Source organism: Parambassis ranga, unplaced genomic scaffold (assembly GCF_900634625.1).
Source record: "Parambassis ranga unplaced genomic scaffold, fParRan2.1 scaffold_22_arrow_ctg1, whole genome shotgun sequence".
Classification (NCBI taxonomy): domain Eukaryota; kingdom Metazoa; phylum Chordata; class Actinopteri; family Ambassidae; genus Parambassis; species Parambassis ranga.
In genome coordinates, this window is record NW_021144778.1 from 1,686,458 (window position 1) to 1,828,924 (window position 142,467).

General features: G+C 43.4%; 1 protein-coding gene and 11 non-coding genes across 12 annotated transcripts; 4 read left to right on the forward strand and 8 right to left on the reverse strand.

Annotated features, from left to right (window-relative positions):
• Nucleotides 1-3,819: 3,819 nt before the first annotated feature.
• LOC114430308 (5S ribosomal RNA) lies at nucleotides 3,820-3,938 on the reverse strand. The gene has a single exon (XR_003669990.1). It is a non-coding gene; the product is annotated as a 5S ribosomal RNA (ribosomal RNA).
• Nucleotides 3,939-7,989: 4,051 nt separating this feature from the next.
• LOC114430291 (uncharacterized) lies at nucleotides 7,990-95,519 on the forward strand. The gene is made up of 9 exons (XM_028398598.1): nucleotides 7,990-8,269; nucleotides 10,502-10,843; nucleotides 11,232-11,567; nucleotides 14,058-14,159; nucleotides 19,202-19,279; nucleotides 19,442-19,528; nucleotides 23,214-23,524; nucleotides 24,569-24,684; nucleotides 95,414-95,519. The coding sequence occupies exons 1-9, from the start codon at nucleotides 8,206-8,208 to the stop codon at nucleotides 95,517-95,519; spliced, it is 1,542 nt and encodes a 513-aa protein (XP_028254399.1). The 5' UTR covers nucleotides 7,990-8,205.
• On the forward strand, nucleotides 47,680-47,752 carry trnar-ucg (transfer RNA arginine (anticodon UCG)). Its single transcript has one exon. It is a non-coding gene; the product is annotated as a tRNA-Arg (tRNA).
• On the reverse strand, nucleotides 49,658-49,739 carry trnas-uga (transfer RNA serine (anticodon UGA)). The gene has a single exon. It is a non-coding gene; the product is annotated as a tRNA-Ser (tRNA).
• On the reverse strand, nucleotides 57,989-58,071 carry trnal-uag (transfer RNA leucine (anticodon UAG)). The gene has a single exon. It is a non-coding gene; the product is annotated as a tRNA-Leu (tRNA).
• trnar-ccu (transfer RNA arginine (anticodon CCU)) lies at nucleotides 59,035-59,107 on the reverse strand. Its single transcript has one exon. It is a non-coding gene; the product is annotated as a tRNA-Arg (tRNA).
• On the reverse strand, nucleotides 63,088-63,169 carry trnas-gcu (transfer RNA serine (anticodon GCU)). Its single transcript has one exon. It is a non-coding gene; the product is annotated as a tRNA-Ser (tRNA).
• On the reverse strand, nucleotides 68,558-68,629 carry trnap-ugg (transfer RNA proline (anticodon UGG)). The gene has a single exon. It is a non-coding gene; the product is annotated as a tRNA-Pro (tRNA).
• Nucleotides 82,071-82,152, reverse strand: trnas-uga (transfer RNA serine (anticodon UGA)). Its single transcript has one exon. It is a non-coding gene; the product is annotated as a tRNA-Ser (tRNA).
• trnap-agg (transfer RNA proline (anticodon AGG)) lies at nucleotides 94,362-94,433 on the reverse strand. Its single transcript has one exon. It is a non-coding gene; the product is annotated as a tRNA-Pro (tRNA).
• Nucleotides 95,520-99,298: 3,779 nt separating the features above from the next.
• trnaa-ugc (transfer RNA alanine (anticodon UGC)) lies at nucleotides 99,299-99,370 on the forward strand. The gene has a single exon. It is a non-coding gene; the product is annotated as a tRNA-Ala (tRNA).
• Nucleotides 99,371-139,240: 39,870 nt separating this feature from the next.
• Nucleotides 139,241-139,312, forward strand: trnap-cgg (transfer RNA proline (anticodon CGG)). The gene has a single exon. It is a non-coding gene; the product is annotated as a tRNA-Pro (tRNA).
• The last annotated feature ends 3,155 nt before the right edge of the window (nucleotides 139,313-142,467 follow it).

A 142,467-nucleotide genomic window follows, 5' to 3' on the forward strand; every position in this document is an offset into this window, starting at 1 on the left:
AGGGCCTAATGCTTGTTGTGTGTTTGTTCCACTATGGTTGCAGGTTTCCATCAGGGTGGCGCTGTGTTGATTGATCCTGCACTGCAGTCTCTTCTCTTCTCCTGCATTCACCACCTGCCAAATTGGAGGGGGGCCGTCCAATCGGTTGTGGTAAGGTGAATTTTGCTGTCTTTAGACAATTTTTGTCATGCGTCCTTTTTCCAGTTTACTGTCGGCGTTGCAGGTCCAGTGTAGGGAATTTGGTTGATTGCAGCGGTTAATGCTCTAGGAGACACGCAGGGTTTATTGTGCTGGTGTTTGTATTTTTTTAAGGCTGGTGTCGGGGCTAGAGAGGGATATGTGTGGCTGTGTGTGTAGCGGCTGGGGCCCCCAAAACTGAACTCTGTAATGCAAAAACAGACGCTGTGTGCGGCGCACAGCGGCTGTGCGCGCAACATAGCAGGACAGCGCGCGCACCGGACAGAGATGAGATGTCCTCTCCTCCTCATCAGAGCTGTGAGGAGGAGGGAAAAAACATCGGACGTTATCACCCTGGATCTGAAAGAGCCAGTGATGCTCTTAGGTGTAAAAGTCGGATTAGGATGCAACACAGCCGAACTGCCACCCCCCTGAATCCCGAGGCAGGTGGCGGCTACAGAGAGGTCAGATAAATCACTGACTCTGAAGCACACAACAAATCAGTTTTAATAGACACAAACTTCAGTGAAACTTTATCCAGAGGCTCAAAGGGCGCCCTGGTTAGTGCGCGTAAAACTAACGCCAAATCCCACTGAGGAGCATTTCTTATTGTCGCGTCTGGCAAACAGAATATTTCTACAGAATATTTATTACAAAATAAACAGGAAACAACTGCGCGAGTTCAAACCTGCCAGCTTCCCTGTCATCGCTGTCAGAGTCACAGCCACACACGTGGCCGGCTGGCTGATCGGCAATCATTATTATTGTTGTTCAGAAATTATGCCGGCTTTCACAAAAGCTCGGACAACAGTCACTGCAGAAACATGAGTCCACGCATCATCCACGATCCATTCACATATGCTGGCGTATCGCGCACGGCGCTCCCTCCCAGTAAAGCTGTGCTCGCTGTCTGCCATCCATCGCTCCCACGCCGCTCGCAACTTAACCTTGAACGCCCTGTTTACGCCGATGTCCAGCGGTTGGAGTTCTTTGTTAACACTCCCGGGACTACGGCAAGCACTGAATTCATCAGCTTCGCTTGGTTTTTTTACACCGGCGGTAAGACGGGCGCTCGCGCGCCCATGTCTTCCAGCCCAGTCACAGTGTCGGAGCTGTCCAGCATCTTGGCCTTCTGAAGGCTGCTCACACTGCCGGGGCTGTCCAGCATCCAGGGCGGAGGGTGAATTAGAGTGCGGCTGTCCGTCAAGGACGCAGCTGCATTTAGAGAGGCAGAAGTTGTCTTTGGTGAGGGACGGTAAGCTGGCTGCCGAGCTGTTGCGCCCGGAGGGTTTTTCTGGGGTACCTGTAGCGCACTGGGATTTAATAATTTTTTTTATTTTATTTTATTTTATTTTTTTCGTGCCCCTGGTACTGTGCTGGAGCTCCAATGTGACGGCCACAGGGCCTAATGCTTGTTGTGTGTTTGTTCCACTATGTTTGCAGGTTTCCATCAGGGGGGCGCTGCGTTGATTGCAGAGACAAAACACCTGGCCAGTGTCCTGAATGAAGTATTTAGCTCCACTTGATCCTGCACTGCAGTCTCTTCTCTTCTCCTGCATTCACCACCTGCCAAATTGGAGGGGGGCGTCCAATCGGTTGTGGTAAGGTGAATTTTGCTGTCTTTAGACAATTTTTGTCATGCGTCCTTTTTCCAGTTTACTGTCGGCGTTGCAGGTCCAGTGCAGCGAATTTGGTTGATTGCAGCGGTTAGGGTTAGGGTTAGGGATTTCCCATTCAAAGTCAATGGAAATTGGATGCATTCCATATTTCCACATTCCAACTACAAATTTCCAAAATTTTTCCCATTGACTAGTATTGAAACCGGAATCTGGCAGTCAAAATCTGGGTGCAAAATGTGGAATTTGAACTTGACCACTAGATGGCAGGCAGGCTCCACCATTCCAACTTTCCAACTCCCATTCAAGTGAATGGGCTCATGTAAAAGAATATGAAGATGGATGGCGATCACAAAATGGCGGACAATGGCATATATAGGAAAATGGATGGTGATTCCAAAATGGCGGACATGATCGCAAAATGGCGGAAATGACCGCAAAATGGCGGAAATGACCACAAAATGGCTCTGCGCTCGCCATTAATACACGTAAACAGCTCAAACACCTATATACTTGCTCCAAATGGCTTCAAACGTTCTGCACATGGTCAGAGCACCGCCCTGAACGTCTCTATGTCATCATCGGGCTGCCCGTGGCGGTGGCGATCGTTCGCCATGAAACATCAAATGCTTATAACTTCGCCATACATGGTCCTATCGTCCTCAAATTTTTTTTATGTCATAACACTCTGCCCCCGGACATGTCTGCATGCTCATGACTCACCTGCACAGCGCCACCTACAGGAAACCGGAAGTTAGTGCTTTTTTGACCGTTTTTATGTATGAATCACATTTTTTTTGGATGCTTGGTGCACAGACTGGTCTCCACTGTTCCCTATGATGTCCGACTCAACCTAGTGGACACATACAGAACTACAGAAGGTTATAACTCCAGCACAGATGCTCCTAAAATTCTCAAATTTTTTACAGGGGATACAGACCCAACCCTCACCATGTGTGGACATCTGCGGACAGCGCCACCTACAGGAAACCGGGAGTAAGTGCTTTTTTGACCGTTTCTATGTATGAATCACATGCTTTGGGATGCTTGATGCACAGACAGGTCTCCAGTATTCCCAATGATGTCTGAATCAGCCTAGTGGACACATACGGTACTACAGAAGGTTATAACTCCAGCACAGATGCTCCTAAAATTCTCAGATTTTTTACAACATGTATGTAAACATAAAGCAGCAGAGCCCAAAGAGCTCGAGCTGCAGAGTAAACAGAGGGAGGAGGAGGCAGATCCCCGAACATGAACCAGAGACAGTGGTCACTGACAAAGGCTTTACTGCAAAACACTCATGAATATCCAGGTAGATGACTTAAAAAAGTAAAGGTTTAGATTGAGTAATCTGCAGCATGAATTAATGGTGTCTTTCTGAGTGCTGTGATAAGACATGCAATTTTAGCAGAATGGCTGAACAGTCATCACATCACCAGCTGAAATAAATCTCGTTTTTCTCAAATTCCAAAATATATCTAATAATGTAATTATATAAGTTTATATAATGATATGTATTTCAGTATGATTAATATAATTAGGCTTTGGTGATAACTGTTGAAGGATCTTTATTCTTCATATTTAGGCTACATGCAGATAGGTGTTAAACTTTTATAAATGTATCTTAGTCATGCTGTTTCACCTACATGATTCACAAAGAGCCATGGCTGTCACAAGGAGCATTGCTGACATGATTGTGAAGTTAAAATATCAAACTTATACAGTTCTGCACTTTTGTTTGCAGCTTGATTTACTTAACAAATGTTTCTTGTGTATTATTATTCTGCTAATCACGATAATCTATTTAAAGGCAAAAAAGAAGGCAAAAAAATAATTATTTATGATCATGAAATCGGTATCGGTGATACTGGCCCTGTATTTACTTGGTATCGGATCGATACTGAAATCTTCAGTATCGCCCACCCCTACAGCGCACACCAAGTGAACAAACAGGACAGTGTCAAAACAGGAAGTGACGCAATACGTTACCAGACGCAGTCCTCCCTTGGCCAAGGGAGGCTCAAGCTTACAGCACCTGGTATTCCCAGGCGGTCTCCCATCCAAGTACTAACCAGGCCCGACTCTGCTTAGCTTCCGAGATCAGACGAGATCGGGCGTTTCTAGAGCAGTATGGCCGTGAGCTTTAAAGAAGAAAAAGAGAAAAGACCATGTTTCACCTCTTTCTGAGCCTCATTAGTGCAGTAGGCAGCGAGTCAGTCTCATCATCTGAAGATTGTGACTTCACACCTCACAAGGGGCACTTGTTTTAGAGCCAGAATACAGATTACAAAGAGCACACTGTATGTTTACATGTCATCCAGGTCATGTTCATAGAGACCACTGAAGCAAGGCGTCTGGACTTGTAGAGTTTTCTTGAAGACGTTTCTCTGCTCCTCCAAGCAGCTTCATCAGTTCTACCTGTTGGTGGGAAACATGCTTTATATGTGGAGGAGGACCTCAGTGGGTCTGGGTCAAACAAACAATAGCACTAAATGTGTCCATCCTTACCTGTGATGTTCTGGCTGCCTGGGCCAGGTGTGTCTAACGACTGGCTAACGCAGACCTGGGCAAAGTACGGCCCGCGGACCGTGCGCACAATAGAAGAAGAAAAAGAAGAAAGAAAGAAAAGAAGAAGGCAGCAAGAGTCAGCTGTCAGCACGGCATCACCGCTAACGTTTTTCCCACCCTCGTTTCTTCTAAGCTGCAGCACTGTTTTATCCCATCTACTCTTTGGAGAGACGCGCTGTGTACACTTTAAAAATGCTGCGCGACTATGCTGAAATGTACGGTAAAGCGTGAAGAAACGCCACGGCGCATTCAGATGTTTCCGCGGAGCTGCAGCCGACATCTGCTCTTAAAAAGCTCAGACCTTGTCCAACTTTCAGAGCTTTGGGATCTGATCGTTGTTAAAACTAGTTTGAACTCTAATGGTTTTCTTCTGTAAAAATATCTTCACATCATCTGCTGCTCTGTGCGGAGTGTGTTTCAACATACAAGCAGCAACACTCAGAGTGGACCTGGACACACACAGAGGACAGAGGAGAGAGCAGTAAACACACAAACCGGTTCACATCATCAACTCCCTCCGCCACACACTGATTCTGTGGTGTTTTTCCGCCAATGCCATTTTATAATATATCTATCTTTCCATTCATTCAACTCTGCGCAACTCTCTCTCTCTCTCCTCCCGTCCGCGTTCACACACATAAGCGCACATGCACGCGCACACACCGAGAGCAGCTGATCCGCCCGCTCCTCCTTTCAATGCACCATGACTGTTGAAGGAAAACCCGGACCGGCGGATATGTTCACAGAGAAGACGGCCAACGTTCTTGATAATGGAACATCACGCAGCCATTTATTAATCAGTTAGTTACCTTGGTGTAACTTTAGTAGTTCCATATATCTGATTATAGTTTTATATGCTATTATGTGGTTAAATCACATTATTTATTTGAACCTTTATTTCACCAGAACATGTCATTTTACAGAAGAAGAACAGGCGGACACATGAGGTCAGTGTTGAGTTCATATAGTGAAATAAAAACCTTCAGCTTCAGATGTTTGTGTAATTCATTCCTTAGATTAGAACTAAACTAGGCTCAAATTAAAGTAAGAACTTTCATTTCAGTTTGGTGAGTCATCCAGGAAACAGGAGAAAGGACAGGTCTGTCTGAGCAAACTCATTCTACTGGCCTGTAATGTATGGAGCTGAGGTGGGGGAAGGTCCAGGCAGGGTTCAAGTCAGCATGTATTTATTCATCTTATCACCCAGGACTAACTGAGGGAATTAAGATTTAACTGAATCCATTCAAAATGCTTCTTGTAGCTTTAAAACTGTCATAGATGAGCATGCAGGTGTATATTTAACCTTTATAAACCCCAATGACCAACTCTCCGACCGATGTGACACCGAGATGCCCCCACACACTGCTTACAGTGATGAAAATGTAACAAGAGCATATTTATAAAGGTAGACACTGTGCCAGTGAGCTCCAATTCAATTCATATTATTATTTATGAAAGAAATGTGGCCCTTTGCTTTTCTAATGGAAGTCTATGTGGCCCTCGCAAAAAAAGAATTGCCCACCCCTGGGCTAACGACTATGAGACTGGAGGGGGACTGGTGGACAGCCCTTTGTTCTTGCTGTGAGTCTGTGCAGACTTCCTGGAATGGATGGAATCACTGCATTGTATGTGGTAGAAAGATGATGTCTGAGGCCTCCACCTCTGTTAAGGGAAGGTTCTTCCAGCTTCACATAGATGCTTCCTTGACTCCTCTTTCAAACCACCTTTCCTCTCTGTCTAGGATGTGGACATTGTTGTCCTCAAAGGAGTGTCCTGTTCTTTGTAAATACTTGTTTTCTATAATGATTTTTCTTTAATGTTGTTAAGATTTCAAGCTGCAACTCGACACAAAATAGATGACGGCGGCCACTGAGTAGGTCTCATCACAGATGTAATGGCAGCTGTTCTGTCCCTCTCCTGACGGTTCTCTAGCTTGTCCACACTTTGAGCTCCGAGCATTCATGGAACGTGTGCTTGCAGCTGAGCCTCAGACCTCACCTGGCAACAAGGAATTCTATTTTCCGATTGGTCAATAGGTCGCTAAGTCCAGACAGCTATATGAGCGCACAGTAGTCGCCTTTTACTCATTTGCAGTATATTCATAGGAGTTTCTGTGCGGTGAAGCTCATCATTTCTCAGTGAGGACTTGTTGAAATGTCTCACTCTCAGTGCCCTGCAGCCGCACCATTTAAGTTAAGAGGAATTCAAGAGGTTGGTGCACTATTAGTCATAGTCCGGTGGACTTGTACTCGGTGCGCCCTATAATCCAGAAAATATGGTCAATCTTTCAGTCAGTCTGGTTCTGACATCACTCCGGCCACATTGCAGAGGTGGAGCTGCTCTGCTCATGATGTCACTGCTGCTGTAAAAACACAGACACAGACATAAGAAGTGCACAAAGTGTTTGCAGTCATGTAGCATGTGATGCAAAGCTGACAGATGAAAGTCATGTCTGAAGCAGCACAGTGCATTTCCATCTGCTCAACACAACAACACAGGTCAGAGTCACACTGTAACTGATGCTTCACAACAAGTTGTGTAACTTCTGGTGTTTTTCTTTACAATCAGCCCTCAGGTCTCATGATCAGTGAAATATGAAGGAAGTGTCAGAACCGGTCTGACAGCTGGGTGACTCTGCACTCAGACCTGTTCTATCCACTGTTAACCCATTCATGTCTTCAGTCTAATTATCTGACTTCCTTTACAGCATTTTAAATATTTTATAACCCCAATGGCTTTACAGACTGGGTTAGTCACTATTAGTCACTATATACTACTAATATTACTAGTACTATAACATATATATATAGTACATGTATATGAACCAGTACTATACTGCTACTATTGCTATACTAATACTGCTAGGTATTAGTCACCATTCTCAGAGTTAAACTCCAACACTCTCCAGCACTGACCAGTTAGTTTTTCTCAACTCTAGTGTATAGTGTTAGACATTAACTTTCTCAGTGTTGAATCTAATTTACACTGTATGTTGTAAATATACTTTTCTTTAATCTGATACATGTCATTCTGACACTCACACGTTCTGACATTTCAACACCAACTATCAGTGCTCAGAGAGTAAAACATACAATATTTGACTCTGTTAAGAGTTAAATTAACTCCTAACTCCTAAATTTGACACCAGAAATGTAACTCTTCTGAATTTGCTGTGTACAGACAAAAAAAGCCTAGTTCAATTTTGCTTGCCCCTTTGCTTATTCTTGGGGACAACAGTGGTGCAGTGGTAAAGCAGGGTTGTCTAGTAACTGGAAGGTTGGTGGTTCGACCCCAACTCCTCCCTAGTCACCCCCCTCCCTAGAGGAGCAGTGAAATAAATGCTGACCAAAAAAAGAACATAAAAGTATGTGAGTATTTTTAGTATAATATAGTATATAGTATGTTTTTATTATATTTCCTAGTGTTTTACCCTTAACACCACCCATGCATGAAACTTGACACCCACATGCACGTCAGCCATTCTGGGGCGGAGGCAGAGGCGGGGCTTAATTGCACCTCGGCAGTGATTTTCATCAACTCTGTCAAACAACTCCACAACTGGACACAATTTAACTCTGAACGTGTTGAAATTGATTAAATGAACTCTGAAATTTGAACTCTCCAACTGTTGCTGTAGGGGGTCCCGTTCTGTTGACCATAAACCTGAGCTTGACTTTGTGCAGAGCTCTGATTGGTCCTCCCACAGCGTGACACATCTGTGGAATGAAGTCCAGCCTGCCAGATCACTTCTGAGGAAAGGAGAGGCGTTCAGTTTCCTCATAGTTTCACTCCTGTTAGATTGCAGAGGTGGGCGGAAGGATCAAGTCAGGACCTGCTGCTGATGTCCCGGACTGAAGCAGATCAACACATAAAGATGTTTATGGTGTTTCTGATCCTTGTACAAGGTAAGCCATCTCCTACCTGCTCTGATTATCATGTTAGTCTGACATTTCTTTTGTTTGTATCCATTTAAACTGATGACTGCATCTCCTGGGCTTTAATAACCCCTAGCACTCCGTCTATTATGATGTAAACAGGGTGTTCCAGGTGAGAATATTGTTTTTTTAGCTGCTCATTGTACCTGGACTCCTTCATTCATGAAAACAAGAGGAACTAGAAAAGCATTTCCTGAAGAAAAAGTTTGATTCCTGCAGCTGAAGCTTTGCTCTGAATTGCTGGAGAATCTGCAATCTGAATTTAATTCACTGAAACACGGTTAAGAATTCAAAAGATGAAGGTGCTATTTAAAAGAAAAGAGGGGGAAGAACAAGAGTTTGATTGCCTCACAGTAATAAAACTAAAAATATTTGAATATTAGAAAGATATGAGAGACAAACTGCTGAAGACAAGAACAGTGTGAAGTCACTGAGCTTAAAGAACAGCCTGTGAATAAACCATATGAATAAAACCATAAGACTATAAGAAGCTCAGGCTGTGATTTGAATGTGGAAAAGTAGTATCCAGCTGAAGGATGATCAATATGACAGATACAATGCTTAAAGTCTGACAAAGACTACAAATATGGCTGCTTTGTATGCCTCTGTGTGTCAGCCTGTCACCATGGTAACAGCCCTGGCTGTCCACCTGCCTGTCTGTCTGATGACACTGGAGACACAGGTGTGTGTCACACTCCTGTTGCTCCTCTCAGGGCAGATCCCATGTGTTCATAAACCTGGGTTCACCACACTTCCCCTGTGAGAGTGATTACTTTCCCATAAGAGTGATGTTATGATGCACCTTAAAAGCTTACTCTGACTATTTGACCCATTGGTGACTTACTTACATTTCTTATAATGCTCCTAAAACATAAACATGTAATTCTGTAAACACATGCTACATGATAAGCTGCCTGTTAAAACTTCATTAACCCTTCAATGATGAATTTTTATTATGATTTTAAAAACCAAACATATTTGAACAAATCCCAATACAGTTTCTGTAGCTGAAAGCATGAGGAACTAGTTACCACATTAGATTAGATTAGATTAGATTAGATTAGATTAGATTAGATTAGATTAGATTAGATTAGATTAGATTTACTTTATTAATCCCTTGAGTGACTTAAGTAACTATAGGTTACACCATCCAAAAAATGTGTAATGAAGAAAAAAAGAACATATATAAGTCGCACCGGACTATTAGTCACACCAGCCTAAATCACTAGGTTTGTAGCGTAACTTGCCTCTTGAATTCCTCTTAACTTAAATGGTACGGCTGCAGGGCATTGAGAGTGAGACACATGCATTTCAACAAGTTCTACTGTGCGCTCATATAGCTGCTGGAATTAGCCTAACGACCAATCAGAAAATTGAATTCCTTGTTGCCAGGTGAGGTCTGAGGCTCAGCTGCAAGCACACGTTCCATGAACGTGCGCGTCACCTATGCTCGGAATGCAAAGTGTGCTGGAGGTAGAAGAGAACCGTCAGGAGAGGGACAGAACAGCTGCCATTACATCTGTGATGAGACGTCAGGACACAGGCTAACTAATTCTATATTTTAATATATAAGTCGCACCTGAGTATAAGTGGCACACCCAGCCAAAGGATGAAAACAAGTGGGACTTACAGTCCTCTCCCATAGACTCCCGTGTTAGAAATGATGCATAATTTACTTAATATTTGAAAAAACAAACTGAAGTTGACCCAGAATGTCCTCTGTGAGAGGAAGATTTGGACAGTCGAATGGCTGAAATCAGGCAATGCATGCTGAAGATATGCTGCACCAAAAAACGTACGGAAGAATGAAAAGAAAGAAGAAAATACAGAGTGAAGAACAAGAGTTTGGTTGCCGTGCAGCACTCAAACTAATTAAGACATGGCAGTGTTCTGTCACACTCAGTTTTCAGTTCAAGCTGTTGCTGTGTGTGGACAAGTCCCCAATGTGCCAACATGAAGAAGAATGATAGAACTGTCTGTAATGATCTGTGGCCATCAGAATAGAAAACAGCCCTATTCCTCTGTAATAAAACAGATATTTTAAGGTGATTTATTGTTTCTTTAAATGTGTTGTTTGGGCTGACTGTCAGTAAACTTATCTCTGTGATCCCTGCAGGTAATGTGTAGTCACCTACAGTATGTGACTCCTGGGCCAAAACCACATCAGGCATCTGATTTGTGTTTGTTTGTCTGTCCTCACAGTTTCCCAGCATGCCCTGGCTGCTGTGGTGGAGGAGTATGAGGGGGCAGAGTCTGTTCTGCTGCCCTGCCAAGAAGTTGCCCCTGATTTCAACCCAATGGTGATGTGGACTCGGAATGATCTTGATCCCAAATTTGTGCACAGGCGAGATGAAAATGGTGATATAACAGGACAAAACCCCCGTTACCATGGACGCACATCCATGAAGCCGGACGCTTTAGACTCTGAAAACCTAAGTCTCACTTTGAAAGAACCCCAACAATCAGACAGTGGTGTCTACACCTGCAGCATCAGCAATGGAAGAATAGAACGGAAAGTGACAGATGTATACCTGCAGGTCAAAGGTCAGCAGCACACCTTGCACTAGATACAGGTCAGAGGTCAGCTAGCACTGGTGTCATGTCAGGTCAAATGGAAAGGTTGGAAATTTGTTTTGACTCTGAGGACACTCTAGATCAGAGGTCAGCACACACACCAAAATAGAAATGATTGATTTCACATCGTTTGCAATCTTCTGCAGTCACATCTTTTCTATGTGCACACATGCACCAATAATCCATTTCTTGTGGTACATTTTGAAACTAAGAACCTAAAAATCTCACAGCGCTTGATGGCTGACATGGCCTGCAGCTCCAAGTGATGGAGAAGAAATGAATAATTTGAAGGTCGTAAGTTAAGCCGGACAGGTAATGCTGCTACTCCTGGTTGATATCATGTTCATTGTCCTTTCAGTCCACCAGGTTCAGGTGAAGTCGATGGAGGGGGTGGAATCTGTTGTCCTGCCCTACAAAACAAAAGCTGGTCTGCCTGAAGACACCACAGTTGAGTGGACTCGCTCTGATCTGAACTTCATGACGGTGCTTTTTTTTACAAACAATAGTGAGCACACTAAAAAACCGGATGGTCTTTACCGTGGACGCACAACCATGAACAAAGACCTGCTGAAGACCGGAGACCTCAGTCTCACCCTGAAATACCCCACAAACAGAGACAGTGGAACCTACACCTGCATTGTCCACATGGCCGGAGACATCCTGAGAGAGAAAATACAGCTGACTCACGTCAGAGGTAAGAGATTGGTCTGAAGTCAGTGGTCAGTGATGTAGATACAAATCACATCGTCTGTTTTCTCTTTCAATCAATTTAAGGAGTTTAAGGTAGGGTAGGAGATTTTGAAAACTCAGAGAGAGTCAGCCAGATTTTGAAAGTAAACACACGCCCCTTTCTCTCAAGTTCACCCCAAAGCCACGCCTCCAAACCAGTCTGTGCCTTCGGCCATCATGCACGTACCTCTCTGGTGCTGAGCAGGAAGAGAGTGACAACCAGCCAATACTCCTACAGGGTCCACCCGGAGGATTGGCTGATGTTTTTAGAGTTTTATAGCTTCAGATGATTCATATTCTTCGTTTTAAAGTGAAACTGCCAAACTAATCGGTTGCTATCGGATTGTAAAGAGAAGTTACACTGATTTAACAGAAAGTGCATCAGAATGAAATCTCCTACCCGACCTTTAATATAACACCAATAGAGTTAGTGTTAGGACAGATTCACACAGTGTTAAACTTGACCACGCCTCCGAGTGTACGGTCACCATTTTTCCTTGTCGCACAGTAAGTTTTATTCCATCAAATTGACTGAAAGCTGGAAAAAGGGTTCTTTTCCAGCTGCAGCAATTTGGTACATTTACAGGGTGTTTCGGAGATGGGTGTATGATGATGAGACCTTCACCTGGTTGTTTGAAAGTCTCAAAGACAAAGACCTATTACTGACACCTTGTGATTTAAATTCTGTTTTTTGTCAATTTTGAGTTTGAAAACTTAAACCATCAACACAAACATCCATGATGTGCTCGAAAGACATCTTTTTGAGACTTTTTAAAATGTATGAACTTTCTAGAACATTTTAACACTCAACCTCATTTGTCTTAGTAATGTTGTTTCTCTTACTCCTGAGAGGAGATGAATTCAGAAACAAATGATCGCAGAATGATACAGATATATGTATAAGGACTAGGAGTGTGCGATTTGACGATAAAAGATCGTGAAGGATTTGAACGTGTTGGCGATCTGACAGAGCAGACAGGTCGTTTTATCGTCCATAGAGCAGCTTCTATTAATTGCAGTTCTATGTTGGTGCAAACACATGAGTTTTTCCTTCAGCCAACTCTCAGTGCGCTTAATGTGAACATGACCAACCAATGACAGCCTCCCTGTTAGGAAGCTACGGCTGAAAACAAAACGAAAACAGAGGAATTGGTCCCTAAAGCGAACTCCACGTTTATGTTCCGTGCTGTTTCTGCCGTCAGCAGCGAAGTGTCTTTTAAGCCTGTGTGCATGTGTGTGTGTGTGTGGCATGTGTTGCAGTGGAAGGGCCACGTGTATACGAATGTATTATCTTGCTACGAGCACGTCTGCACCCGCCTCTGTGAACATTACCAGCTCGTTACTTCCGGTTTCCTGTAAGTGGCGCTCTGCAGGTGACTCATCAGCATGCACACATGCTCAGGGATGGGCGGTTATGACATGAAAAAAAAACTGAGGACGTTGAGACGATGCACGCCAAAGTTGAGTCGAGCTGTTCGAAGTTTCATGGCAAAATCATGAAACATCAACAGATTTGTGGCGAGCCACATAGGCCACAATCTTTAACTTAGAGAAAAGCTTTTGATAACTTTAGGGCTGAAATCTCCCAGTTCACTGGTCGATTTATTGGTCGGCACGTTCTGGTTCGACCAAAATTCTGATTGGTCGACTTTTTGTACCGTTAATTTTATCAGGAGGAATGTACCAAGTGCTAATTTCTGAATATTTATTTAGTTTTGACCGTGTCATTTAAGTCAGTCCTCCTCTACCATGTCAGAGACATCTGCAGTGGGGCAGCGTTTCATGAAAATAGACACCCGAAAAACGGTTGAATTTCCCCTTGCAGATCAATAAAGCAGGCTGCCCCATCCGTTTTAAGCATATGAACATTTGACGTATTTCAATGTCTTAGTCTAATAAATTGTTTTATAACTTTAGGCGTACCCGCTCACAACAGCGGCAGCATGCTTTAGATACACCCAGACCAGGCTGCATGTTAAGTCTCCCCATCATCCAAACGTCAAGCTGCGCTCCTGTGTTCAGCGTCACTCTGTGTGCAGGACATGTACAGAGAGAAGTGATAGTGTCTGTAAATATTATAACATAACAGTAGGTTTTGTGCTGATATCACTAGATGAGGGTATTTTTCGGAAATCCAGAGCGGTGATATTGCACAGATGCACATGATGTAAATAGCCCCCCCTATTAGTCGATTTTTGGTCGAAACTTGAGGGTTTCAGTCGACCAAGACTTTCTTTGGTTGATTACAGCCCTAGATAACGTTTGATCAGCAGGTCCTTCAGGTGACATCCCCTAAATATCAAGTCAATTGGGCCAAATCCCTAGGAGGAGTTCGTCTGCATACCAATGGTGTAAATTGTCAAAGTCATGATGGCCATCCAACCTGTTGAGTTTGCTTTGGTCTTTCTCCTACTTGTTACACATGTACAGACCTGTTCTTCATGTTCATCCACAGAAAGTTTGCCAACCTGGGCCAAAGTCCTCATCATTCTCCTGGTCGTTGTTCTTGGTGTTTCTGGTGGCCTCTTGTTTTATTTTCGACATTATTTCAAGTCAGGTGAGTCTCTTTAACACTATAGCTGGTTAACATGTGGTGGCTCCTGGAATGTGGAATGTCAGATTGAGGATTTCTTTAAGTTGAGGGAGACCCCGTTTCCAGAATCAGAATTAGAATCATGTTTTATTGCCATGTAAGTAAAGAGGATTCACATTACTAGGAATTTGCCTTAGTGATTGGTGCATACATAAAACATATAATAATTAACATGAAATAAGATAAAAATAAGGTAAATAAGATAAGATAAGGTCAAGTAAATGGGTAAACAATGTAAACTAAAAGTAAGGCTATAAATTGACATGACATAACAGACATACAATGAACAGAACAGAACATGAGTGGTGGTTGTACTGGCAAACATGGACCCTTATATGAACGAGTGGAACAGTGTAATTATTTACAGTTCAACAGTCCAACAGCAGAGGGGAAGAAGCTGTTCTTGTGGTGTGAGGTTCTGGTCCGAATGGACCGTAACCTCCTGCCTGGAGGGAGTGGCTCAAAGAGTCCATGTCCAGGGTGAGAAGGGTCAGCTGTGATCCGACCTGCACGCCTCAGAGTCCTGGAGACGTACAGGTCTTGGATAGATGGCAGGCTGCAGCCGATCACCTTCTCAGCAGAGCGCACAACACGCTGCAGTCTGTGCTTGTCCCTGGCAGTGGCCCCAGCGTACCACACTGTGATGGAGGAGGTGAGGATGGACTCAATGATGGCCGTGTAGAACTGAACCATCATCCTGGCTGGCACCTTGAGTTTCCTCAGCTGCCACAGGAAGTACATCCTCTGCTGGGCCTTTTTGATGAGGGAGCTGATGGTGAGCTCCCACTTGAGGTCCTGGGTGATGGTGGTACCCAGGAAGCGGAAGGAGTCCACTGTGGAGATGGGGGTGTCTGTCAGGGTGAGGGGGGGTGATGGAGCTGGTACTTTCTGAAAGTCTCCACTGTCTTCTGGGCATTCAGCTCCAGGTTGTTGTCATACACGGGTAGCTGTAAAAACAGACTTTCCCCTTCATTTGTGCCTTTCATTTACACATAACCAGAGTTTTTCGCCTCTGAAAACGAATCTTTTTAAAAACTCAGGCAAAAATGGAGATTTAGGAAAACGGAGACAAAAACAGAGAAAAAGTGAGTTTGCAGCAGACCTTTTTTGTAGTCTAGTAATGGAAGCATGGTAGCGTTTGCATTTCTGTTGGTGTAAGCACATTTATGTTTGCATTTACAAATACAGCTCCTCTTACTGTGTAGAGGAGCAGAGACATGTTAGGTCTCCAGGTTCAGCAACTTTAGAACAACTTCTGACACAAAGAGCCAGACTGCCGCCCACAGGCTTGGCATAGTTATGATGGCTCTTGGGAGCGTATTTATGCAGGTTAATGTAAGCGGACTGTTTTTTGAAAACAATGATATGTGCACCCTGCGAAAACTGCACTCAGTGAGGTGTTGGATCAAATAAATGTAATTTTGTGCACTTTAATTAGGATTTTGTGTTTGGTTTTAAAACCTAAACCAATTTAATAAGTGTAACTTAAAATGTATACTTGTTAAAGCAACACAAACCAACTAAGTAAATTCCAAATAAATGTCCATCCATCCATCCACAAACGTTTCGTTCAATATCGTCACCAATCTTTTACATGACTCTGGAGCAGCGAGTCATATCAGTGAGTGATTCACAGATTTGTTCTTTGTTCTCGTTCATCGTTCATTTGTCATGTGACAGGCTGCACAGATTTGTCATCATTCTTGTTCACAGCTCAGGCTGTGTGGGGAGCAGTACAGTCTCTCGTTCATTTGTCATGTGACAGCTACCTGTCACTGTTGCACTGTTAAAAATACCAATGGCAGGGAGGATGCAGGACAGAAGTCACTTTATTGTGGTGTGTATTTTCACATGCTTTGAATTGCTGGTGGTAGTTGTGCATTATACTTTTGTCAGCTGAAACAAACCATGTTGTCTTCAGTATTTAGTGTCTGAGAACCGTTGCATTTTTCTACAATGCCAACAAGAAGGAAACAGCACCACCTGCTGTAAAAAGGAACGAAATGACTCACAAAGAGATTCATTCAATTTAGTGTTCGAGAGTAAAAAGAGTTACCAACTTACCAACACTAATAGTTATGAGATTTATTGATTTGCACCATCAGTGAGGAGGGCTGTTAGAAATATATGTGTATGTGCAGTGTCCACAGATAGCTGAGTCAGCACTGAAAAAACTTGATGTCGTCCAGGCAAAAGCCCTCAGAGTGTGCTGTGGGGCCCTCCGTGCTACTCCAATCCCAGCCTTACTTGTTGAGATGGCTGAAACACCTTTATTCTTGAGAAGGGACAGACTTGCAATGCAATATATAGTTAAACTGAAAGGTTATGAAGGAAAACATCCAACAAATCAGAGATGCATGATACCTGGGAGTGGGGAGTGGGACGAATAAAAAGGTCAAGAAATGGAGAGGGGGTGGCTCCTTGGATCCTCTGGCCAGTTTTACCAGCATGGCTTCTGCCCGCTCCAGAAGTTGATTTTAACATTAAAACTGATCAAAACTCTGGATATAATAGCATGGTGAGACACAGACTTGAAACTGGTTGGAATGGGTTCCTTCAGATTTACACTGATGGAGCTAAGGACCCAAAGAGTGGTGCAGCTGTCTTTGCTTTTTACATACCACAGTATGATATTGTAAAGCTCATCCGAATGTCTGAGGGGGTTTCAGTCTATACAACAGAGCTGACTGCTGCTGGGCGTTAAAATGGGTGGAGGAGGTTATATGTTCTGATTGTGCTAGAAGTGTTGGAGAAGGGTAGTCTGGGAGCCCGGCCAGATCTTATTATTGAATTACTAATAATGCTGTATAGAACTGAGAAGGCTGAGTGTCAGTGGGGTTTCTCTGGGCGCCAAAATGGCCTTAAGAATGAAGCCTAATTTATCAGTGTGTATGGGTGTGAGTGAGTGGGGTCTGTCATAAAAGAATATTCCACATTCCACATTTCTATTCAAAACAAAGTAAATACAAAACCATGTTATCTTGGTCAAGGAAGAAGACAGGCTGTAATTATGACCAGACTCAGATTAGGTCATTGTGGTTTGGCATGGGATCTTCAAAAGATTGGGAAGCATGAAGACGGTCTTTGCAGAGTCTGCAATACATTCCAAACAGTTGAGCATGTGTTGATGGACTGTTGGTTATATAAAGATCAGAGAGAGCAATTATTTATGCTCTACTGGACACTGGAATTATCAGATCATCACTGCGAGGCATGTTAAACCCATCTGAAAACCAGCCACACATTGTGAAAGCAGTTTTGAATTTTATCACAGCAACAGGAGTTCTCTCCCTCTGAAATGAACGTACATACATCGAGCCATTACCAAACCTGACCTGTGGGAGGCAGCAATATGCCATATGGCATCTAGTCTGCCGGAAATAAAGAAGACGAAATGTCTACAGAAAAACTTTGAGCCCAGTTGCATTAAATCAATCTCATGACTATAAAAACACCCTGATGAATAAGACTTGAAGACCATGACTTTACAGTATTTCAGAATGTGCATCATATGTCTTAATGAAATTTACCAACATCTGTTTGTTAATACCTGTCAGACTGCAAGACTTAGAGGTTCAGCATGAGCATAGTCATAGAGGGAACTAGGTGGCAGGAAAGACCTACCCAGACACAAAACACTAAAATGAAATTGGACATAATTACGTTTATTTGATCCAACAACTCACTGAGTTCACTTTTTGAGTGTACGTCATCAGGGGAACTGTGCATGTCACACAGCCAACAACTGGTATAGGTATCACATTGGTGATTGTGCGATTTAATCAACAGTGTTGTGTTGAATTTACTTAGTTGGTTTGTGTTGCATTAACAAGGAGCACACACATAATTAAATTGGACATTTGATCCAACAACTCACTGAGTTCACTTTTTTCAGTGTGTTGTTGTGGAAAACAGAGGGTGTCAGGGAGAGTTGTTGAACGAGGACTCAGGTGCAGGCAGGATTCAGCATGCCAGGTGAAGTTTTATTTCAAAAACAAAACACTACTCTAAATACTAAATCAAACTAAGAAAAACCCAAGTAAAGAATAATCCAAAACATACAAGAACACAGGGAACACGGAAGGTGACTCAAAAAGAAGGCTTTTTAGTGCTAACAGTTTCCCTTAGTGTTGAAATTCTTCCCTTATAATTGAGACTAAATCCCAGTAAAGATAAAAGTTGTCTTAAGGTAAAAAACTGTCAAGAGAGGAGAGGAGGACTTAATAGAGGGTTTAATCGTTCCTTGAACAGGGAGAACATGGCAGAGTGACAGAGAGGAGAAACATTCTCCAAACTGTGAATGACACTGAACTCATAAAAAGTTACAGATTAGAACTACAGCGGGAATCTGTGGTTGAATATGAAGACTACAAATCTTAGTAAGGACTGTTATCTTAAAGGTGATTTAAGGGGCATACGGCCACTGTCACTGTCCAATTAATGTTGCTTATGTATTAGCAACATATTCTCATGTTTTTCTGTCAACCAATCACATCTGCTAAAACAACTGGGCCAACCACACCTCTTTAAAACCTTTAGTCTGCTCCTTCCTCAGAGTCGCTCTGGGAATGTTGAATCATTTTCAAGCTAGTCCTTACTCATTTTTTTTAGGCTAAGATAAGGGATTTCTAAGAATCTTTGTGAATACGGCCCCTGGATATCCCTAAGGTCTTCCTTCTCCTGTTATTGTTTCTTCCTCACCTACTCTTTTGCTCCCTTCATTCTTTGTAAGTTGTCTTCCTGAGCCCTGCCTTTGAAAACACCCACTACCCCACCTGTATAAAAGCTGTATCTTCACACCGCTCTGGGTCGGCTTATCATTTCAGATCCACACTCTGTTATTGTAAACTTGGAATACAATGTTGAGTGAAATCCTTCAACAATAGATGGGGGGAATTCTGCATGTGAAAGGATCAATGCAAAGAAAAGTGCATTAGGTACATAGAAAGCACTACAGAGCAGTTACTATGTCTTTACTGCCCATGTTGCTATTTGTTGTCCCTCAGATTACTACATGGAAGTGGATTCACATGTCGACTCTGTCCTGCTGCCCTGCAAAACCATAGTCTGCCTGCCTAAAAAAGGTAAAGTGGAGTGGATGGACAGTAAAAACCAGACGGTTCACGTGCATGAGAACGGCTCTGATCGACCTGAACAACAGGATGCATTGTACACACAAAGAGCAAAGATGAATAAAGACCCAATGAAACCTGGAGACTTCAGTCTGACCCTGAGACACCCCACAGGTGAAGACAACAACATCTACACCTGCACCGCCTACAGCAGTGGGGGACGCATCCTGATGAAGAAAAGAGTGACGCTTAATGTCAAAGGTCAGTGTTAACACTAACACAATGGAGCAAACAGATGAAAAGCATGGAGCTCTGCAGACCAACATCTAGCTCTGTCACACCCTTTATTTCCATGACTACAGAGCCAATGCTATGTTAGTGTTTAATACATTATGAGTGAAACATGTTATGTTGAATTTAAACACATCTGATGTAGGTATGGGGTCCTGTAGACTGGAAGGCCCCAGTTTTTGGTTTGTAATTAACTCTCTTTATTAAAAGGCCCTCTAGAAATTTCCAGAGTTAGAGTTAAATGTTCTTGCCACCTGGTTCCTTCTGTGGCTAAGCCATGGAAGTGGACCTTTAAGTCTTGCAGTGTTGCAGGTACTAACACAGAGATGTTGGTAAGTTTAATTAAGACATGTGAAGCATGTTGAGCAGCAGCTGAGAACTGTCAATAAAGATGCTTCTCTGACACCCAGTGACGTTCAAAGCAGTTGAGTGCATACGAGTCATGTGATTGGTTCGGGTTGTGAATCACTTGGTGATCGAGTGTGTTCAGGGATAGGACATCCCTTATTTAATGTAGATATATCAATATAGTAATATATTAATTAATTAGTGAAATATATTAGATACACTGATACATTGATTAGATATGAGTTAAATATATTAATTAGATACAAACTTTCAACATTTATTTTATTATTAATATCTAAGAATTCCATAGCGTTAAACGCAGTTAATCGCATTTGTCATTGTGTACATTTTAGTAGAAGAAATGTTATCACGTTTCTCTTGGATAGACAAACTCTCTGTGTGTGTGCCTCTCGCTCCTAAACCCACAATGACTCCCCTACACCACCATCCAGCCTCGTATGCCCCCGCAAATGCTTTAATTGTGTCAAAAACTTGAATTGGATTAATCTTGATTTTTGATTAGCCCTAATTATGATTTATTTACTTCAAATCGTACTGTAATTTTCTGCAGTCAAACTGAAAATGTAATATATGTATATTATTGTGTCAGCCTGAAACATTCAACCATGTAGTGTAGTCGAACGAGACTGAGCACGGCGATTCAAATCCCAACCAATCCATGAACCAATGACACACACCGCAATTCATCTTATTCACCACTAGATGTCCTACCCGAGCACTGTGTCATTGAAGCCTGGAGTAATGAACCTTTTTATTGAATCAGGGGTCGAAGCTTCAACAAAGCCTCAAAACTATACTCATATGTGTTGTGACCTCATGACAACATAAGAGACTTGACTGCAAGACTTAATTTCCACTTTAGCAGTATAGCAATCCAGGTGGAGAGTGTGGATTAACTCAACCACCCAGGCCTTCACCAACCTTGACTTTGGCAAATACACATATATACCAGTGGTGGAGGAAGTACTGAAGCTTGGTACTTAAGTAAAAGTACAAATACCCAGCAAAATATATACTTAAAAGTAGAAGTGCAGAACAATCCTACTTAAGTAAAAGTTTTAAGTACTTACTTTTAAATGTACTTAAAGTATTAAAAGTACTCAGGCACCAAATATATATTATTGATTTCCATTGCAAAGGATCTGAACAGGATAAAATAATCAAAGAAATCATTTTAAAGGTAGGGTAGGAGGTTTTGAAAACTCAGTGAGAGTCAGCCAGATTTAAACACACGCCCCTTTCTCTCAGACCTCACCCTGATTTGCCTCCAATCACATGGATGCAAATCACCTGAAGACGAGCTGCGGTCTGTGGCTTCGGCCATCATGCACGTAGAGAGGGACGACCAGCCAATACTCCTACAGGGTCCACCCGGAGGATTGGCTGATGTTTTTATGTTTTATAGCTTCAGATGGTTCATATTCTGCGTTTTAAAGAGAAACTGCGAACTAATCGGTTGCTATCGGACTGTAAGAAACACAACTGTGAGTTGTTGTTTGTTAGAAAGTGTGACTGTTATTACCTTATTTACTGAGTTTCTTTCAGTATTAGTTTGTTTCCTTGTAAGTTTAAGTTTTACATGTCTGACGTTCATGAACGCACCATAGCAGCTCTGACGTCATTGAACGCATCACACCCATGTCGGAGAACAGGTCCGTGTTCTGAGTGTGTCTCCAGGGGATGATTAGAAGTTCCTAATCACCGTGTGTCTCCCTGGTTTATTGCTGTGCGTAGATGCCAGAAGGTGAGATAAATGGCGTTATAAACGGCCGTCTTGTGCTATTATTGTGTAGTTTTAGTTATGCATTAGTTAATGCTATCTTGTGTTACTATGTTGGTAAGCTAATAGCTAACAAGCTAATATGCGGGATACGTGAGCTTCGTGTGAGAGGATTCGTTTACGGTTCATGATTTGTGTTACATATTTGAGTGCTGAATACAGTTACTTGCAATTTAGTTTATTGAATTCTGTTTTTCCTTTGTTGTTATTACAGACCACAGTAAAACAAATCAGCCTTTAACAGGACATGTGCATCCTAGTTCTTTAACTGGAACTCACCTTGCCGCTCTAAACCACCACACTCCTGGAGACAACCAATACTCTCCTGTTTGGTATTCATAAATGTACATTTAACTACAGACTTCACATTTGTAGTGGAGTAGAGACAGGTAAGGACGGTCCTCTGACACCCGAGGCTCCGACACATGCGGAAGCTCATGAAGCAATTGTTTGGAACCACTGTCACGTGACTAGTGACGTTTGAACCACTTCAGTGACGTTTGAAGCAGTCGAGTCATGTGATTGGATCGGGTTGTGAATCGCTTGGTGGGACCAGGTGTGTTCAGGGAGATGACTATATATCAATATATAGTAATAGATCAATCAGTTACATAGTGAAATATATTAGCTACATTGATACTTTTATCAGTTTGAGATTCTTTAAATATGAGTTCAATATATTACTTAGATGCAAACGATGCACATTTATTTTTTATTATTTATATCTAAGAATTTCATAGCATTAAACGCAGTTAATCACAATTTGTCATGTGTACATTTTATTTTTGCAAAATGTAGTGGAGTAAAAGTATAAAGTGTGCACTATTATTTTTACTTAAGCACAGTAACGAAGTACAAATACTTAGGTAGGTTCCACCACTGACACATACACACTAACAGCCCTCCTCACTGATGGTGCAGATCAATAACTCATAACTAACTGATAAGTGATACAAACTAACAGGGAATGCAACTGAGTAACAACACAACCACACCCTGAACACTGTCACGCTGACATCTTTCAAATATAGTATCACAATAAATAATTTACAGAAATACATTTGGAAACAAATATTTACATATTAATTCTCATACTAATGGCACAATTCAAGTCCTTGTTTTAAGAACTAATTAACATTTATTTCAGTGTAGAAATAAGAACTGTTTAGTTGTGTTAGTGTAATAAATGCCTGTTTAGTTGAACACAGCATGATCAATTAAAGATGAACTGGACCAGCGCTGCAGGGGGCACTAATCTGTCATGAAAGGAGGAGTGAGACTGAGGAACCTGATTCACACTGATGAGATGTTCTGTAGCTTTAACACTTTCGCATGAGAACAGTGTGGCACTTTTGTGTCGGCCATGTTGAATCATCTGCATCAGAGACGTGTTTTGGACAATGATGGATCTGTATTGCTTTGTAGGAACAGACTGGGCTGCCTCTAAAAGTTAATGCTCAATGTCTGTATGTGTACACACACTAACCTACTCCCTGTCTTTGACAGATGGGATGGTTCCAGTACCAGAGCCACGCCACATCACAGATTACCAAAGAATTCTTCAATCAAACTTCAAGGGCAAGATTCTGTATACACGAGAAGGCTGGGCAAAAGATAAAAAGCGTCTGGTTGATATCTACACAGAGCTGTACATCACAGCCGGCCGTGACATACACATCAACACACAGCATGAGGTCCAACAGATCCAGAAAGTCTGGAGGCCCAGAGACACTGAGACATCTGTCAAACCCAGAGACATGTTCCAACATCCTTCTGGAGAATACATACCTGTAAAAAGAGTGCTGACCAACGGAATCGCAGGAATTGGAAAGACCTTCCTGGTGCAAAAGTTTATGCTGGACTGGGCTGAAGGAACAGCCAATCAAGATGTGCATCTCATTTTCCCCTTCTACTTCCGCCAGCTGAATCCACTGATGGGAAAACAGTTCAGTTTGGCAAACCTCATTCATAAATGTATCCCAGAGGCTAAGGGCATCAAAGAGGAGGCTCTTAATTGCATCTTTACTGCTTTAGAATCATCAGGAAACAGCAACTACGACAAGAGTGAATTCAAGCTTCTGTTTGTGTTTGATGGACTGGATGAGAGCCGCCTTCATCTGGACCTTCATGTTGACGATAGTCACTCTGTTGATGTAACTAAGTCCACCACCACCGATATCTTGGTGAAAAACCTCATCAATGGAAAACTGCTGCGCTCTGCTCGCATATGGATAACCACAAGACCTGCAGCAGCCAATCAGATCCCTCCTGACTGTGTGGACGTGGTGACAGAGGTCAGAGGGTTCACTGACCCACAGAAGGAGGAGTACTTCAGGAAGAGGTTCAGAGAGGAGGAGCAGGCCAGCAGGATCATCTCCCACATCAAGACATCACGAAGCCTCCACATCATGTGCCACATCCCAGTCTTCAGCTGGATCACTGCTACAGTTCTGGAGGACATGTTGGAAACCAGAGAGGGAGGACAGCTGCCCAAGACCCTGACTGAGATGTACATCCGCTTCCTAGTGGTTCAGACCAAAGTTAAGAAGATCAAGTATGATGGAGGAGCTGAAACAGATCCACAGTGGAGTCCAGAGAGCAGGGAGATGATCCAGTCTCTGGGAAAACTGGCTTTTGATCAGCTGCAGAAAGGAAACCTGATCTTCTATGAATCAGACCTGACAGAGTGTGGCATCGATATCAGAGCAGCCTCAGTGTACTCAGGAGTGTTCACACAGATCTTTAAAGAGGAGAGAGGCCTGTACCAGGACAAGGTGTTCTGCTTCATCCATCTGAGTGTTCAGGAGTTTCTGGCTGCTTTCCACCTCATACGCTGTTTCATTGATGGGGACGATGAAGAGCTGGTGAACTTCCTGAGGGGTGACGAGGACGACAGCGACGAGGACGACAGCGACGAGGACGACAGCGACGAGGACGACAGCGATGATGATGACGATGGCAACAATGACGTGAACCAGTTATCTCTGGATGACATCCTGGACAGAGTCATGGAGAAATCTCTGAACAGTGAAACTGGCCACCTGGACCTGATGGTTCGCTTCCTTCATGGTCTCTCCCTGCAGTCAAACCAGAGACTCTTAGGAGACCTGCTGGGTCAGACAGAGATCAGTTCAGAGGCCATCCAGAGAGCCATCAACAAACTGAAACAGAGACGCACTCATACAGTGTCTCCTGACAGAAGCATCAACATCTTCCACTGTCTGATGGAGATGAACGACCTCTCAGTGCATCAGGAGATCCAAGAGTTCCTGCAGTCAGAGACCAGATCAGAGAAGAAACTCTCTGCGATCCACTGCTCAGCTCTGGCCTACATGCTGCAGATGTCAGAGGAGGTTCTTGATGAGCTAGACCTGATGAAGTACAACACAACACCGGAAGGACGATTGAGACTGCTTCCAGCTGTGAGGAACTGCAGAAAGTTCAGGTGAGTCCAGATGTGACCAATCAGTGTAGATTACTGGTTTAGTTCTTAGACACATTCACACTGTATGTTTCTCTCTAACAGAGCTCCTTGTGTTCATTGACACATCACATCAGCTGTGTTTTTGTCTCAGATGTTCTTCTACTGTGAAAACATTGTTTTGTATGTTTCTGTTTGAAGCTGTTAAATGAATGGACAATAAATGTGTCTTTATTTGTAGTTAAAACAGCTGCATGTGGCCAAAGAGCTGCACAAACTACATAGATACAAAGACTGCAAAAACTGCAGCACAACATCATGGTATGCAAACATGCAGACACATACCATTACACAAACAGTTCAATCAGGATGTCACACAACAGAATAACTCTTTAAAGTCTCTGCATGAAAGAGAAGAATTTATCTTTCAGCAATATCAGCTGGAAGAACCTACAACGGAGGAATAAAGTGAAATACACTGTCAAAATGAGACGATGAGAATGATCAGAACTATTGTTACATGTCAAACAGTCAGATCAAATGAGATCACTACTACTTAAAGTGTCCCTTTCATCATGTTCTGATATTTCTGTCATCACAGACTTTCTGACTGTAAACTCTCAGAGACTCACTGTGAAGTTGTGGCCTCAGCTCTGAAGTCCGACCCCTCCCATCTGACAGAGCTCGACATGAACCGGAACAGGCTGGAGGATTCAGGACTGAAGCAGCTATGTGCTGGACTGGACAGTCCTCACTGCATACTGCAGGTTCTTAGGTCAGTTAATGTTATTATTAGGCTGAGGTCCAGTTTTTAAATCATCTGTCAGGACTGACAGACAGAAAAGGACCACAGACATGTGTATCTTCAGTCACTGTTGCTCTGATGACAAATCAGATCTACTCATATGTTCAAATGTTGCTCAGTAATTCAGTGAATAATTATTATTTTCTTCCCTCCCAGTAACAGTAATCTGTATGTTTTAATGTTATCCCATATTATTAGATGATCAGTGGTATCAATGGCTCTATCAATGTCTTGTATTGTTTTATTAGGTTGTGTGGCTGTGGTTTGTCAGAGATCAGCTCTCTGGGATCAGCTCTGAAGGCTAACCCCTCCCAGCTGAGATATCTGGACCTCAGTGGGAACCACCTGCAGGATGTGGAGCAGCTACGTGGTTTTCTGGAGAGTTGTGGACTGCAGACTCTGAGGTCAGTCTCAATAGTTTTATGTGTTGTGATGTAAAGTTTGTGGTGGGGTGAGCTCTGAAGTCCCAAGACTGCAGATCCTCGGGTCAGGGTAAATCTGGGTGTTGATCCAGTCTTCACATTTCATTGGTTGATCGGTTGGATTTTGCTGCTTATGTTTTGAACTGATGATGCATTACTAACCCACCCAACCCCAGATGTTGAATGTCTGTAGGGGTTTAGTTCTTGCTTTTTGAGTTTATGATTTTGTAACTCTACTCTTGTCAAGTTGTCTGATCAATGAGGGAGGTTTGGGTTTACTGAAGCTCTTTGAGATGCAGCATGGTTTTGTTTTCAGTTGTATATCAGCATGAGTTGCAGATATAACTAGTACAAATGAGTTCCAAGATAAAATTGTTGGAACTTTCTGGTGTAAAATATTTCAGACAAACATATGTGAATATAGAAAACACTTCAACGACATGTAGCGCTCCCCTCTGTAGTCATATTGATGATGTTATGTGCGATCACAGACGGAGATCCAGAAGCAGGTACATTTACTCACTTTAATAGAGAAAACAAAAAACTACCACTGAGGCGAAAACTGAGCTGAGTCCAAAATATAACCAAAAACAACCACAAGGGCGAACTACGAGGTAACTTGAAGGAGGAACGAAAAACAACCACGAGGGCGAAGCACAACTCAGGTCCAGGGCGAGAAACAACCGGGTGGCGTGGCTGGACGCCTAGGCAAAAAACAAGGTAAGTCACTGGTCACTTAGAACGGACAGAAAGGTGGCTGGGTGCTTAGTACGAAAATAGCAGTGAAGAACTGGCGCCGAGGAGAAGGGAGGCGGCGCTTAAGTAGCCGGTGGAATGACGGGAAACGGAACCCAGGTGAGAAGAAGCCACGACTCCACCCAGCTGGACCATCGCGCCTGGAAAGAACAAAAACAAGGAAACGAGCAAGAAATGAAAAACACAGGAAGTGCCAGAGGAGCAACTCTCACCACATTACAGATGAGGGCAGGCTTTTAGGTTCTTTTAAAGTATTTATCCAATGTTTCTTAACCCTGATTAACTCAGTTTAATTATTATCTTGGATGTCCCTTTAATACACACAAGTGCAGTGTTTGACCCATCAATCAAATGGCCATCTTTAAATTATATTTTTAATGAAGATCTTAACTACGTCTGCATATGTCTCTGCAATTGAATCCCTGCCCTTTCTCAGGTGAGTAATAAGTAACACAACACAAGGTTTTAGAAAAAATAATTCTCAGTTATTTAAGAAAAGGTTAATGCTGGTGAACTAAGAACATGAAAATAAAATTAGAATATTGTTTTGGAGCCTTAAACATCAAATGTCACTTTTTTAAAGAAAAACACTCCAGCTGTTTGGAGGCAAAAACACAATATAACCTTTTTTCTTAACCCTCTAATGAATTCAGAAACTCAGTTTACCAACCTCAAGGTCACTTAAACAAAAGTTGTGCCCCCACACCTTAATACACTCTATAAAGCAGCAACTTAAATGATTACAGACTGACATATACCGCAGCAGGCCTGATGCGGTGCTTGTGTTCGTGGACGCCCAAAACTTAATGGCCGCTTCACTCTGTGAGCAAAATAAAACAAGCACCTGAGGTGTTCCAGTCCCGTCCTCCAACAGTCACAGGAGCAGGCTCAGCATCAGCATCTCACCACAGACTCTGTCTACTGTCTCTATCCTCTCTTCTTGCCGGAAGAAACTCCCAAGTCCTAGTGGCTCCAACCTCCGTCCGTGTCTCTTCTCTGTCCTCAGGTGGAAAACAGCAGATGAGCTCCTCAAACAGTCGACTGAGTGAGTCCAACTAGAGCTAGAAAAAGTCCCTTCACTTGTCATCAACTGACTTGAATCTATTCTTCCAGGTGGCTAACAGCTAGCTTTAGCATTAGCACCAAACATAAACCGTCTGAACTTCGTGCTGAAAGTCTTCCCGCCTCTCAGTATGCTGCTAGACTTCTTCTCACAGATTGTCCTGTCAACAACCTTAAGACACAAGTTACACACCGTTTTGTGCACTGCTAACTTAGAAATGAAGACAGAAAATCTCTGTGTTACACATGTTTCTCCGACACACCTCTCCTAGTCTGTGTCACACTGTGCTCACGGTCCTGTCACTTGTTATTAACCCCATCTATGCTGGTGGGACATCTTTCAGCAACATTCTTTAACATAACACAACAAACATGTAACACTTTTTTACCCTTTTAAATCACATTTTAAATGCTTACACACTTAAACTTGAACTGAAATGATCAACACTCATTAAAACATGTGGGGATTTTAAACTGGGTTACAAACAAAACACATTTAGGAATGAAACCTTCTAGATGTAGGCTTCACTCAAGAGATTAAATGATGATGGATTGTGCAAGTACATCTATAACATTAAACTGCAACTCATTAAACAAGAGGAAAATATGAATTGACACACTATGAACACAAAGTTAACTAGAAAGCATTTCCTGCAGAAAATGTGAGTTTGGTTGCTGCAGCTGAAGCATTGCTCTGAATGATGTGAAGGATTGCTCTGAATTGCTGGAGAATCTGCAGTCTGAATTTAAGTTGCTGAAACACTTTGAATAGATGAAGCTGTTTTATTGTGAAAAGTAGAAAACCTTTGAACATTAGGAAGTTATGAAACAGAAACTGCTGAAGATGAACAATATGAAGTCACTGACCTTAAAGAATAGCCTGGAAATACACCATAAAGGTCTGAGGCTGGAATCATATCTAAAGCTAATAAGGACAGGCTGTATGGTTTTAATGTGGAAAAGTATCAGAGTTACCTCCCCCAGAACATTTTGGATGAAGTAGAAGCCATTTCCTGCATTCTGGTGGATTTCAACAGCTATTATACTGACAGAAGTAAAGGGTTAACTCAACAACTATTACTGAGAGATTCAATAACTCCTTATTTATTTTAAGCCATGATGACAAATATAAAACCAACTGAAAATGAAACAGTTCTGTCAGCCTCATGGTGGCACTACACTAACAGGTTATTAGAACAAAATGTTTACATCTGTTACTGTCTACCTCTGTGCCACCATGACTTTAACCACAAAAACCACATTTCTGTTTCACTGTATTCCCAATGAGGCCATCAGCTGCACTGTCAGGTTTTAGAGACTTCACAGAACAGATCAGATTAAACAGATTAGAAACAGATTACCCAAAGCCTCCAAAAAAAGCTGCACAACAGGTAACTTAGATCACATGAATCTGTGCTGATGTGTCTGCTTGTGTTGATCAGCACACAATCAGTTCACATGAAGTGACTGAAACACAAAGGGAGGATCAATATAGAAGGAAACCCACTCCCTGTCTCTCACTCCTGGCCTGCCCTATATGCCATAACGTCTGCAGCACCGTGTGCTTGCAGCTGAATCTCAGACCTCACCTGGCAACAATACATTTTTTTCTGATTGGCTGATTCCTGTTCTCTGCCATAGAAATGACAGATGATTAATAATAAAAAATGTACAAACATAATTCACAAATTATAACCACTGACATTACTAAGCTTAGACAATAGTGTCCTTTCATGTTGTAGAATTGTTTTTTTCATTGCACTGCTCTACTTCTTACAATTATTCAGTATTGTTAAATGTACACATTTCATTTCTTTCAGGCTGAGCAGCTGTAACCTCTCAGAGAGAAGCTGTGAAGCTCTGTCCTCAGTCCTCAGCTCCCAGTCCTCTAGTCTGAGAGAGCTGGATCTGGATAATAATGACCTGCAGGATTCAGGAGTGAAGCTTCTTTGTGATGGACTGGAGAGTGCTGACTGTGGTCTGGAATCACTGAGGTCAGGATCTGGTTGTTGATCATTTAAATGCATACCTTAACATTATGTTTGAAGCTTTTCTACATGCAGTTCATGTGTTGACATGTGGAGGCTTTCAGACACTAATGTGCACTGAATTCTACACAAGTAAAAAGATCTTTATTGTCATTATTCACAACAAATTTCCATTCATTCATCAATAACAACTAATTTGCATTTCTTTCAGACTGAGCAGCTGTAACCTCTCAGAGAGAAGCTGTGAAGCTCTGTCCTCAGTCCTCAGCTCCCAGTCCTCTAGTCTGAGAGAGCTGGACCTGGATAACAATGACCTGCAGGATTCAGGAGTGAAGCAGCTGTCTCACGGATTAGGGGGTCCAGACTGCAGACTGGAGACTCTCAGGTCAGGATCCAGCTTGTTGATCATCAGTTAAATTCTGCTTCATGTTCATGTTGAAGATCTGTTGGATTTTCCTTCTTTCTTCTTGAGTTCATGACATGTTTTGTTCCTCCAGTCTGTCAGGTTGTCTGATCACACAGGAGGGCTGTGCTTCTCTGGCCTCGGCTCTGACCTCCAACCCCTCCTATCTGAGAGAGCTGGACCTGAGCTACAATCATCCAGGAGACTCAGGAGTGGAGCTGCTGTCTGCTTTACTCAACAGTCCAGATTGTAGTCTGAAGACTCTCAGGTACACAGAGACCACAGAGCATGAGTCCTCCTCAGTCTGTCAGTTTAGCTCATATATCCACAGCTGTTGATGGATGGACTGAAACTGCAGAGAAGAAATAATCACTGATCCCTGATGTTCATCTTCCTCCATCATTAAGTGTCCATCATGTTAACTTCACTTTTCTTTATACACGTTCTTCATGTCAAAATACATACAGACTGATTTTCAGTCACACTTAGTGCAGATCAAATACTAAATGATGCCCTACTTATTAATGTCCTCAGCTGTAAGAACCACTGAATTATTTCCACAAACAAATGTTCCTGAAACAATCCATATGTGAAGCTTCAGAGGAGACAACAACACAATGGTAGAAGGAGGAGTTCCTTCAGTCAGAGACAGAGAGCAGGGAGACACTACAATATTATCACTGTAAAAACTACACACAGACATGAGTGAATGTATTTATTTGAAGTGTGTCAGAAACTCTTCCATCCATGACACATGTGAACCAGGCTTGTGTTTGCATATAGAGTGTAAGGAACAGACAGTCAGAGACAGTGTGGCTTGTTTGCTGCTTTGGATAAATGCACAATGCTGAGATCAAACCTACACTGTTGCTGCATGAAGAGGATTTTACAGTAAAGCACTGACAGAGAGCAATATTTCACAGAATGGAGGACCTGAATAAACACAGAGCAGATCAGGAGAGACTCTTCTGGAGTCGACACAGATGAGTTTCAGTCTGTTTGTGTGTCTCTGACAAACTGAGGAACTCTGCTTCATGTTGATCAGCAGTTTGGACTCATGTTGGTTAGAAAATCATTCTGACTGTGTTTCTTCCTGCAGGGTGGAGCATGGTGGAGAGCAGAGGTTAAAACCTGGGCTGAGGAAGTGTAAGTTTGACTCAGTCTTTCCTCATGTTATTGTGCATGAGTCAGTGTTCTATCAGTCCATCAGAGCTGTTGTAGCGCAGCCTCGGCGGTTGGATTTCTTTGGTGTTTACTGGAGTTTATTACTCCCCAGCAGGAGTTTTAGGTTCCAGCTTTGTCATTGGTTTTCCTTTTTTCTCTTGTTAGGGAGCTTTAGTGTGTTGTAGTGTCTCTGTGTTTGTTTGGGCACTGCTCAGCTCTGAGTTCATGAACTGCAGCCTAACACTGAAACCAGCCTGTGTAGCTGCCGATCTGAGAGTGGGGACGAGTGGGGAGCTGCAGACATGCTGTGTGTGGGTTTCCCCTCAGCCTGGGACATAACAGAGACAACCAAAGCAGACAAAAGACAAAATCCAATAAGAGACCACAAAGGGTTGAAAAGGTCCAAACACAGGAAGAAACAGCTCCACAGTCCAAAAGCAGGCAGGACTCAGACACAAAGAATCTCATCCAAAGGGTCAGACTGGACTGATGGACTGAAGAGTGGAGACACTGAGACACTGAGCTGTGAGCAGCATTATTAGGGTTAGGGTTAGGGCGAGAAACGCCACTGTTTAAGAAAACGAGTTACCACCAAAATAAGTTTCACACGGGGTCTCTGTTTAAAGTTTGTAATCAATTAGTAACAAAACACGTTATCCGCCATGTTTCCCTGCACCGCTTCTTCCCTTTTTTCCCAATCTGCTACAAACGCCCTGATTTTCAGCACAATGCAGCATTTCCATTCAACCAATCACGGGGCAGCTTTCCAACTGTCATGGCGGAGGGTTTATATGAAAACTAGAAGTTTCATATAAACCCTTTTTGGAAAGAAAACACTTTTTTCTGGATTTATAGCGTTTTGGAAGCAATCTCTTCGTTTGTTAGGCGGGACAGCCGAAACCAGTTAAACAAGCTTTTACTGACAGCTCTGAACAGACCACATTAACTTATCATTCATTTTAGTGCAGCCGCCACAACTTCCATTTCACAAACCATTGTTTAATCTTCAGTTATTATATTTCCTTTTATTTTGCTTTGTGCTTTGGTTTCATTCTGTAACACTGAACACTGGACTTATTTTTATGAAGGTTTGAACTCTGACAGTGTTTGAACAGGAGAGAAAGGAGTATAAAGTGTGTAGTGAGGGGTTCACACAGTAAAAAAACACAGATCACTGGCAAACAGGGTGGTGAGAGTTTGACCATGTTTGCTGCCATCTTGTGGTGAAATGTTAAATATATATAAATAATAATCATTTTTAAAGGTGTGATTTCATCCTGTGGACAACAGTACTGGTGGCATATTATGACATTATTGATTTTATGACAGAGGCTTCGGCCCAGTGAACATATGAACTGGACTTTTGGTCTGTTCTACAGGAAGAACCCTCAATGATAATGCACCAACAATCCCAACCAAAGAAAGGAACATAAGGACAGAAGAACCAAACAGGAAAGAAAATAGAAATAACTATTGTATATATAACCTAGAAAATGTCACAAGAAATTTTGAGTGGGCCAATGCGCGCTCACCCACACTCTGCTGCCGGTCCGCCCCATTATATACCACCAAACCTCATTCCTGATCACCGGCAGATGTGAAAGATGCCACTGATGACATTTCATGCTTTTACAGTGTTTCTGATTGGTTTTATATAAGGTTTAATAGGCCCCAAGCTTCTCCATTCATTCTGAATGGAGGAATCCTAAAGATGTGGATGTGACTTTGGCTGCTATTTTATGAAGTTTGGTAAAAGACTTTGGTAAAACTTTGGTAAAAGCAGCAGTTTGCAGTTGAAATGAATATTCTGTGTAGAGGCATGCCAGACTGATAGGCTTCCAAAGTTAGCTGGGTTTTGTCAGGGATCTCACCAGTTTCCCATTATTTCCTATGAGAGGGGTTAGGTCAGCTTAAGTGGCTTGCCTGTCAAAAAAGCATGTGAAAGCATGCCGAAACGCCATGCCTTCAGAGTTTGACAGTGATTTGATGCCTGTGGGGAGGGTCGATCGCAGTTTTTCGGGATTTTTTCAAACACCGTTTATCCGATCGCTACCAAACCTCAGAGGGTAGTAGTCCTGACCGAGCCGGTCGATTTGATGTACAATTTGTAGGGGTGGCTAGCGCTAGTTAGCTGTGTAATGAATTAGAGGCTTTTATTTTGAAAATCAGTGTGTGTCTGTGTAAGTGTGTGTGTGTGTGTGTGTGTGTGGGGGGGGGGGCACTCCCTAATGCATGTTAAAACATGTTTAAGTGTTTTATTTTGAAAATCTACACGTCAGCCATATCCTGTTATTGTGCAGGGTCTTTTATTTTGAAAATCCATGTTTGTGTGTCTGTGTGTTGGCAGGTGTGTATAGTGTGTGTCTGCATATTTCTGGGTGACTTGTGTGTAGTTTACCAGGCCTAGTAAGGTGTGTAATGATTTGGAGGCTTTTATTTTGAAAATCAGTGTGTGTGTGTGTGTGTGTGAGTGTGTGTGTGTCTGAGTGTAGTTGTGTATGTTCCTGTATGGAGCTTTTGGATGATGCTCTTTATCCAATGATACAGTTGATGCTGCTGTTACGGTTACCATGGAAACGGCTCCCTCAGTTTTCGGCTTCCTGGTTTTGTGACTTGCCTTTTTCTCTCTCTCTCCCCATTCACCGTCTATGTCGTTCGCCCACTGGTTTTTTGCAATTTACGTGAAAACCGTACGTCGGAACGGAAAGAAAAGTCACAGCACAGGTGTCCCGGTACAGCCGGACGTCCTGTGAAAGTTTCAGGTCGCTCACATTAAAGCTGTGGGACTAGTTCTGCTGAAAATGTGTCCAGAAGAAGGAGAATAATACAGAAGCGGAATAAGTATTTACAATAGTAACAGTGGAACAATATCAGGATAGATCAGGAGGTCTGAGTCTGGTCTTTCAGTCCAGATCCTCCTCCAGACTCTGATGAAGGAGCTTTTGGATGATGCTCTTTATCCAATGATACAGTTGATGCTGCTGTTCTTCTCATGTTCTAAATGTGTCGTCTGTCTTTACTCACATTGCTGCAAATATCCAGTTTGTGTTTGAACACAAAGCTGATAGTTGTGTGTTTGTTCATTCAAACATTAGTGACAAAAAGTCTGATGATAAACTTTGTATGAATGAACAACACATCAGTCAGTAAAGACAGAATGAAGCCATCAGATGTGTCAGATGATAAACTGCAGCTGTGTCTTTTTCTCTCCATCAGATTTCTGTCAACTTGAAGTCGACACAAACTCAGTGCACACAAAGCTCAAACTGTCTGACAACAACAGGAAGGTGACACGTGTGAGAGAGGAGCAGCCATATCCTGATCATCCAGACAGATTTGACAGGTGTCCTCAGCTGCTGTGTAGAAATGTTCTGACTGGTCGCTGTTACTGGGAGGTCGAGAGGAGAGGAGGGGTTAATATATCAGTGAGTTACAGAAGAATCAGAAGGAAAGGAGACAGTGCTGACTGCGTGTTTGGAGGAAACAATCAGTCCTGGAGTCTGTTCTGCTCTGATCTTTCTGGTTACTATGTCTGTCACAATAACAGAAGAACATCCATCTCCTCCTCCTCTGTCTCTCACAGAGCAGCAGTGTATGTGGACTGTCCTGCTGGCACTCTGTCCTTCTACAGAGTCTCCTCTGACACACTGATCCACCTCCACACCTTCAGCACCACATTCACTCAGCCTCTACATGCTGGGTTCTGGTTGGATCCTGGTTCCTCAGTGAGTCTGTGCTGTGTGTAGAAGCAGAGTGTGTGGAAGTGACAGCAGCTTCAACTTTGTGCTTTAAATGTTGATGATGTTTCACTTTCATTTGAATCACTGACTGTGATTTCAGGTCAGAACATGTTTTTGTCTTAGAAGCAGTGAAATGAAGAATGTGAAGCTGAATTTATGATCATGAACTTTGACATGTCCTCACAAATGAAACCCTTACATTAAGAAATGCATGATTCCATGTTGTTATGGCTCTGATATTAAAATGTAGTATTATAATAGGAGTTAATGGACCTAAGTGGAAAACACCATTTAAAACTGCTGCAATACAAACACTAATAACTCCAACTCAATATTTTGGATCAACTTTGACATGACAGATATAAAATAATGCCTGAGCCTCCCAACTTGTACAATAACTTGTCTCTCTCCCCCCTTCTCCCTCCCTCTCTATCTCTCTCTCCCTCCCTTTCTCTCTCTCCCTCTCTCCCTCCCTTTCTCTCTCTCCCTCTCACTCTCTCTCCTCTCCCTCTCTCCTGTCTCTCCCTCCCTCTCTCTCTCCCCCCTCGCTCTCTCCCTCTCTCTCTCTCTTCCCCCCTCTCTCCCTCCCTCTCTCCTGTCTCTCCCTCCCTCTCTCTCTCTCCCTCTTGCTCTCTCCTCTCTCCCTCCCTCTCTCTCCTCTCCCCCCCTCTCTCTCTCCCTCTCGCTCTCTCTCTCCCTCTCGCTCTCTCCCTCCCTCTCTCTCCTCTCTCCTGTCTCTCCCTCCCTCTCTCTCTCTCCCTCTCTCTCTCTCTCTCCCTCTCTCTCTCTCCTGTCTCTCCCTCCCTCTCTCTCTCTCTCCCTCCCTCTCTCTCCTCTCTCTCTCTCTCTCCCTCTCTCTCCTCTCTCCTGTCTCTCTCTCCCTCTCTCTCTCTCCTGTCTCTCCCTCCCTCTCTCTCTCCCTCTTGCTCTCTCCTCTCTCTCCCTCCCTCCCTCTCTCTCCTCTCTCTCTCTCCCTCTCTCCCTCTCCTGTCTCTCCCTCCCTCTCACTCTCTCTCCCTCTTGCTCTCTTCTCTCTCTCTCCCTCTCTCTCTCTCCCCTCTCCCTCTCTCCCTCCCTTTCTCTCTCTCCCTCTCCCCCTCTCTCTCTCTCCCTCCCTCCCTCCCTCCCTCTCTCTCCTCTCTCTCTCTCCCTCTCTCCCTCTCCTGTCTCTCCCTCCCTCTCACTCTCTCTCCCTCTTGCTCTCTCCTCTCTCCCTCTCTCTCTCCTCTCCCTCTCCTCTCTCTCCCTCTTGCTCTCTTCTCTCTCTCTCTCTCTCCCCTCTCCCTCTCTCCCTCCCTTTCTCTCTCTCTCTCTCTCCCTCTTGCTCTCTCTCCCGTCTCTCCCTCCCTCTCTCTCTCTCTCCCTCTTGCTCTCTCCTCTCTCTCCCTCCTCTCTCCCTCTCTCTCCTGTCTCTCCCTCTCTCTCTCTCTCCCTCTCTCTCCTGTCTCTCCCTCTCTCTCTCTCTCACTCTCTCCCTCCTCTCTCTCTCTCTCTCTCCCTCCCTCTCTCTCTCTCTCTCCTGTCTCTCCCTCTCTCTCTCTCTCCCTCTTGCTCTCTCCTCTCTCTCTCCCTCCCTCCCTCCCTCTCTCTCTCTCCCTCTCCAGCCTCATCTCCTCTGTTATCAGTTGTCAGGTTTTCTTCTGTTTCTCTCTGCTCCTCCTACAACAAAATGACAACAGGCAGAATGACCGTTTGATATAATAACCATAATATTGCTCCTCACGTGAACTATACTTTTGTCAGGGCCGATACAAAATGGAGGACACAGATGCAGCGGAGCCGGGAGTATAAGGCAAATCACAGTTTTAATGCAGGCAATGGTCGGTACACAAGAGTTCAGTCCGCGAGGCAAAGGTATCAAAAAGGGCAAAGGCAAAAACAGTAGTCAGATCCAGAAACAGGTCACTCACGGGGAAATACAAAACTCACTGAAGAACTCGAAGGGAAAATCACAAGCGCGGAAAGGCAACTTGGACGGCTGTGTCGCTAGGAATACTCACAAAACGAACTGGCAACAAGAGGGAGGAAACACACAGACTTTATACACAGGAGGGCGGGAAGACAATAGGACACAGGTGAAGCACATTAGGGCGGAGCAGGTAATCACAGGAGGGGGAAGGGAGCACACATGAGGAAGGGGAAGTCACCAGACCTGAAACACAAGGGAAAAGACAAGTACCAAAATAAAACAGGAAGTAACTAGTAAAACTCAAATTAATGCAAACAGAAAACAACCTATCAAAATAAAAGCCCTGGCTCAAACCCTGACAGTACCCCCTCCTCAACGTGCGCCTCTTGGCGCACTACCTGGTTTATCCGGATGGAGGCGGTAGAAGTCTTGGATGAGAGTGGGGTGTTACAACCGGCCTAGGGGAAACCTAGTTGTAGCATAAAGTGACTCTTCCCTCCTGTTCCAGTTCCCAAGGTATATGAAAAATATCAACGACGAATGGAATTTATATAAATTTATTTATAAACGAACCGAGACAACAGAAACCTTCAGGGTGAGCAATGCCAAAATAACAAACAAAACAACTAAGGTTCTCAGCTCCTGTCTTTCCTGAACAAAATAAAAGAGATTCAAACAAAAATACAGGTGACTTCCCTGACTTCCTAACAAAAACAGGAGAAAACGAATAAACAAAAACGGCTTCTCACCCCTACTCGAATGTGTCTGGTATGTAGTAATAACTTAAATTCAATTACTCTAGGTAAAGCAAAAATCAAACGACAAACCTAAATTACACAAAATACTATTCACAATCTAATGTCCAACGTATAATCAACAAATCGAACGCAGTCTTCTCGGGATGTGGAGCGGAGGGCAAGAGCATCGGGTGGCTGATGTGGAGGGTTTTTAAATTCAGAGCCCATCTGTGTCCTCCAATCCTCGAGCTCCACGTCATCCAGCTGTAAAACCAATAGAATGCTCCCCCCTGTTGGCGGGGAGGGAGAACACTCACACACACAGAACATATGACTCTTGTCATAACACAGAGGCTTAGATCCTTAATTTAATATTATTTCTGTGTTCACTAAACCAAAAGCAATGTGTCATTTAGTTTTGATTAGACAAAGCGAAATATAATACACACCACCACCAATACACATCAAAATGGAACTCAAACATGAACACCAGCTTGTCATGGTAAAGTCTCTGTCTTCTTTCACATTCTTGCTTGCTTATGAGTTCACCTCGATATTCCAACAGAAAGTCTCCTTTTTCAAATGGAGCCGTGGTGAAGATGCCACGACCTAATTAATACACATAACAAATAGATGACAAAAAGTAAGCTGATGTATTTAATCATAATTAAATCAAGGGATTCAACTTACCTTTGAAGGCATTGATGAATTTGATGTCAAATCCTACTTTGTCCCTTTCAGCACTAGCATTAAACTGTGCATCCTGCTTTGGATCGAGCCGTCTTCGTCTTCGCATTCTGTCTGATATGTGTCAAAAACATGCAAAACAAAAAATAAATCAGGATTGTGTTCATTGCATGACAAGCATGAGCAACACACAGTAATCTATAAGTAATCTAGTAAAAAGACAAACAGAAGCAGGATGCTGTGCTCATAACTGCATCTTAAATGTTAAATGCTACTAAATGTATGAACCATCTCAGCCAGAAATAGGGTGGGGCGGCATTAAGGTATACGGCGGGGCACACAGGTAGCGACGGTATCATTTTAATACCGGCAATAAAAAAGTGTAAAAAGAGTGTTTTTATTACCATGCGTAACTTCTAACATAAATACTGCACAATGCTGCGCTCTTAACATGGTAAAATTACAAAAACAAACAGAAACACATCGGGACGGGCTCAGCAGTTTAATACCGCGGTCCGTTCGCTATATGCGTTTTTAAATGGCCTCAATAAAAACTATATTAAGTGAAAAAGATCACTTGTCATGTTTCAGGCAGTTTAAAATGCACTTTACCTGCCGTGAAGTGTCGGCTGCAGCAGCTGAATTAAAATGAGACGTGCGCGGTGTCTCTGCAACTTGCAATGCGTATATGCGGCTTAATGTTACGGTTTTGCTGATATTTTAATCTTAAATTAAACTACACTGCAAAGAAAACCTGGATTGTCAAGCAGCTGCTTTACCTGTCCGCCTCTCTGCCGAGCATGACGCAATGGCTGCGTTTAAATGTCCTCCCTGAGAACTAAGCACCGAGCCCGCGCGGACTAACGCCGTTTATCCAGCCGCTCCTAACGTAGCCGAGCTCCGGTACGCAACCAAAACACACAGCGGTGGCCTCACTCCATCCATTAGGCCACGTGGTCTAGTGTGTTTGTCACATAAACTTTTGTCAGAATGTTATTGGCATAGTGTTTATGATAAGAGTTTTTGTTGGTGCAGTAGCCAGCGCAAACACATAGACATATTCTGACTAACATGGGCACTGTAGATGTCTTTGTAAACAATAAATGGACAATATTTAACTTGTTTCTGAGCCTCTCTATCTTCAGTTAGCATAGCTTTCAATGGACTTTGATTACTGTAGTGGTGCAGTATAATATAGTATTACTATGTCATAGCACTGTGTTGGTTTTCAAAATCCTTTGATAATATAATCGTTATAATAATAATAATAATAATAATAATTTTGGGTGGTTAAAACTGTTGATCTCTTAATTTAACTAGAATGGCAGTTCCTGAAGAAACTGTGATTGCAGAGCTGTTAGCAGTGTAACAGATATCAGCTATTACAGGCGACCATTTCGCACCTGAAAGCTGTGCTGTTGAAGTCATATCAGGTATTTCACAGAAGCATTTGAAAAACAGGATGGATTTATGTTGAGTAATACATATGTTTTCACTATAGCGCCCCCCAGTGGCCAAACCGCATGCAACTTGGTACACTAAGTCTTAGTACTAGCCTACATAGGTGACCCAAATTTGGCAGCTATATGTTACAGTATGCATCAGTTATAGTACATTAAGTACACATGGCCACGCCCACAAAAGTTTATTAGCCAATAGCAATGAAACGCTATTAGATATTCCAAAATAAAAAATCTTACACTATTTAAAGTTGTCCACTAATGTTTTGTCCGATGTTTTTGACACTTTATATCTCACCACATGGTGGCGCTATGACTACAGTTTTAACTATATTTAAGTAAATACATCTTTTAAAATATGTTCAAAGTTTCAGCTGTATAGCATGGCTACTTTCTGCGTTGCACATTTTTAATTACTATGTTGTCAGATTGTCCCAAAGTCACAGCAAGGGTGTCATCACATTTAGACACTTTAGTTTTGAAAGCATGTTTGTAGCTTTACAGCTGTAGGAGGAGCGTTCTGTCATCATTACGTTTTTTTCCTGTTTCTTTAAGTAGAATAACATTGATGTGATGCAGTCAGTTGGAACAGTCTGGACAGGTTTGACTGAATGTTTTATAGCGTCCTCTGTAGTAAACAGGGACTGATCGCTGCATTCACTCGCTTAAAATTGTAACCCGGGTGAAAAACTCCAGCTACTGCTCCCATATATTGTATTGTGGGCCGTGTTGTATTTCCACGTAATGACGTCCGACTCAGACCAATCGCATCACTGTAACCTGGCAGTGCCAGTCTACCGTAGATGCGAGCGGGACACAAGTAGGAAAAGTTTGCTGCAGGTACGTTTTAAGTTGGTTAAACATGTAATTCATGTTGTCATCTCTTCAAATTAAATGTACTGAATGTTGATCTATAGGAGCCAACTACCAAAGTCTTTATGCGGAGTGGATATGAGTGGATCATCTGAATTGATCTTAAACTACAGAACTGGTGAGTCTCATTACTGTTAGCTCAGCCGCTCATTCATTCCCATTGGGTAATTTAGCCTAGCCGCTTCCATTGGTTTATATGGAGCGGTTAGCACAGGATATTAAGAATTAAGAAACCTTTATTAGTCCCACAATGGGGAAATTGCATTTTTGCAACAGCAGATACAGACAGCAAAGGATAAGTTAAGAAAAGATATATATGATAAAAATAAACTACCAATAAAATATAGAATAGAATCATCAACAGTTTACATATGAACAGTTGTTGCACAGGTGAGTGGAGGGAGAAGTGGTCTGTAAGAAAACTGTACATAGTGCATCAGAAACTAAATAAATAATGTGTTGTACACTGTGGTGTGTGAATATTGCTCCTATCAGAAGTGGTTATTATACAGTCTGACAGCAGCAGGAAGGAAAGACCTTCTGTATCTCTCCTTCACACACCGAGGGTGGAGCAGTCTGCCACTGAAGCTGCTCTGCAGAGCTGACAGGGGGTCCTGCAGGACTCGTTGTCCAGCATCAGAATCAGAATCAGAATGACTTTATTTATCCCCGAGGGGAAATTCTTTTTTGTTACAGACATTAGAAATTAAAGATACATTGAAATATATAATAAATATCTAAATACCTAGACAGCATTTAAATCCCTGAGTTGTATCTAAAGAACATATTCACTACTGTATAAAACCTTTCCATAGTAAAGAGCAGGACATGAATGCACCAGTATGAATGTACAGTGTCTGAGTGACACTTCTACTCTTATACTCTGTACTTAACTGCATTTAATGTAACTTGATACCTCTGGCACAGGAATTTCCTTCGGGATTAATAAAGTCTTGTCTTGTCTTATCTTCCAGTTCAGAGTTCAGTAGTTTGATTGAGACAGGCAGGAATGACTTCCTGTGTCTCAGTGGTGCATCATGGGAGTCAGTTTTGTCAGGACCCTCCTGTCACCCACCTCCTGCACTGAGTCCAGAAAAAAGCCAGGTCTCTCTGACTATCCTTAACTGTGCTACATTGAATCAATGTGAGAGGTCTGTAAAGTATTTCTGTCTGACCTTTAATGTTTGATCATGTTTGATATTGCTACACTAGCAGAATTGATATTATAATATAGCATTTATTTTCCCAATTTGACTAATAGAATATCTATATTTGTATGTATATATTTGATGATATGAGAACTCTAATTTAGAACTATGTATGATACGATTTGTACTGCATTATTATTAGATAGATGGACTGTGTGCACATTAATTGGTCCTGTGCTGTGTGCAGGCCAGGGTTGATGGCGAGCTAGGATTGAGCTCTGCTTAGGCTCGAAGAATACGATTCAGCTCAACGTCTGGATCTGGCCCAGATCTCTTCTGGTTGGAGGAGTGGTAGGAGGCTCCTGCAGCCCCCTTTATTTTGAACTTTTGTCCCCTCGCTGCGTGTGGCCCCCCCATTGCTGGGTTTGTTAACTGTGTGTCATTTAAATATATATGGTACTTCAGCAAATCATCTCCCTGTCTCTCTTTTACTCATTCCCAGAGCTGCTCCTACACTTCTGAGCCACTAGTCCAGGGGTCGGCACTCTGCGGCTCCGGAGCTGCATGAGGCTCTTTCATCCCTCTGTTGTGGCTCCCAGGCAGCGAGCTCATTTTTGGAAAAAAATAATAATAATATGAATAAATAATGGCCGTTTAATTTAAATGTATTTTATTTTATTCATTTAGTTTTTTCATAGTAATAGTTGTTTCTTTGGAGATTGAGATGCTGTCGTGATTAAAATAAAACTTTTAATATTTTGTCAAAATATGCGTCACGGTCGCGTCCTGTGCGCAGCACCTGTGACACCGGACAAACTGGTGTTCGACAGCCTGCATGCAATGACATTCCCGACACTTATATGAACATGGAAAAGTTTGCATTTGGAGTCCTGTCAATCTTTGGATCCTCATACTTGAGCGAGCTGGTGTTTTCCATCATGAACTACATTAAAAGTAAACGTCGCTCCAGCCTCACAGATCAGAGCTCAGTCCTTCGTGAAAATCAAAGCGACGTCTTCCAGCCCTGAAGTGGATACGATACGCTGTGCAGTGAAGTTCCAGAGCAGAACTCACATTAACCAGGTGAAAGAAATAATTTAACAAGCTGTTATTCTGAAAATACATATTTTTATATCGGACCCTGAACTAACGTGCTTCATATTCAGGTTGACTACTGTACTATGACGGCACACTGAAATCAAAATAACATATAAACTGGCATTTTTTGTTCAGATAAATATTATCTATATCTATCTATATTAGGCCTATATATAGATTCATTTTGCCTTTAACTTAGTCAAATAGGTGTAGATTAGTAGTTAGGGGTTTGTGGCTCCGAGTGTGCTTTATTCAGTGGGAAACCGGCCCAAATGGCTCTTTTAATGCTGAAGGTTGCCGACCCCTGCACTAGTCCAACTCAATACATCCAGATTTGTAGAGTATATCATATACATGCTACACAAATTAATGTGTGAGTAATCCAAGTATTCAGAATATGTTACTTAGACTGAGCAATGTTAAGTTGTAGGGCCTGTAATCTGTATTCAGTAACTGAATACTTTATTAAAAGTATTCTTCCCAACACTGTTAGTAACATACGACACCAGGAGATGGAAAAAAACAGGCATTCACCTGGCAGTCCCCAAACACAGTGGAAATGAAATAAGGAGACAGACACAATAATACACTGCAATGGAACTGAGAGGAGGAACTACAGCTGACCTCTTTCTCAATATTCTTCTCTTATGAAACCAAAAGAACGTATCAGGTGGAAGACAAGTTATCTGAGTTTGTGTGAATATCTGTAAAGTGGCCCAATTGCATTTTTATGATGAAATGAACCTTATATTAGTTTACAGCAGCATAAAAAAGAGCTAACTCCTTTAACTTCTCTCATAAATACATCTGCAGTAAACACATGTTCTGTGACAAAACATAAGACAGAAAATACCTGAAAGTCTATACTGACAACAAGCTTTGTAACAACACAATTATCTTCTTCAGAGTTGAATTTATTTCTCCACCTGTCATAGTTTCAGGGACGTCATCCAAGCCACTTGTACATGTGAACTACTATGGATACAGGTCTGTGTTAATAAGCCTCAGCAGAGGAGGCAAGCTGAGGGTCGAAGGCATAAGGCTACATAAGGCTTTGTCTCCCATATCTGACCAACCTTAACTGTCAGTTTCCTCAATAGCAGGCGGAACAAGACCATCATTTGTGAGAAACATGCTTATTCATGTCACATCAGTGCCTGAGAACACTGAAAAACAACAACGCTTATATTTTATAAAAGTACAAACAGCTGGTGTGCTGAATGCCAGATGTCCTTGTGTGATGGCAATGGCTTGCTGTATTTGATGCATATGTGTGTGTCAAGTAAGAGCGTTTACTCAGACACAGAACTAGCTAAAGCCTAAATGTGAGGGCGCCTCATATTGGAAGTACATATACGAATACAAGATTCTGCCCCGTATCAAGTCTGAGTGAGCATACGATATAGAAGCTAGGGTACCGTTTCATCACAAACCAATGTATATGTTCTGGGCAACAGCATTTATAAAATATGCCTATTGTATTATAATATACAGACGGATTCTTGGAAATGTGTGTGTGAAAGATGCATGTCACACATTTTTGCGTCATTCCTTTTATTACAGCAGTAGCCCCTACAGGTGCATTATGAGGCACTTGTCTGTTGATGTTGGGAGGACTGTGAACATGAGAAATCCATCCATCTCTCATACTATCCAGTATAATTTATGATGTTGAGTGACTGAACAAAGCAGCATCTGCAGGGATTAATGAGGTTTTTCTGATTCTGCACAATATGCACTTTAGGACAGATTTAAAATGGTGGTCAACCTCCACTCTATGAACCAGCTATTCACATTTCTTATATACATTTCTTGTTTACAATCTTCCAGTTTTTTTCATTTGACTCCCACAGGCTGCATGCACTCCCACCAGTCTCCTAAAATAAATTTAAAATCTAAAATTTACACATGTAAAATGTGTAAAATGTGTAAATCTCCTAAATATGTAGCTCATGATAGGACCAACAAGGCAAAGTTTAAATGTTGCTGTGTCAGACATTTACAATCAGTTTAAATACATACATGACTTTAACAGCTTGCAGCGTGCAGTTTGGTACTAAGTGCATATGTGGCTAGGATTAGTGTGAAGTACATGTATTGCATTAAGGATGCTGCTGGAGTGCAGTAGCATTGACTTAAACCCAGTCTGCACTCTCATGTATGTGCTCATCAGCCTTGTCATTTGGCTTCAGACAGTCCATGATGCACTGGGGCAGGAACATACTGAGACTGAAAAGCAAACAAACAAAGGTTTCTGGTCATTTTAAATGCTGCTGTGTGCTCTGTGTTCCAGATAATAATAACAAAAAGATAATATAATATATATATATATATATATATATACACTCAACAAAAATATAAACGCAACACTTTTGTTTTTGCTCCCATGTTTCATGAGATGGACTTGAAGATCTAAACTTCATTCCAGATACACAATATTACCATTCCTCTCAAACATTGTTCACAAATCTGTCTAAATGTGTGATAGTGAGCACTTCTGCTTTGCTGAGATAATCCATCCCACCTCACAGGTGTGCCACATCAAGATGCTGATCTGACATCATGATTAGTGCACAGGTGTACCTCAAACTGCCCACAATAAAAGGCCACCCTGAAATGTGCAGTTTTGTCTCACAGCAAAATGCCACAGATGCCACAAGCATTGAGGGAGCGTGCAATTGGCATGCTGACAGCAGGAATGTCAACCAGATCTGTTGCTCGTGCATTGAATGTTCATTTCTCCACCATAAGCCGTCTCCAAAGGCGTTTCAGAGAATATGGCAGTACATCCAACCGGCCTCACAACCGCAGACCACGAGTAACCACACCAGCCCAGGACCTCCGCATCCAGCAGGTTCACCTCCGAGATCGTCTGAGACCAGCCACTCAGACAGCTGCTGAAACAATTGGTTTGCATAACCAAACAATTTCTGCACAAACTGTCAGAAACCGTCTCAGGGAAGCTCAACTGCATGCTCGCCGTCCTCATCGGGGTCTTAACCTGACTCCAGATCGTCGCCGTAACAGACTTGAGTGGGCAAATGCTCACATTCGATGGCGTCTAGCACGTTGGAGAGGTGTTCTCTTCACGGATGAATCTCGGTTTACATTGTTCAGGGCAGATGGCAGACAGCGTGTGTGGCATCGTGTGGGTGAGCGTTTTGCTGATATCAATGTTGTGGATCGAGTGGCCCGTGGTGGTGGGGTCATGGTATGGGCAGGCATCTGTTATGGACGAAGAACACAGGTGCATTTTATTGATGGCATTTTGAATGCACAGAGATACCGTGATGAGATCCTGAGGCCCATTGTTGTGCCATACATCCATGAACATCACCTCATGTTTCAGCAAGATAATGCACGGCCCCATGTTGCAAGGATCTGTACACAATTCTTGGAAGCTGAAAATGTCCCAGTTCTTGCATGGCCAGCATACTCACCGGACATGTCACCCATTGAACATGTTTGGGATGTGCTTGACCGGCGTATACGACAGCGTGCACCACTTCCCACTAATATCCAACAACTTCGCACAGCCATTGAAGAGGAGTGGACCAACATTCCACAGGCCACAATAGACAATCTGATAAACTCTATGCGAAGAAGATGTGTTGCACTGCATGAGGCAAATGGTGGTCACACCAGATACTGACTGGTTCTGAGTCCCCAGACCGCCAATAAAGCAGAAACAAAATGCACATTTCAGGGTGGCCTTTTATTGTGGGCAGTTTGAGGTACACCTGTGCACTAATCATGATGTCAGATCAGCATCTTGATGTGGCACACCTGTGAGGTGGGATGGATTATCTCAGCAAAGCAGAAGTGCTCACTATCACACATTTAGACAGATTTGTGAACACTGTTTGAGAGGAATGGTAATATTGTGTATCTGGAATGAAGTTTAGATCTTCAAGTCCATCTCATGAAACATGGGAGCAAAAACAAAAGTGTTGCATTTATATTTTTGTTGAGTGTATAATATATATGCAGTGCAGGATCAGGTGGAGCTAAATACTTCATTCAGAACACTGGCCAGGGGTTCTGCCTCTGCAATCAACACAGCTCCACCCTGATGGAACCCTGCAACCAGAGTGGAACAAACACAACAAGCACTAGGCCCTGTGGCCGTCACAATCATGTATATATCTTTCCTAACGTATCCTTTGCTGTCTGTAAATGTCTCCACACATAAAGACTTTGGTAGTTGGCTCCTATAGATCGACATTCAGTACATTTAATTTGAAGAGACAACAGTTTCTACAGGACCTGCCAAGAAAATTTTATGTGACAAACACACTAGACCATGTGGCCTAATGGATAAGGCGTCTGACTTCGGATCAGAAGATTGAGGGTTCGAGTCCCTTCGTGGTTGAGGTTTTATACAGGTATGAAACTTCTTCACCAACCTGTATCTGTGGTTTATCTGCAACTCACTTCCACTGCTACACTACTATGCCAGTTTGGAGTCGCCCTCAGAACCTGAGACCATCCTCCTCTTTCTCTTTTCTTTGGCACAGTCACCTGGGAGATTGAGGCTCTGATCCAGGTAACGGTCCTGATAACTGTCTGTCTTGATGGGTTCCCTCAGTGTGCAGGGTGATGGATGGGAGTCATATTCCCATTATTGCTCCTGAGGATATCCATGCTGACTATTTTTTATTTATTCAACATCTGTCCATGATTGTGTCTGCTTTGCAGGTGTTTTGAGTTCATCATCTGATCACAGTGTGACATCATTAGTTTATAATATTGAACTTTTCCACAAAAGACATTATGTGCCAATGTGCCAATGTGAATTGGCACATTGGCACATTTATATACACTATTATTTATTTAATAGTTGTGATTGAGATATATATTTTGTTTTCTTCAACACGTTTCTAATACAGCTACAGTATCTCTTCTCTCATCTTCCTCACCTCTCTTCCTCTGCCTCAGTGTCTCCTCTCTTTCTAAAGCTGAGCTCCAGCTGACAGACTTTTCATTCTGTCTGTTACAGTTTTAGCTGTATGCAGACATCATCCTGGCAGACAATGGTCCACTGTAGCAGGATAATAGCAATACTTTTTAAATGGGCGTTCGTCATGTAACCATGTTCTATAACTCCTTAAACCAGCTGACTACTGTCAGTCAGAGTGACTCAGCCTTCATGGATGAACCACACAGGTCAGAGAACACTGTCCTCAGACCTGCTGTTCAGTCTGTTATAAAGCTACGAGCACGTCACGCCCCCTCCCTGAACATGACCGGCTCGTTATCATCACTCATTCAGGTCAACAGCAAAATTAGCAAAACCCGCATAGTAGCAACAAATCCTGCTCCTCCGCTGCATGTTCACCTGAACTGTGGGTTCTGCTGTTCAGCAGCGAAATGTCTTTAAAGTATTGAAAAGTCTTAATCTTAATTTGAAACGTGTGTGCAGAACTCATACAGCCCTCTCACTGCAGCCTCACACAAACAGACAGACAGACAGGGTTTAAGGGCCTTCATTTTCCCACTATTGATTCATCAACTTTTAATACTTTTTAAGACCCCGCGGACACCCTGACCTCAAATGTCACTTTGTATAACAACTTCGTGCAGTGAAACTGAAAGTGTAATGTATTTTATTGTGTCAGCCTGAAACCATTCAACCATGTAGTGTGGTCCAAAGAGACTACACTAGTGTGCATGTGCATGGAGATCCAAATCCCAAACAATCCATGAACCAATAACACACACCGCAATTCATTTTTTTCACCACTAGATTTCCTACTCGAGCACTGTGTCAGAGAGTGATAAGAGAAGATAAGATAAGATAAAACAGTGGAGACTGCGACCTGAACGCAGCGCCTTGGACCGCTCGGCCATCCTGACATGAAAAGTGTGCTGTCCACAACAAGTTTGGAAAAGCTCAAGGATGAACACTTAATAAACAATCTGAAATCTTCACTGACACTGAAGTGGACAGACTGAGAGTGTGTCTGTCTATGCTATCTCAACAAGTCTTGAGCCAGAGATGAGATTTTTCATCTGGTCACCACATGATGAATCATTCTGACTATTGTAGTACCTTGAGATCTGCCTTTCCCAGGTGTTTTGTCCTTAAGGTGAAGCAGTCTCTGCCTCAGGGTGAAACTGGGTTTGAAATGTGCTGGGACGTTTTATCCTTTGCCTCCTCATTGCACACCAGTTGCTCTCGGTCCAGCAATTTTAAAATGACAGTTTTTGGAAGTGTCAGATGGACTGTGTCCTCAGACATGGAGGAGCATAAAGTGATCTTGGAGATGAAAAGAACCGTTGTTGGCAGGATTCGAACCTGTGCGGGGAAACCCCAACGGATTTCAAGTCCATCGCCTTAACCACTCGGCCACAACAACTAGGAAAAGGTAACAATGAAGAGTCTGATGACCCAGGTTGGTTCTGTCCATGAGTGCATGGTCTTGTCCAGGTTGTCCTGTCCAGTTTGGTGTTGGTGCTCCTTTACTTGTTTCCATTTCATTCGAAGGTAAATCTGCGCCGCCCAGAGTCTGACAGACAGCTATCACAGAAAGTTAAGTCAAAGTCAAAATTCCGGAATGAAAAGCATAAATCTAGAATAAGTGGCAGCATTCCAGTATAGACATCAGTATTCCAGAATGATAGGCAGAATTCCCTGCTCTCACTAATTTTAATTAATTTAATTTGAATTAATTGCTGCTGTCACTGACACTTCTATCAGCAGTATTACTACACAGCTGGCTGCATGGCAGTGAATGACATGCTGATTACAAACACAAGTCCACTGTGATGGTTCACTTAGACAGGCACTGAAATGTTCTTCTTTGTGGAGCCTCTTCCAAACCATGATCTGACAACTACTAAACATCCAAGACATGAACAATAATAATCAACCTTTCATTCATGTTAGGCTGAAAACACATCAGAAGAGTCTTCATCACTTTGTGAGATCAGTGAGGAAGAGTATGTTCCTCAAACAGAAAGTGAGACTTCAGTAGATGTCAGACAGCACAAGAGAAGCAGAAAGACTGATGTGAAGCATCAAGGTATCATGCTGAAGGTTAGTTCATACTTTTAGACCTTCCTCACTTTGTGAGGCCTCAAACAGTCTTTATGCTGCTAAATATTGTATTAGACAAATGGAAAAGAATCATTGTTGTGCTAATATCACCGATGGATTGCATCACTCTTTACTTCCTGTTTGTAGCACTGCCACATTTATACCAAAAGCCAGGTGGTCAGGTGACTCATCTGTTAGCTGACACTCCCACCGAGCCTCAAAACGGCTCTTCAGAAACAAACGGGTGACGTCACGGAAGCTCTGTCCATAGTTTTTAGTGTCAATGATGACACCCCATCCAAATTCTGAGAAGTTATCTGGGCAAGAGACACATCTGAAAACGTGTGTCGTTGTTGGCAGGATTTGAACTTGAACTTGATTTGAACTGAATTTGTAGACCCCAATGGATTTCAGGTAACATTAACCAATTAATCATAACATTCTGATCACTGACAGGTGGGCACTGATGATCTTGTTACCATGGTTGTCATGGTTTCAGCCAGGTATTTTATTTTGTAGTTCATTTTCTGTTTGTATTAGTTTTAGTTTTACTAGTCACTTCCTGTTTTATTTTGGAAACTTGATCTCCCCCTTGTGTTTCAGTTCTGTTTACTTCCCCTTCCTCATGTGTGCTCCCTTCCCCCTCCTGTGATTACCTGCTCCACCCTAATGTGCTTCACCTGTGTCCAATTGTCTTCCCGCCCTCCTGTGTATAAAGCCTGTGTGTTTCCTGCCCCTTGTTGCCAGTTCGTTTTGTGAGTTATCCTGCGACACAGCCATCCAAGTAGCCTTCTGCTCTTATGATTTCCCCAGTGAGTTTTCGAGTAAGTTTTGGATTTTCCTGTGTATCACCTGTTTTGATCGGACTACTGTTTTTGCCTTGCCCTTTGTGTTACCTCTGCCTCGCGGACTGAACTTCTGTGTACCGAACCTAGCCTGCAATAAAACACTGAGTTTGCTTTCACCGGCTAAGTCTGCATTTGTGTCCTCCCTCTAACAACCCCCTGACAAAAGCTGTGTCCCAATTCAGGGTCTGCATCCTTCGGAGTGCGCATTTTAAGGCCGCTTACGTCACAAAGCTGCGCGAAGGCTGTCCCAATTCGCCAAAAGTCGAAGGGTCCTTCAAATGCGTCCTCCAAATGCGTCCTCCTTTTGCCTGAATTTGGAGGACGCATCGCTACCATCCTTCGTGGCCTTAAATATCCCACAATGCTTTGCGGGCCTACTTTTTGTCCAATAGTACAACGACGGACCAAGCGAGCGGCAGCGGCAGGAGTGCCGAATTCACATTTAAATGTAAGTAAAGAGCATTAGTTCGAGAGTTTTAAAATGCTAGTAGTGACAGCGGCATTAAAAAAATGAGTTTCATATTTACAAACATGACGTCCTGTTGATACGAGGCGCTGTAAACTAAACGCTTTGATTGAATGTTGTTTCTTGTTGTTTACTGTAGTATAGTATAAAGTATAGTTCACGTGAGGAGCAATATTATCGTTATTATATCAAACGGTCATTCTGCCTGTTGTCATTTTGTTGTAGGAGGAGCAGAGAGAAACAGAAGAAACCTGACAATTGATAACGGAGGAGATGAGGCTGGAGAGAGAGGGAGGGAGAGAGGGAGAGAGAGGGAGAGCAGAGAAAGAGCGGACAGACCTCAGCTCATACAGAGGATGGTGGACAGCAGTGATTTTATGTTCTGTTATTTAAATGTTACTTATTAAATTGTATATTAAATCGTTCTTGTCTCTGTGTTCTTAAACTCTTCTCACCTTGTTACATCATGTGTTTCATTACCTATTTATAATTGAAGTAAACTTTTGAACAACTTCTCAGTGACACAGTAAATCATTTATTGTTCTGTTATGTACAATATTTACAAAGACACAGAACATTTCTAACTATTTACCAGTGGGCATTATGAAAATGTGCAGTTTATTATTTATAAAGATCAGCAGAAAATACTATTCACAAAGAACATATATATAAATGTTTAGCTGAGCAGGAGTCCTTGGTGCTGCTGGACTGGATGATGCCACGGTGAAGACCTTGGAGTCCTCTGGCTGTGAGTGGGACATCATCTGGGGGAGGGGGGTGCCTGTCTCCTCTGTCCACCACATCGTCCATCAGGGTTTGCAGAGCTGACGATCGGCGGCTGCCATGTTACTAAAGATGTTTTTAAAAAGGGCAAAAATAAAAATAATAACTTCAACAGAGCGGCTTCCAACGCAGCTTAAAATATGAAAAGCTATAAAATATGTATCCTCACCCTCCAAAGGTGATGATGGTCAGTACACCTCCTCCAGGACAGACAGCTGGTCCTGCAGGGAGCCCCACTCTCCTCCACCCAGCAGTAATTCTCTGGTGCAGTGACAGACCTGATGCTTAATGACACATTAAAGCAGTGGTTTAATACAGACCCTGTATCAAGTCTTACGATTGAATAAAATATAAATGACATTTAATCATATTTGTCTATCTACTGGTTATATATCTAGCGTTTGCTCAGTAACCGGTATATTAATTATGATCAATAATATGGTTAAACAGCAGCTTACCGTCACCTCCCCACTGCGCTCTCCCAGCCTGAAGAAAATGAGCCGTCACAGGTTTTGCTGCCGCTGGAGCCGCCTCTCCTCTTCCTCCAACAACAAATAAATATATTAAAAAATTCCAAATGTCTAAATCCACACTGTTGTCCTGCTTGTTGTGTGTCCGTGTTGTGTCGCTGTCGCTGCTTTTGTTTTTCCCGGGGCAAAATTTATGACGTCGCGCCACAATCAGGAAGTGATTTGAAGGCCAGACCGTCCCATTTACCAACGGTTGAGGATCCTCCGGAGGATCCTCAGGAGGACGCGGCCTCCTGAGACCGCGTAGGCTGCGTCCTCCGAAGGATGCAGACCCTGAATTGGGACACAGCTAATGTTAACTGTCAGTGGGTGGATATATGAGGCAGCAAGAGAACATTTGCGTGTGTGTGTGTGAAGGGGTGAATGTTTACTGGTGTATTAGCAACAACACGGACTACACAACAAGCAGGACAACAGTGTGAATTTAGAAACTTGCGGCACTCGCGGCAGCGCCACCCATTAGTCCTCTTGTGCCATCTCTGCTATCAGTTTATTTTATGCGTTTCTGTCTACATGGTGGTGTTTTTAAAATTCACTGCAGCTGTCTGCAGCGGCCTGATGCGCATACACACACGCAAACGTGTGCGCACACAAACACACATGCTGACACATGGGCGCACATACAGGTGAGCCCACTCCCAGCAGCAGAGTCTGTGTTGTTTTGCTCTCTGTTGCTCATGACATGCTGGGTTGACTTAACTCCATAGACTATGCTCAGATAAGTAATTGAACTAATTTGAACTTGAATTTGAAAGTCAAAATTCCGCAATGAAAGGCAGAAATCTAGAAAGTGGCAGCATACCAGAATAGACATCAGTATTCCGGAAGGATAGGCAGAATTCCCGAATAACAGTCAGTATTCTGGAACAGAGGTCAGCAAGACAGCATTCTGGAATGAAAAGCATTCCAGAATAAAAGAAAGTATTCCCAAATGAAAGGCAGAAATCTAGAATGAGTGGCAGCATACCATAATAGACATCCACCCACTCCAGAATAATAGGCAGGATTCCGGAATGGAAGACAAAATTCCGGAATTAAACCCCTAACCCGACAGCGGCCTGGGATGTCATGGAAGTCAGCATTCCGACATGGAAGGCAACATTCCGGGACAAAAGTCAGCAAGACAGCATTCTGGAATGAAAAGCATTCCAGATTGAAAGAAATCATTCCAGATTGAAAGGCAGAAATCTAGAACGAGCGGCAGCATACCAGAATAGACATCCATCCATGCCAGAATGGTAGACAGGATTCCAGAATGGTAGACAAAATTCCGGACTTAAATCCCTAACCTGACAGCAGCCTGTGACGTCATCCAATCAGAGCCAGAGACTGAACCTCCTTAAGGGCAACAGTGGCAAAAAAAAACAGGAAGAACCCCTGTAGGTTTGATTTAATGTCTCATCATATCAGATGAACTCATCCAATTGGCTTCTGTGGTCTGGGTTAGAATCTCAGTCAGTCAATGTCTCAAATGATTACTTATTTCCCCTCCAGAGGAAATAAACAGAACTGTCAGGAGTGGGATTTGAACCCACGCCTCCAGTGGAGACTGCAACCTGAATGCCAGCTGGCGAAGGATCGTCCGTACAATGTTGGAAAATGTTGGACACAAGAGCCAATCACAAGCCTTCAATTGCTGGAGGTGCACCCAATCAGCTAGCGGATTTCTTCCCCACTGTCCAACATTTCCAACATTTGACCAATCACAGCGGACAAATGTTGGAGCAGAGAATCAGTATGGCGCATACCGGTCGTCATTCATTCTGCACTAGCTAGCGAGAAAAACAGTCGGTACGGTAATTAAACACTTGCTACAGCGCCGTGTGACACTAGTTTAAGTTTGTGTGTGATGTAAACTCTTGTACTGTGTTGACGTTTTTATAGATTGATAGATTTGTTGAGTTACGGTCGTTACACAAAGTGGATTTTGCTTTTGCCACTCGGTGCTTACTAATGTTATTTAAGGTGCAGTGTTTAAACACCAAACCTGAGAATCAAAGTATTTCCACCCACGTTGTAGCACTACCACATAAGTATTTTTTTTTATTTAGATTTTATGGTGTATTGCCATATAGAAATGTCTTCCTGTAAATAAACATTGTCCCTTAATGCCTATTACCTATAGAGAAAGGCCGCTCAAGGCAACGGCATTCTTTGTAATATTTTATTTTATACTGTTGTGAGGACAGCGGGGGTCGGGTGATCTATTTTGCCAGCTGACATGCTGTGAGTGAAAGGAGACGAAGGACTGTCATCAGGGGAGGAGAGACGCCAAGGACAGCGGTGGCAGACAGGTGAAGGAAAACGGGAAAACGGGGAGAGTAAGAGGGACCCGTGACGCGAAAAAAAAAGTACGGACAATAACCATTTTTTTATGGACAAGGATCGCCCAGGGAGAGAGAGGATCCCGCGTGGGGTTCACCAGGAGGAGTTTTTTGTTTGTTCGTCTGTTTGCCTGTTACTTTTTGATCGGGACTGAAGGGACATTTATTTGTAAATATGGGTCGGATTACAGCGTTATTTGGGATGTAAGAAAATATGATTTTGAGTTAATAAACCGGAAACAGTCTCATTTCATGTGTCTGTGGTCTGTGTTATGCAACAAAGGTAAATAGAGTACAACACGGGAGAGTCCTTGCTTAATAGTAACACTCCGTTTACTGTAGGCAGACTGTTAAAACGTTTATCCATATGTCCATTTGTAAAAATGATGCCAAAAATGTAGCAGATGCAGATCAACACTAGCATTCCTGTGGTCGCCGGTTCGAATCCAAGCTGTGGTCCAAAGTAAAATCCTAAAAGTGTCAATTTGAGTTTCTGCATCCTGAAATACGTACATAAATTAGATATGTTTCCACAGCTTTCCTTTCTTTTTTCATTTTTCCCTTTTTCCCCTCTTTTTCCTCTTCTTTTCTTCTCCCCCCTTCTTCCCCCTTCTTCCCCATCTTAGACGGACGAATGTTCCCCAGCTTGAATGCCAGCTGGCGAAGGATCGTCCGTACAATGTTGGAAAATGTTGGACACAAGAGCCAATCACAAGCCTTCAATTGCTGGAGGTGCACCCAATCAGCTAGCGGATTTCTTCCCCACTGTCCAACATTTCCAACATTTGACCAATCACAGCGGACAAATGTTGGAGCAGAGAATCAGTATGGCGCATACCGGTCGTCATTCATTCTGCACTAGCTAGCGAGAAAAACAGTCGGTACGGTAATTAAACACTTGCTACAGCGCCGTGTGACACTAGTTTAAGTTTGTGTGTGATGTAAACTCTTGTACTGTGTTGACGTTTTTATAGATTGATAGATTTGTTGAGTTACGGTCGTTACACAAAGTGGATTTTGCTTTTGCCACTCGGTGCTTACTAATGTTATTTAAGGTGCAGTGTTTAAACACCAAACCTGAGAATCAAAGTATTTCCACCCACGTTGTAGCACTACCACATAAGTATTTTTTTTTATTTAGATTTTATGGTGTATTGCCATATAGAAATGTCTTCCTGTAAATAAACATTGTCCCTTAATGCCTATTACCTATAGAGAAAGGCCGCTCAAGGCAACGGCATTCTTTGTAATATTTTATTTTATACTGTTGTGAGGACAGCGGGGGTCGGGTGATCTATTTTGCCAGCTGACATGCTGTGAGTGAAAGGAGACGAAGGACTGTCATCAGGGGAGGAGAGACGCCAAGGACAGCGGTGGCAGACAGGTGAAGGAAAACGGGAAAACGGGGAGAGTAAGAGGGACCCGTGACGCGAAAAAAAAAGTACGGACAATAACCATTTTTTTATGGACAAGGATCGCCCAGGGAGAGAGAGGATCCCGCGTGGGGTTCACCAGGAGGAGTTTTTTGTTTGTTCGTCTGTTTGCCTGTTACTTTTTGATCGGGACTGAAGGGACATTTATTTGTAAATATGGGTCGGATTACAGCGTTATTTGGGATGTAAGAAAATATGATTTGAGTTAATAAACCGGAAACAGTCTCATTTCATGTGTCTGTGGTCTGTGTTATGCAACAAAGGTAAATAGAGTACAACACGGGAGAGTCCTTGCTTAATAGTAACACTCCGTTTACTGTAGGCAGACTGTTAAAACGTTTATCCATATGTCCATTTGTAAAAATGATGCCAAAAATGTAGCAGATGCAGATCAACACTAGCATTCCTGTGGTCGCCGGTTCGAATCCAAGCTGTGGTCCAAAGTAAAATCCTAAAAGTGTCAATTTGAGTTTCTGCATCCTGAAATACGTACATAAATTAGATATGTTTCCACAGCTTTCCTTTCTTTTTTCATTTTTCCCTTTTTCCCCTCTTTTTCCTCTTCTTTTCTTCTCCCCCCTTCTTCCCCCTTCTTCCCCATCTTAGACGGACGAATGTTCCCCAGCTTGAACGCAGCGCCTTGGACCGCTCGGCCATCCTGACATGAAAAGCGTGCTGTCCACAACAAGTTTGGAAAAGCTCAAGGATGAACACTTAATAAACGATCTGAAATCTTCACTGACACTGATATGGACAGACTGCGAGTGTATCTGTCTATGCTATCTCAACAAGTCTTGAGCCAGAGATGAGATTTTTCATCTGGTCACCACATGATGAATCATTCTGACTATTGTAGTACCTTGAGATCTGCCTTTCCCAGGTGTTTTGTCCTTAAGGTGAAGCAGTCTCTGCCTCAGGGTGAAACTGGGTTTGAAATGTGCTGGGACGTTTTATCCTTTGCCTCCTCATTGCACACCAGTTGCTCTCGGTCCAGCGTTTTTAAAATGATAGTTTTTGGAAGTGTCAGATGGACTGTGCCAGGGTTTGGTCCTCAGACAGTCAATATAAATGGCAGCACTCTGACTGGTCAAGATGACCTTTTTCATAGAGCTCGTTGTTAACACATCAGACTTGTTAAGTGTAAACGATGGAGGGGCATAAAGTGATCTTGGAGATGAAAAGAACCGTTGTTGGCAGGATTCAAACCTGCGTGGGGAAACCCCAATGGATTTCTAAGTCCATCGCCTTAACCACTCGGCCACAACAACCGGCAAAGGTAACGATGAAGAGTCTGACGACCCAGGTTGGTTCTGTCCATGAGTGCATGGTCTTGTCCAGTTTGTCCTGTCCAGTTTGGTGTTGGTGCTCCTTTACTTGTTTTCCATTTCATTCGCAGGTTTGATTGTTCACACCTGTGATCAGTCATCAGCCAATCCTGCTGCAGCTTCCATCTAGTATACTAAGTCTGTTCCGGTTGGCCAGCAGGTGGCGCAGAGGCACGGTTGGTTTGGTTGGAGTGACAGCTCACATGCTGCACTTTTCTTCAGTGACACCGTAGTTGCTGAGAGAAGTTTGTGCAGGGCGCCATATTGCTTTCAGAAGTTTTCTTCCTCTGAAAGGTAAGCAGCACTTTATGATGTGGTTTATTTTATGTGAAGGTAGTGATTGTGCATGGCTCCTTGGGAGCTCACTGTAAAAATGGATATTTATGAGGCTGAGTTCTGTTTCTGACAATTAAATTATTTGGTAGTTAACACTTCATTGTAAGCATAACTATAAGTATGTGTAGTCATATCAGTGTTAATTTTGGCAGCAATTTTTGATTTAGTTTTTATTTTAGTCTTGTGACTAAAATGTTATTTGATTTTAGTCACATTTTAGTCATCAACATTTTTTAACTTTTAGTCTGGTTTTAGTCGACTAAAATTCTATGATATAGGCTATTTGTCATGAAATTAGTTTGATTGTGCAATAAAAACAGGCACAGCTTTAACTTGTCTTATTTGAAACAAACATCTCTTTATTTAATATTAATTTACTTAATATTTTGAAGTGTAAAAATGTTTCACCAAAGACGTTGAGTAGAGCCTGCTTATAGTTTTTAGAGTGTATATCAGTTCACTGTGCAGCGTAGTGCTCATGAACAGTGAGCTGCTGACACACACTGACATGTGGAGTTTAGGGAAAACATTGGCCCACTGACCTCTGGACACAGCACACTCTGCTGTAAACACCCCAGATGGGATTCGAACCCACAATCCCTGGCTTAGGAGGCCAATGCCTTATCCATTAGGCCACTGGGGCTGATATGTGTCTCTTCTATGTCCTCCCCTTCCTGGGTGATTCACAGTGTGAGGGGGTGTGGGGGGTCTCTGTCAATCAGAGGTACTGTAACACCGTTGTGATTCGGGAGAAGTAAGAAGAACATTGAACTGCTGTCTGTCTCACTCCGCCCTTACTTCGTTTGCCCCGTGAATTTCAACAATTATTTTTTATGCTTGTTATATTCCTTGGGGACTTTAATCACTGCAATCTGAGCAAGACACTCACAATACACACACACAATATTTCACTTTGACTTTTTAATACATCTGCAAACATGTCAACAACTGTGTGTTTCTGTCAGTATGGGGAGCTGTGTGGACATTAATGAGGAAAAACGAACTGCAATATAACATTTAAGGGGGTCTGAATACTTTCTGTACCCACTGCACATTTTTCCATCCATGAGATCGCACGTTTCTCCCTCGTCAACCCTCCTGAACTGCTCAACTTCTTCTACATAATAGCTGTCAAGGAAACAATAGCTTAGCATTATACAGTGAGATGGTGTGGATGTGTTGTGTTATGTTTTTTTGTCATTGTTAAAAATGACTCTAATTTGTATCACATATTTTGTGTGAAACCATATACCTGCCATTGCCAAGAGTCAAGGATGCAGATATGAAGGAGAGCATCAAGTTCTCTCACTATCAGATCATCAATGGGAACCTTGTCCTCCCATAAACTTTAAAAAAAAAACAATGTCATATATAAATATTTTTATATAAATATTTTTTAATTTCACTGCATCAAATTGTTTTTTAAATAACTTCAGACGTAATTAGACATTGAACATTTTTTTTTCTTCTTTTGAAATATTTTTTAACATTTTAAGGCAATCACTGCAGATGACATCATGACGCATTTTGCAGACATGGGTCCCACATTTGAAACATTGTGATGACAGCTCCTATTTCTTCACACTTTAGATGTTCCTAAAAGTACAGTGTGCATCACACACTGTACAGTATTTATCAAGTATTATTGTTCCTCCAGTGCACCATTTCTTCTGTATAATTATTATTAGCAGTTATTACTGAAGATCGATGCCCCTACAAATATTCAAACTTACTGTAAATTCAGTTGTAGGCTGATTCATCACTCTGTCATTTCTCCAGTGTTGTTGATGGATAACCAACTTTAGATATTTTTAATGAACAATAAATGCCCTGAAGCTCTGAAGTGTATTGTTTTTACACTGCACACCTAGTTTGGATCTTACAATAGTAACCTAAACATCACAGGAACTATACAAGAACAACCTCATGGAGGCTTCAGTGGTGTTTGTAATAAAACACTATCCTTCTTTTTTCACAAACAGTACAATACAGCACATGTGACGCCACAATGAGCAAAGCAGAGACCGCAGACCACGTAACACGGCGTTACTATGCTGGAAAAAACGTGTCTGCCTGTGAGCTTCTGTTATGTACTGTAGCATCCTAACTTCCATCCTTACAAACCACCTGTCCTCTGTTTAAAATGTGGACATTATTGTCCTCAAAAGACTGACTGTCCTTTCTCTTTGAGGTGAAGATGGACTGCTGAGTGTTGTCCTGTGGATGTGTCTCTTCTGTCCTGTGCTCTTTACCTGTGGGGTGGCTGTGGGTTTTTATTCACTAATAAAATATCAGTTCTAGAATGATGTGTGTGTTTGATGTGATTTGATGTGTGTGTTTATCTGGTTTTAGGGGTCAGTGTGTGTTCATCCACACGCGGCCGCCTGTGTGTGTTGATGTAAATGTGTGTGTCCTATCAGCTATGATCATGCTGAGACAGAATAATGCTGGAAAAAGCTCCCAGCTGTTAGACCTGAAGGTAAAGCTGCATGCTGTTGTGGTTTCTCTGAGTGTAGGATCACCACAAGACTTCTGCTGTTTTATGTTGTGTGTGTTGATCACGATCAGTGATCAATTCAGAAGTTAAAAGATAAACGCGTGGTGGCCAAGTGGTAAGATCATGGGTTCAATTCCCATCCATGCCTTCAAAGATCTGTAGGAGGTTCCTTTTAAAGAAAGACAAAACCCATTGACAGTAGAAACTATAGACAGAGCTTCCGTGATGTCACCCATTTGTTTCTGAAGAGCCGTTCTGAGGCTCGTGGGAGCCGCCATGTTGGAAGCATCACGTCCGCCAAAAACTCCAAATACGTACAAAGAGGGGGAGCACGAGTGGAGTTTTGGGGGCGGGCGATCGTGAAAGCAGGAAACTCACGCTGTTATACGTCAGCCTTCTGCTGCTCAAGTGGCAACACCTTTAATTATGCATAATTTTAAGTCCGAATATAATTAAAACGAGTAAGTTATATAAAAAAAATCACCCCCATACAATTGACACTAGAAGAGAACCTATCATCTGAGACCAGAATGTTTTTTTGTACCAGGCTGTAAACATGTTCATTCCTGCTGTGAAGTCGGACATTTTAACATGGGAGTCTATGGGAAATGACTCGCTTTTGGAGCCAGCCCCCAGTGGTTGCGGCATGAATTACAAGTTTTGACACTTCCGCATGGGCTTCAAGTTTGAACCCCGAAGGTTGCCGCCTGACAACACCACACAAAACAAAGATGTGTTAAACTGTGTGATCGTTGGCTGGAAGCACTGCTTCATGAACCTGTGTTTACTGTTCATTAAGCTTAGAGAAGTTTTAGGAGTATGTTTGAGGAGTAAACTGATTCAAGTCCTCACAACAAGTGCATTTCACTGCACAAACACACACTCAGCTGATGTAACAAAGTTCTATTCAGACTCATCCCAATCCAGAGCAGTTGTTCCACAGTAACACCTGCCGGAGGACGTCATCACCCAGTATGTGACCTGCACTGTGAGCTGTAAGGTCTTATACAGACAGGTGTGTGTCTGTCCTCATCAAGTCCAATCAGTATCATCAAAGACAGCTGGACTCAGATGAAGGTTAGAACCATCTGAAGGACGATCAGAAGAAATGGACGCACCTGAGTTCAATATATGAGAGTCACAGCAAAGGCTCTGATACTTAGGACCATGTCATATTTCACTTTGTCTTTTTAATACATCTGCAAACATGTCAACAACTCTGTGTGTTTCTGTCAGTATGGGGAGCTGTGTGGACATTAATGAGGAAAAATGAACTTCAATGATTTTAGCAAATGGCTGCAATATAACAAAGTGAAACATTTAAGGGGGTCTGAATACTTCCTGCACCCACTGTACACATAACAAATGAATGTGACTGAAACAACAGCTCTGTGTGTAATATAAATATACAAAATAATGTGATTTGATCAGAACATTTTAAAAGACAGTGATGATCTGTTCTTATTGTCTAAACAGGAACAGTTGAAGCACAGCTTGCAGCCCCTGTATCTCAGGCTTCTCAGCTTCTCTTCAGATGTTTGGACGTTTCTGCTGGAACCTCTCATTTAATGACTCACATTTAGAACTTCTGACTTTATGTGGAGGAGGGATTGATTTTGGAACGAGGAGGCTGCAGCCTGCGATTCCACCACTAGATGTCAGCATTGCACAGCATTGGTGGTTCAGTTCAGATTGAGAGAATGCAAAGAGTGTGCAAAGCTGTCATCAAAGCAAAAGCTGGCTGCTTGGAAGAATGTCAAACATCAAACATATTCTGCTTGGTTTAACACTTTGTGTTCACTACATCATTCCACATGTGTTCCTTCATAGCTCTGATGTCTTCAGGATGAAGCTACAATGTAGAAAGTCATAAAAACAAAGACAAACCACTGAGTGACTTTTGACTGGTACATTTAAAATGTCATCATATGTCCTAACCAGCAGGGGGAGCACTGATCATAAACTCTCTGTTATTGTCATGTGTTTTTATGGACGATGATGCTGACTGTTGTTTTCTTGCTTCTCTCTGTAAACCAGCTACACCAGTATTACTGTCTTAAGTTGGAATGTTTATGACACCATCAAGTGATGATCCTGTGTCAGGACGTTGACCTTAAAATATGAAACGACGAGGATGGGATTCGAACCCACGCGTGCAGAGCACAATGGATTAGCAGTCCATCGCCTTAACCACTCGGCCACCTCGTCTGTCTGATTAATATGTGCTCACAGCTTCGAGCGAAAATACGCTGCAAAACTTGAAAGAGGTCACAGCTTTTGCCTTAAACATAAGCATCTTGACAAACTTTGACAAACATTGAAGGCCAGTTTTTGGAGTAGTTGTTTGGTTTCTCCATTGTACAGATCAGAGCATGCCTCACTGCACTGGACTGCATATATCCAGGGGTGGACTGCATGTTTCCAGGGGTGGACTGCATGTGTCCAGGGGTGGACTGCAAATATCCAAGGGTGGCAGTAACTGATTACAAATACTCAAGTTACTGTAATTAAGTAGTTTTTCTGGGTACTTGTACTTTATTTTTAAGCCAGCACTTTTACTTGTACTTAAGTACAAATGTAACAAAATAATGTACTTTTACTATTTACTTACTGTCAGCCATTTTGTCTCTGTTAAAACAGTGGGTGTTGTGGCTAACAAAATCTAAACCGGTAGATAATTAGCTGCCCCTTTGTAATAATATTGACACTTTTTCTGCTAATTGCATTATGTAATTGTTGATCACAATGAGAGGTTAACAGGAGTACAGGATTACTAATGAATTTTGAGTTCATTCGGATTTACAGCTGTATCATTCTGCACCAGATGAAGCACATGATCTGAATCAGGTTGTGTCAGAGAAAGGCTGAAACCCTGCAGCACCTGTTTCTGACTGCTCTGACCACGCTGCCTTCTTCTCCAGTCTGCTCTCCAGTGATGTTGCTCCTTCTTCTTTCCCTCTGATTGAGCTCTGTCAGTCAGATCTCTGTCCACCTGTACGGTCACAAAGCCAGGGGTAGTGACGCTGTTTTCCGGGATGTCTGAGTGCAGTCCTTTTTTTCTAGCTCTCAGGACAGGAGCTGTATCCACCCTGAAGGACGGCGCCACAGGAAGTTAAAAGGCACTATGACTCTGGTGGGACTCGAACCCACAACCTTTGAATCACTTCTCCTGTGTTTAACTAGAAGTCCAATGCGCAGTGGGATAGCAGGGTTGTCCAATAACCGGAAGGTTGGTGGTTCGATCCCAACTCCTCCCTAGTCACTGTTGTGTGTTCTTGGGCAAGACACTTCACCCTAGCCTGTGGCGCGCCTTGCTAGTCATTGTATGACACTGCTTGTGCAGCAGCCGTAAAGAATTTCCCTCTGGGATTAATACAGTATCTAAAATAAATAAATAAAAAAAATTTACTGCTGTGAGAGCCGACAGAGACACGAACACTTGTGGGAAGAGCAGAGGTGGGGGGCTCAGTGTACTGTGTTGTTGTCAGGACTTGGAACTGTTAGCCTGCGGCCATATTACTTGCCGAGGGAGCTAAGTCATGTGATCGTGCTCTGTGTTTACGCCCCACCGAGCGCGGACGCATCAGCTGCCTGTGAGAAGATACACACAGTAACAGCAAGACTGCAGACAAAGCACCCCGAGGCGTTTATGGTTCTGGTTCACCTGCAGCCACAGTACACCCCCCTGGTCAAAAGGATGTCTAAAACCACACGTTCAATCAGGAAGTGGTCAGCTGAGGCAGAGGATGGTCTGAGGGACTGCTTTGACACCACTGACTGGGATGTAATGCTAAAAACACATGTTGAGGACATAGGGGAGCAGACTCACTGCACTCAAAAAACTGATTCAAGCCCCTCTTAGAGGTGAAACATTATTTTGTTTGTCTTATGAAAATGTTATTAATTCCAACAATACCCAAATATGTTTAGCAGATGTAACATAAATATATATTTGCTTTGACTCCCGTGGCCCTCTCAAACCGAATGAGTTCAACTAGCAGAGCAAGAGCATGAGCAGGAGATCAGCCTCTGTCCTACCCGCCATCTGCCTCTGCTTGAAACTACTGTTGGTAAGTTTTCTGTCTTCTATTCAATAAGTTTATTATCTTTATGTGAAACAATGTGCATGCCTTAAGATAAATGGACATTGAGCTTAAGAAGAAGTGTCAGTCATTGTTCACGTTGGGGTAGACAGGCTACAAGCAGCTAAGATTAGTTAGCATTTGTTGTAGCTAACGTCTATGGTCGCGTCATATAGCTGTCAGAGGTAAGTGGTGAACACGGTTAGTACTTGGAGTTTTCTACACAGGCACGTTGAATTCATCCTTAACACACTGCGAGCGCAGCTTGCCGCCAGCTAACGCAATCCAAAAGTGCTTTGCTTTACTTTTGTAGTGTAGCTGACAGGCTAACGTTAGCCCAGAGCTAACGCTCTGTGTTAGCCTAAGCAGCACTTGTATGCAGGGGTACAGCCAGTGCTTAAGTGTAGTTAATGTGAAACAATACAGTCGCGATTTATTGAAGTGAAGCAGTCGGCATATTTTCACGATATATTTTATTTTTTATATCGTTTTTGTCTGCTGGTGGGTGCCTGCTCCCCTGCGTGTGTGTCTGTGCTGCTGGGTGTGCATCGGGCTGGAACTGTGCCGTACGTGACAGACAGCAGGGGAGACCTGCGTGCTGAAATGACGTGCTGAAATGACTTTGTTTAGTAAAAGGAAAAGGTATAAACGTGTTCTATTGTAAGGGGACCACCTGCATGCAGATGTACTTTAATACGTGGATTAGGCTACTACTAAATCCATAGGCGTCGCTACCATTATATCAGAGGGGGACGTGTCCCCCCCACATTTTAAAACGGCCCGTTTGGACCCCCCCAAAGTAGTGAGTAGGAAACTCCACCTAATGCTGTCTCGATTGCTCGTGAAAAACTCTGTTCCACTAAGTTCGTAAGAGAATAACCTCACCGCTGAAATCCATCCTCCATGTTTTCCTGGTTACCACAGCGCTGCAATACCGTTACTATAGTAACGGACCTAACAAAGCCAGTGGCTTTCTTCGAGCGAGCGTAAAACACCATAAAGAGAACCGTCAGTGCTGGTCGACGCTGGAGGAGGTAACGTCAGTGTCATCCCACAAAGTCCAGCTCATGCTGAAGCCTGACTGTTTGTCACATGGCCCCAGGTGACGTTAGGTTGATGTTAAAGAAACTTAGAAAAGTTGGGAGGAAGCTGCTGTTTACTTCCAGTTACAGTAGATGGTATTATTTGTCTGATGACATGTTGTTGCCTTTTCTGCTCCCTCCCCACACACAATGGACATGAGGAGATTCTAACAAAGACACGGAGAGTTAGAGTTGTTTTCAGCATTAACCCATGTTGTAATGAGGCCATGTTAGCTCCTGTTAGCCTGCTAGCTTCAGCCTCGCCGAGCCAGTGCACACAGCCACTTGCTCCTACTCTTATCAGCAAGAATAAAACACATGTGATGGTCCGTCAGGACACAGTGGAGCATTATATGAACAGGGAAACACTGATGTAGCAGATGAGGCAGGGCATCATTATAAACACATCCACAAGGTTTGTTGTGAATTCAGCAGTTTTATAAGCAAATAAAAATAAGGACATGCATCTTTTTGTAAGTTAGTATTTTTAGTGTTTCAGTATTATCTGCATTAAGCAGTTTGGTTCATTTTTCTATGGGATTTGCCAGTTTTTTGTCTCTGTAAATGAGAGAAGGCCTCAGATATGGAGGCTGTTAGTGTAGCAGCACCAGTATGTTTGACAAAACTGTTGTTTCACTTGTAATTAGTTTGTCACCGAGTTTTTGTTGAATCTGTCTCTGAAATAGTCATTAAGTGTTTACTTCTGTAGGTAAAATAGTTTAACAACCTGTTAAAATCCACAGGAAATCTCAACTACTTCATATTATTACTATATATACTGATTAGGGTTGGGCGATATTGGCAAAAAAATTAATCACGATTAATTGTGGCATTTAGCCGATAACGATTAATTTGACGATTAATTGATGACAGTTGCACTTACATGTTTTTGACTCTAAATTGGCACAGTGTTCTAGCATGATACCGACAAATCATCAGTCAAGTTAACTACTTCATTCTAACAGGCTAAGCTGGTGATTAGGCACCAACCAGCCATGGAAATATGTATTGATAATATTGAGGCACAAACTGCTTCAAAATAATAATGAAGCAAACATTTAAAATAACTTTGTCCTTCAAATGTTTTTATCTTAAGGTCACAAAGCATGTCAACATTAAAATTAAACAGACAAATAGACAAACAAAGTTCAGAAAAGTCACATCAGTGATTATTAAAGTTAAAACATGTGTCTGCGCAAATGAACCTGTGACTGGAATATGTCCCACACTAGTGCATGTTTTCACTCAGACTGTAGAACAGCAGCAGAAAAAACAAACAAATAAACAAACCGGACAATTTCACATTTAAATGTGTGTCTGTGCAAATCAACCTACGTTACGTTCTTCCAGCGCTTCGTCGTAAGCAGCACAATGACTAAACGTACCGCGGATTCTCGGCTGAGTGGAATTCTTTCCAATATCTGCTGGAGGAGACTTCGCTGTTGTAATGTTTCCTATCTTGCTGTGGAGTCCGTAAATAAAGATCGGAGTTCATTCATTTGATACGAGCAAAAATTCAGTTACTATAGCAACAACCAACGCTCCACGCTTCACCTAATGCATGTCGCGGCACTATATATAGCTGTAGCGTAGTGTTGTGTCCTCGTTGCGCTTTCTTCGTGCTCGGGCTTATGGTGACAGACGTTGAACTTATGTTAGGAACGTGCTGCTCCGCATTATTTAACTGAACACCACTGCCTTCCACCATTATTGTTATTGTGGGCTCACATGTGCGCGGGTGATGGTGAGACTACGCCGCACACAAAAATGCGTCATCATGACGAGGCACTAATCGCCGTAATCGATAAGTGGCCAATATTAATCGATTACAGTTTTTCTGACGATTAATTGCACACGATACGATTTTGCACAAGCCTAATACTGATGTACTTTTTTTCACCACCCACCCACAGAAGGTCCCCCCCCCCCACATTTTTAATGCTTCCTACGCCACTGACTAAATCATATTTTTACTTGTCAACAGTAATTAATTAATTGGTAATTAATTAATGTAAAATGAAAACTCACATTTCTTTATAGCCATTCAATTCTGTGTGAGAGTAACTACAACTAACAATACTGTTTTGTACTACTACTGTTTTCAAGGTGAATGATGACTTCTTGCAGATCACCACAAAGCCGCTGCATTGAACTTCATGGCCCAGCTGAGTTGACATTCCTTATTATTGCCGAGGGGATCACTGGCTTAAAATGTCTACATGCAGCCTCTACTTTCACTCCTGCCTTACAGCCCCTGTACTTCTTCCTCAGCTCTCCCTGGACATTGGTCCTCAGTGCAGTGCAGTTCTAGAATGATTGCTTCTAAGAGTTTGAGCAGACAGCTGTTTACAGGGACTAAGTTGGAATATGAACTTATGTGCTGTAAATGTAAACATGAAGCAGCCATCCTATCTACTGAAGTTCAAAGATGAGGGCTCGTCCGGGATTTGAACCCAGGACCTCTCGCACCCAAAGCAAGAATCATACCCCTAGACCAACGAGCCATGTGTGACAGCTCTTTTTTCATGTTTCAGTCAGTGGAAGAACAACACAAAGCACATGTTCTTCTTAGTTTGACATTGGTAAAGTTATGAACAAAGATTTCTGGAATATAAAGCCGCTGCATTGAAGTTCATGGCCCAGCTGAACCACTTCTCAAAGAAGCTTCTGTAAGTTTCCCAGAACAAAGGAGGAACTTCAATATTAATGAAAGATTCACATGTTTATGTGATGCTCAGGATCAACATGAGTGTTGTGTGTTTGTGTTTTTTAACCCTATAGGAGGACAGCTTACACGTTCTGAAGACAGGAGCCCAGCGATGTGGGGGTTTCATCCAACTTAATTTGGTATATTGAAATGCAAAGGTTTATGTCCTGGAGGAATGTTATGCACCTTACTGTTTCTATTTCTGCTGCATTTATTGGATGGAAAATTCAATTTAATTGAGTTCAGCTGATACATGACCTCATCAGGTGACTGCTGCTATGACCTAAGATAAGATAAGAGATAAGATAAGATAAAACTTTATTAATCCCGAAGGAAATTCTTGTGCCAGAGGTATCAAGTTACATTAAATACAGTTAAGTACAGAGTATAAGAGTATAAGTGTCACTATAATCCAAAATAAGAGTACAGTACGCAGTATGAGCACAATATATGATACATGGATACAAATATGGAGATGTAAGGTGCTAAGTAAACATAAATATAGACCAGTGGAGGGAATGACAGTGATGCCTGACATGATTATCTAGCGCTTCTCCCTACAGAAAGGGGAGGAGTTATACAGTCTGATGGCCACTGGCAGGAAGGACCTCCTGTGGCGTTCTGTGCTGCTCCTCGGTAGTCTCAGTCTACCGCTGAATGTGCTCCTGTAGGACAGCAGTGTGTCGTGCAGGGGGTGAGACGTGTTGTTACGAATACTGAGGAGTTTCCTCAGTATCCTCCTCTCTGTCACCTCCACCACAGACTCCAGCTCCACTCCCAGCACCGAGCCAGCCTTCCTAATGAGCTTGTTGAGTCTGTTGGTGTCGGCCGTCTTCATCCTGCTGCCCCAGCACACTACAGCGTAGAAGATGACGCTGGAGACCACCGAGTGGTAAAACATCTGCAGCATGGTCTGGCAGACGTTAAAGGACCTGAGTCTCCTCAGTAGATACAGGCGACTCTGTCCCTTCCTGTATATTGCCTCTGCGTTTGTGGACCAGTCCAGTTTGTGGTCAATGTGGACACCCAGGTATTTGTAGCTGTCCACAATGTCCACGTTGGTACCCTTGATGCTGACCGGGTTTGGGAGTGTCTGGTGCTTCCTGAAGTCCACCACCAGCTCTCTTGTCTTTGTGACATTCAGTTGCAGGTGGTTCTGTCCGCACCACTCCACGAAGCTGTCCACCACACTCATATACTCCGCCTCCCGACCTCTGCTGGTACAGCCCACAATGGCAGAATCATCCGAGAACTTCTGCAGGTGGCAGGACTGTGAGCAGTGTCTGAAGTCCGATGTATAGAGTGTGAACAGGAATGGAGACAGTACCGTGCCCTGGGGTGCCCCCGTGCTGCTCACTATCGTGTCCGAGACGGTGTTCCTCAGCCTCACAAATTGTGGTCGACCTGTAAGATAGTTAGTGATCCAGGTGACCAGTGGGGTCTCTACCTGCATGTCCAGGAGCTTCCTATTCAAAAGGGCAGGCTGCACGGTGTTAAACGCACTGGAAAAATCAAAGAACATGATTCTAACAGTGTTACCTGCCTCCTCCAAGTAGGTGTGTGCTCTGTGCAGAAGGTAGATGATGGCGTCCTCCACTCCAATACGGGGCTGGTAAGCAAACTGCAGGGGGTCCAGCGATGGTTCCACAACAGCACGCAGGTGTTTCAGGACCAGCCTCTCCAGAGACTTCATCACATGTGAAGTCAGAGCAACTGGTCTGTAGTCGCTGTGTGTGCTTGGATGTTTGGTCTTGGGCACAGGAACAAGGCATGTTGTCTTCCACAGGGCAGGGACAGTCATCAGGCTCAGACTCAGGGAGAAGATGTGCTGGAAGACCCCACACAGCTGTGTGGCACAGTCCCTGAGTACTCTGGGGCTGAGTCCGTCCGGTCCTGCAGCTTTTCCCGGTCGTAGGCGACTGAACTCCCTCCTCACATCTTCTGTGGTGATGGTAACTGTGGACACAGAAGAGCAGAGACAGAGATCTGATGGGGGAGGGTGGGGGGTTGTTAATGGAAGGTGGGGTAAGGGGGGCAGGGTGATGTTATTGATGGGAAGGTGAAACTGGTTAGTATGGTTAGGGGGAGGGGGAGGAGGAGGAGGTACATTGTTGTTATCGACAGGTGTTAATGGTGCATCACAGGGAGGGGGAGGGGGAGGGTGGTCAGGGAGTGGACTATCAAACCTGTTGAAAAACAGGTTCAGCTGGTTGGCCTCCTGCAGATCTCCATCCATCAGCTGGTCGGAGATCCTATTGTGGCCGGTGATGGTTCGCATGCCACTCCATACCTCCCTCAAGTTGTTCCGGGCAAGTTGGCTCTCCAGCTTCCTCCTGTAGCTCTCCTTGCCCTCTCCAATCTTCTCCCTCACCTCTGCCTGGGCCCTCCTCATCTCCTCTCTGTCTCCACTCAAGAAGGCTGTCTTCTTTCTGTTGAGTGATGCCTTGATGTCCTTTGTCACCCATGGGTTATTGTTTGGAAAGCAGCGTATTGACCTGGTGGGGATTAGAGAATCTGTACAAAAATGAACATATTCTGTGATACAGTCTGTGAGTGTGTCTACATCCTCACCGTGGGTGTCACAGAACACATCCCAGTCAGTCACCTCAAAACATCCCTGCAGGGTCTCCAGGGCTTCCGGTGTCCACCTCCGTACAGTTTTGGTGGTCACCGGCTGCCGCTGTACTGCTGGTATATACTGGGGTTTGAGGTGGACTAGGCTATGGTCTGATCTGCCCAAGGGAGGGAGAGCTATGGAGCTGTATGCCTCTTTAACATTAGCATACAGTAAATCTAGAGTTTTATTTTCTCTTGTTTTACAGTCCACAAACTGCTTGAAAGTGGGCAGAGTTGATTTCAGATTAACATGGTTAAAATCGCCAGAAATCGCTATGAAGGCATTAGGGTGCTGGGTCTGAAGCCTCGCGGTCACAGAGCTGATGACGTCAGTAGCCCGCGACGCCTCAGCCGAGGGAGCAATGTAAACAACGAGTACAATGGCGTGAGAGAACTCTCTGGGCAAATAATACGGACGTAGACTCACCGCTAGCAGTTCAATGTCCGGGCTGCACACACGCTCCTTTCCCGTAACGTGTCCCGAGCTGCACCACCGGTTGTTCACGTAGAGCGCAAGTCCCCCTCCTTTCTTCCTGCCGCTCTCGGTGCAGTTCCTGTCCGCCCGTACCAACTGAAAGCCGGCTAAACTCACGGTAGAGTCCGGTATGTTTGCGTGCAGCCACGTCTCTGTAAAGCACATTACAGACGCCTCACGAAACACACACTCGCTCTTTGTGAGAGATGTTAACTCTTCCATCTTATTACCCAGTGATCTAACATTACCCATGACGATAGAAGGAAGATACGGCTTGTATCTTCTTTTCCTCAGCTGTCTTCTTTTGCCCCCTCTGCTTCCACGTTGTTTCCTTCTTAGTTCTTTGGGGATTTCGTGTCGCTGGCCATACATCCCGCTGTGCTGGAGACTCATCAGCTGATCCCTGGTGTAAACAATGGAGCCCTGGCGTGTTTCCGTCACGGCCGAGACGCGGCATGATAAAAGTGCTCCAAAAGCGATGAAGACCACGAAGAAAGTCCGAAAAAGACGCATTATTGAAGTGCCTGACCGCTTATACTTGATTTAGTACGAAGTAGAGTGTTTAGAGTAGAAATAAATTACGAAAAACAACTTAATACACCGCGGTGTGCGGAGCTTCTCTGGCTGGCTGCTACCGCGAGGCCGCGCTGGAAGCTAATAACACATCTTCATTAAAGTGAACAGCCTGAAACAGCCATGATCCAGATACTAGGACTGTCAGCAAACATTACCAACAACAGATTTAAGCTAATCGAATGAACTCAAAATTCATTAGTAATCCTGTACTCCTGTTAACCTCTCATTGTGATCAACAATTACATAATGCTATTAGCAGAAAAAGTGTCACTATTATTACAAAGGGGCAGCTAATTATCTACAGGTTTAGATTTTGTTAGCCACAACACCCACTGTTTTAACAGAGACAAAATGGCTGACATAGAACGACAGCTGAAGAGAAGCTGAGAAGCCTGAGATACAGGGGCTGCAAGCTGAGCTTCAACTGTTCCTGTTTAGACAATAAGAACAGATCATCACTGTCTTTTAAAATGTTCTGATCAAATCACATTAGTTTGTATATTTATATTACACACAGAGCTGTTGTTTCAGTCACATTCAGTTGTTATGTGTACAGTGGGTGCAGGAAGTATTCAGACCCCCTTAAATGTTTCACTTTGTTATATTGCAGCCATTTGCTAAAATCATTGAAGTTCATTTTTCCTCATTATGTCCACACAGCTCCCCATACTGACAGAAACACACAGAGTTGTTGACATGTTTGCAGATGTATTAAAAAGACAAAGTGAAATATGACATGGTCCTAAGTATCAGAGCCTTTGCTGTGACTCTCATATATTGAACTCAGGTGCGTCCATTTCTTCTGATCGTCCTTCAGATGGTTCTACACCTTCATCTGAGTCCAGCTGTCTTTGATGATACTGATTGGACTTGATGAGGACAGACACACACCTGTCTGTATAAGACCTTACAGCTCACAGTGCAGGTCACATACTGGGTGATGACGTCCTCCTGCAGGTGTTACTGTGGAACAACTGCTCTGGATTGGGATGAGTCTGAATAGAACTTTGTTAGCTTTGTAAAGCTGTGTGGTAGTTAGAGAGGAACTGAAAAGAGTCAACAACACAAAGCACATGTTCTTCTTAGTTTGACATTGGTAAAGATATGAACAAAGATTTCTTCTAACTGTGTCAACAAAGATTGAACACTTTGCATATTACTGTCCTCCATGAGGAGACTGTCCTTCTGTACTTCCGCTGACTGTACTTCCGCCTGGACCCCGGAAGGTCCCTGTCCCCTCCATTTCTGACTCTGTCCCTCAAGCACCCCAGACTCTCATTTTACAGGACCTCTGTCTCCATTGCCCCTGTTGGCCCATGGCCTGGGCCTTCATGAACTCTGGAACTTCAGAGACTTGGAACTTTGGCTCCCTGTATTTTTGTTAGGAACGTCTGGGAGCCGTTCCTTGAAGGGGGGGTTCTGTCATGACCTGGTGTTTATTTTTGGTTTTGTTTTCCTTGTTTTGGGTTTTTAGTTTAATCTGTGTTTAGTTATTGTTATTTTCCTGTAGTCCTGGTGTTTTGTTTCCCTGGGTTTGTGTTTAGTTGTCTAGTCTTGTCTTGTGTTTCCTGTTTTACTTTGGTAGTCCTGTCCTCCCTGTGTATTGTGTTGTGTTTTACTTCCTGTGTTTTCCCTCCTTGTTGATTACCTGCCCTGCCCTCATGTGTGTCACCTGTGCCTCGTTGTCTTCCCTGGTCCCTTTGTATATAGTCTGTGTCTTCCCCTCTGTCTTTGCTAGTTCGTCTCGTCTGGTGTAGGGTTGTTTCTGTCCATGTCTCGTCCATGTCATGCCATGCCATGCCATGCTTAGATCCTCGCCTTCGATGTCATGTACTTCTGCCTGACCTCACCGTGCTCCAGGTAGAAGCCTTGTTGATGCTTTGTTTTTTGTTCTTGCCTTTTTCGCCATGTGCCTGTTTTTTCTTAATCTAGTTTTGCCACGCTAAGTGTGATTTTTAGTTAGTTACTTTGTACTTTTCCTCTGACCGCACTGAGTGAGATTTTTGGTTTTTGCATTGTTTTGCCCTCCTGGCCTTAAATAAAGACTCTTGGACTTTAAACCGCTCTGCATTCTGCAACTGTGTCCTCCCACACCACAAACCCTGACAGGAGTTTTCCATTATCATCAGTGAAGATGTGCAGGGCTCCAACAAACTCATGCTCGGGCTTTCGCCGTATGTGCTTTTTGGTTGTTTCTTTGACTTGGATCATTCCTTTGGATTTCATTGAAGCAGTCAGTCTAGAAGTTAGTTCAGCCATAGGCATCACTTTAGGATTGGCAAAAAGCTCCACCCTGATGAACTGGAATAACTCATCAAATTATTCTTTTACAGCAGCTTCATACTGGGCTGAAGCACCATCAACATCATCACATTGATCACAGACTAACACATATTTAGGGACGTCCTGTTTTGTGTATAATCTGTAGCAAGACCTGTGCTAGTGTCCCTGAGCTGCTACAAGGTCTCTACTCATTATAGCCAGTATACTACTGTCCATTGTCTTTGTGGCTGCCCTTCGGATCTTTTCATCAGCTCGCAGTTCTCTACACTGTACCAATGGCTCTTCTATTTTGTCTACTTTTACACATTTGCCAGTTTTCTGACACAATATGCACTTGTCAAAAGTCATAGATTCTAAGTCGTGGTTCTAAATGCTCTCTTACATTCTTTCTCCTCACTACAACCACTAGCACATTGTTTTTCTTTTTTAAGAATGCCATCAAGAAGTTTCTTCATAGTGAAGATATTACAACACTTCCTGTGGTAGTAGAGTGATGGATTCTGACCCTCAGGAAGGTCTTCCAATATTTCTAAAACCGGTGTGTGATTCTGTATCTGAGCTGCCCTGAGCAGAGTTTTCCAAGAGTCAACTCCTTGAAGTGAAATAAACTTGTCTTTGTCATCAGAGTAGTGGATGATGCATTCCATTTTTCGTTGCTTTGGATCTGGACCGTTATTTACTTGCTTAGTGGCCATGATAATTCAGTTAACTAGAAACAGAAACCATAATACTATGTACATTAACAGCTTACTTGATTTTGATATATTTACAAAACTGTAATTAAAAATCACTACGACTGCTTACCTCATTATGTCATGAGACATTACCTTACGCAGGAGCCTAGGATGATGTGTTCACCCTGTTTTAGTGCAAAGGTGGTGTTGCAAGAATCTTGCCAGTGCAAATACTGTACTTCATACAGATTAAACAGACTACCAAATGTAGTAATATATCAGATATATTAATACAATTATTTATTTAAGTTGTATAGTTGTAACCTCACTGTGAGCTAAATGATTATTCTATATTGCCACTGAGTTGAAGACATGCATAAAATGAGTGTAATCTCACTGAATCTGGTCTGCTTACTGTTTGGTCTGCTTTCTTAGAATAACTGTCCACCTGACATAAGCCCCTCAGAATGAGATAATATGGGTAAATTATACATTTCCTGAATCCTTAAGGCTGTTCCATACTCCGCGAGACAAAGAGCGGAGAACGCGCTCCACGGGTGGTAAGAGATAAATAAAAAAGGTCTTTTCCGCACTGAGGTACCATACTCCACGAGACGTGTGTGTGTGCAGAACTCCTCATACGGGCCTGCCCACTAAACTATAAGGAAAGACTTTACTGAGTTTTTTAACACACAAGACTTGTGGTGTGTGGTGTGTGCCATGGCAAGAGGGCATTATACAGAGAGGTTGCCTGCAACAGCGTGAGATGTCTGGCGATGAGTTGTGAGAATGCGACATTAAAAGTAACAATAGCAAAGATTCAGTGTTTGTGCCTTTATGACCACATTTGCACATCTACTGTGTTCCAATGTGCCTGCGATACTTCAAACTGTCCGGTGATGGGCTGTGAAGATGCGACATTAAAAGTAACAATAGCAAAGATATACAGACATTGTTAACGAGCCTATTATGCCCGGGTATGTAGGAGTATATAGAATGGTAATAACAGTCACCATCTGGTATGTGTGAATGGCTGTCTGGAGTTATTGGTGACAAATCACCCTGACTTGCCTTTCTTTCTTTCTTTTATTGCTCATCATTCAAAACCGGTATGGTCTTATCTAAATCTGTTAAATCAGTGCTGTTTATACACCTACCTATATACCTGGAGAGGCTCTTGCGCTTCTCCACTTTCATCATGCCCACAATAAACTCCGACCAATCACAGCATGGTTGCCGCACAGCCTTGAAAGACAAAGTTCGTGGGCGTAACGTCTGCACGGGGGAAAAAAGTTCTTTGTCTCGCGGAGTATGGATCCAGCTTTAGAGTCGTGCCAGTGTTGCAATGTTTGTATTTTGTATCTCTCATGCTTCCTGATGCCACAGGACAAAAAGACAAGAGATGATTTAGGCCAGGGGAGTCAAACGTACAGGCTTAGGCCCGCAAACAGGTTTAATCCGGCCCCCGAGATGATTTTGTAAGTAAAAAATAAGCTGCAATTTTTCAATAAAAGAAACCGCCGTTCCAATTGTGTCCACCGGATGGCGTAATACCGGGGCAGAGCAAGTAGGTCAAGCAAGTGCAGCCAGTCTGGATGAGCTACTTTGTTTTGCCTGCGATATTTATTATGGCTTCTACTTTTCCGTGCTTTGGCACCATCTTTGTCCCAACATGTCTCTGTCAAAAAAAGAGAAAAGTGGACGCAGATTGCAGAGTGTTCCAAGAAAAAGGGTCATCCTCCTATTTATTCATGGAAGTGAATGGAAAAGCTGTATGGTTGGTGTGTTCACAGCATGTTGCAGTGCACTATGTGAGTCTTCATGCCGACAAATATGACAGCTTTCAAGGACAGTGGAGAAGAGAGAAGGTGAATGAATTGTTGAAAAAACAGCAGTCTGCGTTTACTCACAGCCGCGACATCAGTGACGCTGCAGTTAAAGCTAGCTACCTCAGTGCTAATGAAATCGCAATGGCTTCAAAACCATTTAACGAGGGCGAATTTGTAAAACATGTATGATGAAGGCAGTGGCGATTGTGTGCCCTGTGTGAAGTATACAAGGTTATTTACGCAATGACATGATACAGACCACGTATGTATTTGATTATATAAGCTTACACTTAGAGAAAAACACATCTATAACTCTTACAGAGAGTTAGGGAGGATGTTTACATTACTGGAGCCCTTTTTCTGGTGAAGGTGGAAGTAAGATAAATCATCCAACATAGGAGGGAAACAGAGTGTTTCACAGTCATAAATAACATTATTATAATTAGTAGGTGGAGATAAAAGGGCAACGTGTCCCAATATGGGAATACCAACGAGGGTCTTGAAGAACTGTTTATCTATTATGCAAATGTAACTCAACTTTCAATAAAACAAGCCTGTGTCCAGGGAAGGGGCAGAACACGTATGGACGGGAGTGAAGCAGACTGAGAGGCCTGTGTTCACGGTGTTCTCCCTTTTGCAAAAGGCGAAACTACAAAACCCAGGGTATTTTCTTTCACTCTATGTTCTGAATACAGGAGACGGAATCTGACAATCCGGGGTGACCAGGAAAGGCCACGACATTTTGGTGGCCCGTACGGGGATTAAAGGTAATTATATTTTTCTCAGATCCGTCAATTGAACACAGGGGTTGATTACGAACAGACAGAGGACATGTGGCGCGCCAACAATAAGGTGAGGAGACCTTTTATATCTGCATTGACTACTCTAAAGTGTAACATGTCCCGAGTCTTAGTAGTAATCTGCCTGTAAATTATACGAACATTGACTGAAACAAAAAAAAAAAGAGGTTAAAGAATTCTTGTAAGAGTAAAGATAAAGAATAAGAGAAAGGAAAAGGAAAAAGGGGTTGCAAAATCCTGAGTGTGGCGACTCCACCGGTGCTCTGACGAGAGGCCGGAAAAGCTGGGTTTGAGTCCCGGGGCTTGAGGAACCCTAAATCACTAAAAAAAGAGAGAGGAAAAGAACAACAGGCAAACACATGGTATGGATGTTGGAATGACTGGAAACTGAAACAACGACCGCACAAGTTAGGCGGAAGTTGTAGTAAGTCAACAGGCTTCCAAATTACAGACGTATAAGATTCTGGTGTCGTGGAAGAGAGGCTAGTTTCAAATCCACTGGACTGAGTACTAGGGACATAGCGTGCCATATTTCTCAGTCGGCCTGAATCTAGACAGTGAAGAACACTGTTATAACTGTGAGCCGTCTAAAAGAGAGACGGCAAGAACAGATGAACTGTGAGTAGTCGGACCGGCTACAAGAACAGAGGAAAGTCCTGTGAGTTCAAAAGCACCCCTTACTGAGACACACAGCTGAGAGTGAAGCTGTAACACACACACATACTGAGCGCTCATATTACGGGTAATGCATGAATGAGAAATGTGGATGAGTGCCAGGGACGTGTGAGCTGAAGCAGCAGCACTGCTGGAAACCTAACTGGTGCTAATGTAAAGCAGTGGTCTGTTGAAGTAGGTTCACTCACGAACTGGATTAGTTTTTTCTTCTGATGTGTACATAGTTTGGTAGAGGACATAGAAACATTGTAACTGCAGTTTTGTAAATTTGAACTTAAACTATAGTTTTGTAATTCCTACGTGAGCACGAGATTAAGACTTTAATGACTGACGACATGGACTTAAGTGTGCACCGAGACACGACTGACGACAGGTGGGGTCCGCACAGCCCACTAAAGACGGTAGAAGAACAGCTGACGGTCTTAGGCGGAATACTGAACCAGACTTATGACTCTAAGACTGCAGCGGCAGAAGTGATTCTTATGAAGGATGCTGTAGATAAGTTGTTGGCAGAAAGATGTTGTGAAAGTTGATGGTGAAAGATAGAGGAAGTTTGCAGAAGGAGTTCCAGAGAAAAGGGGGAGAGAGAGTAATACTGATGTACATCAGTGTCCTCTTAGACAACATGGAAAAAAGACACCCGCAGTGCACACAACATGCAGGAATAGCTAAGCTAATTCAGAAAACTGAACACATGGTCATGGGACACCAGCTGTATGTACTCACAACACATAGTGTAGTCGCATATGTAAACTCAGAGACATTCACACTCACCCCACTGACACAGGAGGCGTATGGAGGGGACCGGATGGACGACCCATACTGCCACCTGGATTGAGACAAACTGCCATGGAAGAAGCACATGGGCTAGGCCATGTGGGGGTAGCTCAGATGTTAAGAAATCTGGAGCACTGGTGGCACCCCTACATGAAAGACATGGCTCAGTATGTAATTTGAACATGTGATCAGTGTAATAAATACAATCCGAGACCAACCATCAAACCAGAAGCAGGACACTACCCACTAGAGGCCAAGACGGGCAAAGAAATCATCATTGACTACACTGACATGATTAACTCTGTGAGGGGATTCAGATACATTCTGATGTGTGTTGATGCATACTCAGGATGGCCAGAAGCCTGTCCTGCGAAAAGAGAGGACAGCAAAACTGTCATTAAATTTCTGATTAACACCTACATCCCTAGACATGGTTTTCCTGAAAAAATCAGATCTGACAATGGAACACATTTCAAAAACAAAGACCTCCAGCAGGTGGAGGCTATGTTGGGACTGAAGCATGCTTTTGGTACTGTTTATCATCCACAGTCTCAAGGAAAGGTGGAAAGGATGAATCAAACCTAAAACAAAAATTGGCTAAAATCTGTGCACAGACCAAATTTATATGGGTTCAAGTATTATCTATTGTATTGATGTTCTGGTAATAACGCCATATAATCTACACCCTATGAGCTTCTTACAGGTCGACAGTTTCCTGGACCAGCTGGCCGGCTGAGACTGAAAGAGTATGTAGTATGATATTAATATAAACCATAATGAATTTAAAGCTTTGGTGTTAGTATTTAGCTGAGTGGGTCCTCCTGAGGGTCATCAAAAGGAAGTGGTCGGAGAACAAGGTGGACAGGTCCCTATCAGGTGACGGAACGCACCTCACACGCAGTTCGGCTGAGAGGAAAGGGGGACACCTGGTTCCACTGGAGCCAGTGCAGCTGCAGAGGAGCCTCAATGATCTCTACAGGACGTCCACGCTGATCTGAGGGCGCAGAAGTCTGAATCGGCTCATTCAGATACGGATCCTGTCACAAAAGGGGCAGAATAATCCCCTGACAGGAATCCAGGATCCCGGGTAGTCTAACCCCAGGGATCCGAAGAAAGAAGACACATCCTGAGGACGAGAGGACCAGAGAACCAGGCGGGGCGCTGGACGATGAGGCAGACGGACAGGAACACATACATGAACTGATAAAAACACAATTTTGTACATTCTGACAATTTTCATTACATTTGAGCTGTTAGGAGTATCTGGGGGCGGGAACGGTGAAAGACCGACCGATTAAAATACCCCCACATACTATGATGTATAACATGTTTACTGTTTGACTACTCACACTTTTACTTATATTTTTGACACATATAACCTTTGTCACGGTTTTCTTTGGGTGTTGGACTCTAGTAGAGTCCAAAAGGGGGAGTTGTGGGATTATATAAGGTTAACTACACACTGACATGATACAGAGCACATATTTACTCGTATGCATCCTGGCTCTCAGGGAAGAAAGGGAGGTTTTCACACTCTTTCACACACAAACATCCTTACTTTTAGGGAGTTCGGGAGGATGTTCGTCATATCCCTTTGATGCGGTGAGGGCCGAAGAATAGGGAGGCATTGGACGTAAGATAAATCATCCAACATAGGAAGGATGCAGAGTGTTTCACAGAGATATGTTAAACCAATTATGATAATTTGTAGGTGGGAATAAAAGGGCAACATTTCCCAATATGGTAATACCTACGAAGGTCTTGAAAAACTGTTTATCTATTATGCAAATGTACCTCCACTTTTCAATAAAACAAGCCTGTGTCCAGGGAAGGGCAGAGCACTTATGGAGGGGAGTGGAGCAGACTGAAAGGCCTGTGTTCACTGAGTGTTCTCCCTTTTGCAAAAGGCGAAACTATAAAACCCAGGGTATTTTCTTTCACTCAATGTTCTGAATACAGGAGACAGAATCTGACAATCCGGGGTGACCAGGGAAGGTCACGACAATGTCCTACTCGAGCACTGTGTCAGAGAGTGATAAGAGAAGATAAGATAAGATAAAACAGTGGAGACTGCGACCTGAACGCAGCGCCTTGGACCGCTCGGCCATCCTGACATGCTGTCCACAACAAGTTTGGAAAAGCTCAAGGATGAACACTTAATAAACAATCTGAAATCTTCACTGACACTGATGTGGACAGACTGAGAGTGTGTCTGTCTATGCTATCTCAACAAGTCTTGAGCCAGAGATGAGATTTTTCATCTGGTCACCACATGATGAATCATTCTGACTATTGTAGTACCTTGAGATCTGCCTTTCCCAGGTGTTTTGTCCTTAAGGTGAAGCAGTCTCTGCCTCAGGGTGAAACTGGGTTTGAAATGTGCTGGGACGTTTTATCCTTTGCCTCCTCATTGCACACCAGTTGCTCTCGGCCCAGCAATTTTAAAATGACAGTTTTTGTGTCAGATGGACTGTGCCAGGGTTTGGTCCTCAGACATGGAGGGGCATAAAGTGATCTTGAAGATGAAAAGAACCGTTGTTGGCAGGATTCGAACCTGCGCGGGGAAACCCCAACGGATTTCATGTCCATCGCCTTAACCACTCGGCCACAACAACTAGGAAAAGGTGACGATGAAGAGTCTGATGACCCTGGTTGGTTCTGTCCATGAGTGCATGGTCTTGTCCAGGTTGTCCTGTCCAGTTTGGTGTTGGTGCTCCTTTACTTGTTTCCATTTCATTCGAAGGTAAATCTGCGCCGACCAGAGCCTGCGTTTGACAGACAGCTATCACAGAAAGTTAAGTCAAAGTCAAAATTCCAGAATGAAAAGCAGAAATCTAGAATAAGTGGCAGCATTCCAGTATAGACATCAGTATTCCAGAATGATAGGCAGAATTCCCTGCTCTCACTAATTTTAATTAATTTAATTTGAATTAATTGCTGCTCTCACTGACACTTCTATCAGCAGTATTACTACACAGCTGGCTGCATGGCAGTGAATGACATGCTGATTACAAACACAAGTCCACTGTGATGGTTCACTTAGACAGGCACTGAAATGTTCTTCTTTGTGGAGCCTCTTCCAAACCATGATCTGACAACTACTAAACATCCAAGACATGAACAATAAAAATCAACCTTTCATTCATGTTAGGCTGAAAACACATCAGAAGAGTCTTCGTCACTTTGTGAGATCAGTGAGGAAGAGTATGTTCCTCAAACAGAAAGTGAGACTTCAGTACATGTCAGACAGCACAAGAGAAGCAGAAAGACTGATGTGAAGCATCAAGGTATCATGCTGAAGGTTAGTTCATACTTTTAGACCTTCCTCACTTTGTGAGGCCTCAAACAGTCTTTATAATGCTAAATATTGTGTTAGACTAATGGAAAAGAATCATTGTTGTGCTAATATCACAGATGGATAGCATCTCCATCACAGTCTAATATAATGTTGTGGTCCAGGTGCTCCTAAAGCTGTCAGAAGATGCCATGTTTCAGTGTCTCCTTACAGGCACACAGGTCAAATGAACAGTAACACTTTGGATTTGTGGGATCAACAACTCAAACTGCAGCAAACACACAAACAATGTCTCATTGTAGTAAGTTAGTCAATCAGCTACAAGCTGAATGTCTGCCCTGACCTGGACACATAAAACTTCTGTCTATGCACACAATTTACAGCCATAATCCCGGTGAGGACAGTTGTGTGTCTTTCCACTCTCATTGTTGTACAGTAAGACGCATGAGCTCAGGACATTTTCAGCAGTACATTTGCTCTGTTCTAGTTCACCATTTTGTCTGGCTCTCTGCTTATGTTCTGCTTTGATTCCAAATACAAACATCCAAACATTTGCAATGTATATGCTGCACTAATCTCAAACATTCTGTTCAGAAATAAACAAATGCATTTTCATTTCACAGTCACACATGTAACCAACTTAACCTCATAACTTCATATAAGCGTACTTACTCTCTGGTTATGAGTCTAGCTTTAAGGTAACACAGACAACATGGAATTAGCGTCTGTTAGCAACATGCTATTACGTGTTTCTCTCACTTTGTGAACACTCGTAAACCATAAACAAATCTAACAACACTGTCTGCAGTCACTTAAGATACTAACGGAACAGATCTGATCACTGACAAGTGAGCTGAATAACACTGATGACCTGGTTACCATGGTAACTGTCAGTGGCTGGATATATGAGGCAGCAAGAGAACATTTGTGTGTCTAACATGGACTGAGTGTCATGGTCTGGGTACTTCCTGGTTGTTGTTGTTGGTCTTTTTCTCCTTCTTTGTGTGTGAGTGAAGGGGTGAATGTTTACTGCTGTATTAGCTGCAGTACATATTCATGAAAGGATCTGATTCTTCAGCATTGAGCTGTGTGAGTGCTGCTATCAGGAAATCAGAGTTAAACAGTGAGAGCAGAAATCCCCCAGAGGGCTGGACCTGACTGCTGTCCTGATAAAGACATGAGCAGAGACATGAGGAGGACTGTCTGGAGGACACACAGAGTGGACATGGGTCACAGAGTGCTGCTGCTGTTTGTGTCTCTGCAGCATGGGCAGCTGCTCCTGCTCCACTCGTCACCGGCTGATTGTTCACACCTGTGATCAGTCATCAGCCAATCCTGCTGCAGCTTCCATCTAGTATATGTGTCCAATGGAAGCTGAGCAACATGTCAGCTACACACATAGAAACACTACACATAGTTTGTCATATAAATAACATGGATTGAATCATGTTGTACAGTCAATGGAAACAAAAAGCACTGAGAGTGGTGCTGGTAGTGCAGCAGTGGATGGAGGCTGAAGTGCTGCCACCTAGTGTCAATATTTGGTATTAACTCTGACTACATATTCCACCTTTAACTCTCTGCCATATATACTGTGCCATGTGTGAAGTGATAATAAAATGTGAATGTGAATTTATTGTAAAGAACTTTACTTATTATCCCTGTTATAAGTGAGCAGTGTGGGGGCCTGTTCTGTCTGGGGCCTGTTCTTTGCTGTCACTCAGGGGGCCTGTTCTGTCTTTGTTTCTATGGTGACCCCACAGGCTGCAGCAAAACACCACTACAGGTGCTGGTCATATAATTAGAATATCATCAGAAGGTTGATTTATTTCAGTAATTCCATTCAAAAAGTGAAAGCTGTATAATGCAAACATTCATTCCACACAGACTGAAATATTTCAAGTGTTTATTTCTTTTAATTTTGATGGTTATAACGACAACCAATGAAAACCCACATTCAGTATCTAGGAAATATGTGAAAAGGTTCAATATTGAAGACACCTGGAGCCACTCTAACCAGATAATGAACTCAAAACACCTGCAAAGGCCTTTAAATGGTCTCAGTCTAGTTCTGTAGGCTGCACAACCAGGAAGACTGCTGACTTGACAGTTGCCCAAAAGACGACCATTGACACCTTGCACAAGGAGGGCAAGACACAAAGAGGCTGGCTGTTCACAGAGCTCTGTCCAAGCACATTAACAGAGAGGGAAGGGGAGTACAAGCAAGAGGGAGTACAAAGTGTTCTGCCCAAACAGGGACTTGAACCCTGGACCCTCTGATTAAAAGTCTGATGCTTCCAATACTTCACTAGTACACTTCATGTGGTGCAGTGAGTCCTGATTGACTTGCAATTGACACTTTATACAAGGGGGATTAGCTCAAATGGTAGAGCGCTCGCTTAGCATAAGAAGGGGTCCGATTTTCTCGCTGTCGCACGCAAGGGAAAAAGTTGAGAAAAATGTGGAGCCCCGCTGTGCGCGGACAAACGTCTCGTGTAGCGGTATTGAGGCAATATTCCTGTTCATTATAAAGGAGTTTAAGTGAAATATGAAACAAATCATCTGCTATGGGCTGGACTCGAACCCGTAGTCTGTGCCGTCGGCTGTGCGACAATGTATAGAGTTGTTGGAATGTTTAAAACCCACAACGTGCGTAAAATAATTAATGATTGATTTAGCTTAGTTTAGATATGTTTAAATATATTACAATATCAACAGATGTTTTTTAGTTTATTTAGTGTTTACTTTGGCTTTAACATGATATGCCCCGTCCAATGACTTGTGATGTTTACCTGTTTATGGTTTAATAATATGAACAATGAGCATTCAAACGTGTTTTTGTGTGGGAGCTTCTTTGATGAAGATCAGAGTGAATCTTAAATGTTTATATGATTTATCAGAACAAATATAAAACAAATACAAGTGAATACACACACACACACACACACTGCATACAGGACTATAAAATACTATTCAGCTCATTCACCCATGTGAAAATATATACAACATATACAGGTCAAATATTAGGTCAAATATTACACAATGTACAATTATACAATAACATTCAACAGCACTGCATAAAGACAGACAGGCTTGTTGATTTAAACATAAGAAAATTGCTTATATACAATATATACAGGCCAAACATTGTACAGTGTTTACTGTGGATGTTTTTGCTGGCGCAGCCACTCATCCAGAGACATTCCACTGGATGAACGCGAGCAAAATGTGGCATTACCATATCTACTGTGGCCAAACTCTGCTGTTTTAGGATGCCCACATTTGCTGCATGTGTTGAAGGTAACCCTTCTCACATACTTCCTTTTTTGGACTCCACTCTCCTCCTCCAGAGCCCGCCGCCGCCTGTTCCTCTGAGTGAAACGGGACACAGTAGGAAGAGGAGCAGCAGACGCAGGAAGAAGAGGAGCTGTGCCTGCACCGGATGCTGCAGTACCAGAAGCTGCCATCACCACTGGCACAGTCATGTTTGGGTTCAGAACTAACGTGCCTAACCCAGCTGCTGAAACAGGCTGTGCAGTTTCTGATGCTGTGGGACCAGGTACTGTGGGCGCAGGTGTGATGGGGCGCTCCCTGATGCGCCGGCGACCAGGCCGCAGAGGAGGAGCCTGTCCTTCCTGATTTGGTGGAAGTACCAATGTGTGTCTTGGGCCTGATATGACTGGTGCTTCATCCAGTGGTTCCCTCGGAGCAGTAAGCCGGGTTTGAGCCACAGGAATTGAGGCAGATGGAGCCGGTCCCTGATTAAGGACACTCAATTCCTGATTCTTCTGCCGCCGTTGAAACCTGAAAATACATCATTTGTATTTTATGTGTTTAGAAGTATTTACTTCATTTGAGGCAAATAGTGTACCCTGCCTACCACTGAATGAGTGTCCGCTGGTTTAGCTCAAAGAGCTGGATCGTGGTTTCCTCCATCAGCCTGGTGCTGTTAAGCACCAAATCTCGGATGTGGTGGTAATCGGTGAGGATTTTAGACCACCTGGGGTTGCTCACTCCAGCCTTTTTGGTTGTTGACCTGTGTAAAGCGCACAGCTTTACACATATGGCCTCAACTAAGCGGCTGGTACTAGGCCACTGAGCTGGCCCCCCAGGATGGCCAATCAAACACCGTTTTACACTCTCCACACCCGGGGTGACTCCAGATCGCTTTGGTGCCTTAAAGCGGCCGTGTGTCAGTCGAGGCTGATGTCGAGGCTGGTAGTTAACCCGTTGTTTGTCACCATCAGGGAGCGCTGCCCACAGCCGGAAGGCCTCTGTCACCTGCAGCTCAGTGAGGTAAGAAGCCTCACGAAGACCCACAAGGTAACCAGCCAGTTCCTGGACCTTGTCCCACCCAGTGACACCATCAGGGCCAATAACTGCTCCCTAGTAAATGCAGATTAATGTTAATATATGTGCAATAAAAGCTGACCAAAAGTTAAAAGGCCATTAAAATGTCTTACCTGAGGCTCGTTGGATGGACTGCTTCCAGGATCCAGTGCAGCCTGACAGATGTCAGACGGCTGTGACAGCACTAAGGAGGCAGAGGCAGGATGCTGTCCTTCTCCATCACTGGACGTGGATGGGTGGGGTGGAGCAGAGGCCTGAGGACTGGTTGTCAAAGATGGGGGGCTCTTTTGAAGATCATGGCAGGGGTCATCCTCACAGAGCACTGATACTGTGATGTCCTCCATGATCTCCTCCTGAAATCCCTCATCTTGCAGGTCCTCGTCATTTATTTGCTCCACCAACCTGTCCTCCTCTTCAGGGTTCTGGAGCACTGGAGTCAATGTTTTGCCTGTCTGGCTGTACAGATACTCCACCCCCAGCAATTCACCTACAAGAAAAAAACAAAAAAGAAAGTGTTCTTAATATTTTGTCCAGAACATAAAAGGTTATACAGATAATGTTTCAAAATACAAAAATGTGGATTGATGAATAAATTATTTATATTAGTGTTAAATGAGTATTTCTTGCCTGTGTATACTCCAGGAGGGCGGTAGCGCTCATCCCAGGGCTTCCCAAACACAACTCGGCTGAGCTGGTCCACAGCCTCTCGCAGGGCACTGCCATATGATCGGATGGAAGAGGCTCCTTTTACAGCCTCTTCCATCCGATCTTCATTCCATCGCATCAAGCCTTCAAGGAGATAGGCCTGAAAATGTGCATCACTGGCACTGGTTCCTAAAGGTTAAATAAAATAGGAAAAAAGGGTCACACACGCGCAAGATATGTGCTACATTTGAGGTACTATGAGGTTACATGCAATAGAGTTATGTAAATACATGAAAAATCATCATTATAACCAGAATTAATGAGGAAAAGTAATTAAATTAGTTTCTTGTGAGATAAGATCTGTTCTGACATCAGAAAAGGACTGTAATATTACTGTAGAATGTGACATTACTTTAAAGTAATGGAAACAGTTACAGTGCTTATAATACTTAAAGAGACACTGTAATCCATATGGGATACCTGGGATGAAGCGGTTCAAGTGGAGGTGGAAAGACTCCAGGGAGGTAGAGCCACGGGCACACCTGTAGCAGCACAGCTCCAAACCACCTTTCTTCAGTGTCCCCTTCTAATGTAGAGTGGGAAGTTCTCTGGGTCTTGGATACACAGTACATGTTTCTGCTGTTCTTTCCATATTTGCTGGATCCGATCATGGTCCAGTAGAGGAACTCCCAGAGTGTCCTTCCCATCCACACTGTCAAAGTGATCAATCAGTGATCCAATCAGGCTGGTGGTCTCCTCCATCCCTCTGGTCCTCCTGCGGCAGTGCAGTGCCAACTCCCTCCGGGTAATGCGAGCACTGAGTGCCTTTTCTGAGAGGTGGCTGGTCTTCTTTGCTGCTAGCTCCCCCTCCTTTGCACAACGAAGAGCAGCGACATCCTCTGGATCCCATTCAAAGATGCACGTGGACAGACGTGCCATGAAGACTCCATAGAGTGGATGAGCCTCTGTTGTGACACCTGCAGCAAATCGGCGCATAAAATGCCAGATGTCAAGGCGCACTTCGAGGTCATCCCACTCTGAAAACATGGCCTTAACACGAGACTGGCCATGCTGACTGCAGCAGTCTCTGTCCACATACATCACTTTTGGGGGCATCTGTCCTGCCTCCCGATAGCGCTTCATCAGGCCAGCTGCCATGGCATCCAATCCATGTCCCTCGGCAGCTGTGAGCACAGAGACAAGGACTTGGCCGTGTTCATTTCCCACATTTGTGCACCAAGCAGCTGTCCCTGAAGCAGCCCCAGCGAGTTTCTTTGTGACCTATTTGGATAAGGTCAAACAGAGTGTTCATTATGCACGCAAACATATTATATCTGGCCAACATTCTGTATAGGTAAAATGCTGTGATACCTTTTTAGTGGAGTCAATCTTGAGCACAGACCCAAAGACAGATGTTATTTTGGCCTTGACCTCATGCAGTCGCCCCAGAACATCCCTGGCGTATACAGCTAACAGCCACTTAGGTTTAGGTATGGCAGGTAAGGGAGGAGGCTCAAGGAACACAGGAGGCTGCACAAGGGAGGACTTTGCAAATGGCTCACAGGCAGTGAGGTACTGCAGTACACGCTGCGTCCATGCCTCACCATGTTGCTCCATCAACTTCTTGTGAAGCTAAGTCACACTGTTGCCCAGTGTCCTCTCCCTCATCATCCTCACCACCCGGTTGTCACATGAGTATCTAATGAAAGACCAGTGTAATAACACAAATGCAGTTTTTGGTTAAACAATAACACAAATCAAAGCACCTAATAATGTTTGATCTTAATTATGGCTTACCTGTATGTCAATAAAGCAGGAAACTGACTGCGGTGGCCCATATCCAGTTGTCCTAAGATGTCTTCGGACCAGGCTGGATACTTTTTTGTGCAGCGTTTGCACTCCAAGTACTCTGTTGCAAGGTCATACCACCCGTCGATGTCTAAGACCCTGCGCACAGTACGATACAGTCCTGCCGCTGTTAGTCTGTGTTTACCACAGTCTGGGCGAATACAGACAAGAGGGAACTGCCACATCTTCAGCGGCATCCATAAAAAAAGGGGCCGACAGAAGAAGAGGTCAGGTGAGGCGGGCAGCTGACTGTGAATGAGAGGGGGCTGAGGAGGATGCCACCAAAGCTTCAGCTGGGGCACTAGCTCTGGCTTGCCAGTGTGTAGGTTGGCCTTGAAGAGGGTCTTACGGATCCACTCCTGCTGGAAAGGTGGAAGCTGATCCTTCCAGTGACGAGGGAGCTCAGTAGGTGGCTGATGATGTGGAGGGTCTGGTATTTTTACCACTAGAGGCGGACCAGCACGGGCCTCTGAATGAGCAATGGCTGGAGCTTTTGAAGGAGAAATGCAGAAAAAAATAATATAAGGATGACTGTTGTATTTGATCGCAGTCCACAATCTGCCTGCACAGCATACATTTGGACAAGCATTAATAGATTATGATTATAATTAATAGTTAGACATGAAAAATAAGAGACCGCTGTGGTTTTTCCAGAGCTATATTTGAAAAGGATTAGATGGAATAGAGCAAAGAAAATAAGTTGTGATGAATTTAGTATAAAGTAGTGATGCCCACAGACATGAAGCGTGCACAAAGTTGCAGTGATGAAAAACAGTTACTGTGATCATTAAAACAATGAATCTCCTCCGTCCTGTTCAGGGGATTAGACAGATAGTGAGTGAGAAAAGCAAGTGATGTTAGTGAAAATGTTATCCAATGATTGTTTCTCAACGGGAAACACAAACGAAAACACCAACACCTTTGGATACCCTTAAGGTTTTGAAGAGGTGCACTCAAAGAATGCATCCCGCTTGAAGCTTGATGCGACATAATCCTGTACTGTAAACAAAAATATTTGAAAAAACAGTGATTTTTTATTCCTCAAAAATAATACTTCACAGTGTGTTTTCACTAAACATTTTCATAATATTTGCATTTGTGTCGTATGCCACACCTGTATTCTGCTGTGCTTCATATTGTGACACTGCAGATACCAGCTCCTCATCATCGTCTTCAGCAAAGTCACCCGCTCCAGAAGGGGCAACAGAAGTGCCTGCAGCACAAATAAAAAATGTTATTAGCATTTATTAATAGGTTAATAAAATTATTACTGTTGACAAGACACAAGGACAAACAATGTACGATGTTACTTACCAGTAGGGAAGAGCGGCCTTTGTGCCAAATGTTTGGCTGGGGTTCTGTTGGCAGAGTGCACTGCGGTACTGGGGCTGGAAACAGCAAGTGGATAAGTCTGTGTAGTCTGCCATAATGATAACTGAATACACATACAGTACATGTTGCACAGTTACACTCACAGGGTTTAACTGGTGACATCAGTTTTTTAGCCAGCTGTGAAGGAGACAAATGTTTGCCACGCGCCAACAGTGCTTTCACAGTGCCAGTCTTCCACACACCAGTTTGGATGGCAGCAGGTGAAGGAGCAGACATGTGGGAGGCTGCAGGGGTAGGTGCAGAGGCACTGGAGGCTGCAGGTGTAGGTGCAGAGGCACTGGAGGCTGCAGGGGTAGGTGCAGAGGCACTGGAGGCTGCAGGTGTAGGTGCAGGCTGACATGCTCCAGCAGAAGCCCTTCTTTTCAAGACGTATGTCTTGAAAATAGCCATGTTGGTTTTGGGCCTGGCATCTGCCTTGATCAGGTACTTGATGAGAGCCTGGGCCTCTTTGCTCTGGTCTTCATAGACGTCCTTCATGGACCGGCCCTTGAAGTCTCCAAACTCTACCATCAAACATCCCTGGTCTCCAGTTTCCCGGGCTTCTGCTTGCAATTGCTGCTTTCTTTTAAACTTCTCCAGTTCCTCTGCCATCTCTCTAATAAGAGATGTGTACTGGATGAACAGCTGCTTATTTTGTGACAGGGGGTTTGCCTGCACCGTCTCTTTAGATTTGCTGTCCATCAAATACAATGCATACCCCAGAGAGTTTTCCAGGAGCCATCTAAATCTCTGGCCCTGGTACTTCCCAAACTGGAGCTTGCAGTGAGCAAGCACCAAAAACTGGTCACTGGGGTCTCCACCGTTTGCACTCACAAAAGTTCTGGCCTCCGCCAGCACTTCCTCTTCAGGTTTGGCCCTTCCAGATTCCACATTTTGCGTGTGCATCGCCACCTCTGATGGCGCCATGAGGAGACGCTGTGATGTAGCCGACTGCCGCTTAAAAACCGGATAAGCATACATTTTCTGAAATGAAAACACAATTACCGCTGAAAGATACCTGTACTTTTAGAGTGTGATCATTTAACAAGCTACTTCATTTCCCCACAGGGATTGATAAGTAATTCACATTACTATGATAATGTGTACTACTGTGTCTCCTACAAAGCAAAACCATGTTATTTTCATTGAGCTATTGTATTGTACCTTTATTTAAATATTTGTAGAGGTAAGTTGTTAAAGGGGAGGGATTGTAATAAAACACCCACCTGAAAACAAACCATTTTAACATCATAACATAACTTAATTTGTAAGAGTAAAAAGTATTCTATTTTGATTTATTCTGATGTATTTTGAAAACCCCAATGTCTGAATCCTTAACTTTACTATATTAATGTTAAAACTGGAATTTCTGAACTGATCAATATCCTACGTTTATAGTTTATAGAGATAGTGAATGACCTCCTGGATTAGCCTACATGTAGGCTACTTTACATCTACAAAAAGCGGTTTACACCATTACAAGGTATTACATGCATATTAGTACGTTATGTGTGCATTACATAAAACGAACAATAGAGCAATATCTACCAGTTTACAGAGAATCAATTGCACGTATAGCCTGTTAGCGGGTGGCCATGATAGCGATAGCGATCAATGGTAGTGACATTTTTTGGTCGGTATTTAGAGGTTGACGGGTACGTCGAAGAAAACGTGTGCTATATAATGTCCAATCGCTATATCGCTATGTCGGCCTGTTTTGTTTTCTTAAGATACAGACTGTATCTGAACAGACAATGGCCGATTTATAGTAAATTAAATAAGGTGAAGTAAACTTCATCTTACCGTTTTCACGAGGAAGGGTCAAAAGTAAGCCACAGTGAAGGAACGCGATTGGTTGGGCAAAAGTAAGCCCAGGGAAAGGAACGTGATTGGTCAAAAGTAAGCCCAGGGAAAGGAACGTGATTGGCTAATGTGGGCTTACTTTGGCTCGACTAGCGCGATGCAGTAATAGCATGCGAGAGGTAGCGGGATCGATGCCCGCATCCTCCAGCCTGCATTTTAGGAGGGAGGGTGTAGCTGGATGGATGAGGATGGATGGATAATGTAGTGGACTCCCACCCAGCAGATCAAGTCCCAGAGGTTACAGCATCATTTATTAGCTGAATTTCCCCTCAGGGAAGCTGCTGTTTACAAGCTGTTTACAGAGAGAAGCAAGAACACAACAGTCAGCATCATCATCCATAAAACACATGACAATAACATGTGAGACAGAGAGTTTATGATCAGTGCTCCCCCTGCTGGTTAGGACATATGATGACACTTTTAAATGTACCAGTCAAAAGTCACTCAGTGGTTTGTCTTTGTTTTTATGACTTTCTACATTGTAGATTCATCCTGAAGACATCAGAGCTATGAAGGAACACATGTGGAATGATGTAGTGAACAAACAGTGTTAAACCAAGCAGAATATGTTTGATGTTTGACATTCTTCCAAGCAGCCAGCTTTTGCTTTTGATGACAGCTTTGCACACTTTGCATTCTCTCAATCTGAACTGAACCACCAATGCTGTGCAATGCTGACATCTAGTGGTGGAATCGCAGGCTGCAGCCTCCTCATTCCAAAATCAATCCCTCCTCCACATAAAGTCAGAAGTTCTAAATGTGAGTCATTAAATGAGAGGTTCCAGCAGAAACGTCCAAACATCTGAAGAGAAGCTGAGAAGCCTGAGATACAGGGGCTGCAAGCTGTGCTTCAACTGTTCCTGTTTAGACAATAAGAACAGATCACCAATGTCTTTTAATGTGTACAGTGGGTGCAGGAAGTATTCAGACCCCCTTAAATGTTTCACTTTGTTATATTGCAGCCATTTGCTAAAATCATTGAAGTTCATTTTCCTCATTAATGTCCACACAGCTCCCCATACTGACAGAAAACACACAGAGCTGTTGACATGTTTGCAGATGTATTAAAAAGACAAAGTGAAATATGACATGGTCCTAAGTATCAGAGCCTTTGCTGTGACTCTCATATATTGAACCCAGGTGCGTCCATTCTTGTGATCGTCCTTCAGATGGTTCTACACCTTCATCTGAGTCCAGCTGTCTTTGATGATACTGATTGGACCTGATGAGGAAAGACACACACCTGTCTGTATAAGACCTTACAGCTCACAGTGCAGGTCACATACTGGGTGATGACGTCCTCCTGCAGGTGTTACTGTGGAACAACTGCTCTGGATTGGGATGAGTCTGAATAGAACTTTGTTAGCTTTGTAAAGCTGTGTGGTAGTTAGAGAGGAACTGAAAAGTGTCAACAACAAGGAGTTGGTCTCAATGGAATAAAGTTAAACATCAGGGCTCGTCCGGGATTTGAACCCGGGACCTCTCGCACCCTAAGCGAGAATCATACCCCTAGACCAACGAGCCATGTGTGGCCACTTATTTTTCATGTTTCAGTCAGTGGAAGAACATGATGTGTTTGTGTAACACTGGAGATGTTACCTGTACATGTGCAGAACAAAGACATGACCCACAGCAGACCATCATGTTTAAGGAGCAGCAGGAAGTCCTCTTCTTAGTAACATTTAGGTGAATGGGACGGCACATTGATGTTTGACTTCATCTATGAACACATGTCTGCAGCATGTTTACTGCATTTGAACTGTTACTAATAGAATTTCACTTGCTGTTTCTGTCACTTCTTTCATTGCGAGTTAAGACTCCAATAAGTTCCATTAAACTCACAGTGATGTATCCAGACCTCATAGTAAAGCCTTTCTTCTTCATGCCTCCTCCCACCTTACCATTAAGCACATGTGTTTGTTACCAGCAGCAACATGATTGTAGTAAAAAGCTCTTTGAACAACTGTGCTCAGGGCTCTGGTAGTTTCTGCTTCTTCTCCTGTGCTCCTCCAGACACTCCCAGTCCTCCTCTCTGACTGAGCTCACCTGCTTCCACTTGCTGATCAGGAGACAAAGGACAAATGAGGGAAGATGCGACACAGAGGGACATTTGTCCTTTTGTTAGTAGGGCTGCTGCTTGTTGTTGCTCCTTTAGAAAACCTGATGTGTTTCTTGTTCCTTTAGTAGAAAATAATGAGTCTCTTTTGCTTCTTTGTCTCCTAGTTCAGCTTTTGTTCCTCTCCTTGTCCTCTGACCTGCTGAGGGATGTCAAATGGACTTTTAGCTGACATGCTGGAAGATCATATGAAGATGTTCATGTATTGAAAGTTCCATGTAAGGAAAGCTTAGGCTCTTCTTCTTCCTCTTTGATTCTTGGATTCATTTGTCTTTGAAAATGACTCTTTGTCTTCTCCTGCTTTGCTTTTATCATGCTTTGATTCATTTACTCTCTGTCTCTAGCTTCCTGTTTTATTTGGAAAGATCTAAGCTGTGTTCCAATTCAGGGTCTGCATCCTTCGGAGGACACAGCCTATGCGGTCTAAGGACGGCCGCGTCCTCCTGAGGATCCTCGGCGGATTCTCAACCGTTGGTATAAATGGGACGGTCTAGCCTTCAAAGTAGGGGTGGGCGATACTGAAGATTTCAGTACGATCCGATACCAAGGAATCCAGGGCCAGTATCGCCGATACCAATACCGATACCGATACTTTACATTGAAATTTCATGATCATACAATAATTATTTTTTTGCTTCTTTTTTTGCCTTTAAATATGATTATCGTGATTGGCAGAATAATAATACACAAGAAACATTTGTTAATAAATCAAGCTGCAAACAAAAGTGCAGAACTGTATAAGTTTGAAATTTAATTCCCACTCATGTCAGCAATGCTCCTTGTGAAAGCCATGGCTCTTTGTGAATCATGTAGGTGTGAAACAGCATGACTAAGATACTTTTATAAATAGTTTAACACCTATCTGCATGGAGCCTAAATATGAAGAATAAAGATCCTTCAACAGTTATCACCAAAGCATAATTATATTAATCATACTGAAATACATATCATTATATAAACTTATATAATTACATATTAGATGTATTTTGGAATTTGAGAAAAACAAGATTTATTTCAGCTGGTGATGTGATGACTGTCAGTCATTCTGCTAAAATTACATGTCTTATCACAGCACTCAGAACGACACCTTAATTCATGCTGCAGATTACTCAATCTAAACCTTCACTTCTTTAAATCATCTACCTGGATATTCATGAGTGTTTTGCAGTAAAGCCTTTGTCAGTGCCCACTGTCTCTGGTTCATGTTTGGGGATCTGCCTCTTCCTCCTCCCTCTGTTTACTCTGCAGCTCGAGGTCTTTGGGCTCTGCTGCTTTATGTTTGTGTAAATGAGTGAGTTTCCACAGTGGCAGGTCGCTTTCCTGCACACCTCACAAGTAGTAGTTTCTTCTTCTCGTCTGTCGCTGTGAAATAACTCCAAACAGCGCTCCTCTTCCTTCTCTGCCATCTCCATGATGTAGCTGTACTTTACAGCCAATCAGGAGCTCCGTCTGCTCCAGCAGAGGGGAGAATGAGGGGGAGGGGCGGGGTGTGCCTGCGCACTGAGCAGAGTAAATGCGATGTAAATACGAGGTTAAAGTTGCTGAAGGTATAGAAGAGAAACTTCCACCGAAATATCGATCTCATCACGCTAGTATCGAGTAATTACTGATCCTAACTTTGGTTATCGATACTATCGATATTTAGATCGATTCGCCCACCCTACTTCAAGCACTTCCTGATTGTGGCGCGACGTCACAAGTTCTGCCCACAAGCCCGGGACAAAACAAACGCGGACAGACGACCAGCAGACGAACACAGAGTAAAAAGAGAAAGAGAGGAAAGACACGAAACGGCAGAAAACGAAAGATGGAAATGGAGATCGAGATTTGGATTTTGTTTTGTTTAATATTTACGTTGTTGGTGGAAGAGGAGAGGCGGCTTCAGCCCGGTTGGCTTCAGCAGCAGAGAATCAGCGCCGACTCGTTTATTTCAGGCTGGGAGAGCGCAGTGGAGAGGTAACGTTAACCCGCTGCTGTAATAACCCATACTATTGATAATAATTAATATACCAGTACTGAACAAATGCACTGCCATATAAATAGTAGTTGACAACTATGATTTAATGTAATAGTATTTATTCATTTGTAAGACTTGACTACTTTAAACTAGTTTTAGTTAAATGTGTAAGAACTGTTAACATCCAATAGAATTGTATCAGCTGTAAATCAATTGCTATAGTTTAATCCTCATGTTCTTACCCTCATGTCTCCAGACAGGGCAGATTTACTGCCGTATAAATGTACAGGTCCCTGTTCTACAAACCTTTTTTAACCATCATGACACCACCCAAGACTTCCGGCTGAGCAGAGAGTCCCTGGCGGTGCTGCTGGAGCTTCTACACCAGGAAAGAAGACAGGGATGGGGTGCCACAATAGAGACCTTGGTGTTCCTCTTCTGGCTGGTGAGTGGGACATCCTACAGCGTGTGGCAAGGGTGTTCGGATGCCTCGTACCACTGTTCACCGCATCGTCCATCGGGTTACGGAGGAGGTGGTGGCTATCCGCCACAAGTTTCATTACCTCCGCAATACCGCAGAAGACCTGGCGGCAGTAACCCAGGGGTTTGCAGGGCTGGCGAGTCACAGAGCTTTCTGCAAAGCTGCTGGAGCAATCGACGGCTGCCATGTGAGGATCAAGCCTCCAAGCGGCTTGGATGGTCACTGCTACCGCAACAGGAAACTGTTTTCCTCCATTTTATTGCAGGCAGTGTGTGACCATCAGGGCCGCTTCATTGACACGTACGTGGGCTGGCCGGGGTCGGTGCACGACTCCAGAATACTCCGGCACAGCCCACTGTACAGGCGTGGCATCTACCCTCCTCCAGGGCACTTCATCTTGGCAGACGGCGGGTACCCATGTCTCCAGCATCCACTCCCCCTCATCACTCCCTAAGCAGCCGGTACAAGGTGTGGCAGCCCAGCGCTTTAACAGCCGTCATTCCACGGCACGCTCCATCATAGAGCGTGCCTTTGGAATGATGAAGACGAGGTGGCGAGCCATCTTCCTCCAAGCGCTGGAGGTGCACCACATTTGTGCCTCAGGTATGTCACTACATGAGAGAAATATTGCTTATTGTCAAATGGCCTGCACAACATCTGCCTGGGTGCCGGTGACATCATGGCGCCAGAGGATGGAGTGCAGGAGGACATGCCGGAGGATGAGGGGGAGAACGGGCTGGAGGCAGCCAGTGGGGCTCCCTGGTGGGATCAGCTGTCTGCTGAGGTGTCTGCCCTGGAGGAGGGAATACTTGACCATGATTACTTTCAGAGGGTAAGTATAGTAATTTTATAGCTATTTCAATTCCAAGCTGTTGTGCAATGTAAATAATAACTTAAACAACATAGAAATTTGAATGTACAACACAAAACATCACCTCCTGTCCACCATCCTCTCCAATAAACCAAAAAGCCTCTCCATCCTCTGTCTGCTCTCCTTTCTCTCCTTTCCTCAGCCTCCTCTGCAGCCTCATGTCCTCCCTCATTACTCCAAAAAAACATTGTTTCTCTCTCCTCTTCCTCCTTGTTCCTTGTTATGGTCCTGGCTGCCTCTCCTCATTATCGTCATCATCATCGTAAATGCAGCGCCGTGCCCCTGGTGCTGCTGAGAAGGGGTCCAGGAGTGCTTTGTTTTTCTTTGTTTGTTTGTTTATTCTGGGGCCCCTGGTAGTGGGCCAGAGAACCAGGAGGGAGGGACAGCTTACCAGGGAGGCCGCACTTTACCTGGGCACACACCTTGCACACACACACAGACAAATCTTGTCAAGACCGCAGTGCCTGTTTTTAGCATTCCTTGTCCATACTTACCTGTAGGGTCTTAACCAAGACCTGTGTGCACGTGTCTATGTGTGTGTGATGTCGTCATGATACGCATGCATACATCTGTACCATGCACAGATCTGTACCATGCAGGAATCACTATCACAGTCAGAGTTCATATCAATGAGCAGAGAGCTGCAGTGGGCAGAAATCCCCACAGGTGGTCAGGTGGTCCTTTGTAGTACTTGTGATCTGCTCATTGTAGCCTTTAATCATCGGCTGAGCATGAAGTCTGTTACAGCCTTCCCTCCTCCAGGCAATTTTGTCTTCTCCCCAAAGAAATGTACAAACTGGAGATATTTTAATGTTGTAGAAAAACATGTGCTTAGTGTTGTTCTTCCATCGACAATATTTTACTTTAGCTATTTTATGCTACTCAGAATCTTGTTTATATGCACATAATAAACATTTACAATGGGGCTTTCGCACTACTCAGTGGTCAGGCCCTAACAACAGTGGGGGATGTAGCTCAGTGGTAGAGCGCATGCTTTGCATGTATGAGGTCCCGGGTTCAATCCCTGGCATCTCCAAGGTCATCTTATGCTCCTCTGTCAGCTCAAAGAGTTAATTGTTTACACCTAACAAGTCCGATGTGCTTCATCTGGTCAAGTTCAGTAGAACTGATGGAGCCACTTGGGCTACGTTCAGTCTGCAGGCTAAAGTGACCAAATCCCATTTTTTTGCACTAATGTGACCTGTATCTGATATTGTCATGACAGTGTGAACAGCTCAATTCCGATTTTTTTTATATCCGACCCAGGCCGCTTTCATATGTGGTCCTAAATCAGATACGTATCAGATTTTTTGCAATGCGACCTCAGTCTGAACAGCTATGCGGCATATATCCGACTTTTGCGTCAGTGAAAGGCGACAGGCGTCACAATTCTGCGACACAGGAGCGGGCAGACAAGCTGTGTTGTTAGCAACAAGCGCCTGTTGCCAGGAAGTAGAGCCCAACTCCAACGCGCGGCTCACAGATGAGGGAGATGTCGACTGTCTTGCTGTGAAAGTGACACAGAAAGGCGCTCGCAGACGTATTCAAAGGTTCTCGTCATTCTGAAGTTATGAATGTTGAATGTTATGAATGAAGTCAGTGTCGCTAAAAGCAGTCACATCACTATCCCACCACTCCGCACCCACACGCATCTCTGTACAGACGCTGCAGCTACTGCGCTCTTCCTTCTCAGCATTCTTCTTGATATTATTTGAATATAATTATGTTGGCTACGATCGGACATTAACGTAAACAAAGGCACACAAGCACACATTGTGTGACGTTGTGTCCTCTTCTGCACATGCGGGTCACTTCAGGGCCACAGTCCATTCACACAGGAGAGTGGTAGCAGTCGCATATTATTTTGTAAACACCAAAAAAATCGGATTTCACCAAAAAATCAGAATTGAGCATTAAGACCTGCAGTCTGAACGTAGCCTTGGAGAAGTGGCGAAAAAAGTGTTAAGTGTAAGAGCACAGGGCCTGCCTACAATCAGACACAGGTGCAGCACGTTAGGGCAGGGCAGCTAATCAGTGGGGGACAAGCACACAGAGGTGGGAGAGCAGAGAGGAAGCAGCAAAACACACGGCACCAGGAGTGGATCCGTTGGACCATGCTGATTTTTGAACAAGTGAATATGACAGGAATTGGAATGCTGGCGTTCTAGTCTGCTGCAAGTCCATGCAGAGCTTTATAAAGAGTAACAGTGATTATTGTGGAACAGAATTCAGCTCCCCCTGAATGGAAGGCAACTTTTTTGGAATGAAAGTCAGCATAACAGAATGAAACGCAGGTTTTCAGAATGAAAGCCAGCGTTCATCCATGTGCCACTTCTACTTTACATTGATACAAATGTATCTGTTCATATCACCTGACAGGACCAATTCTGGTGTAACACAAGTGAAATGTTATTTGTTGCAAGTCATACACTCTCATACTCTGGATTCCATTACAGGCCAATGTGGACCTCATGACAGTGTTGTATGGAAAGCCAGTTCAGTTCATTTCTTGATATTAAATATTTTGTTCTTGCACTACTTAACTAGTGAATACATTTAGACCTGGTTAGCTAATTAGTTCTTACATGTTCACATGGAGTCAGCTACTGCATGATGTAACATCTAGTATCTGACAAACAAGTAAACCCTATACATGACCACCAAAAACCCATAACACATTATATAACATATCTTAAAGTAAGTATTATTAGGAGGATGCTGTCATCTTCCTGCTAAATTGAGCTTTCTCACCTGGAGAGCCGGCGATCCTGAAGGACAAACCGGAGTAGACAGGGGTGGACCTGCTGTCAGAGTGGATCAGGGACTACCTCACAAACTGACCACAATAGCTTTAATTTGCACATACAAATACTACTGTTTACTGCTTACTTTTGCACTTCAGCCACTTTACAGTCTGTTTACATTGTTCATGGACATTTGGATAGTCATAACATTTATGACTTGATGTAACCTTTACATACTTAATATTTTATATTTTATTTGTATCTATTTCTCTTCTATTTTACTGTGTCTATATATTTCAAGCTGCTCACTTGTGCCTTAAATTGCCCCTCAGGGAGAAATAAAGTTTTCTGAATCTGAATCTGAATCTGAACAATATGTGAAAGCCCAGAACTGTGGGTCTTCAGAAACAACACTGACGGCTGTGTGCTGCAGAAGTTCTCTAACAACACTGCGATGTTGGTCTCATCACTGACCACGACGACGCAGAGTACAGAGGACTGACGCAGAACTTTGTGGACTGGTGTCAGCGAAACCACCTCCTGATCTATGCAGGGAAAACCAAGGAGATGGTGGTGGACTTTCGCAGACGACACTCAGCCCCCCCCCCCCCCCCCCCCCCCCCCCCCCCCCCCCCCCCCTCACCGGTGAACATCCAGGAAATGGACATTGAGCAGGTGGACTCTTACAAATACCTGGGTGTTCCGATGAGATCCGAGGAGATGGTGGTGGCATCAGTCATTCTGTACGGTGTGGTCTGCTGGAAGAGCAGCATCACAAAGGGAGAGGAAAAAGCTGGACAGAGTCATCAGGAAGTCCAGCTCTGTCCCGACCTTGCAGGAGGAGACTGCAGGAGGTGGGTGACAGGAGGGTCCTGACAAAACTGACATCCATGCTGGACAATGAGTCCCACCCCTGCAGAACACCCTGTCAGCCCTGCAGAGCAGCTTCAGTGGCAGACTGCTCCACCTCGGTGTGTGGAGGAGAGGTACAGAAGGTCTTTCCTTCCTGCTGCTGTCAGACTGTTAATAACCACTTCTGATAGGAGCAATATTCACACACCACAGTGTACACTACATAATTTATTTAGTTATGCAGTTTTCTTACAGACCACTTCTACCTCCCACTCACCTGTTAATATGCATACTCTTATTTGATTCTATTGTATATTGTAGTTAATTTTATTATGTATCTATCTTTCTCATCCTTTTGCTGTCATTATCTGCTGCTGCCTAAAACACAATTTCCCCATTGTGGGACAATTAATCTTTTCCTGTTTTTGCAGACAGTTCTGGATAGCAGGCCCAGTGTGTTTGGGGAGGAGGGAGACTGTGTTTCGACATTTGAGGCCAGAGGCTAAACCATGCTTTTTAAAATCTGGAAAAAATAAAGGAGCGCCAACACCAAACTGGAGAGGGAGCCATGCTCACCCTGAGCACTGTTATGTCCTGTAGCAACCTAACTTCCTCGACTCCTCTTACAACCCACCTGTTCTCTGTTTAAAATGTGGACATTATTGTCCTCAAAAGACTGACTGTCCTTTCTCTTTGAGGTGAAGATGGACTGCTGAGTGTTGTCCTGTGGATGTGGCTGTGGGTTTTTATTGACTAATAACATCTCAGTTCTAGAATGATTGCTGCTGACAGCTGTTTACAGGGTCTACGTTGGAATATGAACTTATTTGGAATAAAGACTAATCCTGCAAACGTAAACACCTGAGGCAGCCATCCATCTACCTGAAGTTCAAAGATGTGGGATTTGAACCCGGGACCTCTCGCACCAAAGCAAGAATCATACCCTAGACCAACGAGCCATGTGTGACCTCTTACTTTTTTATGTCAGTCGGTTTTATTTATATAGCGCATAGCTTCACAGGAACCCCCCTAAGAGCACTGTGGCAAGGAAAAACTCCCTTTAAGAGGAAGAAACCTTGAGCAGGACCTGTCAACTTAAGGGGGAACCAGTCCTGCCGTAGTCAGAGAGATGAAGGATGAGAGAGAGAGAGAGAGAGAGAGAGGACGAGAGAGGGAGAGAGGAGGAGAGAGGATGAAGGAGAGAGGAGAGGAGGGATGAGAGGAGAGAGAGGAGGAGGATGAAGGAGAGGGGAGAGAGAGAGAGAGAGGAGAGAGAGGAGAGAGAGAGAGCGAGAGAGAGGGGAGAGAAGCAAACATGATACAGAACAGAGCAAACATGACAGCAAGATGAAACGGTGATTATACTGTAATAGATATCTATCGTCAGTCCATAAGTAGTAATAGTAATTTGATAGCAAAGATGAGCAGCAGGGGCTAGTGAAGTCGATGAGCACAGGAGAGATCAGGGACCAGACTGCAGGTCAGCATGCAGGTCTTGAGACCTGCAAAGAGAGAGAGAGAGAGCGAGGTACAGAACTACAAGGAAGACAGAAAACACAGATTATGAGACGATATTACCCAGTATGATCCAGACTAAGGAGAGTGGAGGAGAGGTCAGAGGGTGAGGGAAACTGCTCAATGGGTCCTGTTTGTACCCCCCAACAAGGTAGGCCTAGAGAGAGAGCACATGCTCTTCTTAGTTTGACATTGGTAAAGATATGTGCAAAGATTTCTTCTAACTGTGTCAACAAAGACTGAACACTTTGCATATCACTGTCCTCCATGAGGAGACTGTCCTCCATGTCTAGATAAGGCTTGCTGTCTAGCAGCTGGGAGAAATGTCTTTCTGTGGCTGTGGCATTAGCTCAACATTGAATCATGAAGTTTATTTGTTGCAGGAAGTGGTCTTGTATTAGGGTGTGACCCTCCTGAGAAGCAGAACCTCTCCTTTATAGGGCTGTCTTGATAACTGCCTCTCATTTCCACCTGTTGTCTGTTCCATTTGCACAACAGCAGCTGAAACTGATCCACAATCAGTGTTGATCTTAACTGGAAAGGCTGATTTCACGCAGGTGTGGCCAGATCAACCTGTCTCTGGCAACAGGTTAAGTACCACAGGCTTCTAAACTGCTGTGATCTCCAACCTCACCTTTACTTCTAAGATATTTGAAAGGGTGGCTGCAAGTCAGTCCACCTACAGCACCGGTCTGTTTGAAGTGTTCCAGGATTCAACAATAATCTGTTAAATATCACAGACCAGAGTGAAATCAAGTCCTTTTGAGGCAGAAATAAGCCCCTGGACTCACTGTGGGGCCACAGTCACTTTTTGATGAAAACACCAGTTTTTGAGGTTTATTATTTTAAAGGGGTCTTCATGGTATAAATGTGCTGGCTGCATCATAAGTTCTTGTTATTTAATGATAGTTAATTATAACTTCCTGGACCTGCAGACTCTTTGTCTTCATATGGGCTGAATGAAGGGAGACTAGCACAGATTTGACATGTGTGACTTCCACATGCTTTCCTACCATGAATGGAACAAGTCAAGCAGCACATGATGTGTTTGTGTAACACTGGAGATGTTAGCTGTACATGTGCAGAACAAAGACATGACCCACAGCAGACCATCATGTTTAAGGAGCAGCAGGAAGTCCTCTTCTTAGTAACATTTAGGTGAATGGGACGGCACATTTGATGTTTGACTTCATCTATGAACACATGTCTGCAGCATGTTTACTGCATTTGAACTGTTACTAATGTCATGATGCCAGCTGTGTCAGCTTTGTTTCCCTTTAAGTCCTCCATCTTCCTGCTTCATGTACTTTGTTGTTTTGTTGGATATCCTGTTTTATTGTGAAAGGACTCTTTCCTTCCTCTTGTGTTTCCCTCCTTGTGCTCAGCTGCTCCGCCATGATTGTTGTCACCTGTGTCTTGTTAACTCTTGTGTGTCCAAGTCTTGTGCTGTCCTTTGCTGTCTCTGTCACTTTCAGAGCTTTCTATGTTTGCACCTGTTGTTTCCTGTTCCTTCAGTGTCTTCAGCATGCAGTCTGTTCAGGTTTGGGTCCCTTGACCTTTTCTTTAATACTTTGGTAGTTTATAATTTCACCTGCTGTTTCTGTCACTTCTTTCATTATGAGTTAAGACTCCAATAAGTTCCATTAAACTCACAGTGATGTATCCAGACCTCATAGTAAAGCCTTTCTTCTTCATGCCTCCTCCCACCTTACCCATTAAGCACATGTGTTTGTTACCAGCAGCAACATGATTGTGGTATAAGCTCATTGAACACTGTGCTCAGGGCTCTTGGTAGTTTCTGCTTTCTTCTCCTGTGCTCCTCCAGACACTCCCAGTCCTCCTCTCTGACTGAGCTCACCTGCTTCCACTTGCTGATCAGGAGACAAAGGACAAAGAGGGAAGATGAGACACAGAGGGACATTTGTCCTTTTGTTAGTAGGGCTGCTGCTTGTTGTTGCTCCTTTAGAAAACCTGATGTGTTTTCTTGTTCCTTTAGTAGAAAATAACGAGTCTCTGCTTTTGCTTCTTTGTCTCCTAGTTCAGCTTTTGTTCTCTCCTTGTCCTCTGACTTGCTGAGGGATGGAAAATGGACTTTTAGCTGCACATGCTGGAAGTCCTGACTCCAAAGCGAGTAATTTCCCATAGACTCCCATGATAAAATGGCCGACATCACAGCAGAAAAGAACATGTTTACAGCCTGGTACAAAAAACCACTCTGGTCTCAGATGATAGGTTCTCTTCTAGTGTCAACTGTATCGGGGGTGAATTTTTTTACAACTCACTCCTTTCAATTGTATTCAGACTTAAAATTACACATAATTATGGGCGTTGCCGCTTGAGTGACAGACAGTTGACGTATCACAGCACGAGTTTCCTCCCCCTCTTTGTCCATATTTGTAGTTTTGGCGGACGTGACACTGCCAACATGGCGGCGGTCAGCGTGTCCTGGAACCTCCCACCGAGCCTCAGAATGGCTCTTCCGAAACAAACGGAAGCTCTCACGGAAGCTCTGTCCATAGTTTTACTGTCAATGGAACGTGTTCTAAGGGTTGTCAGAATTCTGTATGAGGTATTGTAAAGATATAGAGAAAGTAAATACATCTATTGTGTGGTAATGTGGTATAGATAAATGTTGCATGAATTAATATTTATAATATTATGTTGTTAGTTATTATGTGTATATTAAAATTTTTTTACATTTTATGAAAGTGCTTGTGTTACTGGGTGATGGGGGAGGGGCATTTTTATTGATTTTTATTTAGGAGCAATAGTGATATCAAAGTGTTTGGGCTCAGGCGATTCCCTCTTTTTGATAAACTTCCCCAGCCTTGGAAAACACCCTCTCCCAGGGGGGCCGAAAGAAGCAGGTGTGCACAGAATCTGAAGTGCCAGTTTGTACGGGTGGGCATATAGATGCTTCTGAGTGAGCCAGTAGAGCAAAAGGGTCCTGTTGCCTTGGAATGTTCAGTTCTGCAGGATACCTTTGCACTTGAACAGTAGCCTCTGCTTTGGCACTGGACTGTCCACGGCCCTGAGTCACAGTATTGTCAAAAAGCGGCCACAGGTCACCTGCAAACGATATATAACGATATTGCAGTAAACGTTAAGAAATGTTGATGATCTAAAAAAATAAAATACACATTGTCCAATGCCACGTTTTTTGCTTACCTCACTTTCCACAAGTTTACCGGGTCCAAGGTGTTCCTGTAGGTTTTGTGTAAACAATTTATATGGGCCCATCTTGCTCCATAAAATCTCTGGCTTTTCCCCAGCCCAAATTTCATTTACTACTGTAGGAAGAAAATAAAAAACTTGTAATGACCTCAGCACAGACAAACACCACTTTCCACTGAATCAGGTTGCATTACTGATAGAGGAGGAGCAGGGCTGGATGACGGTGGAGCAGAGGTAGAGGGTAGTGTTGTATGGGGAGGAAATAGTGGATGGTGATGCTGAAAGTGTGGATGAAGAAGGCCATTTGTGGGGGATGCGGGGTGTGGGCTGTGTGTATTTGGTAAGGTGGTCAATGTTGACCACCTTGTTCTTGTGGTCAGCACTTTTATATTCAGTTTTAATTATTGTGAAGGGCCCTAGCAGTGGTTTACCACCTTCCTTTGCTCCTGACGGATGACCTGATCTCCCACAGCAAACTTGTCCTCCTGCCCTGTCTCCTCCCTCTTCCGCTTCACTGAAGCCCTGACCCTCTCAGTGTTTTCCAGGGTGACTGCATAATTTCTTTTAAGTATTTTTAGTCCTGCAGATAGTGTTTCATGCCCCAACACATTCTCCACGATGCTATCAGTTACCTGAGAGGAAATATATCACAATGTTGGTAAACCAGATTGGTGGATTACTGTACCATGCACCACATACATGTATTGAGAACACACCTCATACTCTTCTGGAATCTCAGTAGGATATCTCTTCTCCCTACCAAACATTAGAAATAAGGTTGTCAGTTGTTTTTTTGTTCTCAGGGCAAACAAAGAGGATTGCAGGTGGCTGTCCCAAGTCTCAGGTTTCTCCCCAACTAGTTTATTCAAAGTCCTGTAAGATCAAAGATAAACACAGTTACATGATTGCAAAAAGTAACACAAAATCGACAAACATTATAAAACCATACCTTTGAATGGTCCCAGTCATTTTCTACCAAGCCATTGGTCTGGGGGTGGTAGGGTGAACACAAGCTTCTCTTTGTTCCCAGCTTGTCACAGATCCTATAGTTTATCTGGATTAACAATAATAATACTGAGACAAAACTTATCATTGAAATTAGGGGCAGATAACATAAGTGGTGTTACCTGATTGACAAATTCACATCCTTGGTCAGGTAAAAGCCTTCTTGGGGCACCAAATTTATAAAGTAAACAACCTCCACTGCTCCTTTGGTCTTCAGTGGATACGCCTCTGTCCACTCGTAAAGTAATCTATCATAACACAAATATACTGGTGGCCCTTCTTTGTTGGTGTGAGCTTGCCAATAAGGTCCATGCCCAGTAGTCCCAGTGGCTCAGTTATCTTAAACATAAAAAAGTCTAGTTATGGACATGGCTTCAATTGGAAATATGTTAAATGTTTTAATGCAGTCACCTCAATGGGGATGTATGCCTTCTTTATTTTCGTAGTGCTTCTTCCGGCCTGGCATTCAGGACACTCAAATATCTACAATAATTAAATGGGGTGAATGAAAATCACCAAAAATTACCATGCACAGATTAAAAAAAACCCATTTCCGTATGTCTTTTTCCATACCAGGCCAGTAATATCTACGTGCAATAGCATCATATGTTTTCTCCATCCCACAATGGCCACCATGCTCACTAGCATGCAAATCCTGGAACACCTGGTTTGCTTCTTCAGGTGACTTAACAACTTTTGCAAGGTGTTCTCCCTGCTTTCGTCTTCGGCGAATATAGTGGAGCTGCTCATCTAATGATTCCGTTTATTTTTTTAATGAAATTGTAATTTACAATAGAAAATAAAACAATAGTTACCACTTACCCTTAATTAAGTAATTTTCACACCTTCTCCGGATAATGAACCAGCTCTTTGCCGAAGAGCCCACAGGACAAGCAATTATGTTCTCAGAAACCTTCAATTCCTGAACCATTTGGGGATTATTTTTCCCTCCTACACTCTCGAATTCTTACCTCAAGAAACTACTGCACTTACCTCTGACTATATCTTACCTCAACAAACTGCACGTACCTATGTCTTGTGTTTTACTAATCTACTTTTATCTGTGTTCTCAACTAAATTGCTGTTTCTCTTTCTCTCTCTTTCTCAAATCCACTAAACTCACCAAGTAGGCAATCATGGTTGCCATCTGTACCTACAAGGTGGAACTGTTGGGAAATTGCAAACAGATAGTTATTGGTTGAAGACTTATCTAGCAGGACTGTGTAGCACTATGGTTGTTTCCCACAGGTTACCCTTGATCCTTGTAATTAGAAAACCTTTGGAACAAATTCTGTTTGAACATCCTGCCTACAAAGTAGCCTATAACCTCACTACAAACAAATACATGCAATGTCTAGGGGTGGCCATGCAGTGACGCAAGCTTTTTATTTGAAAGGTGCATCTGGCTTAATGTGTGTGTGTGGCTCCGTAGCGTAATCAAACACAGCTTATTTAGGATTTTAATGATTACATCGAAGGCGCTATGACCATGCCTGTGTGTTCTTTACATCACCTGAGGTTTTTCATGTGTAAGAGTTGTACATGTACATGGACTCTTACATGGAGTCAGACCATGTTAAGGTTGTCACAACATCAAGCTGTGACTACAGCCAACCATTCATGTGTAACATTCACCCTTGTTCATGAAGCACTCTGTGACGTGGCAAGATGGCGCTAGGGTGTTCTGCTGCTGGCCGTCTGTCACTGTGCTCTGTGTTTTTCATGTGGATACTGCTTTACCTGTGCGGTCAAGAGGTGTTTCTCGCTTCTCACATACGATCGGCAAACTCTGCTTGAGGTTGGATGCTCTCGCAATCAGCTACCCCCGTGACTAGCTCTCCTCCGTTCCTTGAGGAATACCGGCCTTCCTGAGGCGCCCTCCTTGTATCCCACCCGCAAGAAACGCCGAAGGAGACGGGGGAAACGCGGGTGAGCGTCCGGGTGAGGATCGAGGCTCTCCTGAGATCTGCTTGTGTGGCCTGGTCATCATCTGCTTTGCTGGATGATCCTGCTTTACAACTCACTGGCGATCAGGCCCGATGGATCCGACCGGTGTTCCCGGAGGTCGACAGCTACGACAGCGTCGGCTGTTGGTGGACCCCGCTCAGCTGCTGCTAGCCTCCTGCCAGCCGGCGGCGCCACGAACAGGTAGACGTGGTGTGGATCATCAGAATCTCCGCTCACTGAAGCGTTGCTTCGCCCTCGACTGGCACTCTTAATTTAAATCTGGCTCTGCTGAATGTGAGGTCCGTCACCACAAAACTTTTTCTCTGAACGACTTCTTTCACTCGCGTAAACTGGATTTTATGTTCCTGACGGAAACTTGGCTACGTGAAGGAGAACTGGTACCTTTCTCGGAGCTGCTCCCCACTGATGTAATTACGTTTAACTCCCCACGTACCACTGGCAAGGAGGAGGACTGGTTTCAGAATATTTAAAATCCGCATGTCCACTGCCAACAACTCGCCGGCTGTCAGCTACTCCAGCTTTGAGCTGCAAGCTCTCGAGGTAAAGCTCCCCGTGACTGTTCTCTGTGCGGGTGGTCTATCAGCCACCAAAAATTAACAAAGACTTGTTCGGGACTTTGCGGACTTTGTGTCGGGTGTCACCGGGTGTCATATGATCAGTTTCTGATTGTTGGTGATTTTAATGTGCATGTCTGCTGTGAGAGCAGACCTCTGGTCAGAGACTTCTGAGTGCCATTGAGCTCTTAATCGCACGCAGTCCGTTTGGTGCCGACACTAGAGAAAGGCCCACACTCTGGATCTTGTGTTGTCATATGGGCTGGATGTACAGATAACTGAAATCGGACACTCCCTCTTATCTGACCATCTACCTGTGTTATTCTCCCTCTCTGTGCCTGCACCCAGCACCATGAACACCGCTCCCGTTCGCCGTCTCCGTGCTTTAACCCCTCAACTCCCAGCGGTTTACGCTGCTTTTAAAAACTCCTTTCTATATTCCCTTGATCTTAGCAGCCACAGTGTGGATGATTGTGTAATGATGTTTGATTCACTTGCTCTGAGATTTTGGATTCAATCGCGCCCATGACTCTCAAGCCTGTAAGGCCGCAGAAACAGCCTTGGCTCAATGAGTCCACTCGTGTGCTCAGACGCGCATCTAGGCAGGCAGACAGGAGATGGCAAACAAGGACAAACTTAAAATTTTGTGGGATCTCCTCCAAAACGATCTCACATCATACCAGCAGGCTGTTAAAGCTGCAAAGACAGAATATTTCTCCGCACTTGTGTCTGCAAATGCTCATAAGCCTCAGGTTCTTTGTAATGTGTTTGATTCTCTGGGTGAATCCATGTGTATCTGTCTGTTATGTCTACTCTGTGCGAGGCTTTTAAGCATTTTTTATTGATAAAATTGTAGCATTTGGACACCTGCCTCTCAGTCTGCCCAGGACCCCTCAGCTCTTTCTCCAGCTCCGCTGTCTTTGACAAATTTGAGCCTGTCTCACTATCTCACCTCACTGAGATTGTTAAAAATTTACGGCCTGCCACTTGCCAATCTGACAGCATTCCATCCCTGTCTTTTAAGAGGTCTTCTGCACAGTTGACACTTTTAGCTTACAATTTATAAATCTGTGTCTGAGCTCTGGATCTGTGTTCCATCCTCTTTTAAAACATGCCACGGTGCAGCCTCTTTAAAAAGAAAGGCCTAGACCCCTCGGTTTTAACCAATTTTAGACCAATTTCCAAGCTCCCTTTATCTCAAGGTTTTAGAGAAAGCTGTTCTTACTTCAAATCCAAGAATTTTGTAAAAACAGCAAATGTCCTGTGAACCGTTTTCATCTGGTTTTAGCCTCTCCACAGCACTGAAACTGCTCTTTAAAAGTTTTTAATGATCTCTGCTCACCCGTGACTCTGGCAAACTGTTGCCATTCTCTTGGCTCGCTTAGAGCAACCGTGTTGGCATAAAAGGCACTGCCCTAAAGTGGTTTGAATCGTATCTAACAGACAGATCCTTTTCAGTTCAGAATAGGGCAGTTTTCTTCTTCAGTGGCCCCTCTGACCTGCGGGGTGCCCCAGGGGTCGGTTCTGGCCTGGCTGTTGTTCTCTCTCTACATGCTACCCCTGGGGTCCATATTCAGGAAGCACAGCATCCCTTCCATTGTTTTGCTGACGATGTGCAGGTGTATTTGCCGCTTAGAGTTTCTGCCAAGATTCCCTCACAATCACTGCTAAACTGCTGCATGATATTAAGAAAATGGATGGAGCTAAACTTTCTAAAATTAAATGAAAACAAAACTGGGTTGTCTTGTTTGGTCGCCCCAACCTAGTCCTTGCCAGCTCCCTTGGCCCACTGGCACCAAACATACAAACTCATGCAAGGAATCTCGGGGTGATTATGGATGGTGCTTTTAAATTGGACAAGCAGGTGAGCTCAGTGGTCAAGTCTAGCTTCTTTCAACTAAGGCTTATTGCTAAGGTAAAGCCATACCTTAGTCAGAGTGACTTAGAGAAAGTCATCCACGCTTTTATAACCTCTCGCTTAGACTACTGTAACTCCCTGTACATTGGAATTGGACAGTCAGAGCTTCACCGTCTGCAGCTGGTCCAAAACGCAGCGCTCGCCTTCTCACCGGGACAAAAAAGCACGAGCACATCACATTAGTGCTTTCCTCACTTCACTGGCTACCGGTGAAGCACAGAATTGATTTTAAGATTCTTTTATTAGTTTTTAAGTGCTTGCATGGGCTGGCCCCGGATTATTTATCAGACCTCCTGGTATTGCATCGGCCCTCCAGAGCTCTTAGGTCTGCTAACCAGGCCATTTGCCGACAGTCGCTCACATTTAGGCGGCGAGGTTAACGCGCCCACGTCACTAGTGACAGTCACAACTTTAACATGGGCAACTTAACTCCTCTGATTGTGTCCTGTGAATTTAGTGCCTCTGTGTCAAAGTATTGCTGAGAAATTGCTGGAAAATGTGTTGCAAATCAGACATGGGACTCTGCGTCAGATTTTCTGCACCTCATGAAAGTGTTTGACACCTCAAAACTCGGTGCACATATAGGGGAGCAGTCCCTGACACACATATATGAAATCAGCCCCCTGGATCAAAGTAGGCCAAATTTCCCAGCAGCAAAATGGTGTGAGGGTCTTAGAAAACATAGGCCGTCAGGTCAGACAAGGCCGGTTTGGGCCCTTGAACCTTTGCGGGATGTCGCACGTGGCTGAAATTTTAATATGTTGTTCGGGGCTCCGGCTGAGCAGATCGGCATCAGTTGGGTGGCTGTGGGACCTTCGCCCATCCGAATGGCGGGCCAATCAAACGTTGCCGCTTTTCCACATTCAACCCTGTGCCATTCAGGACACAGAATGGCCAAACGCCTCCAAAATTGGCTCAGAACATTAACTCTGGGCCCTGGACATGTGTGCCACTCAGTTAGCTACTTAGCTTTAGCAAGTGGGCTAATGAGCTGGAACAAAATTTTTGTCACTCAGTGGTGGGAGTTGAACAACCATAGTCAAATATCAGCCTGACATTCCTAGAAGAAGTGATTTTCCTTCTTCATTGGCCTGTGGTGTGTCACAGAATTGCTGAGTTAGTGCTGGAAATCATATTTGGATCCCTACAGGGTCTCTGTAGGACCCAGAGGACAGAGAGATGCCCACAGTGCAGACAGGCCCCCCTCTCAAAGGGGACAGGCAGGACATCTGGCCGGGGGAGAGGGAGGGGCCGGGTGGAGGGAAAGACAGTGCAGCAGCTCATTTCTGCTGCAGACAGAGGGAGAGAGCAGGACCATTCTGAGAGAGCTCCAGCAACTGTAAGTTAAGCTAGGTTCTTCTTCATGCTAATAGCTTAGCATAGATCCCTGTGCAGGTCAAAACAGCTCATATTACCATGTACTTTTATACAGCTTCAGTGATTTGATTCTGCAGGATCTGTAGCTGTAAAATTAGAGTTGAAAAACTTTTCTGTAGCAGAAAAAGTCAAAGGATTCAATCTAGGCCACCTGGCCCCGACCTAGTCCAGGTCCTTGCCAGCTCCCTTGGCCCACTGGCGCCAACATACAAACTCATGCAAGGAATCTCGGGGTGATTATGGATGGTGCTTTTAAATTGGACAAGCAGGTGAGCTCAGTGGTCAAGTCTAGCTTCTTTCAACTAAGGCTTATTGCTAAGGTAAAGCCATACCTTAGTCAGAGTGACTTAGAGGAAGTCATCCACGCTTTTATAACCTCTCCCTTAAACTACTGTAACTCCCTGTACATTGGAATTGGGACAGTCAGAGCTTCACCGTTTGCAGCTGGTCCAAAACGCAGCGGCTCGCCTTCATCACCGGGACAAAAAATTGTTGTATCTTTGTTTTATTGTATTTTACTGCAGTTTACTGTATTTTTATCAGTTTGAGTTTATTTTATGTATTTTACTGTTAAGCACTTTAGTGGGCGATGCTCTTATAAATGTGCTATATAAATAAAGATGACATGACATTGACAAGAGCCAACTGATGCAGGTTCGTTGCTGTGGCGTTTCATGTGGAATGAGACGTTCACAGACACTGGGAAATGGAGACTTCATTATGTCGTCACCTAAATGATCTAGTTTAGATGCTTTTCGATGTTTTTTTTATATATATTTTTTCTATACATATTTCTTTGTAGCTGAGTTTTATATTTGGATCATTTGCTAGTTCATAATAATAAACATTATTTGAATGAAGGCCATGAACCTGCATCATGTTGGCTCTTGTCAATGTCAATGTCAATGTCAGCTTTATTTATATAGCACATTATTAAGAGTGTGGTCCTCCTCTGACGTCGTTAGCATTTTCTAGTTTCTAGTTCATGAATGGCCCCACAAAACTTCCGGTTGATCGAAGGGTAGCTCTCACTCCGACGGTCTTCACCCCTCGCGCACGTCAGTAGAAGCACGATGACGCAAAGTGCGACATCACATTATAACAATCTTTGCAGAGTCTAAAGTGAATTTATTATTATTTATTAAGGACACGAAGGACCTAATAATAATAATTTAAATGTAATCATATGGCACTAATTCAAACATGGAGTCGCGACACTTGATAATTGAAAACAACAATCATTTTTATTGACATAACCAGCAAACAATTTTTATCCAATTATTATTATATTTTTGTAATACTCAACAATCATTTTATTATTAACAGACACTATATACAACTTATGTTTGTAATTATTATGTAGTTATTATGTTAAGTAATTGGGGGAAAAAGAAAGTGGGTTTGGGGGGGAAAGTCCAACAGCACACGGAACGGTACAGAGGGTGAGAGAGTAGAAGGATTTTCATTCCAAAAAAGAGTTTTTGGGAAACTCTTCCAGTTCCTCGGGCAGGTCTTTAGTCCACAATGCCTGAGGAAACACAAACTCTGTGTTTTGGAGGCTTAAGATGGCAATGTCCTCCATTGTCTTTAGTGTGGAGTCCCTCCACCTCCACTGCTATGGGTTCCAAGGAATGCTGAAGAAAGGAAATATGAATATTAATTGCTTTGGAAAGCCACACATAGCTTACTTCCTACAGTGAGTACACTCACCTTCACTTCAGTGAAGTGGGTGCTTTGGAGGAAGTATCCGTAGTCCGGGCTTGTACTTCCCCTTAAGTTGGGTGATGGTGATGGGGACCCCATTGACAGTGGGGTCATGACTGCCTCCCTCCAAAACAGCACAGTAACTTCCTGTGTGCCCTATAATGAAAGAGGTTGTTAGTTCTGAACAGGTGATGAAGCAACTGATGAAGCTGGAGGAGCAGCAGAACATCTTCCAGAATCTCTAAGTCCAGTTGCCTCGCTTTAACCTCTTTACTGAAAATAAACTGAATCACTAAGAATGTTTATCAACATCAACACTTTACCAAAGTGAGAAATTAATTAAATATGTTTAAAGTAACATCAGCTTCCTACTTCCCTCAGCTTTTAGTCGCCTCATGGGCACACCTCCACCCTGCTGCCCTTTATACTCCCTCACAGGGATGCAGCTAAATGTGACAGAAAAGGGTTTAAACTTAAAATATAGATGATCCCAGATATGATGTGAAGTCATATGGATGCAAAATCAATATTAAGGTAATGCTTCAGTGAGATTGGCAGGAGGCCATTCATAAGAAACTTACAGTGTGACATGTCCAGATGTGGTAATATACTCAAATTGCTCAGGGTGAGCAATTAAATCTGCTGTAGTGACTTCTGGTGAGGGTGGTTCCGGTTGTCTCCCTGCCCTCTTCCTCCAGATGGCCATCCAACACATAAACAGGAGGGCAGCAAAGATGACTGTGTTTTTTCGGCACAGCAGGGTGTTGGGTGAGCTTGTGCTGATCCACTAAATTTTTAATTACATAGCTTTTTCCAATTTTAATTTTGGAGCAAAGATGACGATTGGGCTCCTACTTCTGATGACATAAATCCCTTATCTGTGGCTCAGTGTCTTACCTGTCACTGGCTAGCTGTCTCTGCCAGCTGGTGAGTTTTTGCTGCTCAAACACCTAACAAGCTTGTCCCTGAGGTTGGGCATAGGATGCAGCAAGGGGCAGCAGAAGGAAGAGGAGGACGGGGATGGGTAGAGGAGGTTCATGTAAGGCTGCCTCAAGAGTGGGAGACCACCTCAGCCCACTCCATTCCCCTGCACAGCATGTTCAAACTCTGCCATGAGGTCCATTTTTGACTGACTGTCCCAGAACTGGTCCTATTGCACAGTAATAGGACCTATCTTCAGCCTCCTTATAAGAGGCTGCGGGCATTTTAACTTAACTAATTTGCAGACTACGATTTACACAACAAACACCAATAAATATGTTATATGAATGGAATTAAGTATGTTGTTTTTAGCTCTTACGAAGACCAAACTAGCTCAAAGTGTGTGTGGTGTGAGTTCTCACGGTGCTTCAGGCTCAGGTTTCGAGGAATATTGTTTGAAACAGCATTGCTTCTTTATACATATATATATGTTTATAATCTTTATATTGTATATTATATATTGTTGTCTTCATATGTTATAGTATTACATTGTTTATAATTATCTTGTTTATAATATGTTTATATATATATATTAGGGGGGGGAAGGTTCAGGAAAAAAATCCAGTTCAGGGCGCGTGTTCTGTTCGGTTCTGGACATGGCATCAAGTAATGCAGGGAGGTGTTTTTACCACAGATAGAGATGTAGTGTCTGCAACTGGCGTCTCTCTCACTACATTGGCGCTTTCCAACATTTTTTAATCAAAAGCAACTAGTGACTCTCTCTGGTGACTTTTGAAAACTGACATGAAATCATTCTGCCAGTCAGGCTACTGTCCTCGACAAGGCAGTGGCCGTGAGCTTCTCCCCCGACCTCAACGCATTCACAGCGGTCACTCTCACTGTAGCGTTCAGCTGCAGCAGAGCAGAGACCCACAGCACTCCGACTGTCCGACGGAGAGAGTATGTGCGCACACGTGTCTGTGTGTGTCTGCACACGTGTCTGTGTGTATGCACATCCTTCCTCTGTGCGCAGACAGCAGTGGTGAAATGTAAACACACAACCATGCAGACAGAAACGACATGCTGCCGTGCAAATAGATAAATAACATGAGCTGTTCAGTTTGTTTAATAAAACAAGGTGTAGACCTGTTATATAGGAAGGTTCTCTTAAATGGAAAAAGAAATGAAATTGACTTGACCTGATATAATGATGGGAAACACTGAACTGATTCTTAAATATGGTAAATGTTGGATAATTAGGATACATATTTTGTGCTCATCTGGTATTTCCAGAGTGTTAAAAGTGTTTAAAAAAGTGTTAAAAAAGTTTAGTGAACCGCTCCACCCCTAATGAATTGAAAAGAGAACACTTGGAGAGCTGCAGTTAAAGAATAGTCTGAATATTTGCCATATGAAAGGTCTGAGTCTGGAATAATGCCTTAAGGTTATAACAAGAACAGGCTGTATGATTTTTATAATGTGGAAAGGCAACACCTGAATGATGAACAATATGACAGATATAATGTTTACAGTCTGATCAATAAACAGGATAGATGTCCTCTGTATGTGCCTGTGTATGTTTGCCTGTCTCTGTGAGAATCTGCAATCTGAATTTAAATTGCTGAAACACGCTGACCAATCTGCACGGATGAAGCTCTTTTAGTTTGAAAAGTAGAGAATGCTAAAGACAAGAACAGTATGAAGCCTTAAAGAATAGCCTGGAAATATACCATATGAAGGGTCTGAGGCTGGAATAATATCTTAAGCTTATAAGAAGCACAGGCTGTGTGATTTGAATGTGGAAAAATAACAGACAGCTGAAGAATGATCAATATGACAGTTGTAATGTTCACAGTCTGATCAATAAGCAGAGTATAGGTCCTCTGTAGGTGCCTGTGAATGTTTTCCTGTATCCATGGCAACCTGAATGTTTATCAACTGATGTTAATCTGAATTTAATTTGCTGACACATGGTTAAGAATTTGAAAAGATGAAGCTCTTATTTTGAAAAGCAGAAAATCTTAATATTATGAAGATATGAAAAAGAAACAGCTGAAGACAAGAACAGTATGAAGTCATGACCTTAAAGAATAGCCTGTGAATTTACCATATGAAAGGCTGGAATAAAACCATAAGACTATAAGAAGCTCAGGCTGTGTGATGCTTAAAGTCTGATAAAGACTACAAATATGGCTGCTTTGTATGCCTCTGTGTGTCAGCCTGTCACCATGGTAACAGCCCTGCCCGCCTAATTAAGCTTAAAGTCTTCTTCATGTCTCAGTCAGTTATAGCTCAGTCCAGGCTTTTATGTGCAGCTGTGGTTGTTAGAAGACACAGAGTGTGTCTGACACTGACACCCTCACTGACAAACTGTCCGAAGCAGCACTTTGAAACCAGCCTGTCCAGTTAGGATCAACACTGATAGTGAATCAGTTTCAGCTGCTGTTGTGCAAATGGAACAGACAACAGGTGGAAATGAGAGGCAGTTATCAAGACAGCCCTATAAAGGAGAGGTTCTGCAGGTGCTGACCACAGACCAGTTCTCTGCTCTCATCCTTTCTGCCTGATGTTTGATCACTTTGGCATTTTGTCAGTGCTCTAGCACAGGTAGAGACACCCTCAGTCTGTCCACATCAGTGTCAGTGAAGATTTCAGATTGTTTATAAAGTGTTCATTCTGGAGCTGTTCCACATTTGTTGTGGAAAATTACAGTAAACAATGAAATACTGTGAGAAAGTTATGTACTGTGTGATGAATAAGGTCCTTGTATTCTATTACAGTGGATTAAGATTATTGAGGACATCTACTGTGAATCTGTCGCTGTAAGTTACATTCTGTTATTTTTCTGACCAACTAAACGAGGTCAACACTCGTCAGTATCGTACCTAGCTAGCCTCAGTTGTGGAGTAGGCTGTAGAACAGAAGCTCTCCCTCTCAGAATGTCTCACACATGAAAGGTATGTCTGTTTAGTACAGCAACGATTTCAGCATTCATCCTGCATGTTAACATTGTACAGACTGCTGGTCTCATGTGGCTGTTTCCCTTTGCAGCTCTAGCTGCCATCAGGTCAAGAAAGGTCAGAGAGATGGACATGGTGATTAAATATGATGCAGTACAAGTTCTTATGAGTTCTTTACAGTTGTTATGAAGATTATGTATAAAGGCCTGTCAGACTGCCTGGGTCTAACTGCTGCCAATGTTACCACTGTTTGCTATAAGGAAAACATGGTGAAACAAGCCAACATGCAGACTCCATATAAAAACAGCACAAAGCCTGTATTTGAAACATAGACCAACTTTACACCTGACTGCATCCAACCTCTGTGCTGCCTGAGCCATCCCTGTGTTTCTGTGCTGCTACCAAATAAATCTCATCCTGTAATGAAATCTATACCTGATGTATGCCAGTGATCCAGCAGACATGTTACCTCAGGTCTCGCTGTCATGCTGCCTCTGTTGATTCTGCAGTGGTTCACTGGCTCCTTCAGTGTGGTCTTGCTGTCAGACCGTCTCCTTGTTTTGATGAACAGTGTAAAGGAAACATGCCAACTTCAGGTTTCGTTGGTCTTCAGGTTTTTCTAGAAAGACACACAAAAAAGACAAATCACTAACCACAGTATTATAACAGCACAAAATGTCTCACATTTATCACAACTGCCATGACAGTCTGCAAACTTACTGGCTGTTTATGAGCAACAGCTGCTGATGAGGTCTCCGAGGCCTGGATCAAACTTCAGGGACTCCTCATGTCCTATAAACAAGTATGTCAACATGAAAATAAATGATACTGTGTATACATTTTGAGCATGAAACAACCTCCTGTCACATTTACACATGTACCTGGACCAAAGAGGAAGTCCAGCTGGTATTCCTGCTCCACAGTGTAGCTGCCTGGGTCCCTGGTATCCTTTGGTCAGCTTCCTGTTCAGCAAAGACAAAACAAACAATTGCATCAGTGCACAGTTCTGTGTAAGTGATCTGGTGAATAACTTTTAATATAAAATACTTATCTTTATGTTTTCTCCTTTAACAAACTGTGACGATCCATCTGAGAAGCCTCCTCTGGGACTGAATACAACATCAAAACTGGAATCAAGTTAACGAGTACAAGGAACAGCATTGTCTAATAATACACAAACATAAAATAACTTCACATTTACCTCACTTTCTTCTCTCTTTGTCTCACTCTCCCAGAACACCCAGAAACCTAAAACATCTTCAACATTCTGAAAACTGGGTTAGTGCAGCACATAAAATACATGAGAACACATCTGAACATATGGAACACAGCAATGAACAAAACCAAGTAGCCCCAGACCTGAACACAACAGGTGTCGACGGGAGAAAAGCCTGATCTGTCGGACCTCATTCAACCGGCCGTGCCCCGTTTATGCAGGCTCCAACCAGCTGTCTAAGGCCAGATCGGGGTTCTCCTGTCTTTCCTCTGCATTTGCCATGTCCACCTAAAACATCCTGAACACGCAGCCACCACACCTAACATATATAACAATGAACAAAAACAGTGTATGCATATATGAGTGTTATGGCTAGCGTTGTATGAGAGAAGGACAGAGGGAATGGGAGGAGTGTGGGAGTGAGGAAGAGCACAACTGGTAAACAGAAATGAATGTGTTATGGCTAAAATATGACACTGGGCTGTTTTGAGGCCTGAAAGTCCTTTGACTCAAGTTAAACTGCAGGCAAACTGTCAGACAGAACACTTCCTGCTGTTGAAGTTGGGCTTTAATGGCCGTGGCGAAACTCTTTAAAAAAATGCCATGTCCCCTATCGGTTAAATGGACGCCATCTCGCAAAAACAGCCCAGGAGTCATACTTTACGTCAGTGCGATGCACAAAGTGTGCACCAACAGAACAGACATATGCAGCCATAACACTGTTCACGAACCTGCGGGCCTTGTCTATGTTACCAGGACTGGCAACACCCCTCCACCTGCACCTCTGAGTGAGCCCTGAGAAGATGATTTTCATAGCTGGATGCTGCAGGTGGAGGCGGTGCAGGTCCTCCTTCATCGCTGCAACAAGCCTGACAATTGAGACCCGCCACAGTGGATGAGGAGGACCTCTGGAACTGCTCTTCCTCGTAGGGACCTGGAGAAGGGGAGGAAATTACTCCACCTGAGACCACCACACCCAAGCCAGTAGATCAGGGGTCTCAAAGTAGCGCGCGGGCCGATATTTTGTGGCCCCCCACTTGACATCAAAGTTTAGTGTTAGTGCGGCCCGCACATTTTTCTCACACGCACTTATTTACTGAGGCTTGTCCTGTGCGTTTTATTTTTATTAATTGCCCGTCAGTATTTCTCTGATATTTAGTTAGAATTTTTTTTAGGAGTGGCAGCCTCCGTTCTGCTCGGCGTGTCGTTTCTGTCTCTGCATGCTCGCGCATTTCTCCGCTGCAGAGGAGTTCTTGGTGGTGGAGGCGTCAGGGCCGTCTGAGAGCAGAGCATTTCAACTTTACGACTACTGAAAGACCACCTGAGTGAGCATTGGCATATCATAACACGTTACAACAGAAGAAGCATTAATCACTTCTTGACTTTAAATAGGGACACTGACATAAGAACATTTACCTGTGCAGCAGGAGAGTCTCTGGCTGCGACCTCTGGTGGTCCAGGATCTGCCAGGTCCAGCCGCCTCCAGCGCACCTTTTGGACCTGGGACCTCTTCCCCTTCCGCGGCATTGTCCTGTGAAGAAGGTAGACAGAGTTGTGTGTATATGTACTGTGTGTGTATATGTATGTATAGCTATGTGTTATTTATATAGAATATGTGTGTAGGTGTTAATGTGTTTAATGTTATTTATATAGAATATGTGTGTCTGTAGGTGTTAATGTGTTTAACCCTCAGGAGATCCTTAAAAAACGTACAGATTTGTACCTCGGGACAAAAAATGTACCCACCTTAAATGCTGAACCTGATGGTGTAGCCACTGATTGACTCAGCCAATACAAAAGTTTCATCCCCCATTTAGTTGGCTTGTCCTTTATATATTGTGTCATGCCAGTTTTTGCTTTAGTTGCCACCATCCTTTCATCCACAGCCAGCTCCCTCCTCGGGTGGTAATAGGCCAGGCAGGCACTGAGGATGTCATCATACAGAGGCCTGACTCTGAGCAGTTTGTCATGACCTGCTGTTCCTTTCTTTCTGTCATTTTCCACATCCTCAGGGTCACTGAGGTGGATATTCCAAAATATGGAGCGGAACCTGTCTCTTGCCATCACTTTGGCTGGAAGAGGCACAGACAAAATATGATTCTGTCTCCAGTAGTCCTGGAGACTTGGCAGTGACACCAACGACATATAGATCAGGAGACCAAAAAATTGGTACAGATCTTCCATGTCTATGTCAGTCCAATTGTATTTTTTTCCTAATTCCTTGTTTTTTGCAGCATTTTTATTGGTGTTTCTGCAAATTGTACTCACTGTGTCAGTGGCACAAAACAACAGAAAAAGGTCTTTTGGACTCTGGGGGGAAAATGTTTCAACCTGGACTCCTGGTGTTCAGCGAGGCTGAAACCTGCTAACAGATGGGGCAGTGTCAGGATCGTCCTGTGTCTTCCAGGGCAAAAACAAAAGACGGATCATCCACTTCGTCATCAAACTCACTCTCTGGCTCAGACGCTGTCCCCGTGTCTCCCTCTGCGCCTTCCAGCTCAAAGAAGAGCTGCACTGCCTGCTCCACATTCAAAAACCGTCTCATGACGCACAAAACACTAAAACAACTAAATCACACTGCACTACACACTAAACACACTTCACCACACACCAACTACACAATCCAAACACACTAATATCACAAATCTGTCGCTTGTCCAAACTCACTATCGCTATCACCATCTGTCATTCGCCGGCTTTTCTCCCACAATCTTCCCTTAGCAACTAAATACCACGTGGTCCCATAAACATTTCCTGATTGGTTGACGTGGTGCATTTTTCCACCAATAGCAAAGAGGGTGTCACGTCACGTCATGCCGGTCAGAGCTGCTCTTATGCCGGTGTTTCCTGTGTCTGCTCACATAAAACTCGCAGTAAACACGCAGCGAATGTGGCGAAAATGTTCATGAATGTTCTTTCCGAACAAGCTCTCCAAAGACGTTTGTTTTTTATTCATTTTTGCTAGCTTGTGGGCTTAATTTTGGGTGCCGTATCCCGTGACCGAGACAAGCGTCTGGGCAGGTGCTTAAAGGCACAGGCGGATGAATCTGATCGATTTTTAAAACGAAACAGCTTTCAGACTCAGATAATGAATCATATATTTTTGCTCAGTCTTTTTGTGCGGCCCGGTACCAAGTGACCCACGGACCAGTACCGGTCCCCAGCCTGGTGGTTGGGGACCACTGTTCTAACCTACAAGGCTCTTCATGGACTTGCTCCATTGTATCTGCAGGACCTGATTGTACCATATGTTCCTAATAGGACACTCAGATCTCTGAGTGCAGGTTTACTAGTAGTTCCTAGGATTCATAAAAACAGAATGGGAGGACGAGCTTTCAGCTATCAGGCACCACTATCATGGAACCAGTTACCAATCTGGGTCCGAGAGGCAGACACTGCCTCCACCTTTAAGACTAGACTTAAAACTTTTCTGTTTAGTAAGGCGTACAGTTAGCCTTAGACCTAGTGTGTAGCACAGCTATGCTGCTCTAGGCCTACGTTGTCGGGGGCACAAACATGATCCACTGAGCAGTTTCCCTCTCACCCTCTAACCTCTCCTTTTCTCTCCTTAGTCTGGATCATACTGGGTAATATCGTCTCATAATCTGTGTTTACTGTCTTCCTCGTAGTTCTGTGCCTCGCTCTCTCTCTCTCTTTGCGGGTCTCCAGACCTGCATGCTGACCTGCAGTCCTGCCCCTGATCTCTCCTGTGCTCATTGACTTCATCAGCCCCTGCTGCTCATCCTTGCTATCAAATTACTATTACTACTTATGGACTGACGATATATATAGATATCCATTATAATATAATCACTGTTTCATCTTGCTGTCATGTTTGCTCCTCTCTCTCTCTCCTTCATCCTCTCTGTCCTGTCTCCCTCTTCTTCTCCTCTCTCTCTCCTTCATCCTCTCTGTCCTGTCTCCCTCTTCTCCTCTCTCTCTCTCCTTCATCCTCTCTGTCCTGTCTCCCTCTTCTCCTCTCTCTCTCTCCTTCATCCTCTCTGTCCTGTCTCTCTTCTCCTCTCTCTCTCTCCTTCATCCTCTCTGTCCTGTCTCCCTCTTCTCCTCTCTCTCTCTCCTTCATCCTCTTTGTCCTGTCTCCCTCTTCTCCTCTCTCTCTCTCCTTCATCCTCTCTGTACTGTCTCCCTCTTCTTCTCTCTCTCTCTCTCCTTCATCCTCTTTGTCCTGTCTCCCTCTTCTTCTCCTCTCTCTCTCCTTCATCCTCTCTGTCCTGTCTCCCTCTTCTTCTCCTCTCTCTCTCCTTCATCCTCTTTGTCCTGTCTCCCTCTTCTTCTCCTCTCTCTCTCCTTCATCCTCTCTGTCTTTTCTCCCTCTTCTTCTCCTCTCTCTCCTTCATCCTCTCTGTCCTGTCTCCCTCTTCTTCCCCTCCTCTACCCGGCCGACTAGCAGCAGGACTGGTTCCCCCTTAAGTTGACGGGTCCTGCTCAAGGTTTCTTCCTCTTAAAGGGAGTTTTCTTGCCACAGTGCTCTTAGGGGGGTTCAGGTTCTGGGTCTCACACTCTGAGTTTCTGTGAAGCGCTTTGAGACAATTTCTGATTGTAAAATGCGCTTATAAATAAAACTGAATTGAACTGAATTGAATTGAATATGCCAGAGGGTTTGGCGTCATGTCCACACTAGGAGCATGTGCTCCTTAGGACCATGTGCATGCTGCGCTTCCTGCATTATGTGATACTCCTGCTAGAGCACACAATGGATATCATGGCAGCCAGAGTTTTGTGAGATCGCCAGATCTTCCTCTCGCACAGATAAGACTGTTATCAGAAGTTGAAAAACAGAGTTCCATTCAAATGCCCTGTAAAGCATTCAGACTGCAGCATTATGTTGGACCTGTTCCAGAGGGCCTTACAGTACAGGGAGCTACAGACAGAACAGTCTTGAAACCCAAGGTGTGGAACAGTGCTGAGAAGGAAGCAGTTCGTATGCCTGCAGAACCATCACTGAGGATGTGGAGTGTGTCAATCTCCTGGTTGCTCCGTCCATGATCGGCATGTCCACATGTCATGTCTCAGAGACTGTGGTACTGTTGCATAGCACGGGGACCCACCAGTATGATAGGCTAGGATTTCGGTGTTTAGCTTGCAAGCATGATTTTCACTGAAATCAATATGAAGCACCATCTCGTTCTGCAAGTTCTCTTTGAGATTTCTAAACTAACCAGGTGAATCCTATTATAATGGCGCAGCCAGCTCCTCCAGATCTTTCTGGAACACTTCTATCAGCTCCCCCACTGGTCCACGTTTCTTTTTTTCACCCAGTTCTTATTTGTCTTTAACCATCCCATGCTGGATTATGTGCGCTGATCCTAACTTCTTCAAAACAGCATTTTGTGCATTGTCGTCTCATGCACTAGTCATTTTCTGTGCTGCAGCATGTTGATGATAGTAGTGTTGGAAGACTTGCTGTTGTGAATAATCCTCTCTTTGAAACAGTTGTAGTCTAAAGCCTCATGTTTCCATGTTGATGGCATGCACAGGTGTTGTGATCAGTGATGTAGCATGGTTTAATAATAATGCATTGGTCTTATATTGCGCTTTTCTGCTCTGTTGGGCAGGCCCTCAAAGCGCTTACATTGAGATGCATTATTCTTTCACACCACATTCACACAGTGGCAGTGGTAAGCTACCAGTGGTAGCCACAGCTCCCCAGGGGGACTGACGGAGACGTGGCTGCCAAGGTGCGCCTACGGCCTCTCCGACCACCGCCGATCCATTCATACGCATTCATACAATTCATACGCATTCATACAATTCATACGCATTCATACAATTCATATGCATTCATACAATTCATATGCATTCATACAATGTATCTGATGAGCTGCCGGTCAGACATCCTGTGCATTTCATCACTGTTGCCATTATATGCTCTGTGAAGGTCTTGAAGAGTGCTTGTTTTTTGGGTGCTCTGGGTCAAAAAGTGTTAACAGATTTTTCAGTAACTGTATTCAGTTGTTCTTTCAGTTTATTGACAGATTCCTGATTCTGCCTTTAGAAATACTTTAATAATCCCAGAGGGGAAATGCTGCTTATGGCAGGGAGAGTGCTGGAGGCATGTGAAGAGAACGAAGGTTCTGGAGGTGTGGAGCTGTTTATTGGTGGTGCAATGTCATCATTTAATGAACCCTCAGGAGATGGAGGGGTCAAGTTTATTAAGGCATCAAGCTCACCTTTTCTGGAAAACCAGTCACACTAAAGCTGCAATCAGCAGCTTGGACAATATATGTTCAATGAACTGGGAACAATAATGACCAGGGGGGTGACTAGGAGGTGCTTTGGGGGGAAGGGAATGATGTGTCCTGCTTGAGAGCTGAATTATTATAAATAATTATGACAAAAAAGACCTGACCTTCCAGCTCCAAGATATAACCAATAAAACAAGATAACTGAGCACATGTTAAAAATGAAGCACATGCACTCGCACAAGATCAAGCTGAACAATCTGAATACATAGCAGTTTCAACTTGGCCCACTAGATGGAGCCAATGGTTTCTCAGCCGGTGTGGCCAAGTGGAGAAAAGTGGTTCAGTACTGGAAGTGGCTGCTGTTGAACAGGCCTTTATGCATCTATATGAACACCTTCAGAGCCGAGGTTTCAAATAAAACAATTGTTACTTTAAAAAAATGTCTGTGAAATAAACTGGTTTTATTGGAGACTTAAAGGTGAGTTCATAAACTTACACCCAAAAAGAGAAACTCAAATAACAAAAGAAATAACATGGAAAAAAAACTGTGAATCCAGGAGAACAACTGCAGACACAGAGTGAGACCGGAACAAAGAGGACACACAGAGTGAGACAGGAACAAAGAGGACGCACAGAGTGAGACAGGAACAAAGAGGACACACAGAGTGAGACCGGAACAAAGAGGACACACAGAGTGAGACCGGAACAAAGAGGACACACAGAGTGGAACAGACACACTGACCAAGGACCAGGAGAAACTCGGGGATTATATACACAAGGACACAGGTGAGAACAATCAGGGCAGCCGATCAACATGGAGTGGAAGCAGGTGAGCTCAGTCAGAGAGGAGGACTGGGAGTGTCTGGAGGAGCACAGGAGTAGAAGCAGAAACTACCAAGAGCCCTGAGCACAGTGTTCAGTGAGCTTTTTACTACAATCATGTTGCTGCTGGTAATAAACACATGTGCTTAATGGGTAAGGTGGGAGGAGGCATGAAGAAGAAAGGCTTTACTATGAAGTCTGGATACATCACTGTGAGCTTAATGGAACTTATTGGAGTCTTAACTCATAATGAAAGAAGTGACAGAAACAGCAGGTGAAATTATAAACTACCAAAGTATTAAAGAAAAGGTCAAGGGACCCAAACCTGGACAGACTGCATGCTGAAGACACTGAAGGAACAGGAAACAACAGGTGCAAACATAGAAAGCTCTGAAAGTGACAGAGACAAAGGACAGCACAAGACCTGGACACACAAGAGTTAACAAGACACAGGTGACAACAATCATGGCGGAGCTGAGCAACAAGGAGGGAAACACAAGAGGAAGGAAAGAGTCCTTTCACAATAAAAGGATATCAAACAAAACAACAAAGTACATGAAGCAGGAAGATGGAGGACTTAAAGGGAAACAAAGCTGACACAGCTGGCATCATGACATTAGTAACAGTTCAAATGCAGTAAACATGCTGCAGACATGTGTTCATAGATGAAGTCAAACATCAAATGTGCCGTCCCATTCACCTAAATGTTACTAAGAAGAGGACGTCCTGCTGCTCCTTAAACATGATGGTCTGCTGTGGGTCATGTCTTTGTTCTGCACATGTACAGCTAACATCTCCAGTGTTACACAAACACATCATGTGTTCCATTAGGAAAGCATGTGGAAGTCCCAAACCAGCTGTTTCCCATTCAGGGAATTGGAATCCTCTGGATGACGCAGCCTACTACCCTGCTACCCATTATTAATTATTTAGATTTTTTATTTCAAAATGAAGTAAATACAACACATTTGGCTTGTTGTATAATAGTCCGCTTTTAAGTCACATAATCCCATTTTTTACGTTGTTTCAAGTAAAGATAATTGCATTGACTTTAGTTATTATGTTGTAACTTCAGCGCTGACATACCTGAACCAACACCTTGAGACACCAGAACAAGAAGGTGAGGTTACCTTGCATGTGCATCAGACGGATGGAGCTCCTTCACTCTGTTGGCTGTTGGTTTCTTGCTTCTCTCTTTAAACAGCTTGTAAACAGCAGCTTCCCTGAGGGGAAACTCAGGTAATAAGTGATGCTGCATCAGCTCTCACCTGTTCACAGCTCTGTCCCTTCATCCCTTCCTAGCAGACTTCACTCACATTCAATCTCTAACGATGGGCCGTCAACTAGTCCTGCACATGGCCCAGACACAGTTTCTGGTTGTTAACTGACCATTAACCAACTACAGTGATCTTAGTCATGGTAGCTCCTGCAAGATCCACCCACAGAGGTCCTGAACACATAAAACTCAGATTCCAACCAGAGCAGTAGCAGAACTGAAGAAGCCACTCGGGGGAGTGGGAAACATCTTCAAAAACAGTCCTGGAGTCCAGCTGCCTCGATTTAAACTCTTGGAAATGACTCTGACCTGATGAATGAGAGCATCCACAGATATACTTTTCTACTTACATTTACTCAGTTTCGTTAGTATATTTAAATAATTAGTTTCATGTTTAACCCTCATGGACTGTTCGCAAACACTACCCTAATGTGTTGTTCGGGGACAAAAACGTCCCCTAACTTTAACGGTTTTAAAAATATATTAGATAAATATTTTTTTGAAATTTTTTTGCATAGACCTTTTAATTAACTTCAGTTCTAATCAACAGTAGTGAAAAAATAATTTTCCCCCAGGATTTTAACCCTTTAATCACCAATTTTATAAGGGGTGGTGCTGAAAATTGAAAAAACAAAAAAACACAAAATGGCTCATTTTTAATAGAAAAGGTGAATGTGGACTGGATTCTTTTTAACCTTTATTACAGTCTTGGTCATGTCAAACATCAGTAAAAATTTTGACTTTATTGCATTATTAGTTTTTGCACAGCACTGGAGTTTCTTTTTATTGAAAATCTAACGTCACGCCCTTTTCTCCCGGTGTTACACAATACTGCATAGAAAAGAGAAGTGAGGATGATCGGGGGTTAAAATTGAACAAACGTGTGTCCACAGTGAGAGGATGAGTCTTTTTGAAGAAGTTTACAGTTCCACTGCTTTAACCCATGTGATCCCTTCTCTTACCATTATTAGTTTATCTTCTGTGAGCTCTGCTGTGAAATGGTATTGAGGAAACTGTATAGAGATCTTGCCACCTTCCATCGTTACAGTAGCCTGTGGAGCGAAATGTCACAACTTGAGCTTACTTTCAGATTCGGTTGATGACTTCCTCCAGCATGTCATTAACTCAATAAACATCTTTAATAAACATTAAAAATATTGATTTTATACTGTGCACAATGGTAGAAGTTGATGAAGCACAAGGTAAAATAAATACTAAAAAGCTCCAGTAGATGGCGATAGACTGTAGACTCTCTGCATCAAGTCAGTCAGAGGTGAGTCCTGTCCAGTTTAATAACAGCATCATGTTTTGTGTGGAGGAACAGTGATTTTCTTTTTAAGGAGGACATCAGGTGTAACCGTCTGACCAGACAAGCTACTGCTGTTATGTGACTGCAAGAGAAAGCACCATCTTTCACAGGTCTGTCTACATACAACATTATTACATCTGTTTTGATTTGTGGCTCTGTTGATTATCTGCATGTCAAGGACAAGCCTAACTCTCACTGAATGGTGCACATCTGGGCTGATGCCTGCAATTGAAAACATTGTGTTTCAAATATTGTGTATATATATTGAAAATAAAAAATACATTTACAGTGACCCTATTAGTCAATGAGCTGCAGCATATTTCTCTATGAGATGTGATGTTTAATAATTCCTTGTATTTGCTCTCTGCTATCTAATTAGGATTTGAATGTACTTTGAATGCCTTAATAATGAGTTAAATAGCATCATTGTGTGGATGTTAATATAATACACTTTGTAATAGAGATTGCATGCTAATAAATTAAAAACATGGACTGCTTGTATTTAATTTGCTCTTATTTCTTGTCTGTTCTGCAGAGGTGTGAATGATGTCTTGGCAGCAATGCAGCAATATCAAGCTCTGTTGGTGACTAGTCTGAGGAGTCAGCTACAAACTGTATTTCAACATCAGGGAAGTGAACTTGAAAAGGAAGCGTTGGCAGTATTGGACCGGATTGAGGATCCATTCACATCTGTTTGGACAGCATACAGGCAGGACAATGTGATTAAGAACAATGTCAAGTGTGTGGAGTCAGAGCTTTCTGTTGGCTATACCGCCTGCTGCAGGAAAAAGGGACAAAAAGGGTTCTTGCCACAGTTACTGAATGTTTTCATTACATACCTCTGATTACAAGTTCAGAACAGATATTGTCCCATCCAAATATAAATAAATAATGTGTTGTACACTGTGGTGTGTGAATATTGCACCTATCAGAAGTGGTTATTATACAGTCTGATAGCAGCAGAGGTTGTGTGTAATGACGCAGCTCACCAGCAGAGGGCGTGTGAAGGAGCAACAAGCAGGAAACTACAGAGGAGAAGAGACACAACAAAGATCAGAACAGACACACTCAGCTCTTCTCTCTGAGACCATGATGATACCGTCACATATCATCACTGCACATGTTTTTGGCTGCACGTCTGGAAATGAGAGGAGACAGAACATTATCATACATGTTGCATAAGTAAAGTCACATGACATGCACCACTGTAAATAAAGGAAATCACATATTTTTAAGACACTTAGAGCATAGAGCCCAAGAAATAATATAATCTAAAGCTCACAAGACACAAGACGAACAGAACAGAACAGAACAAATACTTTATTTATCCCAAACTGGGAAATGTCTTCTATTGCAGCAGCTCTCCCGGACGAGCCCTGATGTTTAACTGTATTCCTTGTTGTTGACACTTTTCAGTTCCTCTCTAACTACCACACAGCTTTACAAAGCTAACAAAGTTCTATTCAGACTCATCCCAATCCAGAGCAGTTGTTCCACAGTAACACCTGCAGGAGGACGTCATCACCCAGTATGTGACCTGCACTGTGAGCTGTAAGGTCTTATACAGACAGGTGTGTGTGTCCTCATCAAGTCCAATCAGTATCATCAAAGACAGCTGGACTCAGATGAAGGTGTAGAACCATCTGAAGGATGATCAGAAGAAATGGACGCACCTGAGTTCAATATATGAGAGTCACAGCAAAGGCTCTGATACTTAGGACCATGTCATATTTCACTTTGTCTTTTTAATACATCTGCAAACACGTCAACAGCTCTGTGTGTTTCTGTCAGTATGGGGAGCTGTGTGGACATTAATGAGGAAAAATGAACTTCAATGATTTTAGCAAATGGCTGCAATATAACAAAGTGAAACATTTAAGGGGGTCTGAATACTTCCTGCACCCACTGTACACATAACTGAATGTGACTGAAACAACAGCTCTGTGTGTAATATAATATACAAACTAATGTGATTTGATCAGAACATTTTAAAAGACAGTGATGATCTGTTCTTATTGTCTAAACAGGAACAGTTGAAGCTCAGCTTGCAGCCCCTGTATCTCAGGCTTCTCAGCTTCTCTTCAGATGTTTGGACGTTTCTGCTGGAACCTCTCATTTAATGACTCACATTTAGAACTTCTGACTTTATGTGGAGGAGGGATTGATTTTGGAATGAGGAAGCTGCAGCCTGCGATTCCACCACTAGATGTCAGCATTGGTGGTTCAGTTCAGATTGAGAGAATGCAAAGAGTGTGCAAAGCTGTCATCAAAGCAAAAGCTGGCTGCTTGGAAGAATGTCCATTTAAAAATGTCATCATATGTCCTAACCAGCAGGGGGAGCACTGATCATAAACTCTCTGTCTCACATGTTATTGTCATGTGTTTTTATGGACAATGATGCTGACTGTTGTTTTCTTGCTTCTCTCTGTAAACAGCTTGTAAACAGCAGCTTCCCTGAGGGGAAACTCAGCTAATAAATGATGCTGTAACCTCTGGGACTTGATCTGCTGCTCCACTACATTATCCATCCATCCTCATCCATCCAGCTACACCCTCCCTCTTAAAATGCAGGCTGGAGGATCCCGCTACCTCTCACATGCTAAGCGAGCGCTCTACCATTTGAGCTAATCCCCCTTGTACAAAGGGTCAATCGCAAGTCAATCAGGACTCACTGCACTACATGAAGTGTACTAGTGAAGTATTGGAAGCATCAGACTTTTAATCTGAGGGTCCAGGGTTCAAGTCCCTGTTTGGGCAGAACACTTTGTACTCCCTCTTGCTTGTACTCCCCTTCCCTCTCTGTTAATGTGCTTGGACAGAGCTCTGTGAACAGCCAGCCTCTTTGTGTCTTGCCCTCCTTGTGCAAGGTGTCAATGGTCGTCCTTTTGGCAACTGTCAAGTCAGCAGTCTTCCTGTGGTTGTGCAGCCTACCGAACTAGACTGAGACCATTTAAAGGCCTTTGCAGGTGTTTTGAGTTCGTTATCTGGTTAGAGTGGCTCCAGGTGTCTTCAATGTTGAACCTTTTCACATATTCTCATTTCCTGACCTACTGAATGTGGGTTTTCATTGGTTGTCAGTTATAACCATCAAAACTAAAAGAAATAAACACTTGAAATATTTCAGTCTGTGTGGAATGAATGTTTGCATTATACAGCTTTCACTTTTTGAATGGAATTACTGAAATAAATCAACCTTCTAATGATATTCTAATTATATGACCAGCACCTGTAGTGGTGTTTTGTTGCAGCCTGTGGGGTCACCATAGAAACAAAGCTATTTTGAGTATGAGTAATGAGTACCCTAATTAAGACACCTGTGTGATTCTCCTTTCACTCCTGTCAGGGCAGATCCCATGTATTTTAATGGGGGTTGCACCCTCAGAACTTCTCTTTTTGTCCAAACCGAAGCCTTCATACCAAAAATAAGAACACCGTCAGAATCACAAGAAGTTGCTCTACACACAGTATAATGTTTATGTGTATGATGTCAAAGATGTGGAGATGGTGGGGAGTTACACAATATGGCTGCTCTGCTTCTCTGTTTTTGGTTTTACATGATGTCTTAATGGAAGAATGACCGGCACTCTTCCCAAATAACTGGATCTACAGGCAAAACGGTTTGGTGTTCAGTTTTAAGAGTGACACCATCAGAAAGCTAACGAGTGTTCCTTCGAGCCGATATACAAATTATCCGAGTTAGATGGACGGTGTAGGCCTGAGTACAGGTTAGAGAGATTTTTTAGGCATCTTCTTAGCCTCCCTCCACTCTGAGTGATGACATCACCCACTCTGCCTTTGATCATTCCATGCAATCAAAGTCAAAAGTCAAAGTCAGCTTTATTGTCAAATCTGCTATATGTGCATGACATACAGAGAATCGAAAATTGCGTTACTCTTCACTCCGCAACATATAACATATAACTAAAAACTTAAGATAAATATAAAGTGTAAAAAGGCACACACAAAATACAAGGCACAAAATGAAGGCACAATGCAGTGAGTGTGCCAAAGATGTATAGTGCAAGACAGTGCAGTTGGCAGAATGTAAACAGTCCAGGAATGGTTTAAGTTATAGCAGCTTATATGAGACTGGTATGATATGACTAGGGTGCAAGAGAATGCACAGGGTAAAGTGGCTGGTGCACAGAGTTCCTTTTTGGTAAAGTGGCCGGTACAAAGAGTTCCTATCTTGGGGAGGGCTTGGGTGTCAGGGTCAGGGTTTTTTTGTAGAGGAAAGGGGGAGAGAGTGGGGCACAGCAGGGAGAGAGCTCAGCTTCCTGACAGCCTGGTGGATGAAGCTGTCCCTCAGTCTGCTGGTCCTGGCCCGGAGGCTGCGCAGTCTCTTTCCTGATGGCAGCAGACTGAAGAAGCGGTGTGAAGGGTGGGTGGGGTCTCCTGTGATGCGGAGGGCCTTTCGGATGAGACAGCTGTCGTAGAGGTCTTGGAGGGAGGGCAGAGGGACGCCGATGATCCTCTCAGCTGCTCTCACTATGCGATGAAGCGTCTTCCTGCAGGTGGCGGTGCAGGCTCCGTACCACACAGTGATGCAGCTGGACAGGATGCTCTCAACAGCCCCTCTGTAGAAGGTGCACAGGATGGAGGGAGGGGCTCTGGCTCTTTTGAGCTTGCGGAGGAAGTAGAGGCGCTGCTGTGCCTTCTTGGTCAGTGATGCAGTGTTGTTAGTCCAGGAGAGGTCCTCAGTGATGTGCACACCCAGGAACTTGGTGCTGCTCACCTGCTCCACAGCAGCACCGTCGATGGTCAGAGGGTGTGCCGACTGTGTGCTCTCCTGTAGTCCACAACCATCTCCTTTGTCTTCTCCACATTCAGGGAGAGGTTGTGGTCTCTGCACCACTCGGCCAGAAGGTGCACCTCATTCCTGTAGTTTTGTTTCATCTCCACTGTAGGACAAAAAAATTCACAGCTTTGTGGCTCTGTGGCACAATGGATAGTGCATTGGACTTCTAGTTAAACACAGGAGAAGTGATTCAAAGGTTGTGGGTTTGGGTCCCACCAGAGTCAAAGTGCCTTTTAACTTCCTGTGGCACCGTCCTTCAGGGAGGATACCTGTTGCAGCAGCTCCCGTCCTGAGAGCTAGAAAAAGGACTGCACTCAGACATCTCGGAAAACAGCGTCGCTGCCCCCGGTTTTGTGACTGTACAGGTGGACAGAGATGTGACTGGTGTGAGCTTTTGCTTGGCACAGAGGCAGCTAATAAACTGAAAGTTGTACCTTTTTCAAATGACATGGTGAGGAGGAGGATACACAACACAAAGCTGGATCTGCCCTGTGCTGTGTGCTGTCATTGTTCATTGTTGAGAACGCCGATCCACAAATTCAACATGTTGCTGATGATCCCCTTTCCCTTTGGTCTCTTCCAAAAGCTAATGGTAATGGAATGCTTCTCACTGTCCTGCACTGTCTCTGCCACACCCTTCCAGTGTGAGTAGGGTGTGTTTGTACTAAAGTCACACTGTTTCTCAGCATAACTCTCTGTATGGCCCGTACGGGGATTGAACCTTGGTGTTATTAGCACCACATTCTAACTAACTGAGCTAACCAGCCCTGGCAAAGTTTAACACACCTGTCATTTCATCGGAAAACAAAAGCATACTTATCTAGCATACATAAATGTCATTGTCTGTACTGTATCCCCAATGGTACAGCAAATCACTCATTAAGGAATATGACATGCAGTTTTTATTTAGTAACAATGTTTAGCTTTTAATCTTACGTAGAGAAGTAGAAGGAGTGACTTTTAACCCTCGAGAGTTTCATCATAATGTCACATCATTTTTTCACCGATTTTTTTGGCTAAAGGGCCGATGTGACATATATGTCACAATGATTTTTATCTGATTTGATTTTTTATCTGAAGTGCATTTGTTCAATACATGTGTTTACAACACGTTTATGTAATAAAGGATGTGTTATGTAGTCATTAGAATCCTTGACTGGTCAAATCTTACATTTAGCAAGTAGATTTTTAAACTTAGCTAGCTCTGCGTCTTTAAACACAAAATCACATACAAACAAACCAGCCTGTTTCCTTAAGGACCCACGGTGACATAGGTGTCACCGGTCCTTTAGGACCCCAATGGTACAGCAAACCACTCATTAAGGAATATGACAGCAGTTTTTATTTAGTAAACAATGTTTAGATTTTAATCTTAGTGAAACTGAGGGAAAATCGCTGCATATCAATTTACGATGAATGAATTCCTCGATAATTTGCATCCCTATTCTGACCTGGAAGATTGAGAAGATCGGACCAGTTGTATTTTGTTTTTTGGAATATTTGAATGCTTTTTTTGTGGAATACTTGAGCCTCACCCAGCCTCGACCCCCAGCGCCCCCCCCCCCCCACCCCGGGTAAGTTGAGTTTGAGACCCCAGCTGTAGATCTTTGTTTAAAAAAAAAAAAAGAAGACCATATTTCCCAGTTTTTTAAGTCCGGTTGGCGCCTCCGGCCGCCCGTGTGTCGAGCAAGCCACCTCCTCCTACAGCCAATCACGAGGCCGAGTGCTACTACGAATTGACTAACATCCGGTCCTTTATGTCCTTTAGACACACCTGTAGTCTGACAAGCGGCTCCGTTTCTTCAGGCTTCATGGATAAATACAGCTGGGTATCATCAGCATAACAATAAAAGTTTATGCCGTGCTTCTGGACTATGTTTCCTAGAGGGAGCATGTAGAGGGTGAACAAGAGCGGTCCGAGCACAGAACCCTGTGGAACACCGTGATTAAAACTTGTACCTCTGGAAGAAACATCATATACTGGGTCATGCCAGTTTTTGCCTTGGTGGCCACCATTCTCTCATCAACAGCCAGTTCTTTCCTTGGGTGATAATGATCCATGAGAGGCTTGATTCTGAGCAACTTGTCATATGCTGGTGTTTCCTTCTTCTTGTCATTTTTTTTTGGTTCCTCTGGGTTCACTGGGGTGGATGTTCCAAACGTGGGCAGCAGTGGCTCAGTGGTATAGCAGGGTTGTCCAATAACCGTAAGGTTGGTGGTTTGATCCCAACTCCTCCCTGGTCACTGTTGTGTGTCCTTGGGCAAGACACTTTACCTGCATAGCCTCCAGTGTACTCACTGGCGTATGGCACTCTTTGCCAGGCTGCCTTGAGCAATTTCCCCATTGTGGGACTAGTAAGGTTTCTTAATTCATTTTTTAATTAAAACCAGAGCCCTGAATCTGTCCCTAGGCATCACAGTAGCTGGTATCGGCACTGACGTGACTGTATTCTCCCTCCAGTAATCTTGGATATTTGGCAGTGACACCAGTGATGTGTATAAAAGCAGCCCAAAAAACTTGTAGAGCTCCTCAACTTCAACATCAGCCCATTTGTACTTCTTCCGTGCTGCTTTGTTCTTTGCTACATACAAGTGGGCTCACCCTCTTCATCTTCCTCTCTAAAAAATAATTCAAGGGCTTGCTGGACATTCAGCGAACGCTTCAGGAAAATTCTCATTTTCCTTACATCAATGTGAATGCTTGGTTTACGAAAGAAAAATCACAACTAATAAGCAAAACGTAACATAAATAAAAAATATAAATATAATCCAAAATAAACACTAGGAAAATCAGTGTATACATTGCTTTGAAATGAGCATGATATTATTATACTCATCTAAATTCAGATAAAAAGGTAACAAACAGCTAAACACTTACCAATTTATCTGTGTAGGCCTATTTATTATTTCACCTCTGCTCTGTACACATAAACCTTTTACAGTGTTTACAACAGAGCAAAGGCTATAAATACATTCATGGAAAGCTTGCCTTACCGGTCATGGCCGATGACAAAAGGCGAGTCAGTATGGCATTACATTTAAGTCATAACTCCAGGGGGCGCTGTTGCACACTCGCAAGCGTAGATATTAACTTCGCGTGTGCAATCACACTCTTTCGCACGCAATATGATCAACAGAGAGCAGGACTCCACCTGCGCTCTTGCTCTCTCTCACTCTGCTCGTGAGGTGAAGCTATGCTCGCGCAGAGAAAAACACTTTGACTGTTTGGGGGCGGGACCAAGGGGTGTGGGGGACGGGGAGAGGGTGCTTATCCTTCTTTAGATTGGTCACTCTCAGACCTGGTCCCATATCAGTTCACAAGGGGCACTTGTTTTAGAGCCAGAATACAGATTACAAAGAGCACACTGTATGTTTACATGTCATCCAGGTCATATTCATAGAGACCACTGAAGCAAGGCGTCTGGACTTGTAGAGTTTTCTTGAAGACGTTTCTCTGCTCCTCCAAGCAGCTTCATCAGTTCTACCTGTTGGTGGGAAACATGGTTTATATGTGGTGGAGGACCTCAGTGGGTGGTCTGGGTAAAACTCACAAACAATAGCACTAAATGTTTCCATAGTTACCTGTGATGATCTGGCAAGCAGACTTGCAGAATGAAAAGCATTTCAGAATGAAATTCAAAATTCCAGAATGAAAGGCAGAAATCCAGAATAAGTGGCAGCATTCCAGAATAGACATCAGTATTCCGGAATGATAGGCAGAATTCCCGAATAACACTCTGTATAGTGGAACAGAAGTCAGCAGGACATCATTCTGGAATGAAAAGCATCCCAGAATGGAAGAAAGCATTCCCAAATGAAAGGCAGAAATCTAGAATGAGAGCATCCTGGAATAGACATCCATCCACCCACTCCAGAATGATAGGCAGGATTCTGGAATGGTAGACAAAATTCTGGGATTAAACCCCTAACCTGACAGTGGCCTGTGATGTCATGGAAGCGTGCGTTCCAAAATGGAAGGCAACATTCCAGGACAAAAGTCAGCATAACAGAATGAAAAGCAGATTTGTGGAATGAAAGATACCATTCCAGAATGAAAAGCAGTCCATAATGAAAGTCAAATTTTGGAATGAAATGCAGAAGTCCAGAATAAGCGGTAGCATTCCAGTATAGACATCAGTATTCCGGAATGATAGGCAGAATTCCCGAATAACATCATAACGTCATTTAATCAATAGGGCTCGACCGATTAGCTCGATCCCCATACGGCCAATCTGTGTTTTCATTGTTGAAGCGTGGACATGCCTGTTTCACTTACTGTGTGCTGGTTGGTACATTGGACTCAAGGATTGGTTTTTGAAGACACTCCTCCAAGTGGTGTCTTCAGTTCTGCTACTATTCTGGTTGGGAATCTGAGTTTTATGTGTTCAGGATCTCTGTGGGTGGATCTTGCAGGAACTCAGACTTTTAATCTGAGGGCCCAGGATTCAAGTCCCTGTTCAGGAGCAACACTATATATTCCGAACCAGAAATCTTTGTACATATCTTTACCAATGTCAAACTAAGAAAAACATGTGCTTTGTGTTGTTCTTGCACCGACTGAAACATGAAAAAAAAGAGGTCACACGTGGCTCGTTGGTCTAGGGGTATGATTCTCGCTTCGGGTGCGAGAGGTCCCGGGTTCAATTCCCGGATGAGCCCTCTTCTTTCAACTTCAGTAGATTGAATGTCTGTCTTACAGCAATAATCTTTAAACCAAACAAGTTCATATTCCAACTTAGACCCTGTAAACAGCAGTCTGCTCAAACTCCTAGAAGCAATCTACAACTGATATTGTTTATTCAAGAGAAAGTCTTGCACTGAGGACTAAAGTCAGAATGCAGCACAAGGTCCAGGGAGAGCTGAGGAAGAAGTACAGGGGCTGTAAGGCAGGAGTGAAAGTAGAGGCTGCACGTAGACATTTTAAGCCAGTGATCCCCTCTGCAATAATTAGGAATGTCAACTCACTACTGAATAAGGAGATCGGAGATCAGCCTCTGTCCTACCCGTCATCTGCCTCTGCTTGAAACTACTGTTGGTAAGTTTTCTGTCTTCTATTCAATAAGTTTATTATCTTTATGTGAAACAATGTGCATGCCTTAAGATAAATGGACCTTGAGTTTAAGAAGAAGTGTCAGTCATTGTTCATGTTGGGGTAGACAGGCTACAAGCAGCTAAGATTAGTTAGCATTCGTTGTAGCTAACGTCTATGGTCGCGTCATATAGCTGTCAGAGGTAAGTGGTGAACACGGTTAGTACTTGGAGGTTTCTACACAGGCACGTTGAATTCATCCTAAATACACTGAGAGCGCAGCTCGCCGCCAGCTAACGCAATCCAAAAGTGCTTTGCTTTACTTTTGTAGTGTAGCTGGCAGGCTAACGTTAGCCCAGAGCTAACGCTCTGTGTTAGCCTAAGCAGCACTTGTATGCAGGGGTACAGCCAGTGCTTAAGTGTAGTTAATGTGAAACAATACAGTTGTGCAGGGATTTATGAAGTGAAGCAGTCGGCATATTTTCGCAATATTTTATTTTTATATATTTTTTGTCTGCTGGTGGGTGCCTGCTCCCCTGCGTGTGTGTCTGTGCTGCTGGGTGTGCATCGGGCTGGAACTGCGCCGTACGACACAGAGCAGGGGAGACCTGTAAACGTGCTGAAATGACTTTGTTTAGTAAAAGGAAAAGGTATAAACGTGTTCTATTGTAAGGGGACCACCTGCATGCAGATGTACTTTAATACAGTGGTCCCCAACCACCGGGCCGGGGACCGGTACCGGTCCGTGGGTCATTTGGTACCGGGCCGCACAGAAAGACTGAGCAAAACATATATTTTTCATTATCTGAGTCTGAAAGCTGTTTCATTTATAAATCGATCAGATTCATCCGCCTGTGCCTTTAAGCACCTGCCCAGACGCTTGTCTCGGTCACGGGATACGGCCCCAAAATTAAGCCCACAAGCAGCAAAAATGAATAAAAAACAAACGTCTTTGGAGAGCTTCTTCGGAAAGGGGAAAAGGCCTAACGAGGAGACAGAAGAAGAGGAGCCTACCCCTTCAAAGAAAAAGAAACCCGCATTTAAAAGACTATATCAGGAGTCCTATTTAAAATACGGATTTATTGCAACAGGTGATTCTCACACACCAAGTCCGCTCTGAGTGATTTGGCGACAGACTCGCAAATGAGGCAACGAAGCCTTCAAAACTGCGAGACCGAGCACCCTGCATTAAAAGACAAGCCATGGAAGAAAACATGAACAAGAACGACTGAAGCAATTAATGACGGCCAAAACAAAATTACGGAGTGGACCATAAGAAACACACTTCGGGTGTCATGTCTCCCATTATCCCTAGAAGGGACCGCCTCATTGCTGAGAAAGCTCAAAGGCTCCCACTAATTAAGCATAAGAGTAAGTTGTCTCTTTATGCACTTTTTTTCTGTGCCGGTCCGTGAAAGTATTGTTTTACATGATACCGGTCCGTGGTGCAAAAAAGGTTGGGGACCGCTGCTTTAATACATGGATTAGGCTACTACTAAATCCATAGGCGTCGCTACCATTATATCAGAGGGGGACGTGTCCCCTCCACATTTTAAAACGGCCCGTTTGGACCCCCCCCACATTTAGTGAGTAGGAAACTCCACCTAATGCTGTCTCGATTGCTCGTGAAAAAGTTCGTAAGAGAATAACCTCACCGCTGAAATCCACTCCATGTTTTCCTGGTTACCACAGCGCTGCAATACCGTTACTATAGTAACGGACCTAACAAAGCCAGTGGTTTCTTCGAGCGAGCGTAAAACACACGTAAAGAGAACCGTCAGTGCTGGTCGACGCTGGAGGAGGTGACGTCAGTGTCATCCCACAAAGTCCAGCTCATGCTGAAGCCTGACTGTTTGTCACATGGCCCCAGGTGACGTTAGGTTGATGTTAAATCAACTTAGAAAAGTTGGGAGGAAGCTGCTGTTTACTTTCAGTTACAGTAGACGGTTTTATGTGTCTGACGACATGTTGTTGCCTTTTCTGCTCCCTCCCCACACACAATGGACATGAGGAGATTCCCAACAAAGATACGGAGAGTTAGAGTTTTTTCAGCATTAACCCATATTGTAATAAGGCCAGGTTAGCTCCTGTTAGCCTGCTAGCTTCAGCCTCGCCGAGCCAGTGCACACAGCCACCTGCTCCTATTCTTATCAGCAAGAATAAAACACATGTGATGGACCGTCAGGACACAGTGGAGCATTATATGAACAGGGAAACACTGATGTAGCAGATGAGGCAGGGCATCATTATAAACACATCCACAAGGTTTGTTGTGAATTCAGCAGTTTATAAGCAAATAAAGATAAAGACATGCATCTTTTTGTAAGTTAGTATTTTAGTGTTTCAGTATTATCTGCATTAAGCAGTTTGGTTCATTTTTCTATGGGATTTGCCAGTTTTTTGTCTCTGTAAATGAGAGAAGGCCTCAGATATGGAGGCTGTTAGTGTAGTAGCACCAGTATGTTTGACAAAACTGTTCTCTGTCTCTGAAATAGTCATGAAGTGTTTACTTCTGTAGGTAAAATAGTTTAACAACCTGTTAAAATCCACAGGAAATCTCAACTACTTCATATTATTACTATATACTGATTAGGGTTGGGCGATATTGGCAAAAAAATTAATCACGATTAATTGTGGCATTTAGCCGATAACGATTAATTTGACGATTAATTGATGACAGTTGCACTTACATGTTTTTGACTCTAAATTGGCACAGTGTTCTAGCATGATACCGACAAATCATCAGTCAAGTTAACTACTTCATTCTAACAGGTTAAGCTGGTGA

What these genes read in the sequence shown, in the direction of transcription:
- LOC114430291 (XM_028398598.1), top strand. Translation starts at nt 8,206, where the DNA reads ATGTCCCGGACTGAAGCAGATCAACACATAAAGATGTTTATGGTGTTT. An exon ending in AGTGACGCTTAATGTCAAAG is followed by an intron (nt 19,529 to 23,213) that starts GTCAGTGTTAAC and finishes TGTCTTTGACAG; the next exon opens with ATGGGATGGTTCCAGTACCA. An exon ending in GGCAACAATGACGTGAACCA is followed by an intron (nt 24,685 to 95,413) that starts GTTATCTCTGGA and finishes GTTCCAATTCAG; the next exon opens with GGTCTGCATCCTTCGGAGGA.